General features: G+C 39.3%; 1 protein-coding gene across 13 annotated transcripts; it reads left to right on the top strand.

Moving 5' to 3' along the window:
- The first annotated feature begins 49,621 nt into the window (after window positions 1–49,621).
- EYA1 (EYA transcriptional coactivator and phosphatase 1) lies at window positions 49,622–134,703 on the top strand. Of its 13 annotated transcripts, none has more exons than XM_086609390.1 (19): window positions 49,622–49,665; window positions 51,006–51,133; window positions 55,800–55,814; window positions 65,249–65,329; window positions 67,255–67,324; window positions 67,706–67,848; window positions 72,054–72,215; window positions 78,727–78,809; window positions 79,231–79,390; window positions 90,781–90,789; window positions 91,695–91,837; window positions 92,995–93,078; window positions 99,233–99,322; window positions 123,356–123,414; window positions 123,637–123,797; window positions 124,007–124,121; window positions 124,415–124,536; window positions 126,539–126,639; window positions 134,623–134,703. In XM_086609390.1, exons 2-19 carry the CDS (start codon window positions 51,010–51,012, stop codon window positions 134,701–134,703), a joined length of 1,803 nt encoding a protein of 600 aa, XP_086465516.1. In that variant the 5' UTR covers window positions 49,622–49,665; window positions 51,006–51,009. The 13 variants fall into 13 exon arrangements, with proteins under 13 accessions (XP_086465516.1, XP_086465513.1, XP_086465515.1 ...); XM_086609387.1 differs by lacking the exon at window positions 55,800–55,814 and adding an exon at window positions 53,022–53,093; XM_086609389.1 differs by lacking the exons at window positions 55,800–55,814; window positions 90,781–90,789 and adding an exon at window positions 53,022–53,084 and having other exon boundaries at window positions 67,703–67,848; window positions 72,078–72,215; window positions 79,231–79,417; window positions 91,698–91,837.
- The last annotated feature ends 9,476 nt before the right edge of the window (window positions 134,704–144,179 follow it).

Here is a 144,179-nt window from a genome sequence, read left to right as displayed (position 1 = left end):
AGGACTCCTTCTCCTTTAAGAAAGAAGCATCAGTAACAGCACGGAATGAACTGACCTGCACTCCCCCAGTCCCTGCCCCCTGTGCTGCTGGGGGGAGGAGGTAGAGCCGGGAGGAAAAGGAAAGTGTGGGGGGGGAAGGTGTCAGTTTTAAGATCTGGTTTTGTTTCTTTCTGTCCTCTCAAGTAATCGGTTTTTCTGTTTCCCTTTGTCCTTCTAAGTAATCATTAATAAACTGTTTTGCTTTGAGAAAGCCCTGTCTGTTTTGCCCAGGACCATGGTTGGTGGGTGCTCCCTCTGTTCTTGTCTCAACCCTCAGTCCCTTTGGTTGGTTTTTTTTTTTTTCTCTCCTCTCTACTTTACTGGAGAAGGAGAGACTGTGTGAGTTTTAGTTGCTGGATCAGCCTAAAACCACAACAACTTTAAATGTGATGCTGAAACCAAATGCACGTACCTGTTTTCCACAGAGCCAAATTAGAATGGAGAGTGCTGGGTCTTCCAAAGAAACAGGACCTCACATTAGTTTTAATTTGCTGCTTGAGCCAGGAGACATTCTAAGTCTTAGAAAGTAATTGATTTGTTTCTCTCAATTTTTCATGAAAATCATTTTGTTTATTTGCCTGCAAACTGGCTACAAAAACATCGCACAAGAGACTTGATGACAAGAAAACAAAAAAAGGGTGGAGTTTGTGTTTTACTGCTGTTGAATTATTAAATCAGAAAGAAAAAAATATTTACAAGCATTGTTTATGTTCTGACTAGAACATTATACATTGTGAAAAATCTCTATATTCAGTTTTTACACACTCCTTAATTTGCTGGTTTACTGCATGTGTAAGGCTTGATTCTGACAGCACTTCTGAATGAGTAGCTTTCTAAGCAGCTCTTCGTTCAGTAGCCTGAAGTCCTTGCATGGCTAGGTGAGGAAGAAAAAGGCAGTCTACAAGTAGTATTTGTAATAAGCAGTCAAACCTTTTCAGTGTTAGGATAAATGAAGATTTATTGGAATCTGAAAGATTTTATTAGGAAATAAAGTAGTCGAGATGCTGTTTGAGGTGACAAAGCAAATGGGAGCCACTCCAGAGAGCAGCCTGCACTGATCTGCCAGAGAGGTACGGGTGGGAGGGAGCAGATGGGTGGCACTCCTGTTTGGAGGGGTGGGGGAGTCCCTGAGAAGTCAGCAGCAGAACAGTGAGATACAGGTCATCTGAACAGTCGTAGGAGCAGCGATGTGGCTTTGCTGTATGTTTGATCTCATCTGTATCTGTGCGGTACCCGTTGCTCACTGGAGGCTTTCGGACGAGAAGGATGCTCCCTATGGCAGCCTTATCCCTGCCCTGCTAATGGGTTTGGAACATGCTGAGAACGATTTTTCTAGGCTGTTTTTATCCGTAAGCTTCAAAGGAAATAGCTTTAAATAAGTGGGCATTTGCCTAGGAATTGGCAGTATTTAAAGCTGGCTGAATGCCCATTTAAATAAAAAAGAAATCAACCAGTAAAACATGAGTGCAGATTGTGGATGTAAACCATGGCTGGTTAGGTTGAAAGAGGAAATTGATTTAAGTGTGCTTTTCCCCCCTCCCCCTTGCAGAAGAATGCGAAGTAATTATGATATTTTGAATGGCTATTGTTTCTGTGTAATGCTTATGGCATAAAATCAGATTTATGAGTTCTATCAGGCTCTCAGAGCCCTTGACTTCTGAGAGCCTGATAGAATTTTATCAGTTCCTGGAGGAAGTTCTCGCTTTTGAACGACCAGTAATTTTATGTCAGTTTATCTAATTGATAATGCTTATGCCCGTACAGTGTACAAAACAGAAAACCACTTTTGTGGCAACTTCTAAAAGCTGAAGCTAGGCTACAAAATTTGATAACCACAAAAACTATTTAATGCAGCTAAACCCCAGGGCCCAAATATTTTCCCATTATGTAATGTACAAAACAAATTCAATACCCGCAGCATTAAAACAATGCTTTTCCCTACTTCCTGGGATGCTTACAGTTCTCTGCCTTTTGTTTTGAAGATTTTTACAAGTATTCCATTTGTTGGCCATGTCTGCAGAGAAGGGCAATAATCACTAAATGAGTAAATTTACTGATGAGTTGACAAAAAGCAGTAACATTGCTGTCGGTGGACTTTTGTAAGCATATATCGTAAGATAAGATGTGATGAGGGCTACAATATTGAGTTCATGATTGAGACACGAAGAGGCTGAATGTTGAAGAGATTGAGTTATATAGATATAGATGTTAAAATGTTTGCAGTTCCTCTGCCTTTTCCACCTTAGCCAGTTTATGTTACTGGATGCTAAAGGCAACGTAGTTAATTCTGAAATTGCTAAGGACTCTTCAAGAACAATTACCAAAAACTTGTTTAAATTCTGTAGTCCCTTCTGACTTGCAGTCAAGTTTCTGGCAAGTAAACTGCTGCCCTGCTGACCTTAAGCCTGGGGATATGCTTAATACAAAATGCTATTTGTACTAAATTATGAAATCTTAGTTTTATAATGTAGCTTGCATTATCTAGGGACTAAACTGGGACTATCACAGATACTTCCCTTGAGGTCTCAGGGTCTTCAATTTGTTGAAGCTAGATGTTAAGTATCAAAATAGCTTTTTCTTATTATTATAAGAAATAATAATTAGAAAAGGACTGAAGTTTCATCTTTTCTTGATCCTTTAGTGCTAGGAGTTAGACTTCCTCAGTGTTGTCACAGTAGTTGAAACTCCAACAAGCAACTCAAAGACCTTAATAAATGAGCATGTCTTAGAAGACTACTTAAGATACAAAAGGGTCTTACTGAGCTTTTTTTTATTGAAGTATTTTTATGCCAAAACCATTTTTGCATCCCTTACAGCTGTGAGTTTCTTATTAATGAGATTTATACAAATATTCCAAAAGGAGAAGATGAAGCACATAGTAGAATAGTAAGGCAGTTGTTTTCAGCTGTGATGAATGAAGTAGTTCAGTAGTATCTGTGATGATGCAGTTAATTTTAAACTTTTCCAGTAATATGTCTATTTCTGTAGAACACATCTGAAGAAAACATACATATTATGTAAATACATATATAATCATGTTATATACGTATATATTAGGTATACTTATATATATTAAGTGAATACATATACACTTACCTATATTAATATGTATATTTATATATTAAGTATATTATATATGGGTTAAGTGAACTGGGAAGATGTGTAGAAAGCTTCTCAGTAGTACTGCAAGTATAACTGTTGTGAATGGATCTCAAGTTTACATAGATGAAAAAGTGATCTGTTAAAGTAAATTTTATTCTAGATGCTAATCGAGTTTTTGGAATGTTTATAATGAATCCCTTGCTTTCATTCCTTCTGTATTTCTCTTTTAGTCTTTACAGAAACAAAGTATTATAATCATTAAAAATTTCGCAGTCTTGATTTAGTAGATCGCATCTCCCAGAAGGGGACTTGTAAAAGGGAATTTTATGCTTAACTTTTCTAGGTATCTGATTAGTAGAAAATTATTGAGAAAACTCTGCTAGTGCCAAGACTCATTTTTAAGGTGACTGACATTTCTGAATCCCAGCCAAGGTGATGATTAGGCAGGTCGTTTGTCATACTGTTTGATTTTCCGTTGTTGGTTGATTTTTGATTGTGAGCTTTCAAGTTTACAGGGAAGATCTTGAGTATGAACCAGGTGTAAGTGGAACATTTCAGTGTTACTATAATTAATCTTACCAACAAACAGTGCTTTTGCAGACCTTGTGTTTCTATGCTTATGAAATGTTACTAGTTTGTCATAATACAAACAACATATAAATAGTTCACTGTAGGGTCTAGGGGCCGAATCATGGACTATGTATTCCTAGGTGAATGGTGAAATACATAATTATTTTTAGTGATTGGACCTAATGCAAAGATCACAAGAGAAACTATGACCATGCTGAATTCAGCAAGAGGATTACCAGTGATTTCAAAGGGACTAACCTCCCAATTTTTTTGCAAGTGTCATTTTTTCTTACTCAAGATAATTCCATGGCCCAGACTCCTCCCTTTTTGTAATTGCCAGAGTCCCACTGTAGAGTATGCCAGTTTCTACCAGTTGATAATTAGTCTATGGTATATTAGTCTGTTAGTTTATTGTGCATTTCAAAGACTATTATTTTGAATTCTATCAGATTAAAAGTAGACCTTTGGTGAAATTTATGAAGCTCAGTTTTCAGTAGCTGTCTCCTGTGTGCATTTTCTACTATCCAAAATCTGACTGAAGTTATGAGGCAGCCTTTCCTTTTATGGGGAAGAGCTCATCAGGATCTCTCACCTAGTTAGGCTTCTCTGTCCCCTAGCACTGTGGAAGCTGCCCTCTGTCTACCAGGTTCAAATATTGACCAGCAAAGAGTGAGAGACACACGGTCTATGTGACAGTAAAATACTTAGTGTTTTTCCTTTTGATGTGAAATTAAATTTTTGCTTGCTGTGTAATTAAAAAAAAAGCAAAATGAAAAAAAAAGGGTTTTAAACATATCTTCACCTTTCTTTCATGTAAGTGTTAAATATAAGTAACAGGTATGTCATTGTGCAAGGTAAATCCCTAAGCTTCATCCTGTGTTGAAAATATGCTTTCTAAGAAATGAAATGAGATACCAAATAGCATTCCACAAGATCTTTTTAAATGTCAGATCACATGCTAAAATAAGATTTCTCATCTTTTACATAGTTCGATTATAAAATTCATAACCTGGGTAACGCATCTCAGGGAAGCAATCGGTACTTATTTGAGATCCTGAAAGAAGTGAGATGGGGAGTGTGGAGAAGCTTAACAGGCCAGTGTAACCTCTACTGTTTGACTTGTGTATCCTACATGTTTTAATAGGAACTCATGTAGTTCTTATGGGTACCACGCCATCCCCCAGAAGTGAATTACCTATGTAATAGCAAGCTTTAATGGTAGATGAAATTTTCTAATGTTTACTGGCTGAAAAGTGACTGAAATCAGGATTATTCATAACTGGGAAAAAAAATCACCAAAATTCAAACAACAGTTCCTGACCAACACAAAAATGGTACAAAACCATAAAACTTTTGATATGTCTTTTAATATCTATTTCTATTTTTGTTATACAAAACAGTGCTAATAGACCAACAGGCTTAAAAGTCATCTGCAACTATCTATAACTCTAAGATAATCAAAACTGATCACACTTTATCCAGATAGCCGTGGGCCATATTCTCACTTGCCAGGTGCCATATTTCATCATGTACAGCCCTGAAAAGAGTATACAAGATGATTTATTTTATTCGATAAGATTTGATATTCCTTTATAAACACTCTATATGCATGTAAATGACAGTGAAAGGTCCAGAGAACTTAGACGAATGTGCCTGAGAGATAGTTTTAACCATCCTATTTCAAATGAACCAGAGGGGACAGGCTGACTGTCTGGAGGACCAGAAAAAGTTCTTATGTCTAGTCAAGACATAGAAATTTAGAGGGATCAGTGACCTAATTAAAGAACATGAATTCTTCTAGTGTTGACGCCTAAAGTTCAAATGTTCTTTTTATACAGGAAACTCGCCTGCCTGCCTGCTACACAAATATTAAAACAACTCTGTGTGAGACAAGTTTTTTCAGCATCTGGTCTGCAGCGCCATGAGACAGTAGCTAAATCTTTGCTATGCAAGACGTCCTTGTCAATCTTGAGCCTAAACATAGTAGCCAGTGTAATAAGATGTTTATTAGGGGAAACAAATAACTCATGTCTTGAGATAAGCTCCTAGCATAGACCACATTCCTCTTGCAAGTTGCTGTAAAATGACTACTGTGTTCTCTTCCTAACGATATTCCTTTCAGGAAGGGACTCTGCATGCCTGCTAAAGTAATTTGTAGCCTTGTCTTCCATATAAATGAATGTCAAGGTTGAATAAGATAACTAATGAGTTGGACGACTTCATACTTGAACACCAGAAGAGAGGTAGCTCCAAGTTTCCTTCCTTTAATCCTTGGTGGGTCGCTCTTATTCTCATAACTTTTTCTCCTGACAAACTTCTTACTGTGTGTTTCTGGAAAGAAATACCTTATCTAGGGCTTATCCAAATCACATCTACTTCATTACCACATTCACTGTGGGACAAAAGCCCTTAATGCAAGACAGGGATAAAATATGAAAACAATGGTTTCCAACTGTTATAACTCTCTACATTTTTATAACTAAATATTTTAGTGTCAGAAATGTAACTAATAAATTGAAGGCTTTCAAAATCACAACCAGGAGGTATGCTGTACCCTATAGCACATGTTTTAAAAAGGAAATGACTGAATAAATTAAAACATGGGAAGACAATCTGAGTTACATAATAGCTATATGTATTAAATCATTCAGGAGAAGTTGCAGCTGAACTAACACTCTGTAAAAATGAACTCTCTGTGGTAGACTCTTCACTCACTGAACTTATTTAAAATGTAACAGAGAGGAGTGAATGGTTGGACAAAATGGAAAATTGCTGCCATGGAAGAGATATGTTCAGATTTATTTCTTCCAGAGAAGATGATGATTCAGTTACATTCAAGGGAGAAGCAATTAACTGCATCTTCCAGTTTAAATCTGATGCTTATTTGAAATTATGTTTAACCCCAAACCAATTCTGTCTCTCTTATCTAAATGCCCATCTATAAAAGGAAAAGAGCATGATCTATTCATAGAGAAGACATTGTGAATGTAATTAGAAATTGTTTACAGTCTGCATAAACACCGGGTCTAAATGCTTTCCCCATAAATGCTCACATAAGCACCCTTTTTTTTCTCAAAATGTTCAATCATGTTTTCACTTCAAGTGCGTGACATAACTACAGCCTGGCTAAAATTAAAGTCTTAATAGCCTAATATACAGTCCCTTACAGGGGGCCCCTTACAGACCAACCAGCCTTATGAATCAGATCTTACTGTTTTATCTAAATTAGGAGCCAATGAGCTGGAACACATAATTTAATTTTATGATGCACTGAAAGTATTTCAGTAAGTAGCCATACCAGACTGCTATGACACACAATCTCAGAAGGGTATTTTACAGGTTGTCCATACAAGAGATTTTAAAGAAAAGAAATTATCTGTTACCAGTAAACGTAGAAGCATTTCTGATCTGTCAGAAGGGTACATTTATTGTTTTTTAAAAAACTGAGTTCAAAAAATACTTTGCCATGTATCAGACCAAAATACTGCAGTCAGTCCTTGGAGAACCACCTCTTTTCCTTTCTTCTGTTCCTTTTTCAAATAGGTTACTTGCCAGAACTACCTTCTAGTCATCTTCGTTTTATAGGTGCTATGAAAATATTAGCTTTTACTTTGTCAGAGAAAGAAACATACACATATAGCAAGTCCCCTATATTCATATGCTCAAAGCATTAATATTTTGTTGTTGCACCTAGAACTTACCAGTTCAAGGGATTGTCTGCTTATGCATCCTAGAAAAAGAGTGAATTCCCTCACCAAGATGCACACAATTGGTAATTGTATAAGGTATAAAACTTTTGCTGCAAAAATTATTATAACTGTATTTACTTATTTAGGAGAAATGCACAGAAAACAGTAATATTAATTGCAAGGACTCCATTGTATTTTCTGGCATGCTTTCTAATCAGTGATTTAAATAAAGTCAGGGATATTGTGCTGAGGTTTCAGGGGAAGAACTTTGCTATGTGGGAATGCTTTAGTGGTTACTCCATCTTTTCTCGGCTGTATGCCACAGAAGCTGAGACAATTTCAGTGAGGGAAGACTGCACAAATTCAGTGTGTCCTGTACCACCTGATTTCTTTGAGGAAGCAACCGAGTTGAATCCCTTGTAGTTAGGCTGACGAAGACTTGGAAGCAGGTGAACTGTGAATACTTAAGTTCATTGCATTCAGCAAGGCTGCAAATTTTAAACCGGAGATGGACAAACCTCTTCACTGTAGGAGCCCCATCCTAAAATCCTCATGGATAAAAAGCCGCATGGGGTGCTTTGCATTCTTAGGAGAATCAAGGAGTGTGATTTCCCAGTAAGAAGTGGCAGGAGGTTCCCCCTGCTCCATAGGGCTGACCTGTCTTGCTTCTGAGTCCCAAAGCGGCTGAGGGATGTCGTCTTCAGCAAGCTGAACCTTGCTGGCAATACGGATTACCTGGCAGCCTGACTAAAACCTTACTGCTGGCCTTTCTGTTTAGCTTCACTGTAGGGAAATCCCTTTGAACATCCACTTTGGTCTAGCACCACATTTTGGCCAGCCTAATCGGATTGCTTTAAGAATCTGAATCATCTTAAGCATTAACCTCAGGAGTAAATGGTCTCATTATAACCAGCGCAGCTACCAACAGGCGAAACTTATGGTTCATGATTTAGGACGCTCCATTAATAGATGAATAGAGTGGATTCTAGTGGTTCCATATGTCCCCTCATTTTTCATTTATTGAAAAGTATAGCACCAGCCACAGTTCAGACCAAGCTGCTTTACAACACATTATTATAATCTATTTGAGATAGGAATATAGAGTATGTAGTGAGATTAGACGCAAGCCTTGTTCATTTGAAAAGATACAGTCTATAGAACGGTGAAGTGAAAATATATTTATTTCATTTGAAGCTCCTGTATGCTCCATTCAAGGATCACAGCTTATTTCTTTTGCTAAATTTCTGGGAGTTTATTCTATTAAAACTAGTGCTTGAAGCTAGAAGCTACTGATTTTAGAGTTATAGAAGAGTGTTTTTCAGAGACACTTATCAGGAGTAGGACTACTTCATTTTGTAGCAACCAAAGAGAATAAAGCCCATTCTTGGCTGGATACAGTAGTCTAAGTGATAATACTAAAAATTATACAAGACAATTCCTACTCTTGTTATCAATAGTTGCTTTAACATTTATCTATAAAGGTCATTTCTTACATATATGTGTATTTGAGGCCCATTTGAGACTAATTTTCATTGGTCTATGAATAAGAATAAAATCAGCCTTTTTAAACTTTTAATGGACTTTCTAGTTCCTAATGACGTTTTTACTACATTACATATCACCATAATATTTTAAATATGCTGACTGTAAATTGAACAATATTAATAAAAATATAAGTGAGAGAGAACTTATTTCAACAGGTTGTTTCATCTGTCACCGTCTCTGCAGCAGGATCAAACACCCTAATTACCATTATACCAGCGGACACTTATCTGACATGCTCTTTGAAGCCCGTGATGCTGGAGTTTGCTCCATTCCCAGTTCACAGAGGGTAATTCACTGCCCTCTTTGTGAGACACTTTGAGGAATCGCTAGTGATTTATCATACCTCTTCTCAATTTTCTCCTTTCTAAATCCACCAACTCTAGATTCAACAAGTTCAGTTCTTTAAGTCATTCCTTATAACTCATGTTTGCTCAACTTGATTGTCCCTGTGGCTCCTTGCAAGGTTCACCTGCTGGTTCACATTTTTATTGGAGTGTATTATGTAAAACAAGCTGAGGCTGTGTTGGAGTAGAAACGTGGGGGGGGAATGGGGTGGTGGAATTACTTTGCATGTCTTGCATCTGACATTGCAGTTTATCTGTCATAATAGGATGAACACTTTTGTCCACACAGATTGCTTAGACTCCATTTGTGATCTGCTCCAAACTCATTTCTCCAGAGCTGCTATTTATCCAGTAGTTGCTTTCTTGTGTCTGTGCAGCTGCCTGTTTAGATGTTGCAGTTGTTTTATGTATTGAGTATACTTTTAGTTTATTATAATGAAAAGAAACTAAAAATATAGGCTCAATTTTCTGACCTGACAGTGAAGGGAATTCTAGAAACTTTCAGTGATCATCTTTATTTCCAGCTCTTGCTTTTATTTCACCAATTTTTGTATTTCATCCACTGTTCTTGAAATAAATGTTCAGTACACATTCAGTATACTGAATTCAAATAAATGTTCAGTACACATCTTCAGTAAACTGGAGCACAACTAGAGTGAAATCACTCAGGCTGCATTAATGTCAGGAGCCTGTAACTGTAATATTAGCAGTCCTTTTTTCTTGAATTTTTAGTGGAAATCTTGGAAAGACATTTATTTTTACTGGTAACTTCTGTAAATTAATTAGGTTTTTTTTGGTCAGATGCTCAGACATAAATTGTTGGGTTTGATTATGTCCCGTAGCACTGCTTTCCTAGACCATGTTCTTGCAGATGTACATTTGCATGTAACTAATGTGGTTGAAGTTGAGGGGACTGCTTGCAGGCTATGGATTTAAACATGTATTTACATCTTTTGAATACTGAATCTTTACTTTGAGGTCTTCAGGGAAGCAACTCGGCCTGCTTTCCTCCCTGGAGAGTATCTCCTGCATTATAATAAAAATAAAGAATATGAAGAATAGATATATTTTCTTATGCCAGCATACTACTATACACAAAGAAAACTAGCTTCTTCCAAAGTTTCAAGTGCCTGCAGATTTCTTTAGCAAATACTTTTGTTGTCTGATGACCTTTCCTTCATTAGTATGAATTTCCCTTCAAGGCAGGCATTTTTCAATCAACAGTAATTTGCATATAATTTATCAAGAGAAAAGAAAACCAAAATAATTTTATTTAAAGATTTCCCTTTGTTTTAAGTGTCATTAGCAGTTCTGACTAATCAGATTTTTACAATCTCATCAGGCGCTTTTAGAAAATCTCTGTGAACTCATCTAGAGGATGCATTTATTCCTAAGTGTCCTGTATTGCATTACAGCACAGTAACGAGTCACCGACTGCTACAGATGTTTATGTGAAATGCAATTAACACTCTGCCAATTTAGTTTTTATAGGCACACAATCAATTTTTATTCATTTTAAAGCTAGAATGCTTTCTTTTATTGTGTGCTGCCTCTCTGCTGATTATATAGCTAAACAAATTATTCTTCTGTTTGTAGTAAATGGGAGTGTTTAGACAGACAGTACTGTGGCATATTAAGATAGGAATTAAATATTTGAATGACGTAGAATTTGTAAGAACTAAAAGCTAATTTTAAAATATATTTAAGTTTGACCTATGAAAAAAAAAATCACAAAGAAAAGTGAATGATGGCCTTTAGAGACGTTTGTTTAATCACAAGCTTGGTCTTGTGGTGTGCTTAGTGTCCACAGCTACCGTGGCTTTCATTATTAGGGGAACGGAAAGCTCAACCTGTTCAGGGTCTCCTTTAACAATGCCATTTTCTTGGACATTTGACTTAGTTGATGTAATTGTAGTGAGCAATACTAAATTATTGCATGCTAATCTTTGCTACATAAAGAGACCCTAAGTAAGTGGTACATTCAACAAACATAGGGATATTGTTGTAGGTAAGGGCTGCCAAAGACTTCAGAAGAATGGAAATTTCTGGATGTCCCTCTTCGGTAACATTTTTATTTTTTTTATGTTAAGGATGATGTCGATTCAAGTAAAAAGAAGGCAAAAGGAAGATTGGAGATGGCATGAATGTGAACTATTAGGAAAAATTTTCCTTAGAACGAACCACCTTTTGTACTTAGGAAAATTATTGATAAAATTGGCTTATGTTCATGCAGAAGCCATTTTTTTCTAGAAAGCGGTTCCACTTTAAATAAATATCTATCTTCCTGATGTTAGCCATCACATGGAGAATCTTTAGATAGGGCTTCTGTTCATTAGTCTTGCTCCCCTTTAGAAGCATGCCCATATAATTTCCTATCCCTTCCTTATCCGTTTGTTTGTTTGCTTTCCATCCTTATCTGTTGGGCTGTGTTTATCTGCTTTAGTAGCAGCTTATCAAAGTGTTGCTCCCTGCGTGCTCTTAGCATATATAACTGTGTCATCAGGGTGGCCAGGAAAACACTTGAACCTGACTGTCTATAGGCTGTCTGCTGGCATCTTCTGTTTGGGAACACTGTGGTTGACCCCCAAGCTCTTCCTTTCATGGTCTGAGTGTTCATTCCTGGAGCGTTCCCACCCCTGTTCCCTCCATCTTCCAACCCCAGGTCCCACACTGCCCCTTATGTCCCTACATCCCCAGCTCCTGTCTCACCAGTCCTAGCTTTCTTCTTCCTTCCTCTGCTCACCTTTCTGTCAGTTCTTCTTGCTTTTCTCAGCCCCAGAGCTCATTTTCTCATTCACCTGCATTTGCATCAACTTCTTTCTCTGTGCTTCCTGGACACAATGCAGAAAATGAAGGGAAAGAAAAGATCGTTAAAAAAGGGATTAAAACCCATTTCTGCCCTAATTTTATGTGACAGCCCACTCAGAGTTCCCCAAAGCATGCCAAGTGTGGACAGATTCATCCATAGGACTGACCTGGAAAAATGTAATATGTTGTCAAGTCTCTACCATGAGCTGCAGTTTTCCAAGGTTAATTATTTTTTATCAGATTTGTAGGAAAGTTAACAATCACTGCCCTGAAATATATTCATGTTCCTGGTGTATAGGCCATCGTAAAAAAAAAATTGTAAAAAAAAAAATCATTATTTTGAATGTGGGTGGAGTTGTTTTCTTTTTTATCATTCTCAGAAATGACCCAACAATTTTGGTTGAAATGTTGCCGGAAATGACATTTCACATCAATCATCTTGGTACTGGGGAAGCTGTAAACACTTGAAGTGGTATATCTAAATGGATAGGTTCAACAGGAATGCTGTTATATCTACCTAGTAGTTAATTTTATTTACTTTCCATAAAATTGAAAAAGTATTAAAAACTTGTGTGGAACATAACATGCAGTAACACACATTTCTTCTGCAGTGGATAACTTTTGTTTCATTCTAACTCTGTTTTTTTTGATCTTGATTTGGGATTTACTGTGGAACTTGTTTCCCGAGTAGTTAAAGCATGTGTACATTTATGTTTTCTAGTCCTCTGCCAGTCAGGCTGGAAGGTAAGTTGAAAAGCCATTTCTTCAGCAACTGCCTTGCTACCCTTTCGCTGCCAGGCTACAAGGCTTGTAAGTGTTTTTATAGTCCAGGTCACTCAGAGAATGCTTAGATTACACCTACTAACTGTCAGAACCACCTCTGTATAACCTATACAACTGTTAAAATACTTTTAGTTTCAGAGAAAGCAGTAAGAATGTGCATCCTGTGTGTGCTTAAAGCCCACATTTACATCCTCTGAGTGTTTTTTGCGCATTTTAGAGAGGTTTCAGTCTAACTCCAGATGCATGAGTGCTTAAAGGCAGTCTTGTCTTTATACTTGCCTTTCAAGTGTCATGAATGCTTGTAGTTTTGTTATCCATACCAATGTTAATTTACTTAGGATGCAGTTACAGCACGCTGCTGAATTTTCTTGACCTCAAGCATTGACACACAAAGGTAACTTACAGTGTTTCCTTAAATTTAAACTATAAATAATGCATCCACTTTTGTGTAATGAAATAATTAATAATTTCCCCAAAATTTAGTTATAAACTACTAAAAAAGTTAATATTTAAATTTTTTTTGAACTTCAGACATTTATAAAATTCTAATAACTTAATATAGCACCACAACACAAATCTAGAGAAAATATTTACAGATTGTAATGAACTCCTCCATTTTAAATTGGGCATAGAAGGATGATCATGTATTCAGAGAAAATATATAAGGTTTTGTTTTCTTTTTCAGATGGTTTTTACCTAATCAGGCTTCCTGTGGCAAGTAACAAAGTATTAGCACTGAAGGTGCTGATGCTAATAACTCACAACCTAACGCGGAGGTTTCGGAGGCCTCCCTGCAGACAGTATGAAGGCTTCTTGTTTCACTTCTTAAAATTTATTACTATTCAAGTTCAGTGAAGCCTAGATGAATAATTGCAGAAAATAAACACCCCTAGGAAGTATGAACAAGCTGAAGTATAGAAGCTGCTCTTACGCTGTGAAATCAGATGAGATCCACATTTGGTTCTCTTTCATGTTTCTCTTGCTATTTTTCAAAGGAAATGGTACAATGACAATGACTGGTTTTAGTAACACGCTGTAACTGCCACAGTGTTAGGAGACAAACCATTGTGAAGCAGGGAAAAAAAATCCTGAAAATGACCAGCAAGGACACTTTAATGAACACTTGAATGCACCTCAAATGAAAACCAGATGTTCTTTGTTAACTTCAGCAGTAAGCCTTCTGTTCTGATTGAGGAAACCGTACCTTCATGAAGGACGGAGCACAAGGAGAGCTCTTTCCAACAACAACGCATGTTTTTTCTGTGTTTAATAGATAATACTGCAAAGGTATGTTTCTGTACCTTTCGGAGCCTTTATGGCATATTTAACGTCACTGATATAAATAACAACCCGTGGCGCCGTCATTTTATGATTTGAACAGTACAGTTCTTTATTTAAGAAAGCTCCATAACACAATTTGCTTAGCAAATGGAAAATAGTTCTGCAAAATAACTACTGAGAAACTACAAAAAAGAACTATTTCCTTACCGTTTCACGGCACCAGAAGGAATACTGCAAATAAAGTGATGCTGTAAATAAAGTTTGATTTTCAGTATGGTTTTGATTTAATAGATCGTAAATACTGGTTTTTAGCTGTCCGTTCTCCAAGTTCTAGTGGGACTACCTAAGTCTGGCAAGTCAACTGCTGACAGGAAACTAAAAATTCCTGGGAAAATTAGTAACGGTATTTATGTATATATGTGTATCTATATCAATACATACCTAGACATTCAGAAATATATGGCATTGCATATAAACTCTAGACCTTAAAAATGTATTGGCTTGTAGAACACCTACAGCAGCTAAGTCAGATATTAAATGCTCCAGTTACCCCTGTAGACTTGCAGTCCTGCTGCAAGTTACAACTTCATGGAGCATAACTGCTGGAGCATAACAATGGTAAATTATCTCTTCAGACTTTAGGGAAAGGGTTTAATTGGAGATGTTCAGAGCTGACTCTGGAAAGCTACAACATTTTGCTTTAGCACTGATTTCTCCATGTCATCATGTTGTTCAGCAGCACATGGTGTGTGGCCAGCTGAGTCTTTTTTAGGCAGCGAGAATTGTGGCTCTGCCCCAGAAAGGGTACAGATAATTTTCCTGTACTGTGTCCCCCCTTTCCTGGTGGGAGAAGTGGAAGTGGAGTCAGAGACAGGTCATGGTGGAGCTAACTGCTCTGTGCTTCATCGCTTGTTGGACTGTGTTAGTGGAAGTACAGGTGGGCTCCTGGTTGTTTCAGCTGGAGATGAGGATTGGGAAGGAATAGCCAGCTGCTTGTAGCTGCCCCTCTCCACTATGTCTGAACATAGTTTTAGGATTATTTATATTGTATTATTTCATGAATTACTAATGTAATACAAATTGTTACACTCTGCCACATCAAGGCCTACTGAATGGAAATTTAATGTATCGTGCCAACATCTACTGGGAGACAATTTAATTTATGACTTATTGACAAAAATTTGTGACCATTTTCTTCTAATCTTTTAATATATGCTGCATAAGGGTTTATCAAGGCACTTGTTCTATAATAAGTGATGTAGGAGATCTGAAAGACTAGCATGCAGTGGCTCATGCTAAGCAATATACTACTGCTACAAATTCTTCTTTCTTTATGCATGAATTCTTCTGTAATTAATATTCCATTATTTAGCCATTTATCTGTTAATGTAGTTAATAATTTAGGATTAGGATTATAGGAAAATTCAGTTTGGAAGGCAACCCAGGAGGTACCCTAGTCCAACCTCCTGCTCAAAGCAGGATCGCCTATAAGGTCAGATCAGGCTGGTCAGAGCTTTATCTAGTCTAGTCTTGAAAAACCTCCAAGTTTTCTACCTCAGGATGAAAAAGGTTTTCCTGTTATCCACTCTGAAACTCCTGTGTTTCAGCTTATGCCATTTGTCCTTCATTCCCTCACTGTGAATCACTGTAAAGAGCTTGCCTCTTGTCTACTTGATGACCTCTTTGCAGGTACTGGAAGGCTGCTGTTAGGTTCCCCTTAAGCCTGCTAAACTTGATAGAGTTTGCCTAATTTAATCCACTGGCCAAGCCACATATTATTTTGAGGAAGAAAGGCCAGGTTTTAAACTTTAAACAACTCCCAACAGCTCACCTTTGGCACGTGCTTAGGTTCTTCAGACTTTTTACCCTCTTTGTTTGTTAGTACCGTGCCTCTCTATGCTGTACAACTGTTGGTCCAACATCAATGTGCAGTTGTGAGTGTTGTGCCCAGAGGTTCAGCATGGGGAGAACTAAAATATTAAGAAGGATGTTTAGGTTGTGGATACTCTGTGTTCTCTGTTGGCTGCAGAAGGGTTTTGGTTTCAAGTGCCCCTTTACGTGATAGGAGTAATCTACTATTTCCATTAGTCACTCAAGGTTCCTCCAAAGGTCAGTGGATCACTCCTCTCTTGTGTTGTTTCCACTTAATCTATTCAGGAACACATACTGTCTTTGCATCCTTCTTGCTTTCTACCCTTTTGCAGTGATTTTAAACTCTAAAATGAAAGTCAGATCCCCAAACCTACTGGGAACACTAGTTCATCTTCAGAGAACTTCTGTTTAGCTCATCTTCACCAGATTATACCGTTAATCCTACTACTTAGTGTTTTGTAAAACTCTTAGGACATCCACTCCTTCTCTTCGATTGTGATCTGGTTTGCTCTGAGTTTCTTTAGCACATTCACTTTTCAGCACGAGATGTCTGAAAACGTTCATACTATGAAAAGTGGTTAGTCTGGTTTTATGAACAGGTTTGTCTTTACAAATGGATGAATCTCAGCTTCCTGAGAATGTGTTTCAACGTTGCCATTAGCTGTCTTCAGTACTTTGCATTCAAAATTGGTGCGTTCCTATGGCTGGATTGAGACTGGACTGGAGGGAGCAGGTGGAGACATACGTCCTCAAAAGGAATTCAAGTTTGTGTTTTAAGTTTGTTTCAAAGTAAAATGCCAAAATTGATGAAAATGAAGCATTGTCTATATCAAGCCTCTTTTTTACTTTTTCCATTTGAAAGAAGAGATCCTGTGTATGCCTAGAGATAAAAGTGAAAATGTGTTAATTACGGGCCAGTAGTTTAAGAATACAGAACTTGTACAGCTGTATTAACAAGTTTGCATACAGCAGTTGCTGCACAACAGAAATTACTGCATGTAAGATGTTGGAAAGACCAGATTCGTAGATATTTTCGGAGCCTTGCTCATCTGTCACAGCTTTATGCTTGGCTCCAGTGATTCTGTCCTTATAGGGGAGCTGCAGACTTGTAGCTGGGTTGTGTGAAGCTAAAGCTTGCGTGAAGCCTTAGTGAAGTATATCCAACAGATCATTCCGAGCACAAACATGAGGAATGCCTTGAGATTCTCTGATAGTTTTATACTTGGTATTTGGAGATTTTTTCCCACAATATGCAGTATTTCTACTGTAAAGACTCAATTTACTTTGGCTAGATGTAGAGGTGGAAAACTTTTCTTTTTGATTTCTGCATTTATTGAAATGAGTGGCAGTTTAGCATTTTGTTCTTATCCTCGGAAGACTTGCAGGAAATTTAGTGCCACTTGAGACTGTGGAGAGATAGACTAGATGGATGGACACAAAAGCATGAGAAGGGAGGGGAGCAGTTCACCAGGTCCTTCTGAGTATCAGAAATTGTGATCGTTTAGATTGGGTGTCTACATGTGGATAGATGGACAGTTTGCTCTTTGAGTAGATTTGCTGACTTTTGTTTGATAGCATCCTTGGATTGCCTTGGGAAGGCTTTAGTTAGCGAGATGTACCCAGTCCAAGTTCTACAGATTTTGACCAGTTCTATCAGAGCATCCCTCCTGTGCTGCAAGCACGAAAAATATTAGTGTTTTGGTTTCTTTCTATTTTAAGTAGCCTTTTTCTCCAGTGTAACTGAAGTTTTGTTGTTCATTATGCCAACTAGTATGCCTCATGGAGAACTGAGGTCATGGAAATCAGCTGGGGAAGGGCTTCACAGCGGCAGGAAGGAGTCCAGAAACGGCAGTAAAACTGTGGTTTTTCATTTGGTTGTTGAGGCCTATTAAATTTATGTTTAAGTGAGCAAACTTACGAGATATGAATTGGTATACTGAGAAAAAAATTTGGGGTCATTCCTGTACTTCAAGCTTTAGCAATTAAAAGTGCAAATTCATATGTTAGTACTTGTTGTTTTATATAAAAACCAGACTGGGATGCTGATTCATGTGATTTGTGGAAATAGTAAAATATATACTTATTTGGGAAGTCATTCTCAGGTTTAATTTATATATTTTGAAAAGGTCTTGCAAAGTTTATCCCAATGTCATCATAAAATAGATTCACTCCTGCTTTAAGTGATAGTAGTACAACAGTTATGTTTACAGAAGTCAATTTCAAAAGAAATATTAGATAAACCAAATAAACCCCAAATGTGCAATAACTTAGGTACAAATGCAGTTTTAAAAATCAGATTTGGGATACATTTAACAGGGCAAATAATACATGTATTTCTTCTGTTTCCTCCTAGCTCCTGTGCATTGAGATTCAGTAATGCGTGTATGCAAAAAGCAGAGCTTTATGAAAGCATTAACTGATGTACTCATTAGTGCCAGATACCAACTCTTTATGAAAAGATGTTGATGTGTAGAATCACTAGTTAGAAAAAAATCCTGGATTTGCAAGCTGAAGTTACAATATTTCCATACTGTACTGTGGTGATTTTACTGTTTCAGAATACATGGAGCCACTATTCAGCCACACACCCTTGTTCAATTTTGCATATACTGGAGTATTGCATGAAAATTCTGACTGCCAAAGTTTGGAGTTCAAGGTGACTGATGGGAACTTTCGTAAAGAAAAGAAACCATGAAGAAGGGAATTATACTGTGTAGATATACTTTCAATTTCCCACCAAAATATCTCCATATTATTTTCTTATTTGAGTCTTTTTTCCCTTTTATGACTTACTGGAATTTTATCTTAAAGTCTGGGAAAGTATTCTAACAGGGACTAGAAATCACAGATTATAATTTAAATCTATGGTATGATCACTATTGCAGCATTGGATATAGCTGTCTGCTGAGGTTTTGGTATAAGGATACTAGTTCCTAGGAAGGGGGAAATGGAGTTTTTAACTTAATAGGAAAAATAAATAGAAGGCCCCACTCTTAAACAAACAAAATCCCTCTGCCCCTAACCCCTTCAAGTTTGGGCACTGTTCAAAGTAATTCAGAATTAAATTTATACTCCAAGAAGCCATTGTGGAAATGCAACCTGAAAAAGGAAGAAATAAGTGTCTTCTATATCTGTCCTATATTTTATATAAAGCAGAAAAGTCTTCACTTTATAATGCCTTGTGTATTTTAGCTTGGTTTACTGGAGGTCCCCTTAGAGAAGCAGAGAAGTGGATGGAGAACTTCATTAGTTCTTGAGGACAGAACAGATTATTGAATAATCAGCAGAGCTTTTACCTCCCAGCTGTTTGAATTAAATAAGCTGTAATAAAATGTACACAAATCCTCCCAGAGATTTAAGTAGATGACTGTGCCTGAGGAAGTTGAATTATAGACAAGAACATCTTAATTTCAGTCCACTGTCTCTGAAACTCATTTCTTAGGCACTGAAAATATTTAACTCACATAGAAATCAGGCCACTGAATTCTGGGCACCCAAATCAGAAAATATAGCCTCTTGTATTTTCCCAAGACATGTGCATTTTTATTTGCTTGTTTCTAGAGAAATAGATGGAAGAGGTTGTCTTATAAATAACAAAAAGTATTCCATGATAAATTTTCTTAGGATCCTTTAGCTAATTCCCACTAGAATAAAAACCAGCCAAGTATTTGTTTAGTCAAAGCCAAAACGTTAATCAGTCAGGCTATTAAACTGTAAGAAACTAAATATAATAGTCGGGAAGGGAAGAGGCACAACATCTCTATAATGACTCATGAATGATTCATTTATGTTAGTGTAAATTTAAACACCTACTTTTTATACAAAGTTGAGGAACTGTTTGTGTTTACAATGCTGAAGGAGGTGCTAAACCAAATAATGGAACAGCAGCAAGAAAGCCAAATGGCATTGTGTTTGTTCAGCTTAAGAAAGAGTTGGTTAAAAAAGTGAGTAACAATACTGGAAAGCACTGAGACATATTTTTGTATGAGGTAACCAGTGAGTGTGGAGGTGTAAATCCCTTGGAGAACATATGCGAGACACAATGAGGCTTCTGCGTTCTTCATCTCGGATCACCGAGAAGGTGAACAAAAAACAGACAGATATAGTATTTTTGGATTTTTAAAAAAGATTCGCAGAATAAATAATTCAAGAAACATGTTACTACTAAACTTCTGTATGGGTTGAAAAGTCGCCGGGAGAATAAAGAACAAATAGAAATAGGAGATTGATATTCATCATGCAAAACCTTCAACATCTATGCTACTAAATACGCTTATTAATCAACTAATAATAGGATGAGTGGAGAGATGGCAAATTTAAGACAGATAACTTAGGCGAAGAAGATTAAGAAAGGCTGAAGAACTCCTGTGAGACCTGATACTGGCAAATATGATGCAAACTATTTGGAAGAACTGTGTGAGCTACTGCAGCCAGAGGCCCTAGAGAGATTTGAGCCTTCTTTTGTGTAGCTCATCGCCACTTCTGCTCAGAGCACAGCACCAATCAAAAACTAAAATGGTTTCATTGATGCTAGAAAATGTTTTCTTTGTAGATGCAATAAGCCTGTGTTAACTGTAGGAGAAAAATTACTTTTAAAGTTCAGAAAGATTTAAAAAGATATTAACATGGATAACACAGATAACGAGCAATCATAAAAAGATTTTTTTTTTTTTAATATTACATAACCCTAATGCTTCAGAAGGCAAAACCATGGGCAATTGCATCCCTCTGTCGTTGTTTTTCTTGAGGAGCGATTGGCATCTCTCTGATAAAAGTGTCTGGTACCATCAGATGGATGAGAGCCTCCGGAAGAGACAAACCATAAGACTGTGGTGTTCAGAGTTCACCAATAAAGATAAAAGTTTCTAAATGAGAAAATGCTTGTGCGTGTACAGATCATTAGAAAGCAGAAGTTCAGAGGCAAACCCACTCTGTTTAGCTTTTGGGTCTTGCACATTTACTGTGTGCAAGATGATGCTTTTTTCTTATCTGAAAAGATATAACCTTCACCTTTCATATTAATTCATAACTGATCACCTGCAAATGAGCTAACTACTTAGACTTGTATGGTTTTAGTATCCTAGCCCAGCTAAGTGCTTCTGGAGACTTAAAGCTCAAAACTCAGCCCACTCAAAAAGCTTGTTAATGGGTCCCACATGACACAGCTATCAATTTTTTAGTATCAGATATACATGCTGTATCCATTATAACTTTCACTTAGGGGTAGGCTTGCCCTAACTGTACAGGGACTTGTAAGGCTTTGCTCTCATTTTTGGTCTGAAAGAAGGAAAAAAATTGACAGTGTTAGATGAAAGCAAAACTGTGTGTTGCAAAAGACAATGCTCTCTGTGTGTCTGGCAGAGAGAGGCCTGATGCATTGCAAAGAGTTGCAAGATTCTGTCTCTGTTTTTAACATTTCCCAGGTTGTTTAAATGTGCATTGTAAGCAACGATAAAATGACAAGTTATCATTGATCTGTCCTTTCCTCCATCTCAGAGGGATTCATTAAATAATGCATGCACCCATGTGAATTACCCTTCTTCACTACACTATCCCCAGACCATTAGCCAAATATAGCAACAGCAGCATCTTTCAACCCCTAGAAACCCTTTGGCTTTCATTTAATTAAATTATCCCATTATGAAAACTCTTATAATGAGATTAAATTTAATTATTTATTAGACACTTATTTGCACTAGGGAACCTATCAATTATGCATGGTTGTGCTAAACATTTTTCAATCCATCACCTTTTCTTTTCATGGAAGGTGCAATTTATTAAGTGCATCTGAAGTACTGTAACAGAAGAGCTCTAGCAGAAATGTACATGCCATCCTAGTTCAATTAATTGCAAATGCGATAGGAAAACAGAAATATGAAAATTTATTCTCTCTGCTTTTGAAATACAGCACACTGACAGAATTACACATTTTGCAATTATTTGGTGCATCTCATTTTTACATTCTGCCTAGTAAAGTTCATGGACAGTCATTTTAATTCATGTTTTTTGGATGTATTTTGTGTGTTAATGGTTCTTAATGGCACAAAAAATCATATGTCATGCCTAATTAGAATAGTTCAAAGAAATATTTGTGGAAAACTGTGGCTTGAAGCTATATACATAGAAGAATTTCTTACTAATTTATAGAAGATACCAATATTCTCTTAATATAAATTAATTTATCATAAAGATTAACTTTTAGGCAAATTTTTAATGCGTATAACCCTAAAACATCATCAGTCACGTATCTTCTTGATAAGAATTTGAATATGAAGACAAAAACATATAAGCTACCAGTAGTTGTTTCAAGCAGAATGACATTTTATGATGAATGTTAAGCAGATATAAACGTCAATACAGCTCTGAGCTTTTCTTTTATAAGACCTTGTCAATATGTAATTAATTATTCAACTGGAGTTCAGCGTGGCTCAGGGAAGCATTTCAAAGAGCTTTCTTTTATAAATTGCAAAGTCATCATAAGATTGCTTTTACTTTTTTCCTTTCCTTTTTTGCACATTTAGAAGTAGCCTGTGTATAAAAGCTCGTAGACACCTGCGAGTTGGCATACACAATGCAGTGATAAAGTGAGGAGCAGTAGACTTTTTAGTAGCAGTAGGCTTTAGCAGATGCTTTTAATACATTACAAAATTCTGCCTTGCTTTAAAAGCGCTTGTGTTTCATGTTCAGATGTGAATGAGGGTCAAACAGAAAGATTTATGTCCTTTTTTTTCCTCATTTATGCATGTAAGAGGATGTTTGCTTCATTAACTTTGAAATTCACTGGTCAGATAGGCTGCATCTTTTAGAGGATGAATCCAATAATAAAAACAGAGGAGTACTGCTTGTATTTGGCGAAACAGTCATGTCTTGTATTTACGACTTTATCAATGTCACTGGTTGTTATTATTTGGTACTTTCTTCCTGAAAGTCAGGACTTTTAATTAAATCTCAGTGTGCCCTAGTGGGCTTCATGGGATGGTTTTATTCCTGTGAGGGAGATTACGTTCCTTAGGACAGCTCTCCAGATGATATTCAGAATTGAAGTTTACTTTTTAGTATGCTGCTTTTGCCAGCCAAGGATCTAGTTCTCATTTTCCAGAACAGCCACCTGAAATGGTTTAACCCTGGTAGGCAGCTCAGCCCCACGCAGCCGCTCGCCCACTCCCCCACAGTGGGACGGGGGAGAGAATCAGAAGGGTAAAAGTGAGAAAACTCATCGGTTGAGACAAAGTTTAAGAGGTAAAGCGAAAGCTGCATGTGCAAGCAAAGCAAAACGAGGAATTCATTCACTGCTTCCCATCAGCAGACAGATGTTCAGCCATCTCCAAGAAAGCAGGGCTCCATCACGAGTGATGATTACTCTGGAAGACAAATGCCATCACTGTGAGTGTGCCCCCCTTCCTTCTTCTTCCTCCAGCTTTATATGCTGAGCATGTCATCATATGGTGTGGAATATCCCTTTAGTCAGTCAGGGTCAGCTGTCCCAGCTGTGTTCCCTCCCAGTTTCTTGTGCACCCCCAGTCTACTCGCTGGTGGGGTGGGGTGAGAAGCAGAAAAGTCCTTGACTGTGTGTGCAGTGCTCAGCAGTAACGAAAACATCCCTGTGTTATCAACGCTGTTTCCAGCACAAATCCAAAACAGAGCCCCACAGCAGCTACTATGAAGAAAATTAACTCTAAGCCAAAACCAGCACGTCACCCGCCTCCCACTTGGGTAGGTATGCTCGTATGTAAGCCCCATATGTAAGATCAGTACGTAGTCACACACAAGCGTGTTTCTTCTGTTGAAGTACCAAGATCAAACATCAAGCGAGTGGTAGTATCATAACCAGTAATTTTGGCCTCTGACACTTCCTCTGCAGAATCAAATATTTGAGTGAAGCTAAAAAAAAGGTATCTAAACCAAAACCTTTGCAATGTTACACTGCAACGAGATTACCTTCTGCAAACTCTTGAATGGTGAAAGGATGAGTTACGTTTGACATCTTCTCACTGTAAAAGCAGCATTTTAATATTTTTTCAGCAAGTTACAGCAAAAAACTTCATTTTAACTTTGGCAAATAAGTGGCAATTGCAGTATTTTGCATTCTGAAACCTCGATGCTGCACTTAGCTGTAGAACAGCCCATCATAATCTGTGTTGGAGGCTGGTAAATTGGCAATGGTTATTCTCATTTTTCCTATTGTATAATCGGTTGGCAGCTTTGAACTCAGCTTTGAAATCTTATTTAAGAATCATGTGGGCTACACACTAAAATACGTTAGCAAATAATTTTAAATGCATACTTGAGACATGAAAATGAGATGAAAATGAACATGAAAAAGCATTCTTGAGACATGACATCTGTCAGCCACCTGCTTAAATTATAGCTATCCAGTCAGGCCAGATGCGTTGGTAGGTGTACTCAATTTTTACACCTATATTACGTGAAGGTTTCAGTGTTTGCAAATTGGCTGTGGTTGCAAGTCTCTATATACTCCTCTCTTCCTTTTACATGTGATAATATTTTTTTTTCAAGTGGTACAAGAAGGGTGAGCCTTCTAAGCCCTTCAGATGGTGAAACATTAAAGTATCTGTACATCCAGCTTATATTGTGGAGCAGGTTTTTTGGATACAGCTTTTCAATACTTCAGGTATAAGTTTTGATGGTTTTATCTGGGCAAAGACGTGATGTGTGAGTAAAAATACAATGGCAGTGATGATTTCATCATTGGTATAAAAAACTTGTAGGTAGGCTTTTAATTTACAGCTTGCTAACAGCTTGTTAGCATTCATTAACATCCTTTTGCTTTCATATTCAATAACGGGATACTGCATCGATATCAATACGTTAAAAAGCTCATTTCAGCTGTGTACCTTTTTGAGCTTCATTTTTAACACTGGTGGTGAAAACACATGATGTGGCCCAATCTAACTTATTATAGTCTTTGGTTTCATGTCTTTATTAATAAAGAACAGCATGAACTTAGTATGGTTCTGAATTAATATAATTTTAAAATGTTTTAAAAGAAAGATATCAAGTTCAATAATAATATTACTTAGAGCCATGGAGTTTCCACCTTTGTTGCTTGTTTATTGCTTTCCTGTTCCATAACTGTTTAACTAGAAACAGGTTTCTGTGGAGGAGTTAAGATGGGAGTAAAAATAATGTTGTATTGGGCAAGTTATGTTAAAAGGGAAAAACTTGTTAAAAATGGAGGGAAACCTGGGTTTTCAGAAAATTGCAGGATACAGTAAATTTTTTAGGATACTTCAAATGCAAAGACCTTTCAACTTTTTTTATTCTTACAGCTTTTAAAATATTTTAGACAAGCGAGACTTTGTTTAGTTTGGGTGAAAAGACTTTGGATATGAGATTTGCTTGTTTCAGGAAAAGTTTCCTTTTCAACAGAACATTGATATTTTTCCCAATACAGATAACCGTATCTGGAAATCGTCAAGGCATCAGGTCATTAAGCCAGGGAGAAAGACTCTTGCTTCCCCTATCCCTGATACAAAGCTTTTTTCCTATCATTTTAGTCTCTGCGGTTGCCAATACTCTTCCCGTTTCCCTTGAAACAAGCTGACAGCCTAAGGCTTTCCAGCAGGCTGTGTAACAAAGCCCTTTCAAGACCTACTTGATGTAAGATCAGGTTCATCATGAGCTCATACATGATGTCTGGTCTTGTGGCTTTTCCTTCTTTTCTAGTGGTCTCATTCTTCATTACATTCCTACTCTGCCTTTGATTTTATTTTCTGATATTCATCAAAGTAGACTGAATGAATGGGTGAAAAAGGAAGATCCTCTTCACTGGTATCACTCTTACTCATGACCTGCTGCTACATGGTGAAGAAGACAATGTCAGTCTGGCCCATATATGAGACGGAACAGTCCAGCTGTGTACAGCATCAAGTCTGAGATGAAAAAAAGAAGTTCAAGTGATCTGTAATATGGAAGAAGTGACTTCTTGATCGCAGCCATAGCTGGGCCCTGGTAGCAGGCGGTGCACAACAAAACTGGGGAAGGATTTTGCATCTGTAGTATTGTTTTCCTTCCTTCAACAGCTCTATAGGATGAACCTGATTTCTTGAAGTACAGCTTTGCTTGTACAGGTAGGGACTGAATGGATTTCCTGTGACAACTGACAGATCTTAGCCTCTGGGGAGCTGTCTTTCTACGTAAAATGAAGTTGCTCTGTCAGCAAAATGAAAAAGTTCATTAAAATAACTGAACAAAACTGTAAATGGAGATCAGGCAGTTTCTTGTTATAACCTGGTTTCCCGAAGAAAAGAAAAGAAAATGCAACCACATTCTTTGTACGTGTCTGTCTAGCTGTATGTCTCCTAATAATAACTTTTCAGTTTGTTGGGAAATCTCAATCCAGGCTGACAGAGAGCTAGCAGCCTCAAAAATACCACACTCCTTCAAATTTTATGAAAACAGACAGATGGGTTGTGGCAAATGTGTGTAGGCATCCTTGGCTGATGAAAAGCTAAAGACAAATGCATCTTTCAGTAGATATCTGTGAATCTGTAGGATAGGGCTGCCCTGTCCTGACAATGGAAAGGCTGGATGCGTGCGGGTCTTCAGTACAGGCTATCTGCCTTTTGGCTGTGAGAGTGCTGTTGATGGGCACAGCTCGTAGTGTGTCCCTCTCCCCAGACTGGGGTTTTGGTAAGAGGGGCACAACTGATCTGTGTAAACCCTAAGCTGTACACCTTCAGTGCTCCCAAGCCTGGAGATGGCATTTTTAAGCAACTTCCATCCCAGAAGCCAGACCTTCTCCTCTTAGGAACTACACCAATCTCATCAGCAAACCTCCCCTTCTTCCCTATGTCTTGATTCCCTCCATTTAAGCCACCCCCATGATTTTCTTGTCAAGTCTCTCAACACAGAGCCTTCAAACCCATTGCAGCTGCCTCACCACTGGGTTTCAGTTGGTTTTAAGGTGCTGCTTTGAGCTGGCTGCACTCCCGCCGGCTGTCCATGTTCGCTGCCCCTGCCTCTATGGCCGCTGAACCTCTCGACGTTATCTGTGCAAGGGAAAAAAATCCTCCCTTCTCCCACTCTTGGTTTCCAGGCGATGTACACAGGCTCGTTAGAAGCAGCAACTGTGAAAAGTGAAGCCTACAAGCTATAAAACAGAGGGAATCTCTGGCAAGACACTGCAAGTAACTCTAAGCCTGTAATTCTCTCTACTCAATAGCCTTGCTCTGAAATACCCTGGCAGATCTTCCTGCCACATTGTGGGGAAAGGTCAAAAATAGTCAAATGACAAAAATTTTTCATTTATAACCTCTTGTCATTAGCTTCTGCGGGAGGAATGTCCAAGCACGGTTTCTGGGACTGTTTGATGGGTTATTGGGTTGATTATGTCTTTTTCTGCTTTTAGCAGCACTTTTGAACCTACTTTTTTTGGTAATTATCCTTTTAATTATGTCGGAGGTTCCCAGGATATTAATTTTCTATGTGCCTAAATAGGCATTTCAGCAAAGGAATTAATGGAAACATCTTTAAAGATGAGGATTAGGAGTAGCATGAGGAGTTTAGTAACTCTGGTTAGGCTAGGGACTTTTTCCTTTGGATATAAAATGCCACTGGAGCATTCTGCAGTATCTATATGAAAGGACTGCGCGTCCCTTGTGTATTTATAGATTGCAGAGTGGGAGATGCAGACAGTGCGTACTTGGAATTAGGCAGTTATTTTAGGTGGTGGAAAGCAGGGGGAAATTTTCAGATTAGAGTGTGAGAATCTAACCATGTGACTCATTAAAATTAATAGGAACTGTATAGTGTAGTCTCTATGCACCGCTTTGAAAATTTCCCTGGGTGTTTCTCTATGAATATTTATGCAATCAGAAATAAAATGCAGACAATGAAGCAAAAGCCGTTGTAAATACAAAGTGATCAAATAATTTACATGTTTTTAATTATTGACATAAACTCCACTTTTATCCAGTGATAAAAAATGCATATGAATGAAGAGGTAGTTAAACACAAAGTAAAGCAGTTTCAGCAATTATTATTTTCTAATTTAAATTCTAAAGAAGTCACTAAACCTGCTTGTGTTTTTAACAAAGATATTTTAAATCTATACTCCAGTGTATGTTGATTTTTAAGAAAACATGATTGCATCAGTCAAGAGAAGAGGTTTGTGTCAATTGAATCGCCAGTTATCAGACAACCTTCTGGTGGTGTACCAAGGGTCTTAATTTGATCTCAACATTGGGTTAAACTAGTTCTTTGTATTCTGAATCACAGAATCACAGAATGTTACGGGTTGGAAGGGACCTCAAAGGATCATCTAGTCCAATCCCCCTGCCAGAGAAGGACCACCTAGATTAGATCACACAAGAACGCGTCCAGGCGGGTTTTGAACATCTCCAGAGAAGGAGACTCCACAACTTCTCTGGGTAGCCTGTTCCAGTGTTCTGTTACCCTTACTGTGAAGAAGTTCTTCCTCATGTTTAAACAGAACCTGCTATGTTCCAGCTTATATCCATTTCCCCTTGTCCTATCATTGGATGCCACTGAGAAGAGCCTGGCTCCATCCTCACGACAGTCACCCTTTACATATTTATAAACATTAATGAGGTGCCCCCCTCAGTCTCCTCTTCTCCAAGCTAAAGAGACCCAGCTCCCTCAGCCTTTCCTCTTAAGGGAGATGCTCCACTCCCTTAATCATCTTTGTGGCCCTGCGCTGGACTCTCTCAAGCAGTTCCTTGTCCTTCTTGAACTGAGGGGCCCAGAACTGGACACAATATTCCAGATGCGGCCTCACCAGGGCAGAGTAGAGGGGGAGAAGAACCTCTCTTGACCTACTAACCACACCCCTTCTAATACACCACAGAATGCCATTGGCCTTCTTGGCCACAAGGGCACATTGCTGGCTCATGGTCATCCTGCTGTCCACCAGGACCCCCAGGTCCCTTTCCCCTGTGCCCCTGAAGACTGTACCTTCACAGAAGGATGATATGAGAAAGGTGCAGGAGGTAAAAGGAAAGGGGTGTGCATTTGCTTAAGAACTCACCTGTCTACAGTGTCCTCTGACCAGTTAGTACTGACTTACTAAAAGACACATGGTGCTTATGTTTAATGAAGGCATGAATGGTGTTAATTTTATTATCCACCGATCTTTTATTCAACAGCATAAATCCAAAGCAAGGTAACTAGCAAGGTTCATGGTACCTGATCATCAGTTCAGTTCAGAGAAAGAATGAAAGATGAAGCAGTTATGTCTGGGAAAAAGAAAATATTTTATGGTGTTTGCACCCCATCCAAAACTCAAGACCCCCAGAACTAATTTCAGCTGTTAATATTATTGTATCACCTTTACTTTCCCAAGATGGATGCAGCAGGTCAAAGAATGGCAATGCCTGCAAAATGAGAATAATTCTGAATCAATATAACCTTTAAATAAACTGTCAGGAAAAGTAGATATTCTGCAGCTTTCTCTCAGCTCCCTATCTGCCAAGTGCTTTCTACAATTTGAAGTCTTGTCAAACTGAGCAGCAATCTTCCGCCAAAGAATTCCATCACCAATTAGTCTGTCATAGGCTTTGTCAGTTTATGTTAACTTCTCTGCCCTATGGACTGAACACTGGATACCAAACAAAGATCAAGGAAGAAGAAATGTTATGCTTTCTCTCTGTATAACGCTGCCTTAACTCAAACATCCTCCTCCCGTGAAGTTGTGAAGCAGTGAAATTCCTCCCCAGGACCCCAAACTGAAAAAGGAAACAGTCACATCTCCAGTAGGGCTGAGCTGCTTACATCCTTCCTAGCGAGACTCAGGGCAGGAAAGGTTAAAAGAGTGAGGAGAAATAGGTAACAAGTTGTTGTGGTTTTATAATAAAAGGACTGAGGGTCGAGACAAGAACAGAGAGGGAGCACCCACCAACCATGGTCCCGGGCAAAACAGACTCAGTTTTCTTAAAACAAAACAATTTATTAACAGTTGCTTAAAAAGGACAAAGGGAAACAAAACCGGTTACTTGAGAGAATAAAGAGAAAACAAGGCCAGATCTTAAAAACACCTCCCCACCCCCCTTTCCTTTTGTTCCCGGCTCTACCTCCCCGCCAACGGCGCAGGGGGACAGGGACTGGGGGAGTGCAGGTCAGTTCATCCATGATGTTACTGCCGCTCCTTTCTTAAAGGAGGAGGAGTCCTTTCGCCTTTTTCCCTTGCTCCAGTGGATCCCCTACTCACGAGGAAAATCCACAAACCTTCTCCAGCGTGAGTCCGACCCGCATGACACAATCCTTCCCCGTCAGATTGCTCCAGTTCAGGCTTTACCACAGTCTCAGATTCTTAGGGAGTTGTGGCCACTCGCTTCGGCATGGGTCGTCCCACAGACTCTAGATGCCTCACGACCTCGTTGTGCATCCCAAGCTCCATTTTTAACAGTTACTCATCGTGCATCCCATGCTCCATGACCTCTCTAAGGCTCAGGCATCTCTTCCCCGACGTGGGTTTCTCCATGGGCTGTGAGTGGGTCTCTGCTCCGCCAAGCCCATCTTGGCTGCAGGGGGGCCACCTGCCATCTCGCCACTGGTTGCAAGGGAGACTCAGCTCCAGCACACCTCCTCCTGCTCCATCTTCACTGACCTGGTGTCGGTGTGGCCGTTTCTCTCAAGTCTTAGTCCTCTCTAGGTGAACTCGGCCCAGCGGACACCCCGGGAGCGGGATGCTCCCCAAGTTCCCCAGGCGGCTCTGTCGCCGCCATCTTGAGAACGTTGCACCGGCCCTGTGCGAGCAGCTGCCCGGCCCGAGGCCAGGGAGCGGGGACAGTGCCCTCCTCCCTACTCCTCGCTCCTGGGAAAAAGCACCTTTTCTGTTCCTTTGTCCCAACTTAAATAGGGCAGTTCGAAGAGGCGCCGATGATTGGCTCAACCCCGAGGGGGATGGGAATCCGATCTGGTGGCACAGGGAGCAAATCCCCTCTTCTACCACCAGAACCCCCTCCCCCACATCGAACTATCACATAAGTTGATCAGTGTTAGAGAGAGTGCTCCCTTTTGTATCACAAGCAAAGTATAAGCGACCTATGGAAAATCTAAGGATAGAATAGAATAGAATAGAATAGAATAGAATAGAATAGAATAGAATAGAATAGAATAGAATAGAATAGAATAGACAGTGGCTTGTGAACAGCTGGATAGAACCTGCTACAAAAAATGCCAGGCAGCTTGTATTGCCACAGGACTGCCCCTGCTGCCAATATAGTTCAGAATATCTGTGATTCCTGCTTTAGTGATTCAGATCAAGAGAGCTGATAGAGTGAACACGAAAGAGATCTAATAAATACATCCACTCCTTTCTCTCATCTTCAAAGTCAAGAGAAGGGAAACAAGCTTCCAAGACACAATAAGACAGTCACCCCTGCGTGGGAGAATGAACTCCTCGGAAAGTATTTATAACGTGGTTAGGGACGAGACACCAGCATGTTGGACAATGCATCGATTTCTCTGATAAACACGTTCTGAAAAGTAATTTCCGGAGCTAACGAGGAATTATGTAAATAGAGAAATAATCAGATGAAATGGTCAAGACTGAAGAAATGAAACACTCTTTCAGGATGTCGTTATGAAAAGATGATTGGGATGCATTTAGCAGATTTTAGCTAATGAAGTAAGAGTTGTGACTGCAGGCAGGTGAGGAAAATGAACACATTTTAAATGGTAAATCAGTATTTATGTTTTCTAGACTTGCAGGAAGTCAGGGTTTCATTTGTTTCAGCACAAGTGGTTAAAAAAAAATATAGGAAATTTTGAAAATGCTTTCTAGGAATAGCTCTTTTTTTTGTGTTTGTTGGCTTATTTGCCCTAAAAAATAGTTTTATTTTCACCATCATCATATTCAGTGACTCTGATAAGCGCTAGAACAAACCTGATAAACGTTCTGGGTAACATTTGTCTTGATAAAGTCTTGTAGAACCATTTGTGAAAATGGCAAGTGTGGAAAATTATGATTTCGTGAGAGATTCAGTTTCTTCAGGAAATGCTTGGTTTGTGGCAATAGATAAGCCTTGTTTACTGAAAGGTAGATGAAAAGCAGGTTTTGCCAGTTGTAGGGAAGATGCAGACATTCTCATTGGGCCTGAATCTGTGCCTCTCCTCACCCCTATCCCAGAAGCCCACCTGCACTGTGGAGATACTGTGCTGGTTTTTTGCAGGTTTCTCCTGCCTCGTGCTTGTATGAGAGCTGCAGTTGCACCCCTCTGTGAGATGGGTTTCACATTTGAACCCGAGTTCTTCATGTAGGTGCCTGTGTGCTGCTGCTGCTTCTCACAACACTGAGTCATTCAAGTGCCATCTAGGAAGACAGCAATATGACTTAGGCAGCAAGAGCTGTGGTGTGAAGGCTTCTGTTTGATGCTACAGGTTGGTCCTGAGTCGCAGGAGGGACCTCTCACCACCATGCTCTGTCACTCTCCATCAAGAACTCTTCTCCACCCCTCCTGGCCAAGCCGCTTTGCTGTGCTGCAAGAAATGGAGTGTCTGGCCCTAACAAATTGCATTTGGGTGAGGATGTAGGATGCTGTGAGGTTTTCCGAATCCTGGGAGGCCTTAGGCAGCAGGAAACGGTAGCCTAAGCGCAGTGCTCGGCTCTGCAAGGGGAGAAATGGCACTCTGTGTGCTCAGTAGCACAATTTAAGCACCAGTTCCAATCTGACATTATTAGTTACTTTATTTTTCTTAGATGATGTACGATACAGTTATTTGGGTTCCATTGTGAGTTAGGTTGAAAGCTAAAGCCAATTCATGGAGTTGGGAACAGTTTGGGAATGTTTGTTGTTTTTTTTCTGATAAACAAGAAAAAATATTCTTTTCACCTTCTTGATCCAATTCATAATTATCCAGTATAATTACTCATAATATTAACACCTTGTCATAAATTTTTTTTTCATTGTAACTATTAGCCATTAGTAATTCATTGTAACTATTAGTCATTAATAAGATGCTAACCTTTACTTGGTGTTCCAGCTGTGGCTGGAATATCAGAGTTCAGGTATTATAAATCAGTTTTAAAGGTACAACATCAGTTTGAACGTTTCAAAGCCTACCTGTTTCTGTCAAGCTTTCATAAAAGGATGTTTCAAAATTAATTATTTTTAAAATTTTGTTTTGTGGATCCATTTGCACATTTCAGAAAGGAAGCAGTAAGGAGTAAATTCTTTGGGATATTCAAATCATGGAGCTAATCCAAGATCCATTCAAGTGAACAAAATTTATTGGGTTTACTTCTTCTTTCAGTAGAATCCACCCTGCAGAGATGTTAATTTGGACATTGTTACATTTGATGTTAGGCAGGGAAGGATTCTGTGGATTAGTAGTTCTCCTAGGATAGGAGGAAAGAAACACATTTTCATATGCTAAAGGAGATATTAAATGAATTAGTCACTCCCTTGAGCAAATGACACCTATGTGCTTATGACATATTGATATGTGGAAATCATATAAAGTCTGGATGTCACCATTTTTATTATTTATTAGGTTATCATGTTTCCACTGATGTCTGCACATGTACTTTCATGTTTGTTGACTGTTAAATGACATCACTGCTTTCTAACTGCTAGTAGTTCTCATTACTATTAGTTCTCAGATATTCAAGAATTTATTGGTTTTATACATGGATCCTTCTAGCAAGAGAAAAGCCATGTATGTGCTTAAACAGAGCTAAAGTTGGAAATTTGGCATGCATTTTTAAGCTATGCAGTGCAAGTTTTATTAAAACAAAGAAACTTATGTCTTGCAAAGTTACAAGCAAGCTTAGGTGAGTGTAAAGATTTAGCAAATCAGTGTCTCAAACCAATCTCTTAAATCACTGTGATTTATTCTTTTTTTATTCATAGTCATGAATTTCTAAACCAAATGTAAACAGCAGTCTTCAAACCTCTTATTCAGGGTCTCTAAAGTCCACTTCTCTTACTAAATTAATAGGAAACATTTTTTACTGCGTATTAACTTTCAGCTATTTTTTTTATTGCCATTCACTTCAAGTCATTTTATGGTACCCATTCAAATTCTGAGAAGCTGGTGTCTTGACAGACTTCAGTGCATCCAAACATGAAGAGACAACTAGACGTGGATCCCACAGCCTGGCCTGTGAGGTTAGGCTCCAACACCAGCACATGGCCCTTTTGAGGCCAGAAGGACCATCGACGGGTACCACAGTCCACCCTTTGGATCGGACTGCAGGACGCTGGCCTAGGCTGAAGCAGACCCCAATACTGGCTGGCAGGAACCTCATAATGTAGGACCTGCTGAAACGTATTTCATCCTGCACGTTCATCCGATGATAAAAACAATTTTAGGCAACTCCATATTAGATTACCGTAAAAAATATTTGATCTACCAGTTGTTACTGTATGATGCATACTGCATAACTATTTACTATTATTTACTTACTGACTGGAAAAACAAGAGCCAAATCCTGGGATTCATCAACTAATAGAGAGAGATTTGTATAAAGCTCTTGCTGTGCTTGGTATACCACATATGTCTGAGGCCAATTCCATAAAAAGAAACTCAACATGAAGCTGATCCTATTTTAATTCAGGCTTTAAGATGCTTACACAATATTTTACAGTATTTTGGAGGTGAAAATATTAATAGAACTAAAAATAATGAGGATTTTGTGAGAGGGGAGACAGGAGGGAAGAGAAATGCTTTGTGGGGATATCATTGCTGGTTTGTGGCAGTTCTTTTAAGCCTCACAGAGGAAAGAGAGCCTCACGGTGCCCAAGCTGTACCCAGCTGAGGAGCAGGCACTCTCCATCTCTTGGATTTCCCCCTTTCCAGATGTAGGCACCACACCGTTCCTGAGACTCTTTCTGAATTCAAGACCCTTTCTAGATGTGGATTAAGGTTCAGGAGGGGGAGCCTTCGTTCCAGACACTTATTTTTGCAGTGAGGGATGGGGAAGCAATCCGTCGGTGACTGCAGGGTCCAGGGATGCTTGGTGGAGCGGAGGCAAGGGCCAACATGACAGCGGCACCGCTGGTGTCCTCAGCCAGGACCATGGAGCCCTGGTTTGTGTCACAGGCACCGTAAGGCATCACTTGAAGCATTGAGTCTCCAGCAGTATAATTTTGACTTTATTTCAATAAGCAGTCATCTGCAGTGGAGTACATTGGTGCAGTATGTTCCAAGCTAGTGCATTTTTAGGCTGCTAAATCTACTAAATTTTCCTAGGTGTCTCTAATGTAGGATTTGCTGCTTTCCAAAAGAGCTATTAAAATTCTGCCTAGATGCACAAAGGTGCCCTGCGTGTGAATATAAGAAAAGTGGCACCAAATGCACCAAAGATAAAGAATGTTATCCTTTTCTCTGGTATCACTGTGTGAAAAGCGTTTTGGCCCTGCTCGGTGTGCAGTACCCGTGCTATGCCTTTCAGCATATTGATTGGCATCCATTACAAAGTGGGTTTTCATTTGTCTGTGTCTAGTTTGGTGACATTGTTTAATGGAGGTTGTTGTGTATAGAGATTCCTATATTATAAAAGGCAAGGCATGCTGTGTTCAGCTCTGGGGTGAACAAATAAGAAGGATGTGGACCTGTTGGAGCAGGTCCAGAAGAGGGCCACGAAGATGATCCAAGGGCTGGAGCACCTCTGCTATGAAGACAGAGAGAGAGTGGGGGCTGTTCAGCTGGGAGAAGAGAAGGCTCCAGGGAGATCTTACAGTAGTCTTCCAGTACCTAAAGGGAGCCTACAAGAAAGCTGGAGAGGGACTTTTTACAGGGGTGTGTGGCGATAGGACAAGGGGTAATGGCTTTAAACTGAAAGAGGAGAGATTTAGATCAGATATAAGGAAGAATTTTTTTTTCAATGAGAGTGGTGAAACACTGGAACAGGTTACCCAGAGAAGTTGTGGATGCTCCATCCCTGGAAGTGTTCAAGGCCAGATTGGATGAGGCTTTGGGCAACATGGTTTAGAGGAAGGTTCCCCTGCCCATGTCAGGGAGGTTGGAACTAGATGGTCTTTAAATTCTATGATTCTATGATTAAAGGCACATTTTAAGAACTTTATCAGGTGAATCATTTGGGTGGATATGAATGCTTCAGTCTTTTGCGTATGAAGATGTGGCACAAAACGGGCAAGGTTTATGATTGGGTTTTTCAGATATCAAAATCAAACGTTTACTTGTTCTTAATTCTTGTGAAACCCTCTTGAAATCCTTATTTTAGCCTATTTCCTTCTAAATTAATGACAGGTTTGCAGAGACAAAAGTACTGACTGCTCTCTGTGATTTTTTTTTTTTTCCTTTTGAGCCTAGGTTTGAAAGGGATCTGTCATCTTGTGTTCATGGGCTGAAAATATAGGTGTAATTATGAATAATTGATTTAGGAATTAAATATTTCTTTGGAAAGGTAGATTGTTAAGCAGGAAATATGTGTAGAAAATTCTTATAATGCACTTAATTAAAAGAAAATCCGTATTAGTAGCCTGGAAGTATCCAAGCAGTAAAAAGAGTTTAAGCTTTGTTTACATTTTGGCTGCAAGAGGTGCCTCTCTTTAAGTATTTAGATAAACAAACCAAAGCTGCTGTTTTCATTAGCATGTAACGCAGAGCTCAGTTTCCTTACCTTGGAGAACATTAAACTGAAATTCAGTGGCAGAAAGCAATTCGATCTCTTGCAAATATGAGTCTTGATAAACCTTACAGTTTGGGGGGAAAAAAAAACAACAAACAACCTTCAAATTTCGTACCTATTGACATTGCTTAATAAAAACATCTCGAGTGCTAGTGCTTCTGGGTGTGTTTCCAATAGCAATGTGATTGCAAGGCTCTGTGGATAAAGTTACCAATCCTTTGAATTCTGACCTTCAGTCTAAAACAGCTTTAGAGGTTACTCTTTTTCCGATTTGTGAGATTGCAGAGAAAAAGTTAATGCTGCTGGAAGGAAGCGGGGGAGGGAGCCAGGCTTGGAGATGAGAACTGGGACTTTGAAGCCATCTGAGAAGTTTTCCTCTGGCCTTGATTTGTAACAACAAATAGTGGCAGGCTGACTCCAAGTAATTATACAAAGTTTCAAAATAGAACATGCGGCAATTGGAATTTCTGTGAATACAATTACTATTGAGACCCAGTTGATTTTAAGAGAAATTATGCTGTTGGGTTCAACAAAACTCAAATTCTTGGGGCAGTCATAGCCATCAAAACCTGAGAGCTAGATTAAGCCCATCATTTGTGTCTGTGGGGAGGGGAAACCTCAAAATTGAGTCCCCCCCAGGCACATCAACTGGAAGTGTCTGTCTCTCGCCACTGAAGATAAGGGTTGGGATGATCATCTTAAGTTAAATGCTTCATTTTAGATGGTTACTGTTAGGTGAGAGGAATCCAACCCTGGCTGAACAAATGAGGGTCATGGTATAGCTACTGTAAATTTCAAAGCAATTTGTTGTGGTAAATTTCTTGAAAACAGTTTACAGGAAAAGCAACTGGTGTGTGTGTGAAATACATTGCCCTTATAATTATTATTTTAACTTAGACTTCCGCCTTTGCCTTTTCATTACAAGGCCCAAAATGTGAAATATTTATGAACTTCACTTTTAGAACATTCTTCACCCTTCCTGATCATTGTAAGAAAAATACGTGTGACTGAATGTTTCAAGGTTAAGGACATACATATTTACTGTATTCAACTAACGCAAGGTTTGTGATTTGAATGTGTGTTTATAAATCACTTATATTAGTCATAAATGCAGCCTTGTCTTAATAATTCGCCAGAGTGAGCTCGGATTGCTGTTCTTTCCATTTTCTTCATAATTCTAAATGCTTTAATTAACAATAATTCTCTCTGTATATTTTTTTTTTCTATTTACTTGTCCAGTCTTATACATTGACAGCCAAAAACTTATGCAGTTATTGACACAAATTAACTAAAATACAGTAATGATCCACTGCTCCATCTACTGTTGAACAGTGACATGAATAATGCTGCAGGAAAATAATACAGAATGCATCTAAGAAATAATAGCAAAATGGAATTTGCAACAAATAAACCTATTATTTCTGTGATTAGTGAACAAATATTTTTCTTGCAGAATTAAGAATTCTGAGTACAACTTTAATTCAGAACTGAAAACCAAAGAGGAACTTTCCATCTCCTTTTTCACCTTATAGGAGGTGCTGACAAAACTGGTTTTGTTCATGTTAATGGAAAATAGTTGGAGAAAAGACAGGCTAGCATTACTGAGCTGACTCATGTTCTACACTGCACTGTATTTATATCACTGGCAAAAATGTAAGTTATTGCTGTGAAAAAAATTTGCAATGGTTTGTAAATTCTAACCTTTTTCTAGTAGCACGAAATGAAAGATGAGGCAGGCTTAAGTAGTTGTGGGAGGACGAACTACAGAAAAATGGTGTGTGTGTGAAATGATGTGTATTATGGCCTTTACAGAACGACGAGACTTGATTATTTTGTCAGCTCACTGGTAATCTCTCATTTGTACTGCATTCTTCATGCAACTTAGTCTTCTGTGGAACCACTGAGTATAGGTTTTATCGCCCATTAGAGTGCTAGCAAGCTGCTCCTCATCATCACTGGTGCATTTGATTTGACTTGTTCATTTTTATAAGCAAATTATTACTCACACATCACAGTGAAGGTTGATTATTTTCAATTTTTTAGGCAGTTATGTTTTCATGCTCAGCTGGAGTAAAAGCTTGAATATAAGTTTTAAAAATTAGCTCTTTCTCAAAGATGCTCACGGGTTGCAATTTACTCCTTTCATTTCACCCCCTATCTTGTAAACAGCTAGTTCTCCAAATAACTTTTTTCAAAGACAGTTACGTTGCCTTCAGTGGGACTACTTTGATAAACAGTTACTAACATGTTTATGTGTCTTTAAAACCTGAGGTTCTTGTGAAAAAAAAAAATAAAAATTGACATTCTCACTGATTCTTAGGTACCATAGACAGTATTAAAAATCTCTCTGTAAAACTATTGAACTTTATTGGAAAATGGAAAGTAATTTTTAGCAGTTTAATTTAATAGATAAGACATTGCTTAAATGAAGGCTGCTGTAGTTAGAAAAGCTACATTTCTCTTAAATGAGTAGATCTCAGAGCTCTGCCCTCAGAGTGCCACAGACCTGGTGTCTCAGTCTTTAAAGAAAAGTGATGTCACCACTCTTGGGTAGAGCATCTACTTCAGATGATCTGGAGACCAAAACTTATCAGTATTTTTGTGTGGCAATTATAATTACCTTCGCGAGATTTCTAGAAGAGAAAAGTGATGTAGGAAGTTTTCAGTTGGGTGTTAACAAAGTAGCAAAAGAGAGATGACAGTATTAGATGTATTTAAAACTTACCTTCATGTAGGAAACCTTCCCTTCAGCCTGCCAAACTACTTAAATAAGTAGTTTGCAGTATTTTGCAGTTGAATACTTAGCATATTCATAGTTTACGCTGTTTGTATCTATAAATAGATATATATGCTATATATTTTTATTCCTCTGCTACATAATGCTTTTAAGATGCAACAAATCTATTGAAGAAACATGCATGCCTTGGTTTTGGAAAGTGAAAAATTGAGAAACACTAAGGTATTTGCTATTAAACCAGACTTTGACTATTTCTTCTGTGGCAAATCTCTGCATTTGTTTATATCATAGTTGTCAAGAACTATTTCAGAATCATATAAAGTCATGCATTCATTCAAAAAGCTAAAGCAATATTTACTTAAGATTAATAAAGACAACTGTTTCCTATTTTAAATTATACAGAGTGATCCTGTATTCATACTGAAGTTGCTGATTAAAAACAAGTACGATTGCATGAAAACGAGCAAAGTTGTCATTGGGGCCAACAGTTGCTGCGCATTATAACTAAGGATGCGGGTTAGCAGCAAGCACCTTTTCTTATAACACATTACACACAGATCTTAATTCATTATTAATATTATCCAGTGTATCTTGAAAGAATATGGTGAAATTGTCCTTCTCAGTCACACTGGGAGTTTTTGGACAGAACGGTTAAAATGGTTGATTTCTGTCACTTTTTTTTTTTGTTTATGTTTACCAAGCTCTTTCTACTTTTGCTCACGTGAGTAGCATGAGACAATAAAGGCTCCTGTCAAATGGTGCAAACTTCTGCTCCAGCCAGGGACGTCTCTAGGCAACAGCTGCTATGTGTAAGATAAAACTTGTATGGAGACACAGGAGGGAGATTGCCTGCTTCGGAGGGTTCTGACGTTGCATTGCAGTTGTTATGGGAAGAGCCAGGCAGCAGCTTTCGGGAGCAATGGGATGCATCGTTTGCTTTACTGAAGCGTGGTCTTCCTTGTCCTATTTCTCATGTTAGTTATTTCAGTAGCATTTCCTACTTAGAGACAAACATGCAAACATCACACTGTTCCATATCCGTCTTCTAGCTAATTTTTCTTAATCATCAGCACATCTGTAATTGTGGCACCTAAGCGCCCAGTAAATACCGCGTTCAGGATGGACCTGCTTTACTTGTGCTAAAACAAGTGTGTGACACTGCAGATGAAGTTAAAACCATATTGTGTGAGTAATAGTTGTAAAAATATACCCAGTAGCTTGTTGTGCATTTGATATTATGTAATAGGCCTGGTCCTCTGCTTCTTACGACCCTTGAGATGCCAGCTGCATCAGCAGGAATGCAGAATCGGTGCAAATTCAGGCATGATGTAAACATATACAAAGCCCACTGAAATCTCTGTTCCAAACCCAGTGTTAGTGCAATTGTGGTTTAAAAATTATGTTGGGTGCCAGTGATCAACAACCCAGCCTGCACTGATTTGGTATGACTCAGCTGGAAGAAGAAAACCAAAAAGCCCAGTAAACAAATCTCTTTCAACTAGGTTTCAAATCGGTGCGGTGCTCAGCTGGCTTAATTAGATTAGCTATTGAAATAAAAAAACTGCACTTACTTAAACCATACGAGGATCTAGTCCATGGTATCAGCTGTAGGATAAGTTCATAGGTTAGACCATACCATGGGGTAATGATATACACTAATCTGAAGTCCAATCTTCAGACATCAGATAAAGAACTTTAAGGCACTGTTTAATGGCTGTATAAACACAGAGGACCTTACTTTATCTTATATCCCCCATCTAGATCATTTATATGGCTTCAGTTCCCATACTGCTTACATGCCATACGACAGAAGAGATTAAAGATTCGAAGCCGATTCATTTCTTGCAATGCATCGTCAACACCCTTTTTCTGATCATCTTAGCCTCTGTGTAATTTATCCCATGTTTATCATCACATCATCAAGCTCTCTATGTGTGTGTGGGGAATCTGTCTTAGTTTAATTAAATACAGAGACTGGGCACACTCCTGAAGTTATTCCTTAGACAACACTCCCATTAGGGACTACACACTCTGACCAACAGTAACCCTGTTTCAGTAAGCTTTACATTTAAAACAGTAGAATTTATTCATATATTTGTGCTTTTTTTTTTTTTTTCAAATACAGAATGAAATAGATTTATGCAAAATTTCACATGCATCACTGGAAGTCGCAGTCGTCTTTTTTTAAAATTGTTTTTTCACTTCCATAGCATCATGCAAGTATCAGTATTTTTGAGAAAGGGTTTTGAGTTACATATTGTAGTGTCAGCTGGTACCTCACAACAACAGCATGATATTTTTTGAGTCTTTTTTCCAGAAAACAAAACAAAACAAAACAAAACACAAGAACTGCTGCTTCCTGAAAGTATGTGCCTGATCTTTTACATGTAATAGATGGAGCTCCTAGAGACAGTGAAGTAAGATATGTGTCTTTATATAGGATCAGGTAGCGATTTTTAAAAATGATCTTATTAACACGGGTAAAGACTTCAGTAATAGGCATTTTCTGGAGGATCATGGCTGTTCCAAAAAGCACATCACTCAGAGTGACTGCATAGCCTTGTATTTCAGGATTTCGGTGAATTTTACCTGACAAAACTGCACGTCCCCGTAATAAGTAATTTGTATTTCCTTCACAGTTTAATATAGAACATCATAAATAGTTTTCTTGGCGTGAGATCTGGTTTGTGACTATAAAGAAGTAAAGGGATTGTGTTTGTGCTGGCTATGCAGACGGGCCCAATCGAAAGCTGCTTATTTTGACCTGAGTTCCCATATATGGTGTGTGACTGTCCCGAGATCCCTTTTCTCCACTAGACAAAATGAAATCCTAGGTGCCTTTTCAGCTCGAGGTTGACTTGTAGCTTTGCAAACCGATCTGCTTTCCTGAAGTATTCCCAATGTACTTGCTACAAAATAATGTCTCGCTTACTGGGATGTAGTAGCCAGAAGACATTTCTGCCCTAGAAGTATTGCTTTCATTCACAGATTAGTTAATTGAAGGTAAGGATATATTAGCAGTGAATAACCGCAGATTTTTGTAAAGAAAAAAGGTTCTGTTTGAATCTATTTATATAGTATAAAGTTGGGGATTTTTTTATTTAGTACTGTAGACCTGTCATAGTATTAAGACTTCTTTTTATTTTTGGTACTGCAAATCATTGCACTGTTTTCCTCATCATATTTGGGTTACGTGTACTGAAAAAGTGTAGAAAAATAAGTGTTACATGGATTGAAAGATACTGTCTGCAAAGTGGAAACGATCTGGAGAACCATGGTCAAATTTAGTTATTGTGAATGTTATAATGTGGGGTTTTTTTAACATAATGTATATATTTTTAAAAGAGTTTTTTTGAATTGTGAGCAACTGAAAGTGCTGTAATAGAAATGTATCATAAACCCATTTCAGTTTAATGGCTTACTAATTAAATTATTTAATTACTTATTGATTGGTAAAAGCTAAGCTTTAAAGAGTTAGTGTTACTTAATGCAGAAATTTAACTCTGTGCAACCGTCTCTCTCTTCATTGGGAATATTCGTAAGGTCTATGGAAAGGGCCTTTACACAGTTTTAAATTTGAAAACTTTAATAGGTGAGTAGTAGTAATTTAAAATACAAATTTGACTATATTTACAACTGTTTTTAAAGTACAGATATTTCACGTATCTGCACGATTTAAACCATTTTAAAAGTTCCAGATACTTTATTTAATAAATACCTTCAAATTGGAGAAGTCTGGCTTAAATAGTTTTAGCAGACCCTTTCTTTACAAGGTTGCAAGAATCTCAGATATTTGAGAACAAATCTGTTACATATCCAATCAAAACGGCATGTCCGGACGTGCATGCTGGTTGTATGCTTAAGAGCTTCTGTGAGGATCCTAATTTAGCTCCTCTCATTGCTATAATGTTGGTTTAATTCCAGTTAATCTATTAGCACGGCTTTTGTTTAAACCCAGTTTACGCGAGGGGACGCATCTACACATAATTAAACTTTTTTAAATGAGGAGGGACCCGAGGGATTCATTAATTCTTCTGGGGTGAGGCTGAAGAAGGTGCAAAAAAAAAAGGGGCTCGGGCGTGCGGGCTGGGCGCGGAGGGGGCGGCCGGGCGGCCGCCGGCCAGGGGCGCGCAGTCCCCGCGCCGGTTCCGCGCCGGTTCCGCGCAGCCGGACGCCGGCGGAGTGTGGCAGCCCCGGCTGCGTTTCGCCCGAAGCGGGAAGGTTGACTTCAGACCGCGCAAGGCTCATCGCAGTTGTTGCTTTTAAACCAATAAGGTTGGGACAAGAGAATAGCTGCGGTTTGCATTACAAAAACAAAAACAAAACGCAAAGGAGGAAAAAAAAAAAAAAAAGGAGGGGGGGGAAGACGCAAAAGGGGAGTGAGGAGGAGAGAGGGCGCGGGAGCGGCGGCGTGCCCCCAGGCACTGCCTGGGCAGACCCACGAGGCTGAGCAAACAGGCGGCGGGGCTGGAGGCAGCCTCCGCCGCGGCTTTGTCTGCCCGGCCCCGGCCCCGGCCCCGGCCCCGGCCCCGGCCCCGGCCCCGGCCCCGGCCCCGGCCCCGGCCCCGACCCGCGCCCCTCCGCCCCGGGGCGCGCCTGCCCCGCCGCGCCATGGGAGGCGCCGCTGCCGCCGCCGCTGCCGCTCTCTGAGCCCGCGCCCGCGGAGGCTGCGCGCCCGCGGAGACGGCGCGCCCCGGCACCGTGAGTACCAGGCGAGCGGCGCGGGGCGCTGACAGCGGCCGGTGGCGGCGGCGGCGAGGCGGGCAGCGCCGGGCAGCGGGAGAAGCGAAAAAGGGAGGAAAAGACCAGAAAAAAAAAAAAAGAGTGCGATGGGAAATAGCCCCGATCGCGAAGCAGCGCGGAGTTCGGCGGCGGCGGCGGGGAGTAGCCGTGCGCGGGGTGGCGGGGGGAATTTCTGCCGTCCCGGAGAGGAGCGACGCTCGGTTATAAATCACTAGGTGCGGCGAGTTAATTTTGGCCGTGTTTCAGGCTGGGGTTTGCAGGCTTCCCGCAAAGTCGATGTGAGGCGGTTCTGTGTATCGCGATCAGCCGGGTTTGGGGATTCTCCTGTTCGATTTCCTCGAGTGCTAATGGTTCGGCAGATAAGAGTAACGTGGCGGTGAGATGTTAAATGGGGGGGAAAAATTAGGCACGTAGTATAGGAAGAGCGTAGATCTTTCTGAAAGAGACACGAGAGTGTGAGAATAATAATACTAATTTAAAAAAAAAATGGAAGGAAGAATGCCTGACAGAGATTTTGACAGCGCTTTTTGAAGCAGGAAATCCTTTTGCTTAATATGTTTAAATTTTCCGAACACCAAGGAAAACACACGGATCCCCACAGGAGAACTTTTCAAGATGACAGAATAAACATCTACACGACTGAAATAGTTGACTTTATTGACATTTTAGGTGGCTTATTTAGAACGATGATCTTAGAACGAGGAAGTTAAAGACCTTTAGAAGTCTCATTAAATTTACATCTTGCTTCTGAGCAACGGAGATCCGCAAAACCTTCCCAAGTTTGTGTTTCTGACAAACACCGGGAAGAGGAAGGGCTGCCTTTTGCAGTGAAGGTTTTATTCCGGAAAAGTAAAGGTGTTAGTGCATTTCAAAGTGTTTCTTAGAAGGTGGTTGGGTTTTGGTGGGATTTTTTTGGTAAGGAAACGTTTAAAGATGAGGCAAGCAGAAGAGAGAAAAACTTTCAGAAAAAAAAAAAAGAGGATGATATATTTCATGTAGTTTGTTTAAATTTAAAAAGTATCACACGCAGAAACTTGGGATAAGAAGTGGAAATGCCGTGTAGCGTGTCATTGGAAGTTTTAATGTTCAATACCACGTATAAAGAATCTTTTCTTTTCCATCCCATGCTGAGACTGTTTGCAAAGCATCTGCCAGAACACAGACTGCCGGTTTGGTGTGTTAAATGAATCAATCGTGTGTATATGTATCTGTAAATATATATATGTATGTGTGTATACACATTATACACTTTTATGTGTGTAAACATGCATACACATTGCGTTTTATAAGTAGCTGACGAAACTGTGACATGCAGTATTTAGCCGAGCACCCCTCTCCTGTCGGAGTTTTCCCAAGGCCTGGTAGGGTCTGGAAGTGAGCAGCCATCCCCTTGCAGCAGTTCCGCGCAGTGACAGACGTTTTGAGTCACGCTTTGCCTTTGGAGAGTGGAGAAAAAAGAATGAGTAATCATTTTGTTTGAATTGCAATAAGTATGAAATATTTCTTGGGAGCCAAAAAAATCTTGGAAAAGGAGAAAGAGATTCTTAAATGGCTGGTCATAATAGGAGCATTGTCACATTGTAGTACGTCTGTCTTAAAGGGAAGAAAGTGTTGGGGTTTCCAAACGGTTCATTCATAAGTGTATGAACTGAGCAGGCAGGGTAGCACTCTTAGAAGAATTTAAACTAGTAATTAAAAATGAAATAACTGTAATTACCCACTTCTGGTGTAATAAATGCAATTTGTCTTTGATGTGAGCATCTAGTGAAAAATCCCTACCTCTTCACTTAGAGCCCAGTGAAGTGATTATTGGAAGAGTGAAAGTCTTACTGAGTTTCTTGTGTTGCCAGCAAGGTGCCTTTTTGTAGCCAATTTGCATTTTTGTTTCGTAACATTTTGGCTGATGAAGCCATTATGTCTGTAGATGCTGATTGCATAGTGCTTTTAAGGAGGTAAAGAGTGCTGCTGGAGGGAAAGTCCTCTTCTCTCCTTCCCTTCACCGCTTGCTAAAAATGACCTTTTCTTTTTTTTTTTTTTCTCTGATTTGAAAACTGCCATTGTCTTTGAAATTTTCTTCTTTAAAGTAGAACTGTGTTTTAAGAAAAAGCACGTGTGCTGGCTATAGTTTTCTAGGTTAACTTCTTATTTTCACTTAGAAAATTTCTTTTCAGCTGGAAAAATGTTTTAAATTATAGCCATTTAGAAAAAAAATATTTCTAGCAAGCAAAAATACTGTGGAAAAACCTGTAATTTAGACAAGTACCTACATTTTATTTGCTCTATGCTGCTGAAATTTAGAATCCCTTCCCATTTACAGTTTACTTTTCACAGAACATTATTAACTTTTTGGCTTCATACATGATCTTCTGTCAGATGCTTTTGATTTGTAATTTAGCAAAGTATAATAAACAGTGCAAAAGTCATGAATTTTCCTCCGCATCCTGAGCTCTGTGGTAGGGAAAATGTGATAAAATGTGTACCTTAAGTCTTGTTTGATGATCTCTCAAAGCAAGTTTGCCTTCTGGAAATAATTTCTGGGGTTGAAGAGCATGGTATTAACAGATTTAATGTGGCTATTCAATGGATTGGTGGAGTACTATGTGAGGTTTAACAAAATGAGAGAGACAAATTGAACATCAACAAAACCTACATCTGTGAAGAATTAGAAATTTAATTAGAAAAAAGGCAAACTTAAAAGACCTCATTAACTAATCAGAATTTGATGTTACTGATTTAAGATTCTTAAATGGATGAATTTTAAGTAGCTTTGCTATCATTGTCCTTTTTTTCTCGCCGTGTACTGGTAATGCCCAGATCTGCTCTCTGTATTACAGAGAAAGATGTGAACATTACTTGCAATGATCAAATTGTACACAGTAATATTTTTGAGGTATTAAGGAGAATATGTCTGTTGTTCAGCATATAAGGCATTTTTAGTTTCAGTGGCACGCAGAGGATGAAGGGTGAGTGACAGCTCCTTTTTTCTCTTTTTGATTTTTTTTTTTTTTTAAATGTGCCCCTTTGGCTGGCCGGGTAAGGCCATTGCAGGGTTTTTTTTTTTCCACTTTTTGTTTGATATGTGAGTTGTGTTGCAGAACTTCAATTATCCAGAAATCTGTTGGCAAAATGGGAGAATGTATGAGAGCAAGCACACGCCACCCAGAAATGTTTTTATTCCATGAACTGGTCGTCATAAGTGTGGTTCCTTACTACGTTGTAATTTTGTACTACACATGAAAAACTGAAAGCATGTGAAGTGTAGCATTTTGTAAACTGTAACTAATTTCACTCACATCTGTGTCTAATTGTTGTCTGCATTCGCATTCTTGAGAGTAGATTTATTTTTCCTGGACCACTCTGTGGATTCAGCTGACCAGCCTAAGTGAGGATTAGTTGTTTTAAAGTTATTTTGATTAAAGAGTCATTTTTAAATATGGTAACGTGCAACACATGGTTTAAATAATCCTTGAGACACAAAGGAATATATCTAAAGTATGTCTAATGAAAATGAAGATTGTGGATATGAACTTTCACAAATCATAGAGTGTTAGAGGACATATAAGATGTATATTTAATTCACTTTGAATGAGCTGTATTTTTTTTTTCCTCTCCCATGAATCCATAAATGAAATCTCTGTCACTATGTACATACATTTGCATGTGTGTATATTTATATTTGTAAGTGTACAGAAGGTATTTTTTTATTTAATTTGGGTAGATAAAATAGTGAAGTTTAAATGCATTTTAGAGTTTAATGAAGTATGAATGATACTGTAGAACACTTGGGAAAATGTCAGTTAATTACAGCATCTATTTGAAAAAGGAAGTTTTTTCTGTTATAAAAGATATGTTTTAAAGGATCCTGTGCAAGAGGGAGTGAAGATAGCTCTGTAAGCAAACTTAGTTCTCACCTATAATTTTTTCCAGGTGTTTAGAAGTAACAGCAGAAACATATCCTAAGGCACTCTGCTGCAGTTTCTGGGGTAAAGAACTGGAAAAAAAATCTTTACACCAAAATGCACAGTTTTGAATGTATTAGCTCGATTAGTTTGATTTGGCATGCGATGCTGTATTGAAAAGCACATCATGCAGTACTTTAAGTACCCAGTTATAAAAGGATGGATGTTTTTCAGTGTGCATTATTGCATGCTTCTTGACATCATTTGTACTGTTCTACATTGCCTGGCTGCCCCTAGCAGTTGTTTACTCTTGCTAGTAGTAATTCTGTCTGTGATTAAAAATAACAAAAAAAAACCCCACCCTACAGACACATAAGTAGGATTTGCTTGGATGATTTTTATAGCGTTTAAAATGCCTCATCTCTCTTGTCTTTGCTCAGTGATCGTTTAAGAGATGTCAGTTCAGGTTGAATGGAAACGCACATGAAGGGTTCTCGATGCAGACATTAAGAGGATATATACCTTACCTGGAGAAGTTTTTGTGTGCTTTTAAGCTAAGTGTCTTGCCGCGTATCTTCACCTGAATTTTATCACCTGCTGACAATCGTTACTGGCTACAGAGAAGAGTCTGTTAGCAAAGCAAAGGTGTTTTTCTAGTAGGATATGAAAATCTATTACTCACCTGAGTTATAAAAGGAGCCGTTTTATTAAACTGGAAAATTATTGCTGGGCTTCCCAGTGGAACCAGATTCCTTTTCTTGATGACTGACCTCAGCGGTAAATGCTGCAGCTTCCTCCGATTTGTTTAGCCAGAAGTGCTCTTTTAAGTCATTTTATCAGAAATCTCATTAGCGACTGGAATTTTTTACGACTAAGACCTTGTGCAATAACATGTGGGGGGTTTATTTTAATTCACCCCAGTTGGAGATGGGCTCGTTTTGGAGATGATTGTGTCATACTGTTGGTCATATATTGAAGATCTTTACCATAGGTAGACCTGCCTCTTGTGTGTGTCCCCCACCTCCAAAAAATAGCATCAGCCTCTCTGGCTTACTTCACCCTTCACCTTTGGGGTGAGGTGACTTGCGGGTTTCCCGTTGCCCGGGCGTGGAGGAAGGATGGTGAAGAGCGGAGGAAGAGGAAAGCCAATGTGATGAGGGCAAGAAGCTGTCAAGAGTTAAGGGGATGGGAGGGAGAGATAATTTGGCTGGCGATAACAAGAGGCGAGAGGGGTGGAGGATGCTGAGGGGCTCGGGGCTGGAGCGGCTCCTGCTGCCCTTGGCGGGGCGGTGGGGTGGGGGTTACCTTGGCCAGGGTGCGCGGCCGTGCCGTGCCGTGGGAGGAGTGAGCCCCTCTGCAGCTGTCACGGGCCCCTGATGAATCACTATCCCGTCACTTGGCCGCCGTCCCCCCGGCGCGGGGAGGAGGGAGAGAGACCTGCCGAGGAAACAACAGTTGAGCCTTCAATTTAAAGACAATATGCCTTTCACGGGCACCGCGCCCTCCTCCTCTCGTTTTGGGTTTAAAGGACAGAATTGTCATCCGTGGTGATATCCTTTCTTTAAATTAAGGCCTCGTAGTAAAGCGGAGTAATAGAGGCTTCTGTTTGTTTCCCTGGTTTACAGGTGCAGGAGTCCCAAACCAGTTCAGATGTTGCTGTTTCCTCAAGCTGCAGGTAAGGATTTGATTGAAAATTGCTATTTTTCTGCAAGCCTTTTATTCATGTTTTTTAACTTCAGGTGATAAGTAAATATTTGTTCCTGTTTTCTGCATTAAGCAGATGAGTAAGTGCTGGAGTGTCGCTTTTACGTGCGTGCAACCAAGCCTGTAAACCAGGAGTACGTACACTTTTTCACTAAATTGTTTGGCTTTATATTCGATACCGGCTTTTCAAACTCATTGCAATATCATCCTTTTTTATGTGTAGATTGGTTTAGGTATGAAATATAAAATAAAATGACATGCTTAAGGATACTTATGCCATTACAGTGGGAGGAATTTTTTATATAATTTTAAATAGTCTTTGGAAGAGCCTAAGCGTTTATTTTGAACAGAAAAATGACTGATTCAAATGCCTTGGAAGTTCAGTAACCTATGAAATTTCTACTGACAGCAATTACTTAGACTGAGTACATTAAATAACATTATCAAAAGTTTTAGGTATAAAGAAACAGAAGGATGGGGCCCTTCAATCATCAGCTTCCTCAGCATTAACCAAAGGATATACCATGGTGGTGATGGCTGCTGTCCTTTTTGTATAAGGCTATTGAAAACGCAAATCGGACATATTGAGCTGCTTGTGTGCTGTATAAATGTTTAATTTTTGCTTTGAATCGGAATTGCTCTCCTTATTTTGACCAAGCGACAGCTGCTGAGATACAGCAGAGTGCTAAGGCATACTAACGCCTATATGGATTCACTGTATGTTGGTCATATCCCTTTTCAATTGAGCACGCTTTATGTAATCCACAAAGCAAACAAGTGAGCAGACATACTAATGTTTTAATGCTGCATTTGTTTCAACGGAAACAGAGGAACAATTAAGTAGTTTGCCAGAGTAAACACATACATCAGGAATATCTCATTCCCTGTCAGTAGATGATAGGTTTCCACAATTGCTTCAAGTGTTTTATTTGGTTTGGAGGCCCATTCTCTTGCCACTGAGTGGTAGATCTTGAAAAACCCAAATTGTTAATTTTTTATTTAGAGAGTATATGTCTTCGTATATTGGTGATTTCGTCTTTGTACGTATCTTAAAAATACAACTTGACATGAATGTTTAAAGTACAGTGCTTTGTATCTAAATTTTCTTCTGTTAGAAGCTGCAAAAATAATTACGGTAGCTGGTCAGTCGTGTGTGAGGCTACACTAGAAAAGATCAAGTTGGGAGAAGCTATTCATTTTTTACTAAGTGTTTTTGGGATGTTGATTAATAGCGGGCTGCATCTCATGCAGGTAATTCCTCTGTAATCCGTGTTGAATATGTCGCTGAAACTAGTTGCATCTTGTTTTCAGGTCTATGGAAATGCAGGATCTAGCCAGCCCACATAGCCGACTAAGTGGTAGTAGTGAATCTCCCAGTGGTCCAAAACTTGATAACTCCCATATAAATAATAATTCCATGACACCCAATGGCACAGAAGGTGAGCCACCATTTTTTTAGTGTTTCATAGTTTGTTTTTTTTCTCCTTGTTGCATTGGTGTTCTTACAGTCAGTAAATCATGTAGAGAAAATGTTTTACTATTTTAAGTGTTACATGTTTATGTAATAGGGTGTATAGAGCCGATGTTCAGTGTTTATCAGTGGTCGCTATTATCAAGTTTCAGCAATAGCTTTCATTCCAGGTTTATGCTCCCTTCATGGAGTTTGAACAGACTGAGCAGGTAGTACATGCAGAGCTTAGAAAAAAAAAAAAACAAAAAACAAACCCAGAAAGGGTAGTTTAGTGATGAGAAAAACAGGACATGTTTACATTTTTCGTACTACAAAATGCAATCTTTCAGTCTTTTTCACTATTTCGGTGTTTCATTATGTTCTCACTTTTTGCAGGCTCCTAAGGCTATGAAAGTTTTGTCAAGTAGGCTAATAAAACTGAGTGTTGAAATTTCCTCGGGCTAGCTTGCTGCTCTGATAGAGTGGCCAAAATTCAAACAGGTGTAGTAATTCAATGGGGTAAACTGATACCTATTTTTCAAGAAGCAGTCAGGCAGTTGATAAGTTATGTTTGTTCTCAGTAGAATACTAACAGCAGAACAACCTAACAGCTTCACTGGTAATATAATACATATTTAATACATATAATAATACATATAATGAAACACAGAAGGGTTTATATAATAAGCAGCAAAAAATAATCTTTCCTGTAACATTTCTATGGTGATAGTAGAACAGATTGTACATGGCATGTGGTTAGCTGTGTGAACAGAGATTTTAATGCATTACTACAAGAGAGTCACACAGCTTCAAATATTACTTTTCAGTATAAATGCATAGTTAAACAACTGTTGTAGCAGAGACATGCCTTTTTTTCTTTAAGAACTGGGTCATATTAGTGCTGTCAGACTGTTTGGGATTATGGACATGCATTGCATTCTTCCAGGAAAGGCACATGTCAATCAAACAGATGTCGTCCCCCCTCAATTTCCCAAACATCTCTGTTATTCATTCTAATTGGAGTCCTCTGGAGTGGGGAGGGTTTATGGGTTATCAGATTAACAGGCGTTTGTTCCAGAGTTGTGTATAATTTACTTTTTGCTGTTGCTGTAAAAGTATTGCTGCAATCAAATTTTAAGCTATTTAAAAAAAGGAAAAAAGTAAAGAAAAGAAAAAATAAAGAATAAATAAAGAATAAATAAAGTGCTTGTTTATTCTTCTTCTTAAAGAGTAAATAAAGTGCTTAATGTGTTAATGTAGTTTAAGAAAAAAAATATTTCATGTCCGCAGATGAGTCTTCTTCCTTTCAAATACCTAGGTATATTATTAGATTTTTATATCATATTATCAAGCATATACCAGTTTTGGTACAGGATAAAATTGCTTGACCCGTTGAAATTAAAATTCCTCTAGCTCACAAAAGCCTTTCCTGTAAACTTCACCAGCTTTTGTACCTTCTGTGTAACTTGAAGGTTCTTTAGTAGCACATAAATAGGGAGTGTTCCTTGAAACGCTGAAAGACACTCACCATCTGGCTCAACTTTGTGTTCTAAGTAGTTCTTGTGTGCAGGCATACACTCTGAAAAATGGGGTGCTTAATATTACTTTCTCAGGAAATGAGAAATTGTGTCTATTCATGCATTGACCTCAGGTAGCAAATAATTTTGGAAATACTATCCCAACTTCTAGGTAGGTATCAGAGTTTATTGAAGAAAGTAAATTAAACCACGGTAACTTATTTATCTGACACTAGAATTTTTAAAGTTCAGGCTTATTAATTTGGGGTGAATTCTACCCAGAAAGCTCTAACTTGCCATACATGCTTATTTTCTGAGATGAAGGCAAATGGTTTTCTTTTGTTTGCGATCTTCCCCCAGGTGACATGACCCTCCTCAGCACTGCCGACTGGTTGCTGAGCCCTAGCACACAGACCCCTGCAGGTTTGGGTGGCTGTGGTGGGCGCAGCAGGCGTGGGCACTCGGCATGCATTTTCACGTGGTGTCCAGAAAGGGTCCCGAGAAATAGCTTGTGCTTGGCTGTGTTGGTCTAAACTTTTCTAAATCGAAAATCCCTGTCTCTGATTGCTCTTAAGTGACAAATAAGGAAAAGTTTGTGAAAGAAGCATAATTGGATAATTTATTTCTGAATTAGATGTGTGCCAAGAGAGAAAATTTGTGAGCGAAGCAGACATCTAAGAATCTGAAAGTGGAATTTTTGCTTTTAATCTGTTTTATCTTGAGAAAATGTTTGGTTTGGGCTCCTTGAGCTACTAAACAGGCTTAAGAAAAAATGGAGTAAATGAAGCGAGGTGTTTTTTTTTTTTTTTAAATGAAGGATGAAGTGAAATTATTTTTTCTGAGATTCTTGAAGCAGAATGCTGCTGAGACACAAGTGGCAGATTGTAAGGTTACAGTTGTAAGGGCTTGCCAAACACCTTTCTTAAAATGCTGCAGTGTCGTTTGCTTGCTTGTTGCACATGGAGCGGAGATGTGGGTTGCTGAACCTTCACATGTTAAATATAGCGTGTGAAACCAGCTTCTCGTCTACTGCACACTCATTCTCACTGACATGAAAGAGCCCTCCCTTTCTGGCATAAGGGACCTTCATGTGAATGAGAAGCAGGGCCTCTAGGTATTTGCGTGTTATAAATATCTTGTAAAGATATGTTAAATTTGATTTGACTATGGGTGTGATTTCGGCAGGTTTCCATACCCCGAAGTGCAGGAAATGTTCACTTGATGGGGGGGGGGAAGGGTGTGTGGAAAAAAAGAATAAAGAAAAACCTGTCCCAAAGTGAAATGGCCTCGTTTCAAACAAATGTTCCTTAATTCCTCTAAGGCATATTTTCAGACTTGTCTCTTATTGATGTTGTTCTACAAGAGGATGTGGTTGGAAGATAGCTCACTGTCATTAGCTAATATTTTTAGCTTCACACTTAGTGGTAAATTTTCAAAGCACTGAATGGGGATTTGGTTGTGTGATTGAGTCTGAGTTTAATCTCTGCATGCAGCTTTGACATCATAATTCTTTGCGTGCTTAATTTCAGTTTGGTAGAGCAAAATTACTGTAGGGCGGAACTGAGCAGGTAGTGCTGGCCGAGGACTGAAGCTGAAGAAATGCAGGGGGTTTTGGATAACTGCTATTTATTATCTTCTATCTAAATATTTTTAAACAAGTCAGATATACTACTTCTCATCTCAGCTAGCAATTCCTCTATGGGATTCTTTTAGAACATGGCAATTTCTGTAGAATAAACACTATTCTTTGAAGTTAGTTGTAGATCATGAGAGAGTCTTCATAGCTCTGTATGTATGTGTGGTGAGGGGAAAAGTAGCATTTCCTTAAGATCTTGATTTAAAATTATCATAGCTAATAAGCAGTATTTACTTTGCTGGTGTTTAGTTTTTTTCTTCCTCTTCTCCGCGCCAGGCAGCATGGTCTTCAAACCAGTGATGGGGAAATAACAAGGAAATTATAGACTCTGACCAGTTAGAAATTTCCCAGGATCAAATGCAGAGGATTAACACTAAAATATCTGGCTAAAGACACTGAGAAAAATCACTTCTGGCATGCCAAGATGGTGCTGATGATATAATACTGCAGTATTTGAGTTTTCTGTGATCTCTTAAGTATTTTTCTACAAAATATCTTCTGTCGTGGGGAATAACAAACACTGGACACTGTTAAAAATTGGGACCTGTATGACTTGCCTAAGAAAATCTGTTAAAAAAAAAAAAAAAAGAATTGAAATAGAGATCAAAACGTTCATAGTTGTGCCTTATCTCTAATCTTCCTTTGTCAGCAAATTGCTGCAGTGGGTTGATACTGAAGGAGTTAAAGAAACAAAAACAACAGAAGCTAATAAAATTGTCATTTGTTAAGTTTTGGCAGCCAGCCAGTGGCTATTCCAACACCAGAGCCCACTTTGGTAGATATACTTCAGAGGGGAGAGGCTGCGAGTAATCAATAAATTTGAAAGAAGCAGCAAAGCTGTTTTCCATAGTGGACAACTGGATCCAGTTTCTACCTACAGTGATCTTTACTTCTATCTAAAGAATGTAAATCAGTTCTGATGGATTATGTAGAGTGAGAAACAGAAGCCTGTGGCCTATCATGGTGATGTTTTGTAGATGAAGATTGGGAGATGGAGCCATGGTTTTCCAAGCAACTACACTTCACGTTAGGAGCGTGGAGCTTCTTCTGCCTTCATTTCTGAGTGTTCAGAAGGACGAAGAGAAGCCATTTGCATACCAAGTGGGAAGGCAAAATGGGTAACAAATTGAAGATCAGATTTTCAAAGATACATAGGAAGGGAGGCTTCAAAGGGAGTTGGACATCAAAATTCCTTTGGAAAATAAAAATGTTCTTTTTTTTAAGTACCTGCTGCAACATGAGAATGAGATCCCACACAAAGACATTCAAAGCTCCCTACTACGTGACTATCTGATGGGTGGCCATTAGAAAGGTTGTTTTAAGTCTGATGAACGTAAATCCATCTTCAGCATTTCAAAAGGCAGTGCTGCATAGTGTGTTTGCAATATTACAGAATGGAGATAAAATTGTTATCAGTATTTTCTGAAGTAATGGGGGAGTAAGATGTTGAAGTCCATAAAGAGTATGAGCTGGTCATTGTTATGGCACATGAATTCTGTAAGTAAATGTTTTGTTGAGTATTTGTTGTAATTCTAACAATACTTTGTAGCACTCAAAATAGTCTTTCAGTGTTGCAATCAAGCCTGTACATTGGCCATGAATAATTTTTAATTTTGTATAAGTTATTAATAATTTTTAATAGTTATGCATAATTTTGTGTACTTTGAGGGGCAAAGTTGTGGTAGGTGATGACAATCAAACGAAATGATCCTCCTTTGGGAGATTTTTAGTTCCTAGTATCTTTTAATTGCTTATTTCTGAAGTTTCTGCCAATTAGTTATACTGAAGTTTCTAGACTTGTGTCTGTGATGAAGAGCTTGATGGTATGAAACTTGTAATTACTGCGGGGATACCTCCATATTTAGACACTGTGAAATAATAGCCTGTTAAAGGTGAATCTAATCTTTGCGTTTCAGTAGGGTAATAGTGTCAAGAGCTATGGATGCTAACTTCTTTACTCAGCTCCAGAAGAGTGCAGGAGGACAGTTGTGTGGCCAGAGGCAAAGACTGCAGTGGTTCCAGGCCTCAGACTGGCAGCCTGGGGATCTGTAGGGGCTAGCAATCTGGTCTTCAACCTGCCGTCACTCCTGGAGGATAAAAACCAGATACACATCACTCCGACTGTTTACGTGAAGGCAAGGGCTGACTTGGACCATCTCTTCTTCCCTGCTCTTCACCTTTTCCTTCTTGCTGTGTTACATTGGATTTTTTCCAGACTCTTTGTCTTATCTGTACTTTTATTCTTCTGCTTCCTTAAGAGTCCTTCCATCTGTTCTGAGCACATGCAGCATAATGCTCTATTATTCCTCTTTCATAGGTTTTTGGCCAGTGAAATAACTTGCCTACTCCTCTGTTGGCTCAGTCCAGCGACTCCTGTTGCAAGGTCTTGAGGAGATTGGCTAATAAATATTTGTGTATTTATTGTCTTTTCTGTATGTATGTGCATCTGTTTGTGAAAGCTTCACCATTTTGTTTTCCGCAATAACATTTTCCTGAAAGAAATGACCTCATTTAAGTGAAAAGTCAATAGTAATTCTGATTCCCACAGACATTTGAGGGAAAGTAAATACTCCAAATTACAAAGGACTTTTTTAAAAAAGAAAAGAAAAAGAATGGAACATCTTGGAAGCAGCATTATTGTAATATCATTTATGTTTGCAAGCTTCTCATAAACATTTTTGCAGCACATGCTGTTCCAGACTGTCGATGGAGCGTCGTTGTATGAGAGCACCCTGTGAGCATGCCTGAGAGTCCCAGAGCCCTGCTGGCACAGTGGCTTTGCACAGGCTGCAGGACGTCCAGAACCTGTGAAGATATAGACTACTTCACTGAAAACTGTAACTGCAACACATCACACAAAGTGTGACATCTCTCCAGTGGGACCAGCCTGTTATCTGCGTGTATGCAATTGCGTGATTGCACAGCGTAAAATAAAAGTATCGTACTCCTGGCCAGTAATAGAGACGAAAAGGAAATCCAGGCCCTGCTGTCAGTGTGCGCCAGGAGAAACTCTGAGGAACAGGAGCAGGACATCTAAATCTAGTCTTAAGATCCCACCTTAATAGACAATAGGGTGATATTTGAAGAGCCTTGGCAGCTTCAGAGACTTGTGACCCTTCAGGTGATTTGACACTTTCGTTTGCATCTTGTAGTCTTCTGAGGGGGTCTGCTTATCATAGGTAGATAAAAAAGTGTGAAACTTGATTACACTTCAGGGTTAGTTGGGTCATCTGACCCCTGGTCAGTGAGTGAAGTACCTGTGCTACCTGGTCAGTGAGTGAAGTACCTGTGCTACCTGGTTTCACTAAAGGCAAATTGCACCTGACAAATTTAGTGACCTTCTATGACAGGGTTACAGTGTTGGTGGACAAGGGAAGAGCAACAGATGTCATCTACCTGGACTTGTCCAAAGCTTTTGACACTGTCCCACACGACATCCTTGTCTCCAAGTTGGAGAGACGTAGATTTGACAGATGGACCACTTAGTGAATAAGGAGTTGGATGGATGGTCGTACTCAAAGAGTTGCAGTCAATGGCTCAATGTCCAAATGTAGACCAGCAACGAGTGGCGTTCCTCAGGGCTCAGTATTGGGTCCAGCGTTGTTTGACATCTTTGTTGGTGACATGGACAGTGGGATTGAGTGCACCCTCAGCAAGTTTGCTGACGACACCAACCTGTGTGGTATGGTGGACACACTGGAGGGAAGGGATGCCATCCAGAGAGACTTTGACAGGCTGGGGAGGTGGGCCTGTGAGAACCTCATGAAGCTCAACAAGGCCAAGTGCAAGGTGCTGCACGTGGTTCAGGACAATCTCAAGCACAAATACAATCTGGGCAGAAAATGGATTGAGAGCAGCCCTAAGGAGAAAGACTCGGGGGTGTTGGTTGATGAGAAGCTCAACATGAGCCGACAATGTGCGCTGGCAGCCCAGAAAGTCAACCATATCCTGGGCTGCATCCAAAGAAGCGTGGCCAGCAGGTCGGGGGCAGGTGATTCTGCCCCTCTACTCTGCTCTCGTGAGACTCCACCTGGAACACTGTGTTCAGCTCTGGGGACCCCCAACACAAGAAAGACATGGAGCTGCTGGAGCAGGTCCAGAGGAGGGCTGCAAAGATGATCCAAGGGCTGGAGTACCTCTCCTATGAAGACAGGCTCAGAGAGTTGGAGTTGTTCAGCCTGGAGAAGAGAAGGCTCCAGGGTAATCTTATTGCAGCCTTCCAGTTCCTGAAGGGGGCCTACAAGAAAGCTGGAGAGGGACTTTTTACAAGGGCGTGTAGTGATAGGACAAGGGGTAATGACTTTAAACTGAAAGAGAGGAGATTTAGATTAGATATAAGAAAGAAATTTTTCACCCTGAGGGTGATGAGGCACTGGAACAGGTTGCCCAGAGAAGTTGTGGATGCCCCATCTCTGGAAGTATTCAAGGCCAGGTTGGATGAGGCTTTGGGCAACCTGGTGTAGTGAAAGGTATCCCTGCCCATGGCAGGGGGGTTGGAACTAGATGATCTTTAAGGTCCCTTCCAACCCTAACCATTCTATGATTCTTTGGTTTGATGAAACAAGCTGGGGAGTTTTCTGCTACTCCTGGGTGGAAGGGAATGCAAGCTGGTTCTATCTCCTTTTGTCCAGGTGAATTTGACTTTGAGTCTGACAGTCCTGGAGTTCAGACCCTGGCCAAAAGCAGAGGATATTATTTCCCGCTTATGAAATGTCCCATCCGCTTTGTCATTCTGTCTCTCTCTTCATGTGTCAGTCTTGTGTCTTGTACACCTAAATGGCAGAGCAGGCTTGACTTCTCCATGATGCTCTCTGTTCACTTGAAGCCCTCTGTGTTCCCAGAAGGTAGCTGAAGACAACCTTCTTTGCCATTAATGGCTGGGGCTGTGAGGCTGTGTGGTCGTTCTGTCTGACTTTGGTTAAAGAATACGAATATTTTACACGGACGTGGTGCAAACTGTTACACATGCGCAGGGGAGTTGCCATGGTCAGATTCCTAATTGAGGATTTAAGAAGGCAAAAAGAAAAAGGAAATAGGCCGTAACAGCTCTAAAAGGATTGTTTCTGGATATACGCTGCCTCCATTTGGACAGGAGAGAGATAGTCATTCGGTGTAAACTGACAAGTGAGTGTGAAAGTTAGGTAAGAACATTAGTTTGACTCAGATATTCTCATCTCCTATCTGCAGTGAATGCGACTATTTTAACCCATTACTATACTTGTCAGATGAATATCCAGATTACATCTTGATTAGCAGCTGCAAAGACTGTCAAAACTTGTCTCCACTCAGATCGTTTTGGTTTTGAATTTTCTTTGTGATTTTGCGCTGTAGGGGTGATGCCATTTCTTTGTAAATTTAAAGTTTTTACTGCTAGATGAGCAGATTACAATGACATTAAGGCTCTTTCAGTTGTGGTGCATAAGATAAGAGGAAGATGAGGGTCATGGGGGAACCGCGCATGCAGTGAAGGTTAGGTGTTAGCCGCAGCCAGGATACTGCCGAAGTTTTGAAGTCTTTTCACATCAGAGGAGAGGAGAGCTGGAAACAGTCTGAACTTGAACTAGAATGTGCTGCTTTGAGCAGGGACTTTCTTTGAAAACCGAACATAAATTTAGGCTGGAAATTACCTTGTAGTAATTATCTTCTGGTAATTTCCAGACAAATGAGATGCAGGAAGAGTCCTCTGCTTTGAGAAGCAGGAGCAAGTAAGTTTATCAGCCTTTATGGTTAGAAGCTGATGATTTGATAGTCTGTGATAAAATGAGCGAATAATGTCCTGGGTAGGAATTAGTATAACTGAGTAACCTGTTTATAAGTAACCTGTAACCTTCAGTAGCGTGTTTATAATTGCAAGATTCTTCTGTACAGAGGAGAGTTTGAATAAAATGACAGAAAATATCATCAGCTTAGAGATTCAAGGTAGAATTTTTGTCCTTTTGTTAGTGACAATTATCTTTGAGCTTTCAGGTGAGCTTTGGGCTTCTAGTGGGTAGAGAAAGAGGATAGTATCAAACAAAATAGTGTATGAATAGCAATGGATACATAAAATACTTAATCAAGATATCTACCTGGTGTTTAGCTGCTAACATTATTTGAAGATGTCACCTGTGACAAACCAAAATAGAGGTAGAGATTGTATTTATATATATGTCTATAAACAAACTAACAGCCTCACTTATTTTGTTGAGACTCTTTGTGCCCTTTGAACAGAGAGCTGTCAGCCAGGAATGATGTCATTTTGCCTACATATTCATATAATACAAAAAATATAATGGTATAGTATTAATTCAGTCTTAAAACTACAAAGTTAAAACCTATTTAATGAGTCAGCTGTGTTTACAATATTTCTATTCTGGTTTAATGTATATGGCCTAATTGTTAACAAAGACTAGTTCAGTAGAGCAAGCCTTATATGTATTTTAGATAATCAAAGTAGTTTTAAAAAGATATTTAAAAACCTTACTTTTTGCATGCTTGAAGGTGCAATCTTTATGATGTATTCATATGACTTTTGTGTTAGGAATGGCCAAATGTTAAGTCTCTAAATCCATATTTAAAACAGCCAGTATCTCATTCCTGATAGCAGTCTTTACTGCTGTGTATGCCAGTGACTGTGTGACAAGCTTTGAACTCAGAAACTTGTTACTTGGCCCATGAACAGCATGAGCTTGTGGATTCTTATCTGAAGTTCTGTTTCTGATGGAGTTCAGAAACTGCCACGTAAGTCATTATTAATCACCTTTTGTAATATGGCTGACAAAACAGGGCACATTGCAGTTGCAATCTCTGAGAACCTTCAGAAAAACTATCTTGACAATTGATACGTTAGATCAGCAGTTATGCTATCTCAGAATTTTTGTGCTTTTTTTCTCAGAGTTAGCATGTGGGTTATTATCCACTACTCCTATTTTTTCTGTCATTCTGTTGTGTTGTTTTCTAATATAGTTACTTTTTAAATCTTCTTTTTAGAATCTCATAAATGACTAGAATAGAAAAATAAGGAGGAAAAATGTCTCTCTGTTGACATAGCTGCTTAAGCTCCATGGTATATAAACCAAATCCATGTCGGCAATTCTAAATAACTGTTGAATTTTTGCAGCGATTAGGAACACATTAGATTTCACCTTTAAATTCTTCTTGATAATCTGTTTTATTACATGGCTGACACTAAAACTTAGTAGCATATTACAAATCAGAGTGTGTCTCTATAATGTGAGTCTGATAATTCTGCACCTCTGTAAAGGTCTGTTTCGACAGTGGAGCAGCAGAAATGGGAAATGTCCTGTTTTGCTCTCTGTGGTCCTTGCCACGGCTGAGCACGCTGTTGGCAGTTACTGGGAAGCTTGCAACGCATTCTGCGTAGATGTGGCAATATTCCCCCTGATTGCCCAGTGCCATCCTGTGAAAGCTTAGGACATGTTGCAGAAATGTTAATTGTCATGGAGAGTGTGGAGAGCTGAAATCCAGAGCGTGCTTAAGGAGCACATGGCAGGGCCAGATCCGTGCCTGTTCAAAGCTTTGCTTCCTTGGACAGCTCCATATGTCTCTCATATGATGGACGTGGATTACTGACGTGCTACTGTGATAGAGTAACAGACTTGTAACCTGAGGAAATCCCTTCACAGCTCTCTTTCTCTGTGATTCTGGGTGGGGGGCAATATGCTCCGTGGCAGATCAGGTTTTGCCTTGGGCAAATGAGACACCTTCCTTTGCAGTGAGAATCCGCGTGGTGAATATTTCCAACTGGTAAAACCATGGCTGTTCAGTTTATTTCCTTGCATAGCAAGCTTTCATCCTCTTGAAATGTGTTTAGGCTCAGATAGAAGGAAACACAGAGTCATTTTCTGGCATTTTGATTAAAATGCTTAGGGAATGGAGGGCTTTTGAGCTCCTATCCATCTTTATTAAATTCCCAACTAGTAGCAGCGCAAAGGTCCATTAAGGTCATGGTTGTTCCCAAAGATGGCATGATAGGGCTTATTTATTATCACACTACTAATGAGTTTCCAGATCAGGAATAATGTGAAGAGCATTTCTTATCCTGTTTTTTGTACATTCAAGAAATACAGCAGATGAGAGAGGAGATATAAGGAACAGTTGTTATGAGAAATTTGTGAGCACCTCAGTCAGCAACTAGAATTCATTTCCATGAAGCAGGCACTGCAGTGTATTTCACAGATCTTTTCCTGCATCTTCAAAAGCAGAATGTCTAGTAAACAGCGTTCAGTTCTAAACATGGTGGCACTGAATTTGGGGAACATGGTTTAGGGACCCTGACAGTGCAGGATGAATGGTTGTACTCGATGATCCTGAGGGTCTCTTCCAACCAAATGATTCTATGATTGTATGAATTATTGCTCATGGATTGTAGAGACAGAAATTTCTTTTTGATGAGAGTTTTCTCAAAATCATATCTTTGACAAGGATCTGAGATCCAGATAGGTGGCAAAGGCACGTGAAGTAGACTTTTAAGCCAATGGCAAGAGTGGCTTTTACATCCACTTAGAAAGAAATTATCCCAAAAATCTTTATCTGGAACAAATGATGCTACAGGTCTCTATATTGTGTGAGCTGGCTCAGCATAGTTCTTGGGCTACTAGTTTGCAGTGATCCAAACAATGATATCTTATTTTATAAGGAATATAAAACAATTGTTTCTCTAGTGGGGAAGAGGTGAAGAGTTTGGAGAAAGCATGTACTGAAATCTTCCCCCCTGTACCCCAAGTTAGATCGATCTGTCTCACCTTCCTTTCTTTTCCTCCCTCACAGCTGTCGGTTATAGAGAAAAGCATCTTTCATTGTTATTTCCAAAAGTGTAATTGCATTAGGGAAATTAAGCTCAGAAGTCTTGTGAAGTTTTGGGAAAGCTGGAGTAATCTATGAGGGAAGTATTAGTCTGACTGTAATATGTGGCTGTGATAAACTTCTAAGAAGTAGCAGAAGATAATGTAGATGCTACAATTCTTGGTTTCTAGATTAACAAAGTGTGTAGAACTTACTGTAAAAATCTGTCAGTTTCTGGAAAGTTACTTGGGATAGACACTGCAACAAATATTTTGTTGCATCTGTTTGTTAGACTTTTTGTATTTAGTTATGAAGTGGATGTTGGATATGTTATATGCTGTGGTTTTAAGAAACACATTTGTATTACAGTTGTAGTTGAGATTGTGAGCGTACCCTTGAAGTGAACCTCTTGGCCATCCTTTCTTACCACAGATTAATTCACTTTGTGGGATCCCTTGAACTTCACTTCTTTCAATAAAGGTGCTCTGCAGCAGTGTAGCTAATGTTCTCCAGCTACTGATAGGTGCTTGCTCCTTGGGACAAGACTAAACCTAACATGAATAACCCCCCAAAAATGCCTAAACTGTGGCTACTGGACCCCCTGCAATAGCCATTTCTCTCCATGAAATTTTCTTCCTGGGCTGCACTGCTTGCAAAGGCAGATGTAGCAGTTTTGTGTGGAGCTAGTATTGATCTCCCGAGCTAGCTTGTGTAGACAAAACATCTTGCCTGAGAATCAAAAGAAAATAGTGGGCAATTAGTAAAATCTTGAGAGATTGCATATAAATCCTGTGGATGAGGTCAGGTGAAGGAAATCGTTAGGCATGAAGAAATAAGAATTTAGATTGGCAAGGAAAGGTCCTTTGTCAAAAGGGGAAAGTGCCTCTCCCTCGCCCTTTCCAAACCTGGTACCAAAGTGTTTCTGCTAGTGGTGGTTGCAATTCCTGAGCATATATGTATAGACAAACATACATGCATACACACACACCTACGTAGAGATGACACTAAGGGTTTTCGTGTCAAATGGTGTGCAGTTCTACCTTGGCTTTCTCGAATTGGCTTTCTGCAGTGTTACTGAACTGAACTGCCTCGCTGAAAGGTCAGGTATGCACCAGTGCGGGTGCATGGGATGCGATGACTCTGTGTGTCAACAGGAGTGAAAGTGGTGGGATGTTGATAGTAAGATCAGCTCCATTGCTTTCTGAAACGTCATCCTCAGTTGCCGTTGGTGTGCTGTAAGTCCAAAAGCGAGGTATGTAAAAATGGATTTGAGAGATGGCCATGCTGATCCAGTGACTCTCTGGGAGGAGGTGCTGTACTTGTTTGCATCCATGCCAGGTCAGCCCCATCCTTGCTCCATGGATCGGAAGGCTGTTGTTACTGAGATTGCGCTGGAGTAACAGAAAGGGAAATTTGTGTATTTACTTGAGGCTTTATTAAAAGTCATTAATTGATAATTAATTATGAAGCAGCATGAGCCAGGAGGGAATCTCTCTTACTTTCATTCTTTTTCACTCTCTGATAGCCATGTTGTGTTGCAGGTGCAGAGGGAATAAAACGTAAAAGCATTCTTTGAAGTATCTGGTGAGGACTGCCCCCACTTTGTTTATTCAGGGTTGCTGAGAATAAAGTTGGTTTTCATTTTGAGGGGAGAAATCTACCATGAGGAAAGTGTTTTAATTCATTAGAAATTGTTGTTTTTCATCTGAAATGTTACTTGGATGGAAAAAAAAATTGAACATCCCTCAGAGAAATCCATTTAAAAATTATTTCCTTTTTTGTCTTCAAATTGCTGTCTTTCACGCTTGTAAATGTCTGTGTGACCTGATCTAAATGTGGACCCTTATTGTTGGGTCTGCAGGATTAAGAGGAATCAGGACAGGTGCAGAGAGTTGCATGGGGACTTCTGGTTTGTTACAGTAGCTCTTATTCCCTGGGGACAAAAATAACCCTCTTGATCGTTTTGTATGTATGCGTAAATCATAGCTGCCAGTACTTTGCATTGTTTGTATACACATGCGTAAAATGCAAAATATCGATAGCCATGATTTAAAACATTTTTGGGAGATTTTTGTTTTATTGAATTTGTGGCTGTAGTGAGTGTGTGTGCATGCGTGTGCAAGAATACTAGGTGCATATAGAATATATTTTATTTATATTTCTATAGTTAAAACAGAACCAATGAGCAGCAGTGAGATTGCTACTACTACTACCACAGACGGGTCTTTAGACAATTTCTCAGGATCAGGTAAGGAATAAACAAAGGTTTTAAGCCCAGCATTTTTTCATTTACTATTTTCTTATCCCACGTGGTCTAAACCTGTGCACAGCTGTTAAAAAGACTTGTGCGCTTTGCAGCTTATGCCTATTTCTGTTCATCTTACTCAGACAATGTAAGTCAATAGGAGTTTTCCCCGAGTAAAGAGCATTACAGCATCAGGCTTATTGATGTCCATCGGTGTCTTCAGTGGGAGTCTCACTAGGAAGCATTCTGCCCCAGAGTAATTACTCATTTGTTTTCTGTGAGTAAACGTACCTGCCTCTGCGATTAGTGTTGTAATTGAGGGATAGGTCTTCTTCATTAATTGTAATTTATTATTCTTGAGTTATGCATTATTTTGTCAGGTTTCTTTTTTCTTCCTGGAAGCCAAACACATCTTAGCTGCGAACATACAAGGAGACAAACACTGTGAGAAAGTTCTAAGATGTTTGCACAGTTTTGCACACCTACAGATTAACTGTGGTATTTCGAGCACATCGTTTTTATGGTGCAAATCAAATAAAATCAGGATCTAATACTATGTCATGTGATTATATTTCCAGAGTAGCAAAATTTGACATCTCGCGACCAGCCAGGCTCCAAGTAGCCGACCCTTTTCTAGTCTTGTCACAGCCTCCATTTTCTATGCATGCTGTTAAGTATGAAAGTATCAAACTCGAAAGGCAAAAAAAAAGAAAGGTTTCTAGAGAACTTTAAATCTCTGACAGAAGAAGAGGTGATGTGTTTAATAGTAGCTACGTCCATCTGTGGTGATCTGACTAAGGGTTGGACCGTAACGTTTGATGTATCTGCAGCCTCACGGGCCATAGAAAACTGTCAGGTGTGGAAGGCACGGAAAGAGATTCCCTGCTTCCCTCCATGCTTCCTGAGCGCTCCAGGAGTGTAAAGATGATGGATTTTGTCTGTAGTTGGCCAGGAAAGGGGTAGCTGGCGAAGGGTAATTATCCGTGCCTTGTTTATTTCCAAGTACTTAGCGGTAGAGCCTGTTGTTTCTCTGGCTGTCTGATTTTACAGTAGTCTCATAACCTGCAGCTGACCCCTTCCTGGCAAAGGCTTCAAAACCCACCTCGGGACCTAGAGAAGGAATGGCACCCAAACGGTAACCAGAGAGGGAAGGACTCCCCAAAATAACGCCCAGAGCGGAGCACACCGGCACATCCTCCACGCTCTCGGCAGCACCCAAAAATACCGAAATAATTGGGATGGGTTGGCGTGAAGCTCCGTGCCAGCAGTGGGGGAGAAGCTCATTACTTAGCTGTGTAGGCTCAAGTGTTTCACTTAAGAGCATTTGCACATTGGTCATGACGTTTTTATGCAAGACTGAGTGTTTTGAAGGTCTAGAAGCATTTTAGAAAGCAGATGAGATGGGGGGAAAGAGAAGGAAGCATAATATATACATAATAATAGTGCATTGTCTGCGTTATGGAATTATTTTTTTTTAAAAAGAGGCACGTGCTCTGAAACTGGACATATGTTTTCAATCGAGGCACGCATAAAGCTCCTTCATAAAATGTAGGTCTTAAAAATTCTAAAAGTTAATAAAATGTTGCACTTGAGATATCAATAATCCTTTGAAAATATGAAGGGAAATGTTTCCATTAGGAAATAGATTGTTTGCATAGAAAATGTTGTCTGTGTGTGAGCAAAGAATAAACTATTGCTCAGGAGCTGTACAAAGGGGCAATTTAGTATTTGAAATTTGTAATCAAGATTTTAATGTTAAGCATTCTTGTATAGTTCCTGATAAAATATTATTTTCTAGCTAAGGTATCAGTGATATTTGAATTTAATTAAAATCTTGTTAATACTCTGAAATTCTATTAGGAAAAATAATATTTATCTTTGGTGTGTGTATTTACACTTCTGTGTGCTTTCTTTTCTCCTTGGTGCAGCAATTGGAAGCAGTGGTTTCAGCCCAAGACAAACACACCAGTTCTCCCCACCACAGATTTACCCTTCCAAGTATGATATCTTTTAAAAATAATAATAGTAGTAGTAATAATAATAACTGAAATAGGCAGATTTTAACCTCATTTAAAATAATAATTGGGTCCATCTGTTAAGTCATAATGTAAACCGCAGCAGCTTCTAGGGAAAAAAAATGATTTTTTTAAAATGCCAAGAATGTATTTGAAAAATATTTGGAAAGTTCTTATTTTACTTATTCTTTTATTATTGATTTCTTATTGTTATTTTGTCTTCGTCTTACAGTTTCTGTTGTCTAGCACAGCCTATGATTATGTGTTAATGAAATAGTAGGATTATAATAAGGCTAAAAATAAGTACACGCATGTCAGTCTAATGCAGCCTGTCCTATTTTCTGTCATTTGTAATCAATAGCAGACCATACCCACATATTCTTCCTACCCCCTCTTCACAAACGATGGCTGCGTACGGGCAGACACAGTTTACAACGGGAATGCAACAAGCTACAGCTTACGCCGCCTACCCCCAGCCCGGCCAACCCTATGGAATCCCTTCATATGGTAAGAAATCAAGTCCTTGCTATTTCGTTCAAGAGGTAAATATCTTTTAGAACCAGATTACGTGACCCTTGTGTCAGTGCTTAGTGGCACAGCTGTGCTCTTGACCATTTCTTGTGAAAGAAAGACTGATCGTTTCCCCATTGGAGTGAGTGATGCATAATTTGTGTGCTAAAGACCTAAGAAGCTGTTCAAGGGGATGACTCTGTTTTGGGATCAAGGAGAGAGATGCGTTAATTTTTTACTGGTGATATAAAAAAACAGCACTGAAATGGAGAAAGAGATCTAGGGACCTCCATTACACAGGCACAGCTCCTGGTGGCTTGCCGAGGAGCTCTGCTCTCCAGCAATGCAGTAGGAAAAGTCGGTACATGAAGGTCTGAATTTCAGCTGATTTCCAGATCGCTGGAACCCAAGTGAATCAGTGAAGCTGCGCTGATTTTCGGCAGGTGAAGAACTAATTCAAAAAGACCTCTACCAAAAAATAAAAATCTCACTTTTCAATGTTTTGAAACTCCCTGGAGGTGAAAATTGAGGTAAATTGCCAATAAAACTCTCTCTGCCTGATGAAGGAGATAGTACTAAGTAGCAAGTATTTCCAAAAAAATTTAATTTAAAAACAAGCTGCTGCGGGTGAGACCATTTTGCTGCCAGACTGTCTGCTGGCAGACCGCATAGCAGTTCAGCAGTGAAGATGCATTATTAGAAAATAGGTCTTATATTCCTCTGGGGGAATATATTGAAAATATACAATCCACATTCTTTTAGCAGTATATTTTGTAAAGACACATTCGGGTAATGTAAGTTTTATACCAAAAGGACAGAACTCACAGTACAAGCCATGCCCCTTAAAATCATTAAGACTTTTAAGTGCAAAACTGCATGTCTTTCGTTCTGAAATCTGCAAGTTGAAATCCACTGGGTCTCAAGCGTATCCTACTCTGGGCAACGGGTACAAGAAACAGATTATAATTTCCCTTTACATTTTACTTTACTTCATTAATATATCATTAATAATTATGATTCAAGGAAGCATTCGTCCTGTGGCTACATCCTTAATTACTTACAGCCAAAATTTTGTTATAAATGTGGCTGTAAGTGACTAATGTGGCTGTGAATTGGATGTTTCAGTTGCAGTTGGAATCCATGTATTTTAACTTACACAAACCATACACATTAAGGACATTTAAACTACATTTTCAAGACTAAGGAGATGGGGATTCTTCCCCACCCCCCACCACCACAAGCTCGTGTTGCTGATTAGAGCTCATCGGCTATTTCCAGCTGGATCAGGTGGTGTGATAACAGACAATCCTTTTCCCCACTGTGCTTTTCCTGACTTGTTTCTCCTGCGGACACCTCGTGTTCAGGCTTGGCTGGCTGTGGTGGCTTGGGCAACCCAGACAGTGACTTTTTTGGTTTTTTGCTTGATTCCCCTGGATGAAATCCTGACCTCACTGAAGTCAACTATAAAACTCCCACTGACTTCAGCAAGGCCTTGATTTCACTACTGGAGTTTAGTTGTCTCGCTGTTGTCAGAGCTATAATTGAGAGTTGCTTTACATGGCAACGGCTCTCCAGGGGTTAACATGCCTGCCTGCTCTTTTGTTTTGGATTGGTTTTTTATCCAGACCATCCCCAGTGCTTAGGGCTTCGGATAATTTTGCCTAAGGTTTTACATTGCAGAGCTGCTTTTGACCACTGAACCCCCTGGCTCCTGACCCAAGTGGATTTTGACACGTTTTGTTCTTTTCAGACAATGCCTTGTGACTGAGGCTAAGGTGTTCCTTGTAGATGTACTTTATAGCAGTAATATTTAAAAGCAAATAGCCACCTAACACCATATATACTTTTACATGTTTAAGGCACATCATATAGCCCATGTTCCCAAAATAAATTACATGGGGAACTCTGGGATGCTCATGTGCAACAGGTAGGAACAGAAGCCTTGTTTAGAGCTGAAATATTCCTCTTGGATCTGCAGCTTAGACCCCCATATACCAGCTGACTTGCCTTTCTCTTTTCCAGGCTGAGACCTTCCAGCAGGTACAAAGAGAGGAGACTTAGGATGTATGTGAAAGGAAAAACTCTGAGTTGGAGTCGGGGGCTTCTTTTTGTTTCTTTACTCTGAGGCTTACTGGAAGAAAAAGTGTTCATGAATTCATGTATCAACGTCCTTCACACTTTCTCTCTAGGACAGTGTTTGGGAAGATGCTGTCTTGAATGCACCTCTAGCCTCTTCCTCTTTATTTTTCCACTCCCCCAGCTCCACCATGGTGCAGCCGAGCAGGCAGGAAGGGGGGTGGAGGGGAATGCCACTGACAGCTGCCTCCCAGGGGCTCCTGGCTTTGGTTCATCTGCAAAGCCCCTGAGGAGGCTGGAGAATTTCCTGAAGCTCCCTCCTCCTGCCTGTTCCAATACCAGCAACTAGCAAAGGCTTCACTTACCAACCACTTTTCTTTCCAGATATTGGCAGTCCCCTTATGTTTTCTCACTGTCCCTTCCCACTTCCTTGCATACGTTAGATTGGGGAGAAGGAGAAGGGAGCATCAAGATTTGGTGAGTGAAGGCCTTCTGGATGAGAGTAGGTGGGAAGAGTGGGTCCCGGGAGATGAAAGGCTCTTCATAGCATGGAGGTTTGCAAAAGGGCACGTCAGTGCCGAGTTGTCTTCACTTGAGTGGCATCCTCCTGCCGCTGCCTTTGATCATCTCCTCCCGCTTCGTCTGAGATGGAGAGTTGAATCAGGCTGTTAAAGCTGAACTGGAAATGTAATGCCTGAGTTAGTTAAACTTTCTCTAAGCAATATTTAATCAGCATTTCAGAAGTCCTTAAACAGGCAACAAATAGGGATCGTTGATACCAAAACATCCATAGCAGGAGTTTCCCCTTGGAAACGAGGTGTCAGATTCATCATTGGGATTGTTTAATTGTAACATGAAACAGAAGCAGCAAGTAAGCATCAGGGAAAAACAAGCAAACGGGGTCAGTCTGGCAGTTAGCAGGTCTGGCAGAAGGAATTAAGGGTAATTAATAACAGCCGTTGAAAAATAATGATTTGAATGGCAGAAGAAAATATGCTGCCGTTTGTATATAGGGAGATATTGAAGTTTTGTAAATACAGCTAATTCTCAGCCCTCTCCTACCTTCAAACGTTGTTGAATGTTGTTAAAAAAAAAAAAAATCCAACCAGGAAATGGACTTAGATTAACAGTCATTTTCAAAGGAATGTTACTAATTCACACTTAGTTAATTCAGTTCAAATAACGATGGTTTCTGAACAATGAGGTATCACTGAATGCCACAGTGAAACCTAAGAGTATTGTATTACTTTTCCATTGCTTTGGCTATAATTATTTTTAAATGGTAGTTCATGTTGGGACAACCTTATAATTAAAACTAAGAGACAGAGGCTGAATTGTGTGCATTTCCTCAGTGTTTCACTTGCTCATATTTACTTGCTTGTTGCCTTACAAATTGGGGGAGGACTCACTGAAGTTGGGAGGCAAGTCATTGATTTAATTGGACTTTGGATTCTTTTATTACTAAATTTGCAAAGGAGAGGGTAATGCGATGTGTAATGGATTTCCCTGTCAGTGCAGATTAATGACTCTCTGCTATGTTTTTCCCAGTTTGGGAGATTGCTTCTGGAATAGTTCCTGTCTATTAGGTGTTTATTTGTTGAAAGACTGAATGCCTCCTATAGTGTTTAATTACCTCTGAAAATCATCGTTACACTTAATGCTGCTAGTTCTCTTTATCCACTTCTAATTCCTTAGAAAGCCTTTGCACTTGGAGCCATGTAATTTTCATGTAGGAATATCATACAATGCAAATCTCAGTTATGTCATTAATGGGTGGATGGCAGGAGAGCTTGGCTATGCTATGCTTCATTAAAATCATATAAAGTTGCTAATCTACCTCTGTGAAATGTCGTGAGTATATGGAAAAGTTAGCCTCTGGCAGGAAGGGAAAAAAGGAATAATGCAACTTCCTGTTCATGTATAAATTTCTTTTGCAGTTATTGGAAACACAGTTTTGAATTTAACCTCTCCCTAGTGAACTTCAGTTTTATGTGTGCTTTTACCCCGTTCGTTTTGTGCATGCGCTCGGTATTCGTTCTTTCATGCATGCAATAGTAGGTGAATGCTAAAAGTTCTGTTAATTAAGTGGTTTTGTTTTCCATCCCTGTTTGAATATGAACAAATAGATCTGCTGTCACTAACTGATTTAGGTGCATTGTGGGCAGGCATCAAGACAGAAGGTGGATTGGCACAGTCACAATCACCTGGACAGACAGGATTTCTAAGCTACGGTGCCAGCTTTAGCACACCTCAACCTGGACAGGCTCCCTATAGCTACCAGATGCAAGGTCTGTATGAACAGATATTTCCATTAATTAGATACAGTTAATTCTATGTTTTTCCCCCTTGATTTCTTACATTCCTACGATAAAAATGACTGTTTGCTCGAGCACTTACCTCTGATGTTATTGCAGTTGGAGCTGAAATGATGATTGCTTTTGCTGAGAGCAGCGACAGGCCAGCTCTCAGCAGTTTGGAGGATCTCTCGCTTAGTGACTTCATGAATTTTTAAATAGTGAAGTGTTGTAGTGTTACTACAGTAAAAACGTATCTCCGAATAGCAATAGTTTACCAAATAGTGAATGTGACAAAGCGAGTCCTGGAAAACGTGTCAGGATTATGAATTTAGGAAGTGCCAAATATAATTTGACACCTGAATGTGTTTGGGGAGGGAGAAGAAGATAAAAATACCTACTGCAGCTGTGGAGGTAGCTAAGTAATGATTGAAGTCTGTTTCTTTGAACTCTATTTAAAAGCTGTAAGTCTTTGTGTGTGCAGGCTATTATTATCAATTATATTTTGTAGCCTTACTTGCCTGTTTAGTTTATCTTTCCACCTTGTCATCCCAATTCCTTTTTCCCCTTCTGTATCGGGAAGTCACTGGATGTTCCTGGTTCTCAATTTTCACTACTTTAAAGGATATTTGAAAAAATCTTTGTTTACTACAAATAGCTAATTTTGAATGTCTGCTGCAGGACTTTTCACTCCTGAATTTGACAGTCGAAATCAGGAGTGTTGCAGATTTTAGAGCTGTTAAAATAAGTGATTGCTCACAGGATCGGACCCCATTTTGAAGAAGTTAGCACCTCTCTTTATTATTATCAAGCTCCATTTAAACTGTGCACCATCATGTAAACGCTCCATGAGATGCCTTGAGACAGAAGTGCTTTCAGAAACCAAATGAATGAGGTTTTGCTTTTGTTCCACAGCTTTAAGGGTATATTGATCCAGTCCTTCACTCAGACACAAGAGAGACCTTTTTTGTTGTTTGTTGTTTTTTTTTAAATCCCCTTTTGAACTGTGTGTTGAGTAGCTCCGTAGGGCAGGAGTGACCATCTGACATCTGAAGCGTTACTTACTTGTAGTGTGCTCTGACAAGTAAGAGGAAGATAGTGTAACGGTAGTATGCAAACTTTCATCTACATGCTGAATAGTGGTGATCTACTCATTGGAGTAAATATAACCATAACCAGGTTATTTGTTTTGCTTTCTTCAGATAGCCACTCTAAAAAAAAACCAAACACACATACGCCCCCTGAAAAAAAACCCTACCTCTCTGTAGCAGAGAGCTCAAAATGCTTGCCAGCAGCAGCTATGAGGAACTCCTGGATCAACAGTCCAGCTTTTAAGGAACTGATCATTCATGGTCGCTAGGAAATAGTGAAAAATCATGTCTGTGTTGCCTATAATTTCTGTTGCAGTAGTGCCTTCGTGCCACAATTATATATTGGGATCCTATTGTGCTAACTCATACAGCCAAATGAAAATATAGTCCACATAGAAGTTGGAGGCTAAAATACATCACGCAGGCTAGGAGGATCTAATATATCAATAAAGCTGATGCTGTTTAGGCATAATAAACCGTCATCACCCCACAATGGTTATCTAACAACTCTAGAGGTGGGGTTTTTTGTAAGATACAGAGCAGAGGAATGCCAATAAAAAGGGATTTTAGGGAGGACAATGAAGTAGTTTTGCAGATGTCTATGGGAAACTCATTCGATGGAGGGAGGAAAGGGGGAGCGGCATGGGATAATGTGAGAGAGTGCTTGTTGGAAAATTTTAAGAGTGAGCAGTGAATGCTGGCATTAGTAGAGCAAAGCTAGGACTTGTTCAATGGACTACATAGAGGTCTGTCATAAAGGATATTACTTTGTTTTCTGCAATATGCAAAATGTGTATAAGATCAGAACTGTCAAGGTCATGAAAGGGTGGCAGTTGTCAAGAGATAGAACAGTAAGATCTTGGAAAGCACTTCAGCTGTACACATTGAAAGGCAAGGATCTAAAAATATTCAGCAGAAGAAATATGTTGAAGATGACCCAGTTGTGAAGCTCTAACGAGAGAAGGCTCAAAGGCATTGATTTCACAATAGTATTATCTGCAGGGCTGAGGGACGAGGGAGTCTGATCTGGGTTCTGCTCAGGCTTGGGCTGAGAGCTGCCCACCCGTGGAAGGCAGCAGATTGCTGACAGCTTGGCTTGGGCTTCAGAGGCACAGGGCAGAGTCTGAGGATTCTCATTGTGTGCACAGCGTTTCCATTGTGCTCATGAACAGCCTGGCGTGTGGATGAGGAAGGACTGGTCTCCTACAGAAACCTTAGAAACCATAAGAATGGAAATAAGGAGAACATTTCAAATGAAAATATTGTTGGAGTTATTAGAGGCTAAGTAGAAAAAAATCACAATGCTGAACAGATCTTTCCTGCAGTTCAATGTTGAGAATATATATCTATACTATACTTGAGAATATGTATCTTTTTAATGTTTTTATTAGGCTAACTTTTGAATTTGAAACGTTAAATTGACTTAATTCTTCATTTTGATTGAACACATGTTAAAAGTAAACAGGAACATTTGTTTCCCTTCCCATGTTTAATTTTGGAAGGTGAACCTATTCATAATTTCAACTATTATATAAGGACAAAATTGATTTTCTTGACAGAAGACGGGGGTACTCTGCTGCTGCTGCTGTTCAGTTGTTTGTGCAGAAACCTCCAGAGAGGCAAATGAGTTTATTCTTCCTTTCCCCTCTAGCAGTATATGGGCAGGCTGCAACCTCAACCTTGTCATAGCAGGCAATAGCTGCTCTTCATCTCCTGTGTGTGGCTGCTGAGCTGAGAAATGGAGATAATGGATCCCACAACCTACTTCACAACCAAGCGTTACGTGACAGCGTGCTTGGGGTCCTGCTGGCGTTCTAGCCTGCAGTAAAGGGGATTTCTGAGCGGCCTTGCAGTTGCCATGCTCGTGCTCCCTGATTGGGGTTCCCTCGTGCTCAAAAGCTTTGGAGTTATTCTGGTTCCTCTCCCTGGGGTGAATGTCTCCCTGCAATGTAAGGCGCTGCTTCGCGGTGCGTGTGCAGCCAATTAAACCCAGTGCTTTTCCTGACCCTGCTAAAATTACAGCGTGATTAGTCACCGAACAATAGCGGAGGGAGAGACTGCCAACTTTTGAAAATGAGGGGGAAAATCGCTGCCTGTGACTCCTTGCTAAGGTTATTCTGGTAATTGGATTTTTGTTCGTTGCAAATTTGTCATCCCTAGAATGGGAGGTGTGGAGGGGAAAGGGTGGGAAGAGGACCTAGGCAGTTCTGCTGCCCTGTCTCCCCACCTCCCCCCCGCCCCGCCCTTACTTTAATGAGTATGTTCCTTAAGCTGTTTTTCATATAAGTTGCTTCATAGACGTTGAAAGACCACTTGCATGACTAATGGCTGTGGGAATGGGCTGTCGTTCCTATATTGGCAGAGTTACAAGGATTGCTCAGTGAGGATAAATGGAGTGGGGAAGGGCTGGGGGAAACGCCAAGGAAAGAGATCCATTTGCAACTGTCTTCTTGAGTATCCTTTGATAGTGAATAAAAGCATTGCTTTTACCCTGCACCCCGAGTATCCTACTGCTGGAAAGCTACTAGACCTGTGATGAGCACCGGCAGTGTTTTAGTTACCAAGACTGTGGTGTTTGAGAATATACTAACTGGTTGGTTTGGGAATTCATCCATAAAAAAGTAAACGTTAAGGTATTCAGTTATTATTATACAGTATAAAAATATTGTGCTGGATGGCTAAGCAGTTACTAGGACAACAAAGAGGAGTTTGCCAAGGATTTTTAAACACTGTAAGCAAACGGAAGAAACCTTGAGTTTAAATAGCCCATCTGGCCGTCTTAGGCTTTCCCAGGAGAGCTGCACTAAACTTCTGCCACAGACACCGTACCCTGATGATAGACATAGCCCATGGCAAGGAGAGCTGAGCTAGGAAAGCAAATGGACTCCTGTGACAAATGCCCAAGGGAGGACCACATCCTGCGCCTCGCAGCGGTGCGGGGTCCAGCCCCACGCCTGGAGCCCGCGCCCTGGTCCCAGCAGGGTCCGGCCGTCTTCTGACGCTGGCTGGGATTCCCAGCTTTAATGTAGGTCCACACTCTTTGCAAAATAGACCTTTGACCTACAGTTTACAGCTTTTATCACATTTTAAAGCTACGTAGCTGGCCGACTCGGGACCGTAAATCTCACACGTTTCGTAGGGATTCTGATTTTTGTGTTTGCTGAGTGAAGGCAGGAACAGCAGCTCTATGCTGTGCCACGGCTGATTATTTAAAAAACAAATGGCAGAATTGGAGTATTTTAAAAACAACTTTAGGCCAGTAGTCCTGGGTGGCCCACAGAGCCATTTCTGAGAAACCTGCTTCGTGTTTGTTACGGTCTAGGAGACCCCTACCCCTCCTCCGTAGGAGCCGGCGCTGACCATGAGATGAAAGAGCGAGATCCGTGTGTTCGTATGTGTGTGTCTTTGTCTGAGAAGGAGAGATGCTGGCTGGCATGTAATTACTTTTCTCGTTTGCTCTTGCAAATTATTTGCCAAACTTTCTGTGGAAAGATAATGTATAAATCAAAAAACGCTTTTTTTTTTTGTCTTTTTTTGCTTCTTATGACTGTGAGAGGCCTTTTTGTATCTTTTCAGAGTGGTTCAAACCATGCACCCATAAAACTTGTGTTTGAATTCATTACTGCATCTCTCAAAAATAACTACAGAAATAAAACGAGACACGGTGACTTACATTCTTCCAGCCAAAGCACTCTTAGAAATAAAATAGCATTTCAAAGTTTTGCAATTTAAAATATTGTTCAGCTGTATTTTGGCTCTGGGGTTTGTTATAATAAAAAATAACATCTGTTTTCCAATTTTAAATTAAATTTAAAACAACATGTTTTTCTCATTAGTACTGTTTATCTGTACTATCTGCTAAACTTGGATGTCAACTCTTCTGCTGAAGTAATCTGATTTTAGTTCACAGGATTAGTAGCATCTATCAACATCCACAGAGCTTTTGCACCAACAGCAAATACAAGAGAAGTGTTTACAGTCATTATCACACATTAAGTTTAAGCTTCATCTTTTACTCCCACTGCTGTTGGACATACTTCACATCTACTTTGAGGCTTAACTTGCATATGTTTTTAGTAACTTTTGCAATCAAAGCGTTTAAATATTTTTCCTTCTGACTTCTTATAGCTGGGATACCTATTGGGTTTTTTTTGTTTGTTTGTTTAAAAAAGTAAATAGCTCACAAATCCCCTTTAGGGGTTGTGCTAAGTGTGCAGCCCTGCCTGCATTCCTCGCTGTTAGGAGTTGCGAGAAATGTCGCTTTTCCCAAGGAGTAACCGCTGCGTAGGGTTTGGTTGTTAATAGAGTTGTGTTGGGTACATCGGAGAATCAGCGCGTCTCTGTGCCTGGCTCCCTGTTGATTCCCATCCCTCCTTGCCTCCTCCGCTCACCTGCAAGCTTTTGCTCCCAAGGTCTTGGTATATCATTGTGCTAAGGCAGGTTTCGGTGGCGGGGGAGGCTGTAAACAACCCGCACGCTTTCATCCGAGCTCCTGGCCAGCCGCTACTCTCCCGCTGGATGGGTTCAATAGGTTGCCTCGTTACAGACTTTCTGGTGGCTTATGTAGCTTCACCCTGTGCATCCATATGTCTCAGCTGGTGGCTGTGTCACTCCCAGGTTATAACCAGCGAGGGCAAAACAGCTGAAAGGGGGTTACTGCCCTTTTAGTGGAACGGCTTCTCAGGTTAGGTATTAAACAAGAGCCCCATCTGTCTATTTCTGGTGGCTTATGACAGGGGGAGGAGGGAGGTGAAGGCAGTAATTCAGTCTTCGGGCGATATTCAGTCTTGGGTCTCCCTTCTCAGAGAGATACTTTTTTTCCCTGTGTCATGCCTGGTAGACTCTCTCAAAAATGAAAAAGATTTGCAGCCCAAGGCTGTCCATGATCGATTAGTGAATCCTAATGGCTTTGCAGTTGGGCTGAGCTGTTTGGAGAGGGGACTTCTGACTTTTGCTGTTCCTGTGAGGGGCTGAGGGAGGGGAGAGGACCCAGTTCGCAAAGGCAGTAGGAGAAATGGAGCCAGTGGGCTTTGGTGAGGGGATACAGCATCTCTCAGAACAAGGCTTGTGGTTATTGTTCAACAAAAACTGAAAGAAAAGAAACCCTCATTACTTCCACAGCACCGGGTATATTCGGAGGAGTGGGATAGCCTAATATTCAGACTTGAGGTGGCTCCAAATTCCTGTCTAAATTTCAAGTATTTCTTTTTATTGCAATAATGAAAGACAGGGTGTAGGAACGATGAATTATCACTTTCCATATATTAACATGTTATAGAGCTGATGACAACCAAATCGGTCAACATATGGGAAATATTACAAATATGCCATATCCTTATAATATAATTGCATGATGGAAGTTATTTTCCGATACCGTGTTTTAGTAATTCACATAATTTTTCATTTCATTTCAGGCAGCAGTTTTACAACATCATCAGGAATATATGCAGGAAATAATTCACTCACAAATTCTACTGGATTTAATAGTTCACAGCAGGTAAATTTGTAAATACGAGCTGAGGAAACTTTGGCAAACTCAGAATTCTCTTCCACTGAAAAAAAATAGCCCTTAAATAGCTTTTTGAAAGAAATTAGCACCCTTTCAAGTTAAACTAATGTTTATAAATGTTTTTCTTCAATTTGTCGTCTTTCAATAGTAGAATTAATTGTCTGGGGTTGATGTTCTTATTGACACATCTTCAGCAGTGTGTCTAATAAACTATTTATATGAGAGGGCACATTAAATTATGTGCAATTTAGATTTCGTTTTACTGTCTCACAGTTTTAGATCCTACAGCATCCAGTCCAGGAAGCATACGTGCTGAAAGTCTGACATGTGTTTGTAGTTATATTTTGGAATTTATACTAAAAAGTAGCAAAACTTCGACGGACTATTCAGTTGCTTTTTTGTCTTGCAGGAATATCCCTCTTACCCCGGTTTTGGCCAGGGCCAATATGCACAGTATTATAATAGCTCACCGTATCCTTCACATTACATGACAAACAGCAACACCAGCCCAACGACACCCTCCACAAATGCAACATACCAGCTTCAAGAACCACCATCTGGCATCACCAGTCAAGCGGTTACAGATCCTGCAGCAGGTAATTACATGGATTTTATGATCCCTATGAGGCACGTTTTTGTAAGTTGAAAGGGGGTTGAATTGGATTTTTTTTTTCGGTGTAGTCGTTGATTTTTTTTTTATTATTCCTTAATCCTGAGCCTGTGGCACATCTTGCACAGATTCTAACAGAAAATAGACTAAAGAAAAACTGGGATCAGTAAAAGTTTTAAAGCTTGTGCGAAATACAAGTTGTTCATAGTGATTTGTAAAATGCTTGTGTTAAAAATTGCAGGATATGGGAAAGTCTTTACACTAAAGCAGAACCTGATGCCTTTAAGCTCTGTCTTCGTTAAGATAAACTCCTTTGATTTTCCCTAAGTAAGTTTGAAATCAAGAGGCCTTCAGACCATAGCCCAACTGTCCACTTGAAAGACAGCTTTTGTGTTTTTCACTTTCAGAGGACATAATAATGCTTGTAATGGGGAGCTGAAATTGCACAAGTGTTTCCATTTTAAGAAAAGATTTTCAGTGGCTTGTCCTTTTTCCCAGTTGTTTTACCTTTCCTGCTGGAATTTGGCAGTCCTTTACTAGTTGAGATATTTTTTAAACATTTATGCCAAACTGCTCCAGCTGTTTTTGGAAATGAGGGGTGAAAAATACTTTTCCCATTATTAAAAAAAAATAAATTACATTTTTTAACGGTTCAAGCATGTCAGTAGTTAGTAGATGGCAGAAGTTTGAAATCTGTCAGAGAGAAAGTCCAAGGTTGCAGATGTGTTTCTTGGTAATGCAGTGAGAAGCAGCTATGATTTGGCAATGTTATCAGGAGGTTTTGTTTTGGAGTTTTGTTGGGGGAGATTGTTTTCAGTTTTCTTGAAGTACTTGATGGGACTGATCTTGCATGTGCAATGTGAGCTTTAATATAATATGCTAGGACTCTGTTGCTTTTCTGCATAAGTGTATACCTGAAGAAAATGTATGCAGGGTTGTCTCTTTTGATACATTTGCTGAAAGTAAGTAGGGAAGAAAATACGGCTGGTGTGTGTGTTTATATATACAAGATTGCATGTGTGTGCAATGCATTTGGGAAAGGAATCTTTCTAAATATATGATGCATATTGGAGACTGCGGCTTTTGGACTATATGGATGCGTATTGGAGTCTGTATAATTACTCTGCTTTTCACTTTGTTTTTTTTGCTGCTGTTTTGTTTTCTTGTGGGTTTGTTTGTTTTTCTGTTTAAGTTGGAAGCAGTTCCTCTTACCCCCAAACCCAAGTGTAATCAAGTTTTAGCTTTTATCAGGATACTAAAATTGAATCATTGTGTCATCTGGGTCTTGATCTTTTGCAAAATCTTTGCATATGTTTTTTTAAAGTAGTTGATGCTTCCTAAAAGCAACAGTAAACACATACACGGAGTGAGGAGGTATATTTTTCCCAAACTCAATAGTGGCTTAAAGGCTGTCTTCCTATTTAAATAGTTTTCTGTGCTCTATGAGCCTGGACAGAACTTTTTTATCAGTTCCTTTTTAAGAAGTCTTTCTTTTCTCCCTCAAATCTTCCACAACTTTGTTAAGAAAGTTTTTTCTAAAAATTTGGAAAACATTGGTGGACTTTCTCATGGATGGGTCCTGCACCTAAGCCCTCTTCTAGCTTACGCTTTCCTGTATTGAAAGCTGTGCCTCCATGGGTGCCCTACCACTGCTTGCTTAGACAGAGCCGTTCCTTGGAAACGTGGATACCTTCTCTGGCATTGCTGGGACTGCTGTCTCTTTCCCTGAAATACTATGTTACTGATTTAACAATTCTGGAAAAGTTCCTTCAAATGGTTTGCAAATAACAAGTCTTTATGTAGCTATGGGGCTATCCTGAGCTGGCAGGGACACATTTAGGAAAGTACATGCTGCGGGCCACTCTCTATTAGGAGGAGGTAATGGAAGGCGTCTTTGTTCCTCTCCACCAGCGCGGTCGCAGTCAGCAGAAGATATGGGGCTAGACACAGATTTCTTCATTTATCTTTATGCATTTGTCTTTGTGTGTTTAAGTTAGGATCAAGCCCGTTTAGGCTCCTTCTGTATTGAGTGAGTGGAGAGAGATGAGTATCTCTATTTAGAGTTCAGCTTAACTAGAATCTTAATCCTGAGGTACCAAAGGCTCTCCACTGGTATGGGAGCAGTTTAAAGTGGCTGACCTACCAGTGTTGGGTTCCTAGGTTAAAATTAGCTCAGAACCTTTTGCTACTTCACAAACCTTCAACCCTGGTAGAAGGAAAGCAAGGACCAGTCAGTGAATCCAGTGCTATGCCTGCCATTTCTCCTTGGACAGTGTAAATTTTTTCAGTTTCTTCTTAGTGAGGCTTATTGCAAAGTCTCAGTTGAGCTCATATACAGTATGCTCAGAAGACAAAGCAAAGTTGGGGTCAAAGAAGAGAGGGATCAACATCGGGGACGGGAATTCTAGTGGAGCGAGGACAAGTGAAAGGCATATTAGAAAGAAGGAAATTCACAGTTGCCTCAAAAACATAGAGCAAAGGAGCAAACTAACCAAATTTTAATTACAATTGGTCAAATTTCTGTAGGATGTTTTGCCACATCTAGTCAAGTTAGGCTGCTGATTTTCTGAAATGCTGCACATGAGGCATGGTGAGGAGCCATCACGTTAGGCTACTGTACCCCTTTAGTAGGATGGGCTCCAGCTGCTGAATTGCAGCTGTTCTTACTGGATGCTGATATCCCTAGACATCTTCTATATTTAAAAACCTCATGTAATCTGTGTGGTTCTGAACTATGCCAGGACAAGCACAGAGCAGCCTTCAGACTTTACAGAGGCACCAGAAAAATTTGACAGACATAGGTGGTTCTTATGAATTTGGGCCAGTAAGTGAAACAGAAGAGTCTGTTAAGAAGCGTGTGAAAAGAGAGAAAGCAATTACTTGCTCTTATGGCATTTTTAGTAGAGTTTTGCAGACTCAGAAAGCTCAGATAATATCACTTAAAATATGTTGCATTTCTTGTCCAAATATAAAATAATCCTTTTATGATTTCCCACAGTTCCTAGTCAAATATGCAAGTTTTTGCCATGCAATCCAGGATGTCCTGGGATTCTTGCAGAAGAACCTGAGATTTTCCATGCTCAGCGTTTCTTCTTTCTCTTTCCTTTGTGGATCAGAAATATTTCTTTTGCCTCAGTCATGACAGAAGCTTTTGATTGCACAAAGGTTGATAGTCCCTGTCTCCATAAACCAGACATACAAATTAATGTTATTTTCTTGTGAACAGAAGGCTGTATTTTTGCTAGTGACATAATCAGAAAATAATTAAACAAACCACTTAATCTCAGTATGACATTTCAAATTTTTAATTGTGCTTTGCTTCAGATTGTTGGAAATTTTGTTTCAGTTCAAAAGTAAGAATTTTCAAAGCTTTTTTTCTACTTGTAGAATTCTAACTTTCACTTTACAGAAGAAAATATTTTTCATCAGAATAATAATAGGATTTTCAGTTCCTTCTAAGATGAGCTTTCAGTCCATATTTAAGTAGATTATCCCAGGTATGAACAGTGATTTTTGCTAATTTTCTGCTGATTTTTGTGTGAGCTGTAGCAGAGGTAATAATAATTAACACCATGAAAAATAATAAAAGTAAACCAGTGAGCAAAAATTTACTCTCCCTTCCAATATTCAAATTCAATGAAGTAGATTCAGAGCAAACAAAAAGAGGTATTTCTTTATGTTGCATATAGGTAAGCTGTGCAGCTCCTTGCTGCAAGATGTTGTGGATGCAAAAAGTTTATGCCAGTTCAAGCATGGCTTAGACAAACTCGAAAGATTGGATTTACTCAGAGACCGATGTCAATCCAAGAAATTCTTGACATAAAAAATTACTGGAAACTGTGGATGAATTAGCACTGTGTGTGTGTCTGTCCATTTTACACTCTCTCACCTGCTGTTGCCCAGTGTTTAAATTTGTCCTGGAAAAATGATTGTCGTGGTTTTTTTAGACTGAGGGTCGAGACAAGAACCGAAAGGGAGCACCCACCAACCATGGTCCCGGGCAAAACATCACTCAGGCTTTCTTCATAAAACAAAACAATTTATTAACAGTTACTAAACAGGAGACACAAGGGAACGAAACCGGTTACTTGAGAGGAGAAAAGAGAAAACAAGGCCAGATCTTAAAACAACACCTCCCCACCCCGTTTCCTTTCGTTCCTGGCACAACCTCCCCCCCGGCGGCGCAGGGGGACAGGGAATGGGGAGTGCAGGTCAGTTCATCCGTGTTGTTAACTGCCGCTCCTTTCTTAAAGGAGGAGGAGCCTTTACACCATTTTTCCCTTGCTTCGGTGGATCCCCTACTCACGAAGAAAAAAAAAGTCCCCAAACTTTTCCAACGTGAGTCCTGCCCGCAGGATTGCAATCCTTCCCCATGGATTGTACCAGTTTGGGCTTTACCAGTCTCGGCCTCTTAGGGAGCTGCTGCCACTCGCGTCGGCGTGGGTCGTCCCACGGATTCCAGATGCCTCCACGACCTCGTCGTGCATTCCATGCCCCATTGTTAACAGTACCTGGTCGCGCATCCCCTGCTCCACGACCTCTCCCGGGCTCAGGCATCTCCTTTCCGACGTGGGTTTCTCCATGGGCCACGAGTGGGTCTCTGCTCCGCCGAGTACACCCTGGCTGCAGGGGGGCCGCCTGCCATCTTCACACCGATTGCAAGGGAAACCTCAGCTCCAGTACACCTCCTCCTGCTCCATCTTGGCTGACCCGGTCGTTGTGGTTGTTTTCTCTTAGATCTTAATCCTCTCCGGGGGAGCTCGGCCCGGCGGGCACCCCGGGAGCGGGGCGCTTACCGAGTCCCCCATGCGGCTCCCCGGCGCCATCTTGAGCACATGGCGCCGGCCCGGGCCCGGGCAGCCGCCCGGCCGGGAGCCGGGAGCGAGGGCCGCGCCCTCCTGCTCTCTCCTCGCTCCTGAGCAAAAAGCCCTTTCCCGCCCCTTTGTCCCAACTTAAATAGGGCAATTCGCAGAGGCGCCAGTTTGGCTCAACCTCCCCCGGGGGCGGATGGGACTCAGATCTGGTGGCACAGGGAGCAAATCCCCTCCCCTGCCACCAGAACACCCCCCCCATCAAACTATCACAATGATGTTTTGCCCCATGCCATTATGAAGTTCTAAAATAATTAGAGGAACATTCGTAACGTGTTTCTAAGAGTTAATGTAGAAAATTATTACTTTTTCTAAAGCTTTAATAATTTTCTCTTGTAATATTTCAATTCCATCATCACAGCTGGTAACAAAAAATTCTTGGTTTGTGCAATTTTTTATTTAGAAATTCCATCAAGAAAGCTGAATTTATCCTTCTATTTCATAAGATGCTGTATTTGTAATTTATTAAACAGTGTTTCTCGCAAGAGAGACTTGCATTGTTCTTGAGATTTGATTTCTTTCAGTTTTCTTGGTTTCTGCAATAAGTGTGTTTAAAATATTACTGGAAGATTTTTTTGCCTATTACTCACATACTTCATAATGCAGATTAAAAACCCCAGAAGGACTGTGCTAGCCAACAAAAGTTGTTCTCAGCCATGGGTCACCATTTTGCTCTTAAAGACTAAACTTCTTTTTCCTTGAACACTATATCACATTTAGTGTTACAAAAGGGAAAGCTACTTTTAGAGTTTCTCCTTATCGTATTTCATAACAATAAATTAGAGGCAGGAAAGTGAAACAGAGCAAACAGACGATATAGGCAACTTTTCACTAATACCCATATGGAAATAAATACTGCTGTAAAAATATAAATGAAGAGTAAATCTAGAATATATACTTGTGTAGGAAAGAAACTCCGTGAAAATTCTGTAAAAACAGAAATGAGATTGGATGCAGTAAGGAATGGCAAAGTACAGCACTGGTTTTGCTTTTCTGATAATGGTGTTTTTTTCTGTTTTTACATTAACAATGTGCAACTTCTGTCTCTTTCGCATTGCATCCATCAATGTGTAGCCTGACTCACTATCACAAGATATGCTGAGGCTAGAAACTTGGTACACCTTTCAATAGACTTTTTTTAATACATAAATAGAATATTCATCATTGCTTTTAGTAGGATTAAAGGTAACAATAATTTCAAATTGTTTGAAAACATAAATAATGAGTAAGGAAGAAATGCCTACAGTGGAGAGGAGGGATTGCTTCATCTTTTTTCTTCAATATTGAAAGTTAGAGAAGAAAATTTGGACCACTGCAGGCCTTGTTACTATAGTTGTCATACATAGTTAATGTATATTGTTATATATAAGATACACTGTTAATATGATATTTTGTCATTATTTTGAATATACGATCCTAAGTCAAAAACTCACTGAAACCTTGAAATAAATAGGCGTTTTTGCCAATATTTTTAACAGACTGTTGAGGGTTTCTGTCGTGTTTATGCTCATAGACCTCAATAGACAAACATTAGATTTGTTTTTCAGGTGAAGATTTTGACAACTTGTCAAAACAGCCCTTAAGACGTCCTTGTATGCTCTTGTCAGCAGGCATTATTGTATTTCTTGCAATACTTATTTAGTACTTCTGCTTATTTACTACTAATTTAGTAGTCATATTTTTTGTAGAGAAGTGAAAAAAAAAAAAAGAATCCTGAAATACCTATGCGATTTTACTGCGTTGTTTAATCCTGGTCTAGTTTTATGTAAGCAGTAAAGGAAGGTGTTTGTTTAGTGCTCATGAAATTTTGTGTTTAGCTTTTTTTATGCGAAAGTAAACTTTATTTATGCAAAAGTAAGAAAATCATAGCGTGAGACTGACATATTCAAACTACCTATGTCTTATTAGCCTGAGGATTTAAGGTCTTTATTCAAAATTAAGTCTAAGATTTGAGGGCAAACCATTAATCTGGGCACAATCTAAATGGAAAATATTTGTACATACCTACTTGCAGAGACATTTGACTATACCAGCTATCCTAGACCCATCTCGTCCATGTGATTTACATTATGACATGGATATGATTACTCTGATGATGTGTGTTCACTCTTTTTTGCGTACCCTTTCAGTGTAGTAGGGAAAAAATCTGATTAAATTTGCAATGCCTTTGTCAACAGCAAGAGCTCTACCCACACACTTGCCAGTGGGATTTACCTAGAGATAGACTTGATTTTGGGATATCTGGGATAGCTATTTTCCCCCAGATTTGTCATTTGATACTATTGCTGTATAGTACATTGAAATCAATAGTAAGAAAATACAGCAATTACTTAGAGAGGGATTTCCATTACAAACAGAAAGGAATTACAGAATATGGTGTTGCAAATGGTATCTCTGTGGTTGTGTTGTCTATTCATAAGTAATCAAAGTATTCTTATTATGAGATGATGGAAAATTGTCCTGTGTGACAAAGCCATCAAAACTGCCCACAATGATGTATAACAGGGAAGTATATACTTATGAAATATTATGTCAAGTTGCAATAATACAGTGCCGTGAAGCATAGGGGAAAGTCTGCTATGGTATGGTTCATGTATTTTAGGTAAACTAGAATGTAAACATATTTTATTCCTCACAGTTATGTGAAGTTGTTATTTGGCTTGGCGTCACCACACAGTACAGGGGTTACTACCAAGAGTCAGGGGAAGGGGGTACCACACACACCTAGAAAGGGAGGCATACGTTTATAGAATCTGGGTTTAAAATGTATTTCTAACTCATTGGAGAAGTCCAAATTGGGTCTATTACACTTGATTGAGTTCTGGAAGAGGGAAATCTGAGTGTGTGAAGCAGAAACAAGCTGTAACATTTAGGATCTGCCTGGGGCAGAGTGCAGAGAGGTGCCGTAGCAGAGATTTAAAATTATGTATCTGTTAACACTGTTAACAGATGCAGAATTGCTACATTATTAATGTAATTTTATGAAGGCATATGCAACATGCAGAAATGCTGTAGTGGTCCATACCGATGGATCAACTGGTCCTGTGCCCTGCCTGATGTAGTGCCCGTCAGCAGACATCCCGAGAGCAGTGAGGGTGCAGGCTAAGCTTGTATAAAACTTGCCCTAAGCACTTTTCCAACTTCCAGATATTTTCATCTCGGGGGCTTTCCAAAGCTGCTGTTGTTTGTATGTTTAGGATGTGCCTACATTAGCATTTTATTTTGGAGCAGGAGTCTGTTTTGATGTGGAGCTTTGGCTCAGCAGAGAGGTCCTACAGTGCCTGGCTGGAATCCTTCCAGGCAAAACTATCCTGGAAGGTGTCCTCCAGGACATCTCCTAATTCCTCCAGCCCCTATTGAGGATGCTTGGAAGACAGATCAGGCTGGATCTACACTGAAATGACCTCCCAGAAACAGGCAGTGAAGCCTGGGGCCATTGCCACCACTTGTTTTGTCCCACAGACCCAACCTACTAATGCGGCACGGCTGTAGCACCCCTGAATGCCTTTCTTCCAGGGATGTCTTCAGGGTCTTCTTGTACCCTCGTAATCTTTTGGGAGCCTGGTATATTTGGTAAAATGTGCCACAAATCTCCTAGCTTTTAGCTGAACTCCTCCTTCTTGTGTTTAACCTGCTGCCACCAGCTTCCTTTAGTGATCTTGCTTTAGTATTGGGACAGGCAGTGGAGAGCTGATCCTCACCCCCTTTTCCGCTCATGATTTTGTGGAGGACTGGGTTTTCTCCTGCACTTCCCTGTGTGTGTGATGCCCAAGGACAGGATAAAATTAAATTCAGTGCTTTAGAAACAGTCATTTCCCTTGGCTAATATTGCAATAAGTCTAATACTATGAAGTCAGCTTAACCTCTTCCTATCAATGAATGCAGAATAACGGGTATAACAATAATGTGTTCTGTGGCTATATAGCTTGACGTCAGCAAGGCTTTTGCTGCCCTGGCAGTTAAATCTTTTCACTTCATAATCTTATAAGCAAACTAGGCTAAAGCAGCCTAGCAGAAACTACAGAAGAATGGTATAAAGCTGTTTAGGAAACCATGTCCAGAGAGAAGTCAGTGAGAGCTCGCTGTTAAAATAGAAGGATGGCTACAGCAGCATTCCTCAGTGTCTGCCTTGGGTCTAGCACCAGATCGCGTTTTCATTAATCATGTAGATGACGGAACAGAATGTGTTTGGCTATTAAATATGTAGATGACACCATGCTGAGGGGGGCTGCGAGTTCTTTGGAGACAGAATGAGAACTCAAAAAATGGAGATGTGATCTGAATAGGAGCAGGTGTGAGGTATACATTTAGGCAGGAATGATGAACTGCACAAATGTGGGATGGGGAATGTTGGCAGCTCCTTCCAGGCTCTACCTTTCCCTGCGGACCACTCTCAGTACTCCAAATATTTATTAGTGGCACACCGAGTACCCTCACCCACTGTTGTTTTTCTTGCTCCAGAATTTGTCAGGGCTTGGGCTTGTCGAGGCTAAGGGCTCAGCTGGATACTGGATTCTTTAACTGGGTTTCCTTATGAGGACCTGAGAGCGACCATTGGACAGTGAGCTGGTAACCCAGACGTGCACACGGAGGCTGCCCTGTCCAACAGCCTTAATCCAAAGAGTACATGCTATGGTTTCCCTTTACATACATGGAATAAGTTTCTTGCACACGATGTCACGTTTCCCCCCGTTGGTCACTGCCATCTGTCACACTGTTCATAACAGACTGGTCTGTGAGTAGGCTCAGAAGCTCCAGGTATTAACAATGTTGTGTCTTCAGGTCGTGCAATATCTGGCCCGATCTTTGAGAAATGACTAATTAGGTGTCCCTTCCTCCTCAGAGGGTGATCTGGGGATCCTGCAGCTAACATTTATTGAAAATATTGCAGAAAATGCAAATTATCCCCTGCCAAGCGGTGTTCAGGGGAGGGTAGCCTGCAGGATGTGGGAAATAAATCTTTGCTTGACTTTGCTTTGGATTACTATGTCCAGTTTGGAGGATAGAGGATTGTCAGGGAAGGGTTAATCTAACAACAAAGGGGATCTCAGAACAGACTTCAATACATGCAAATACAACAAAGGGAATAATTTTTTTCCCCTGCTTTCACAGATTGAATTTATATTGCTGTAAGGAATGCTGAAGTTGTATGTTCTGTTTCTAATGGCGTGGCTATTAAAGCAGCAGAATAGATTTCCTGGAGAGATGCATAAGAGCAAGATGGGCAAATCTCTCTTGGGAATGATGCAGGTACGGTGGTCCCATGAAGGGTGGGCTAAGGTGTGCCCAGCCAACCTTGGGGTCCCAAAGTGGGGTTGGGAGTCTTTCTGTCAGGTGAGAGGCTGGCCCGTCTAGACAGATGACTTGCACCTGTGAAGGGGAGATGGAAATGAGCCTCCACCCAAACTTGCAGCCCTGTGTTTGAAATCTTGAATGCAGTATACTTAAATTAAGGTGTTTGCAAAAATGGAAAGCTGGATGGCTCTTACAAAGACTTTCTTCCCTGCCCTCACCACACTCTGCTCTGTGTACTCTCTCTTTTAGGTTTACTTGTTTTTATTTGTCAGGAATTTTTGTTTATACATTTTCCATGCTATTGTTCCCTGTTTTATTTAGTAGTAGTGTTATTATTACTACCCCAAGTTTAATATTTAAAATTTTTAGGCCTATCATGTCTGTGAGAAGAATTTAAAAAAACTGAGATCTAAAGCCAAACTCCTAAAAATATTGTCAGAGACCAAGGGCAACCCTAATTTAAATTGGTCACTAGAAAATGCAATTTTTCATTATATCTGAATTTTAAAACACATATTTGAAACACCATTGGCCACATACCTGTTGAAGAAGTTCTGGTCTGTTTATTTTACTGGGTTATAATTTATTTCAAGGCATTTGTGCATTGTTTTCTTTCTTTTCTTTTTCTTTTTGATTACAGATTTTAATAATAAAAATTATGTATAGCAGATAAACTCATTTAAGTTTAAAAGGTTGGTATAATTTGTAGTAGTTGAGTTATGATTTCTTATTTAAGTACAGTAAGTGAACAAGCAATCAACATTCAAACTTTAAATAGTTAAAATAAATATTCTGAAGTGTACATTGTGATAGGAAGAAAACATATTATTGGAATGTACATGATCTTTAACATTTAAACCTCTGTCTTTAGTTATGTAGACTGATGTGGCTGGATGATTTTTGTCGTTTAGCACATACACAGAATCACTCTTTTGGGTATAGGTCGAGTGTCTTTTGAAGATTCTTTGTTTTACCTTGAGTTACATCTTAACTTGTTATTCTGCTTTGTTTAATGTAGCCTGAGATACTTAGGTAAAAGTATAATGTGAAATATATAATGTATACTAATTTCCATTAAGTGTAGATTTGAAGGCTGAACATGAGAATTTCAAGACCTTTCCTTTCATTCAGCACGAGCAACCATTATTATTTTGAGTAATTGTGAATATGTGGTGTTACACAGATGTCCCGAGTCTCCTCCTTAATCTAACCTTTGACCTTAACAGGATGGTTTTTTAGGAGAAAAAATAACTTGTATGAGAAGTATACTTGTCTGTTCAAACTGGAATGCCATGGTCTAGGCTGATGAAAAAGAAAATTAATATTGAAACAAATATCCACATCTGCTGAACTCTAAACAGTAGTTAACGTTAACTGAGAATTGATAAATATATTGTATGCTGAAATTTCAGATGTCTTCACAAAAAAAAGGGGTTTTTTTAGGCAAAAAAATTAACAATAACTGTCAAAATAAAAGTCTTTCCTCTGTGAACTTAAGATTGTGAAAGGAATTCTTGAAGAAAGATTTTCAAATGTGTTGTTGCATTTCTGAGGAATATGATACTTATAGTTAAATGAGTTTGGAAGGATAATTTATACTGTGTGTCTGCTTTGTTAATGTTCAAGCACTTCACTGTTACTGAGTCTATGGATGTTAAGAATAGCAAAACATCTTCCAGCTATCATGTTTTCAGGAAAACTTTGTTGTTCTTACATACATAAATCATCCTTCTTTTTTACCTGTTCAACAACAGGAAATGTTTTTGTAAATAAATTTTGCTCAAGCATAATAATCTTGTCTATGAAGTGATGCCGTCTTCTCTATGATTTGAAGGAATTAAGATTTTTTTTTTTACTCACTCCTTTGTTATTTGTTTACTAAAATAATGCATCTCTCTGTTTTTGCATGTAACTTAAACTTGATTGAATAATTAATTTGTGTATCAGTATTGCCACTTATCGTAATATATTTAATTATTTTAGTTAGGACCCTGTAGTGATCATCCTGGTTTTAGTGTCACGTGTAAAAAGCAATAAAGTAAGTTGAACATTTTGAATCTTAAACTGAAAGGTAAAAATGTCATTTCTTTACTACAGCAGAATACAGTACAATCCACAGTCCATCAACACCCATTAAAGACTCAGATTCAGATAGATTGCGTCGTAGTTCAGATGGGAAATCACGTGGGCGTGGCAGAAGAAACAATAATCCTTCACCGCCACCTGACTCTGATCTAGAGGTACATTATATTTGATGGCTTTAACCTGTTACAGACTCTATTTTTATCATTATTTTGCACTGAGAATTATTTATGCATCAAAAATAAAGTGGCATTGGAGCTCCCTTTCTTTTTTTCCTAACAGTATTTTCATAGAAGATAGAATTTTTCTTCTAAAGAACCTTCTTCATGAAGAGCACCTTCTTTCTCTGAAAAATACTGGAGATTTTCTTTCTCCTTTTGATATATAAAAAAAAAAAAAAAGTGCAAGCTTTTCCCAAGTCAAAGAAAAGTTTGCATTTGGACAGGAGACACTTCTAGCACAATAGTGGTTTTTGTTCTCTCATGCTCTGTTCACATTCCTCCCGGTGGCCCATGCTTTATGTTGAGAACACATCTCCAATGACACACCACAGGTATGAGTGTCCACATGCAGTACTTTTCCTTTCCAAAAGCTTAGCCTATTTGTCATCATGGGAAACACAATCTCACCAGGATTTAAAATACTTGTATTTGAACACTTTATTTTTCATTAAAATATCATTTTGTGTGTGGTCAGAGGACAATTTCAAACCACATATTTTCCATTGGCTGTAAGCGAAAGAATTATTTACTGATGCCATAAGTTCTTACACATGCCGCATCTAAGTTCATAATTTTCATTCTTCAGGTGCCTAAAATCCATTAAAAATGAACATAGATTAAGGGGATTTAAGTGCTTATCAGAAATTTACTTTCCTTTGTTTTTAGAGGCAATTTTCAAGAGTAGTTATATGAACTTTGTTTTGTAAGACTTGCAGAAAAACAGAGTTCAAACTCCAAAGATTCAATTTTCAGAGACTTCTCTTAATTTATTTCAGTTTCTATCTCACATCTGGCTTTAAAATAACACATTATACAATCTCATTTTCTCTGTGTATTTGACAATAGCTACAATTCTATTCTAATAGAATAATTTGTTATAATAGCAATTGTAGCAAAAAGCTAACAGATTGTATTACCCTATTCTGGAAAAAACTTGTTAGTTCTGAAAATAAATGGCAAGGAAACTATGGTTTTAATATATAACCATTTCAATACAATTTTCTCATTTGTGCGCTTACTGATTCAAATTTTAACTTTCCATTTCAAGTATCAGCTTCACAGAGGAACACATTGATTTGATTCTCTTTTTACAGAGAGTATTCATTTGGGATTTGGATGAGACAATCATCATTTTCCATTCCTTGCTTACAGGGTCCTATGCTAACAGATATGGAAGGGTAAGTGTCAAGAAACTGATGGAAATTTTCGGTAATATTTGCCGGTTTATGGTTGATACACAAGGAAGACTAGAACATTAGTTGATTTTCTAAAGGCAAACCAGTACTGGTTTTTCAAGGCATGAAAAATCAAGGGGTAAAGCTGTTTCACTTGTCCATTCTTTGCACTTATTCAGCTCTTATATTCAGTAAATAGTTAAATAGCATTGGGAGTAATATATTACACACACACAGAATCACAGAATGTTAGGGATTGGAAGGGACCTCAAAGGATCATCTAGTCCAATCCCCCTGCCGGCGCAGGACCACCAGTGGTGGCAGTTTATACCAGTGGCATTGACCACTTGAGGTTTGGTTTGTAGGTATGGAGTGTCTGAAACCTGTTGATATCATCAGAATCTGCAATGGTTTACCTCCTCTCAGAAAGTGAAGAACTTCCAGGAGTGATTGCTAAAATAACATTTTACTTCTGAGCGATCAGCAGTGGACTGTGCTTTGTATTGCAATGGCAAGAGGAAGAATACTTTTAGACATGAACAAATTAGTCTAAAATTTTTTACCTTAACTTTTTTTTAGTCTACATCTTGACTCATGTTATTGAAAGACTGCTTATGAGTCAAATCTTTCTATTATGCACAGTCTATAAATCATAACTGAACTGAAGAATATATCTTCAGACTGTGGGTTTCCTGGGCAATTCTCAGAAGAGAAACGCGGTCTTAGGTGAATAAGAACAGTTTATGAATGGAATGCCCTTGTGAGATCAAACTGTTTTTCCAAGATTGTATGTGAAAGCTAATGTCTCAGCTTGTGCTTAAATCTGTTACGCCATTTTATGTTCACTTCATGTGAGATGTAACTACAATGTGATATTTTTGCTAACCTTAAAAAAAACTGTACATGTAAAGAACAACAAGATAGTTTTGTCTGGCTTCATGTAATCACTGTCTTCTTGTAAAGCTTATATTTATCACTAAGAGGTTTTACCCTACACCCAGTTGAATGAAGGGCAAAGCTACTACTGATTCAGTCCATGCCTGGGTCATGTTCTGAATTCCTCCAAATAGCTTTTTGCATTATAAAAATCTAAAGCAGTTGCTTTGCAGCCTTTCTTGCTTGTTCAGGTGCAGTGTATTTTCAGAAGTGTTTGCTGTAATAGCAGCTTACCTTTTTGAGGAATATAATTACTTTTTTTCATTATGTGTCAGAAAAGCAAGTTAAATTCAGCAGCCTCAGTTTCCTAGGTGTTATTAGTTTATATTTAGGTAGTAAAAAGACCCTAGATCTTTAAATGTTTCAACAATTATTGTGTGGATACATATAGATGAGAGCTTTACAGAGTATTAAACATTTACCAAAAGTTATTTTCTGTTTCTCAGACCAAAACCATCTTTTGCAGGCACCCCAAAGTCACCAAATCTATGACAGTTCAGTTCAGAATGAGGAGAACAAATCCCAGTGCTGACAAAAAACCTGAGTGCCAACAGAATCTCGCCATTTGCAGCAGAGTAGGGAAGAGAGTAGTGCTGGGAAAACCTAATTAGTCATTACCGTAGAAGCAAGCATATTTTTTCCATTTGTTACTAGTCCCCTATAGTGATTTCATTAATTGGAGCCTGAACATAAACACCTTTCTTGCTGGCTGCTTGAGGCTCGTATTCAGCTGTGAAGAGATATAAATACGTGTGCTGCAAGGAGGTGGGTGACTCCTGATTGCAGCTCCATCACTGTTGGCATTGTTTACGTGAGATGTAGCTTTCGCCTGGCTGGCTCTGGTTGCATGGCACGTGGCAGAATCCTTCTGCATTGCTAAATGCCAAAAGACCATTGATGTTAAGAGGACATGCTGTGGATAAATACTAGATCTTTTTGGTGAGGGGTAGCAACATGCTTGTCTTTGGCTCTCAGATGCGGTCATGGAAGTGTGCCATTTGTGCTTTGTTTTCTTAAAGTTTCATTCATATCACAGTTTCTCTTGGCTTATTGACAGCTTCAGACAACAGTTAACAATTTCCATAGACATTAGAGGAAGATAGTGTCAAGTGTTCTAAGAAAACATGCTAAAACATGTATCTGTCATATGAGAATTGTAGGGTTATTTGCAGCAGTGGGAGGTGCACATTTTTTTAAAGAGTGTTTCTTAATGATTTCTGGCCTTTAAAATCAGAAGTCCAGATCATAAGTCAATCTGAAAAATAAAAAATTGTTGAGGGGAATTTTTGTTCTTTTCACCTGTATTCTGCTTTTTGGGCAATCTAACATCACGTTCCCATATGTTTCTGCACTGTGGTGAGGGCTAGAAATGCTCTTTTAAAAAATTAAATCTAAGCGGCTCACATAATCATTAAAATACAAAAGCTGGATCTTCAAACAAACTAAAATATCCTAATTAAATAGTAGGGGATTTGGCAACTTGGCATTCAGCTCTTTTCATAATGCCTGAGTGAGTTTCATGGTGAATGACTATGAATGATGAGCAGCTCTGCTGCTGAAGGGATTGGTTTTCTTTTCCTTATTCTCTAACTTGTTCCTCATAACTTCTTGCCTGTGCCACCCTTTTCTGTATATTCTTACTTTCTCATCTGTTTTTATCACCTGCTCTCCTTTTGCTGCCATTGTGCTCTGCTTTCTCCCTGCTTTTGTCCTTCAGCTTTGTTGGAACAGAATAATACCCTTGTTTTTCAGTTTGTGCAGTTGTGGTATAAACTGCTACGTTTTTGTTTAAGGGTGATTTGAATTTCATGGAAATATATGAAACTAGTATAGGAATATGATTTGTACTTCCACAAAAGAGAAAGAAACAAAACAAACCAAAATATTTCCATTTGCTTTTGGAATTATTTTTTTTTTTACTATATACAGAAAAAGATCTATTAATCAAATATCAAGTTACCAGTTACTGAATTGACATTAGGGCTTCTAACCTCTCAAAACTTATGTTTTGAGCCAGATGCCAATTGATTAAGTTTTGGAATTTGGAAAAAGTCAGAGCCTTTCTTTAGTATCTTGGAGCAGGTGGAAATACGTCTCAGTATTGGCACTAGAATACTGTGGTCTTTACGTACATTTCCATTCTCCGTGAAAGCATTTATATTCAGAGGCTTTAAAGGAATTTTCCTTTAAATTATAAACTATTTTAATGTGGTTTAATATCTTTTAGAGATTGAGAAAAACAAAGCCTGGTTTCACTTAACCCTTCATTTGTGACCTGTAGGCTTAAGTGGAAAATAAGCCTCGTACCGAAAGTGAACTTTCCTGTTTTTCAGCTTCTTGTTTCTCCACAAAACAAAGAAATCAAGTGGGTAGAATTTAGAAATGACATACAGACAATGTTTTGGCTCCAATACCAGTATTCAAAACAAGAGGCCTGCTGAAGCAGTTTGACATTGGTATTTCTTTTCTTTAGCTAAACTGTACCTCCTTCAGAGATTTGTACCTGATTTTTGACCGTACCTGAAAAGACGCTCCACCTGAACCTGCAAATCCCAATCAACAAGAAGCTTTCCTCTTCATTGTGTGATGCTTCACAATAATTAGTTAGCAATTAGTGGCTTAAAATTGCAAAAGAAGGTCGGTATGGGATTATTTTTAAAAAAAAACCTTATTCTAGCCTTGTCTTTTTTAAAAGTTTTCAGCCCCCACTGTAATGTCTGACATCAGACTTTAATCTACTGCAGTGCCTTAAACCAAGGCTCTAGTGCTTTTTACCGGAGCAGTTGCAAGATTGTGACTACACAGATATTTAAAACCCTCATGCAGATCAGGCTTTTGCTTCTGTTAAATATGTGGGTATCTGGAGCTGCAGCTTAACGCCGTTTTTATGCTAAGTGGAACTTTATATAGAAAACGATTGTGTTTAATCAAGGACTTAAGGTTTCTTTGAAGAGCAACCTGTTTTGTTTCTTCTCTTAGCTTTTATGGTATTTAATCTGACATTTTCAGTAGGTGCCAATGATTTTCCTATTTGTTCTTCTCCTAATTAAATTAACCTATTAAATGGCATTATTTTGATATTACTTTAGAGAAATCTCTGTTCTGTTTTATCTGCCATTTAAAAATATCTTGAAGTGAAATGGTTCACAGAAAGATTTACGAAAAGCCATTTTTTCAGACTCAGAAGTGTGATAAAAAGTTTAATAAAAATGTTTAATTTAAATCATGTGTACATTGAAACTTAAAATATATATTCTCAGCCATTTGTTTAAAATTTACCATGTGGGTTCATAACCCACTGCTATATTCTCCTTTTCAAAGTGATGTTCCTATTTATGGATGGAAGCTCAGAATAGGATTAGTTCTACACTGTTACATTAGCACTTGATAATCAAGATGTAGCTAGAGATCTTCATTTGCATCTCAGATGCTTAGTCCATCTAACTACTTTTAATAACTGGAGCAGGGAATTCAGTGGGGCGACTTCTGTTAGTGCTTAGGCACAACAGAAACCCTTGTCTGGTTAAAAAAAAAAAAAAGTTAATGAGCTATGAAGGATGGTGGAGTGGTAACTGGGCACGAAGATAAGCAGGAATGTCAGAGGGAAAAGTAGTCTCAGGCCCAGCTAGAGAGAAAATATCACCTGCTTTCCACCTCACATGCCTACAAAAGTAGAATAAAGGAAGACGTAGGTCTACCAATAGAACAATATTAAAACTGAGAGACAGAATACTTTTGTTCATATTTTGAAGTCTTTCCATTTGAATTAAGAAGCCAAATATTCTTTTTTTGGCAGTGCCAGTTTAAATAGAAGGCTTATTTTTAAGGGCAAAGTTCATCAAAATAGCATGATGCAATTTTTCTTTCCCATTTATAAGGGCTATTTTTTTGATACTAGAAAACTCATTTAATCTTAATGTATGTGAGTTCAAGAATAGATGTTTTGTCTGTTCTGTGTAGCTTTATTTTTAAATGCTTCTTTCCAAAATTCTTTTTCTCTTTAGTTTTACTAAGGTTTTGGCATTTCCAGAAGGCAAACAAGCTGCGAAATCACTATTCTTTTCCAGCTCTTTGCTACTGACACATTTTGCCTTTTAACCAGTAGTTATAGAAAAATGTTTGAAAGTTCAGAGATCATGTTGAAACACCTATTAGTTTGATTGAGAGGTGGAAAAAGAAACTAGGAACTGCATCTCTTGGTTTTTAACTTTGAGTTGTCATCAGGTTTAGAATATTAACCTATTTTAAGTAAAATATGGATTGTCGCTTCTACAGTTCTATTTAAAATATAATCCCTAACAAACTAACATTGTTAATAGAGGGTGTCATGAGATAATATAACATGTTCTTTCAAACTCATGCTTCTGGGCGCTTGGATATACTTGACATTAGAAACTCTATATCAAATGTATATATTAAGCTTTCTTTTTGATTTTTCAGATTGAAAATACATAAAACACACACACAAAAAATCAAAACAAGACAAACATCTGTAATGCATTTGGTAACCACAATGCTGAACATGTTTTTTGAGTTTATTAGCTCAGTAAGGAGTAAGTTGTTCTGGTAATTTCTGTAGAGAAGTTAAAGTGTGTTATGTATTAATAACAAACAATAGATTTGTTCACTCTGCATGGGTGGGCCAAACTGAAGGCGTAATTAAAGCATGGTTTTGTGGAGAATCAAGGAGTGGTTTTAAATATAATTGCCATTTGCAAATAAAACATTAATGGTGATTTGCTTTAAAGTCACTAGGTATTCCCAGGACCGAATCCTTTCACTTGTGACCAGTGAGAGTTTATTTTGAGTAACAATAGCATTATCGTGCCCCTAGTTGATCATAAAACTTGTAAGCAGTTGTAAAATGTGGAGAAATTTTAGATGAAATGGATTTGCCCTTTCTGCACAGTGGGCAGAGAGCCCATGCCAGGGATCCATGAGGGTGACCGCAGAGGTCCTGCTGCAGAATCACGGTATCAGTTGAGTTCAAGTCATATTTTTGGGTGTTACTGGTGAATTTTATAGTACAGGATTAGAGAGTTGCTGAAGTTAAACTGAACAAGTGGAAGGATTAGAGAGTTGCTGAAGTTAAACTGAACAAGTGGATGTTGTGTTTAATACCTCAAATAATCTCTCTTGAAAAGCAATTCCTCCAGTTTGTATTCTGGTATGTATGTTATATGTGGTATTGATGGGGTACTCACTCAATTTCATTTTTAAGGATCCACCCACCTCTGTGTCTCTTGGACTCCGAATGGAAGAGATGATTTTCAATTTGGCGGACACGCATCTATTCTTTAACGATTTAGAAGTAAGTGTTCATTCTTTGAAAGCACGTAGAGGTGATTTAATATTTGTCTCTTTTTACGTGTTATTAGATAGTTTGACCTTTTTTTTTTGATTTCACAGTTTTAATGTGGAAACATTTAGAAAATATCTGTATAATTTTGTCGCTAGGATATATAATAACATCTACACTAAAAGTCTGCACTGGCATTTAAAGGCTACAATAGTTCAAATGGTAGGGTTTTGTCCTCACAGGCTTTAGTATTTATGACCACAGTAGATAAATTTCAGAAGTCAATACACCAAAAACATTTATAAACATTAGAATTCAGTAGTCTGCTCAGGCCATTAAATATTAAACTTCAACTTCTATAAACGGTTAATGCGTGGGTACAGATTTCTCACTTACATCCCGCTGTGGGAAGGTATTACCTTAAAGCCCAGGGAAATCATTAATGTTGTATATGCTGTCCTTCTCAGTGGCCTATTTCTGGGGGTCCTCTGCCTTCCCTGGTGGCAGGTACGATTTGGTACATGTTGGGGTTTCTCTGCCTCTCCCCTGTGGTGCGTGGCGAGGAGCCGGTGTTGGCATGCCAAGGGCTTTTTTAGGCTCTGGTTTGGCGACACTTGTGAGATTGTTCTAAAACTATCCAAACTGCTGAAAGAGACTGTCACCATCATGCCTGGCTGTTTCATCTTAAAAGGGAAAAAAGCGATTTCTGATCGTATTTTAATAACATGAAAACATGAAAACAGTCAGATTTCTTTCCCATCATAATGAAGACAGCTGTTTATTTAAAATCCAACTGTTAAGCAAGCTTGTGGTGGGGCTGCCAACACACATTAATCATCAAGTTGTTGTTTTGCTAGATTTTAGAATAGTGTGTTATTCCAGACAGGCAAAAGAATCTAAAAGATTCAAATGCAACTTTTGCTGATCAAAGTTAATTGGCAGCAATTGGCCTTTAAATATTTCCTGATGTTTCCCTTTTCAAAATCAAGCAAAATACACCTTATTTAATAGATGAGCCAAAATCATTTGAAAAATGCCAGTGTGTGATAGACCTCAAATGTGGTTTGTGCAACATCTGTCCTATATTTTGATTTCTTTTCATCTAAAAAGAAACCACTCACAGATGATTTGGCATCTTAGAATGTAATGAAATTATTTAAATGTGCTTTATTTTTTCTTCCATTCCTTAGTGGAGTATTTATTTTTTTATACTTACAAAAAAATAGATGATTTCTTTAAATTTTAAAGTAGTGTTTTCTTTCATTAGAGTAGCTGTATGTAAAGATATGATTGTTTTGGATATCAGAAACACCATTAGTGAGATGCCTGTGTAGAACTGATTTTTCAGATTTGTAGAAAAGTGTAACAATGCTAGTTATTTTCCAAATCTGTTTCTGATTTCTGATTATATTTCATTTTATCTAGAGCAGAAAGAGAAAGTACTACTGCATCTTACTAGCATACTTAATAAAGTTCAGTGTGTTTTCATTTGCTGTGCATAGCCAGATACTTAGTAGACTTGTAGCTACTTTTTCATACGTGATTGTCAGCGTTGCTGACTTTAATGGTAGTTAATCAACTGCATCTCAGGGATAGTAGATTATCTTCTGCTAATTAGCATGTTACGGCCTCAACAGTACAGCACAGCAGTTTATTCACTGAAGAACTCTGAAGCTGTGTATAAAAAAAATACTGATCCAGGTGGTTGACAGAAGCAGAGGAGCTCACTGGCTGAGCTTGGTTCTTTACATTTCCCCCATAACAAGCCAGTTTATCTTGCATCTCCAAACTCAAGCGTTAATAGTCTATGTCTATACCCTAGTCTGTCTTCTTCATACACAGAGGCACCTAGGAGTGAGTACTTGTGTTCGTGTCCTTGTACATGAGCTCTAAGTCCTTATTTCTGAGGAACATGAGTTCCAATCTGAAAGATCATGCCCTGTCCAAGGGAGTGAAGAGCATGTCCAGCATGCAGAGGAGCGGGTTTGTGCTTGTGGATTGCCATAGAGAAGTCTTCAGAAAAGTACACAGGGAGGGGACATAAGAGAGCCTGCACTTTGTAGGAAGCAGCACGTAAGGACTAGACTTGGCCACAGGCTGAGACTTTCAGTTCACGAGAAATGTCAGTTTTTTTGAAACACGTCGCAGGCACGTGGTGTTTTTGAAGGGATGTGTCCTCCTGGAGCCACAGTTTGTCGTTCCTGTGAGCATCACCATTATTAGAAGGGCCTGCCTGGTTCCCAAGGCTGCGACCTCAGGGAAGATTCTTCACATCCATCTCAGAAACTAAAAGTCCTTGCTTGGTGGTTTGGAAGTTGAGGCTGCCCTACAGCTTGACAGGCTTCCATGAAAACTGCGGGCAATTTGGCTTGGCACTGCCTCAGGCTTAAAGCATCTGTTCTTGCTGATGGAGGACTGAGTCTGGAAGATCTAGTGGTGACCCTGCTTAGGCCTAAGATTTCCAACTGATGTGCACAAGCTTCTGGGCTGTTGGGAATTGAGAAGTTTGTAGGCAACATTGCCAGAGAGCTGCAGAGCTTGGGCATCCTTGCCCAGAAACAGTATGAAGACAGGCAAAGCTGGATTTGGAACATATCTAACCCACAGTGTAGACATGTCTTTGGGTCTAAGCATAATTCAAAGTGGGAACCTGAAAGCTGATGCTCTCCGGCTCACCCAGGCTCAGAGGGAACCCTTCCTGGCATATAGAGAGGCTGAGTTTACGGGCAAGCAATCATCTGTCATAACTTTGGCCTATAATGTGCATTTTTCTAGATACCACAAGTTAATGTTTTTTAATAAAAATCATCTTTTCATCCAACACGTTCCAGAAAGCTCTAACCAGAACAGCTCTCTTGTCATCCAAGTTAGTGGGAAAGTATTTTGTCTTCTTACAAACTGCTGAAGACCAATTTAACATTTTGAATGCAAAGGGCAGAGTTGCAGCAGTGATCTCTGAAGCACTAGTTGATTTGTGTATGACCTAACTGACTTTTCAAAGCTCAAGCTAGAGATTTATTTAATGTTATTAGGTTAAATTCTAAATTTCAGCAGTCATTTTTTAGTCTGTATAAGGTGAATCAATGCCAACGTGTGTCAGTTGCAAACTGGTTTACCCATTCTAATTTAGTAGGGGATAGAGCCAGGTAAACAAATCATCTAATTTTATATACATTGCTCTTTATGTAATAATAATAATAATAATGGTATTTGTAATTGGCATGTTTCAAACTCAGTGAAGAAATTCAGCCTGATCTCACCATCTAGCTCTGAAGTCAGTATTCTGTTTAAGAATGAGTGAGCTGCACTTATATTTACAATTAGTTACTGCACCCTCAGTTTGTACTAATTCTTAGTTTATTGCTTGGAGAAAAAGTAAGAGATGGCTTATTTCCTTCACTTTGCACATATTTATTTGGAGTAATTAGTTCTGAAATGATATAATAGCAAATGATATCATATCTTGAAGGAACATTTCTTAAACAGCATGTTAAAAGGGGTATGACAAGTTTTTTTAACCTATTGAAAGGAAAATATTGATGTTTACTAAGTCATAATTTGATCTGATTTAAGTACCTTCATAAGCAATGATTTTTTGCATTACTAGTAATTTCATAATGAAATTATGGATGTATATGAAGTCAAAAAGTAGAAAATAGTGCAGTATTCTCAAACTTTAGATTCCAAAATCTTTATTTGAGCTTCAAAATAGGAAGTTTAGGTTTTCAGTATTGATAGTTTTTGTTTAAATATCTCGTGCTCTGCTCTATAGTAAAATTTTAATTGTGTGCAGAAGGGAATAAATACAATGATGTCGTGCTCTCAAGAGAACCAGGGTTAGCTCATGAGAAAAGAATGTGTGATTTTACATACTGATTATGCTGTGACAGGGATAATAAGGTATAATGTTTTAATGGTATGTATGGAGAAATTACACATATTAGGTATTTTAGGATGTATGCTCCAGTGTTTTAGGGAAATGAGTGACGATGGTAGGACTGAAATTTGACATCTACCTATCCACATCTTTAAAGATTCTGTATATTTACATATATATATATATATACTGACCCTCTTAAAAGATTAGTTTATTCTTTTCTTTGGCTTATCATGTGCACTCGATCTGTTAAAGGAATAATTGCTAGTAGTGAATGATTGTGAACATCTGATTTTAAAAAGTTAGTTCAGTGCTTTGCGAATTCTATTCTAAAATGATCTCAGATCTCAGACTAGAGATATTTACAGAAGGTGCAAATGTTACTTACAAAGCCTTTTTTATTTTAATCTTACCTAACAGTTTTTTATGGATAAGATACTTTATTTTTTCTCCATGTTGAATTCTGTTGAAGTAACTAAAATAAAATTAATTTGTACTTTTATTTCATTATTATTATTTTTTACTTTTAGGCTTTTTATTTCTGCTTGTTCATTTCAGGTTTTTGGTGTGGGCTTTTGTGGGAATGTTCAAAATAAGGTTCTATATTTTGTGAAACTATAAAAAAAAATAGTTTTAACACTTTCAAGAAATGCAATTATGCATAAGGGCACAGTAATGATAATTAGCATTCCTTTTTCTTCCATCACTGAAGGATATATAATGCGTACTCATGCCTTCACAATTCACTTCTGTTTGGGAAGGCATGAGTTTTTTTCTGTCGGTAACCACAGCCGGCTGGAGCGGCAGCCTGGGCTGGGAGGGCCCTGATGCTCGCTTCCCATCCCCGGCTACGGGGCAGCACCTTTCCTCCGCTGCCCTGCCCACCTGCTGCTGGTGGGATCGGCTGCTCCGCCTGTGCCAAGAGTGACCGTCCAGTCCGCCTTGCTCTAACTCTCCCACCTCTTCATCCCGTTAAACAGCGATAGATTAATATGGAAACATCTTACAAATCCTACATTTTACACGTATGGGAACATACCTGGCTCTCGTGAAGCATCGAGATACTGGCTTACATAGAAGCATCTTTTCACACATTAAAGTAAAGAATAAACAGCATTTACATCTTGTGTTTGCCCTGTAAATCTCTTCCTTCCATCCATATGGCAGTAAATCCTTCCAGCGCTCCTACGAGTCTGTAACTGCTAGCTTGTATTTGCTCAGATCTAGAAGCTGATAGGGAGAAATTAAGTGCCAGGTATTTTTATGAAAACTGCCCTTTGTGGATTATTTCCTGCGTAATTTACTATGTGGATGTGCCTGCTCTCCTTGTTTGTAGCTACCAGCCATTGGACTGTCAGCATTTGTCAACACTCTCTCATGGTCAATACCTCTCCTTCACGAGCTCAAGGCTGTGTGGAGGGCAGCTTTTACTAATTGAAACTCGAGTGGGATGTCTGACACCCAGCAGGATGCAGATCCCTTCTGTTCCCTAAAGAAACGTGAAGGACCTCTAAGGCCCACATTGCGATACAGACTCTCGTGGCACTAAAGCAGGTGGTGATAGCTTCTGTACTAACACTGGGCACTAAAGGGGCTGTCCCAAGAAGAGGTGCTCCAGGGAGATCATAGTGAGAGCTCAAGCCTAAGAAAGGAAATAATGAAACGGCAGCGCAGCAATCATGAAGCCTGATCACAGAGCCAAACTTCTCCAATGTTAGTCCCTCTTTGGCCTTTACTTTCAATTCTTACAGGTGAAACTAGGCTGCCTCCCTGCTGCTGGAAGCAAATGCACCATATAAATCACTCCTGGGCCTCAAGGAGACCTTTTCTTCATGACAGGGACATATATTCTTCTTTTCATCAGCCTGAGAATTTTCTCCTTTGTAGGTCTTGGTAACACTGCAGGAGACTAAGTGACTTTCCTCCCAGGTCCTCCAGTGACTGTACACACTGCTATGTCCCCAGTGTACCGTGCGGTGCCCTGTAGGAATGCCTTTGAAGCGATACAGCCATATGTTCTGTTTCTTTAATCTGAAGGAGAAAGGGAAACTATTCCCCCTCAGACCTTGATACTTTAATATGCCGCAGACTCAGGCTGGTAACTTTTAGCACAGTAGCACTCTGAAGCATGATGTGGGATCGTGGGCATTATGATAATACACATTATTGAATAATAACATTCAGCAGACTTATTGTGTGCAGGTTACTGCACATCTCAAAGAACCATGACCACTGTGGGGTACAATGTTTCTCTTTCTGAAAGCATTTTAGCACATCTGGTCCTAGAGTCAAGTAATCTAACAAGTGAACTAGCTTGGATGCAAGCCAGCCCTTGAGTGCAGGCTTTGAGCAAGCTCCAGAGCAAGCTGGGAGAGCAGGCCGGCCACTATTAGCAGTGTAGAAGTCCATCATTTATTCTCCCACACCTTGAGGAAATATTGTAGAGCCAGCTTTGGGCAGATGTGAAAGATATGATGTAGCCTAGATTGAGACTTAAGTAAGTTGTACAGAGGTCCACAGTCAGTGATGGGAGTTGGGGGAGCTGCAGAGACCAAGGACGTGGAGAAGGATTGTGAAAACAGGATCACCGGAGAGAAAATCTTGCTCAACTTCTCTGCATAGAAAAAATCAGATCAAGATCGTTTTGTGTCTGAAGCCGTGCTCCAAGCTCTGAACATTTACAGGGTAAGCCATTGCTGGCATTATATGCTAATCAGTGGTGCATGTATTTTACATACATATTTGTGTAGAATTAAGTGATGTGAGGTCCGTTTTTGTGGTTACCACTACTTCGTAATTCCTGATCACTATGCATTAGTCTCGCCATCTACGGACAGGGATGATGATAAGGATGGTATCTAAAGATAGAAGGATGAAAATTCTGTCATAAAGTACTCAAGAAGGAAAAGAGACAGCCCATTCTGGTGATTGTAGTGTTTGTTATTGTATACAGTTGCAGTTGACTTTCCAGCAATGCTTCAGCTTAGTGTCTTTAATGTCTCACTTCTCAGGAACATCCTGCCAAGAATGCTCTCTCTGCTGACACAATTAAAAAATCCAAACTATTTTGTGTATATTCAAATTGTGTGTATTCAAACAACTTTGAAAAACAAAGGACAAAAAAACCATTGCAAATAGTTTCAAATTCAAGTAAAGTCTGTTTTTTAAAACCATAGGTTAAAAAAACACCCCAGCATTTAGAGCAGAAGGGCATCAGTCATCACTAATCGTTGCAGTATTTCAGGTGTCTGTACTTGTGGGCTAGTAATCAGTAAGAACTTCATGTAGTCTGCTGTTGGGTAATGGGGCTTCTGTTTGAGATGCCTAGATTTTGCTGTAGAATAAATGAGCTAAAGAGTAGGCAGGTATGCTTTGTGAAGAAATATATTGTCATGCAGGTGACCCAGCATAGTAAAGAGTGTTTCTTAGAATCATAGAATGGTTTGAGTTGGAAGGGACCTTTAAAGACTATTTAGTCCAACCCCCCTGCCTTGAGCAGGGACATCTTTCTCTAGATCAGGTTCCTCAAAGTCCCATCTGACCTGACTTTGAACGCTTCCAGGGATGGGGCATCCACAGCTTCTCTGGGCAACCTGTTCCAATGCCTCACCACCCTCATCATAAAGAATTTCTTCCTTGTATCTAATCTAAATCTACCATTTCAGTTTAAAGCCGTTACCCCTTGTCCTATCACTACAGGATATCTTCATCTTTCTTATAAGTCCCCTGTAAGTACTGAAAGGCTGCAATAACGTCTCCCTGGAAGCTTCTTTTCTTGAGGCTGAACAACCCCAACTCTCTCAGCCTTTCTTTATAGGAGAGGTGCTCCTTCCCTCTGATCATTTTCATAGCTCTCCTCTGGACCCACTCCAACAGGTCCATGTCTTTCTTCTGCTGGGGACCCCAGAGCTGGATACAGTACTCCAGGTGGGGTCTCATGGGAGCAGAGTAGAGGGGGGAGAATCACCTCCTTCAACCTGTTGACCATGCTTTTTATTCAGCTCAGGATATGATTGGCTTTCTGGCCTGTGAGCACACACTGCTGGTTCATGTCCAATTTTTTATCTACCAGTATCCTCAAGTCCTTCTCTGCAGGGCTGCTGTCAGTCAGTTCACCCAGCCAATACCGTTGATTGTCCCAACCCAGGCGCAGGACCTTACACTTTGCTTTATTGAACTTCATGAGGTTCACTTTGGCCCTCAATCCTGTCAGGTCCCTCTGGATGGCACCCCGTTTGTCAGTGGCATATGTGTTAGTGAAAAAGGGTTTGCGATAGACAGCAAGCTTTTAGTGATATTAAACCCATCTCCGAGATGATATTCTAAAGTAATTTCTCTCAGATAATAAAATATGTTTTGTCTACATATTCTCCCAAATGGCACTTTCAAAAGTGTTCCTTCCAGTGACAGAATTAAAGTTCTTGTCCCCTTCCCAGGAAATATCATACCAAATGCTGGCATGCTTTTCATGGTAACAGTTGTACCTGCCCATTACGGCTGGGTTCTGCGGAGCCTGAAATATCACATTTAAGGACTGGCCAGTACAGGAGGTAGTGTATTGAAGGGCAGCAGTAAGGTACCTGGAAGTCATTGTAATATCTGCATCAAAGCAGTATATAGAGAGGTTCTGTTACTGGAATCACAGATCTATCTTGGGTATGGCAGATTTAATTGGAACAGGAACCTTAGTGTTGTGCTGCAGTGGCAGGCTCTAAAGGGTAACATAAAAATAGATATAGAACGAGTGACGTGAGACAGCGCTTTGAAAATTCCCTTATAACCAGTAAAGTTGTTCTAAAAACCTGTCTAAGACTTGCTGAAGAGATGCAAAACTGTAAGAAATTTAACAGACCAGGAATTTTGCAGTCTTTTCTCACGCTTTTGCTGTCAATCCGTTAGCAGATTTCAAAACACCGGCCTACATTATATTGCTGACACATATAAACATCAGCACTTAATGAATTTTTACTTTTGGGGGGTTATGAAGTCCCTGATATGCACCACAGAGCTCTTCTGCCAATGCAGATCGTGGCTCTTCTGCCAATGCAGATCGTGCCCTAAGCACAGATGTGATACACTGCTCAATGGTTCAGCATGTTAGATCCAAAACCAGGTAACGATGTGATTTATCCTGAAGGCCTCTTAGTGCAGAAGAGCATTTCAGAGTGCCAGAGTGTCATTTCAGATTTGAATAGGGTCTTTTTATTACTTAAATTGTCCCAGAAGTCTGAAATGATAGAACGGTGATGCCAAATGAGAGAATAGTTGATACTAATGGTAAAAGCAGTTAATGTTGCTATTAATTAATATATTGCTTTCCATTTATTCTTGCCCAGAGAGGCTTCTCTTTGGCTTTTAAATCAGTGAACAAAATGTTTTTTGCATTTTCTTTAAATATTATTAATACCATTGAACAAAAGCCTATCTACTACTACTGATGTCAGTACTGTACTTGTAACTCATTCATAACACATTCATACATCTCCTAAGTAATCTATTATTAGTTTATAATCTAAATATCTACGAAGTTTCATAAATTCTAATAACATTCCTGAGCAGTAGATTTTGTGTTTTGGTCTCTGATTAAGCTGACAGATGTGTAAAATCTCATACAGCCAGTCAAGTCCCTGGTGCAGCTGCAAGTGCTGAAGAGTGCAAGTTATTCCAGCTAAGATCAACACGAATTTACACTCAAATATCTTTCCCAGCCCACCCTTTCTGTTCACGTAATGCAGTTATTTTGTGCTGATTCCACCATTTTGAGGCAAACCATTTTTTATCCTCATTGAACTTTTCCAATGCAAACCCCGGAAGATAAGCTGAAGAAAACATAATAATCACCTTTAAAAAAAATCTCTTCTTCTTGATTCGGTACAATCTTAAACCGCAAACCTCAGATTTGCATTATCCAGGTTGGTGATTTAAGCAGATTAGTCTCTGAAAATGACATACCTTTTATTTTAGGAAAGCTAGGTGAAGCTAAGTGTCATCCTTACGTGCCATTTTGCAGGATGAGAGCGCATTAGCCAATCCTCACATAAGCACAAAGATTTGAAACCACAGCATAAGTGTCTTAGTAGTATGCATGGTAGGTAGTTTCTGTCAGCCTCTTCAGCCTAGGTTTAATTTTATCACTAATTTACAATATTATCAATGCAGTTGTCTGGTATCTTGAGAGCCATCAAGCAGTTTGTGCTGCTGCGATGATGTGTGACTGCTATGATCATAGTATAAATTTTAAGAAAGTGTGCACGCGCATATGTTTTAAACAAATCTGTTTCTGCTGGAGTTTTTGTAGGAATCATATTAAAATGTTGCTACAGGGAGAAAAATTAAGAAGTGTCTTTCATTCATTTTGTTTTAAAAGCACAAAAGGAGTGCTTAAAGTTGGTTCCCAAAATGTTTGAGTTACACAGTCTCAGGAGATTTCTACTGTTTCAGTGTGGTTACAATAAGGCTTCTATCTGAATTTCTTCCAGCTCAATGGTCTAATGAAACTTTAAAGAAAGGGGGAGGGGATTATTCACTTTACTTGTTGCAGTATCTCTTTTATTTTTCCATGTTTTAAAGTAAAATTTGACTGCTTTTGTTGCGTTTTAAAAATCTATCTTTAGATATGGTCAAGAAGCTGGATGATTCTGTAGTGAACTAAAGCAATCTTAATGCGTGCTGTTAAAGCATGAGGATTTAATGAGGATTTTAAAAAATGTAAATGAGAAACCTGACAAAAGAAACAATGAGGTATTGAAGGAATGGAGTATTTGTTTTATTTTTTTTCCAAGGTCCTTGTCCAGTCAGAACAGGGCAGTCCAGACACTTTCTAAACATTACCTGCAGTACGGTGCAGTTGGGAGATGATAGTTCTTCCATGGTCACTGACAGCAGAGTACACACTGCTGACATGATACTGAGCTTGTGGCTGAAATGTCATTGCCACAAGAAAGAGCCACTGTATCTAAGCAAATGATCCTTTCTGAACTGCAGAAAGTCACTTCGATCGGTTGAAGGATCTCCTCTTGTTCTTCTGCATGTTTGTTTAACTCGCACTGTGAATGTAAAGTATGGATCCACAGGGGAATAACGCCTTCCCAAACACGGGAAGGCGTGGGGCAGAGCCAATTGTAGCAGCAGTTATATCTCGGGTAAGAGGTTTTCTAAGAATTTTCTCTGACCAAGAAGTTTAAAAATACAAGCCAAATGTTTCAATTCATTTATTGGAACAAAATGTGTATATTTTTCTAAAAGGTGTGTTTACAAGTCCAAAACTCCCATTAGGGCCTTGGTCAAATGAATAAAGCATAAATCAAGCTGTAATAACCTACAAATAAGGGTTGCTGAACAGAACAAAAAAGACAGTGAAAACATACACTGACTTTTTTTGTTCCATCACTTTAATAAATTCAGACAGAAATTTGAATACGAGAAACCTCTGACTCCCAAACTGTCAAGAGGATTGACTAACAAAACTAATGTCTTTCCTGAATCTAATCTCCACTAGTCTGGTGTTTAACAAAGCAAATATAATGACTAACAGAAGTATTGTCCACAAAAAAATCATAAAGCAAACAAGTTTTCTTCTAATTGTTCCATTATATTGTAAATTCACACATCTTTCCTTACCATAGGAAGGCAGGGAAAGTAGAGAGGAAAAAAGTTTTGTATGACTGTGAATTTTTAGTCTATAATCAAAACCACACTCAAGCATCTATGCTAATGTACTATTTCATGTATTGGGCGAGAGTCTGTAATTTTAAATACAACATTTTATATTAAGAAAAAATCACAAATACTGCTTGATTGATTCCAATTCAATCTTTTTTTTTTAATTTTATTTTTAGTTAAAAGAAGTACCGTGGAAAAAAAAAATTAAAACTTGCCGACAACAAAAATGCTTTTACTAAAGCATTAAGTCAGCAGTGTGGTAATACAGCTTTTATGTGTAAACTTCATTTGGTCATGCAAAGGGTTAAGCTGTGTGATTTCAGGATAAAAGGTTTCCTGAGTTGACTATTATTCCTATGGTCTGCCAACAACTTTGCAATAAATGGAATGATTTTTATGGGAATGTGGTTATTCACAGCAAGACTACAGTTGGTGTCAGTATGAAAAATTCTTCTTTAGTAGATTCTCTCAGCAGGGATAACAGATCTGAAAGAAAGGCAAAAAGTAGTTACAGAGAACTCTGGCTGGTGTTGGTGACAAATTATGTTTACAAAATGATGGGGTAACCCATTGAAGAAGAAGAAATCAGAACAACAGTAAATCAGAGTCTTACTCCTCTAAGTACTGCTGTTCCAAAACAAGTTACTTGTGATTGCATGTATCGTTTAATAGCTCCCGTTTCTGTTGTCCATAAAACAAGTGAGGCTTTTGATTGCAGGGGTGTGAAATAATGCTTCAGAAATCAGTAGAATTACTGCAAAGTTTTACCATTGTCCTTGAGATATCATAAAATATTTGTAGGTGTGAATTAAAATAATTCAGGAGAAACGAGAAAGATTTTCTCCTTTTAGTAGATTTTAATATTGTTTTATAATTATTAGTTTTGATGTTTATAATTTTCAGTGTTTCTTAGTATCACTTGTCTGTTTTTTACTTCTTTATGATTTTGGAAATAATACTATTGGAAGGAAATTGTGATGGAGAATGTGCATTATGGAAGATGCATTAATATATTAATAGTTGGTATGAACAGTTACTGCATTTAGGTTTGGCTTGTGATAAGCTTTCAAAATGCTTAAAAGATTAAACCATTGATTAGGTCTGCAGCACCGCCGTTAGAGCTGGTATTATCTTCCATTTGAGATGAGGAGTAAAGTTCAACATAATCTGATGATTGTCCCCAAACCGCGTAGCAATTTTATGGGTTTTAATTGTTCAATCATTCATAAAGAAAGTTACTGGAGGATGGAGGAGTTTGTTACTATTTTGGTTGGGATTTTTTTTTTTTAAGCAATAGGTAGCAGCTGTTTAAGAGCTAAACACGGCAGCTTTGAGTGCTTCCTGCTCTTTGTTTCCCTCACGCACAATTACCCCAGTTCTATTGAAAACATTTCATTTGCCATCTTGTCTCAGAGCATTGCAAGACCTCAGTGTAGCATTATGGCATGAGTTTCCTTTGTTGTGCTGGGATCGCCAATGATGTACCATTGAGGAAGAAAATCAACCTAGCTGTGTCAATGTCAGGAAAAAAAAAATATTTATCCAGCACAGAGCAACAGTGTTGTTGATAGGTGGAAGTTAACCTTTCTTGAGGTAAAGGAGTGAGTTTACTGACCCAAAAGTAAATATTGACTAAGATGATGCCAAAGAAAATAATTTTTTAAAAATATCGCATTTCACCTTGTCTCACACCAGAAAAACAGCATGTATATTCTTTAATATTCTAAGAAATATCTTTTCACTAGAAATATTTAAAAAACAATTTATGAAATAAATACTCTCAAAAGAGTGTCATAGTTAAAGATGCAGCTGAAAGCAGAATCAGCTCTTGGTGATTGTTGAAAGTAATCATTCAGGTTGGTCATATGAATATTTATTGCTGGTAATACAAAAGTTGAGAATATAACAGTCCACCTTTTCATAAAGCATTGGGTTTTGCCAGATAACCTTCGTTTCGCAATGAACAATGGACAGAAGTTCATGTTCAGACTGTTAGGTCTGGTTCTACAGCTATGAGAAATCGCTGTTTTCCTTGAGACACTCTCTGATTTTGGCAGGGTTAGTCTGATTTGACTGTGATTGGAGGATGGATCCTGAAAGTCTTAGCAAATCTTTGGCCCTCTACTTCCTAATTGATTAGCTGGATGTTGAATAAGAAACAAATGTAGTCACTTATTTCAAAAACAGGTAGAAAGGACTGTAGAACATACTGATAATAGATTTCTGGGCCAGCAAACTCAAAAAAAAAAAAAGCAAGTCCAAGAAAGCCTGTTGAATAGGCCTTATTCTTGGTGAGATACCAGGGGTGGTTGCAGGGAGAGGAAGACTTTGGACACAGTTGGCTGAATTATCTCCCTCGCACACCCAAATACCATAAGGATGGCAGCTGAACTAATCCCTGGTCACACAGAGTAGAGTCATCCAGGGCCCTACAGAGGAATATTCAGAAATGCCTTTTCTCATTTGACTGAAGTAGGAGTGGACCTCCTCCTGATGTTTGTAATATTTGTAATATCCCGACCAGACTGTGCCAAGATGTGCTTTAGGAGGAGCCTGTGATTCAGCTTCTGGTAGTTCACCTTCAGCAACAGAGAGTTCTGGGAAAGCTGAATGTGATGATTCCAAAAGCTTCACCAGAGCCTTTTTTTTACAGCACTACATTTATTTGTAGCTGTAAACCTAATTTTTAAGGTACTTTAAGTCCTATGACGAGTAGGAGAGTTCACTTTCTAATGAATCTATCAAAAATTGTGGACTCCCTTCCAGTAGGAATCGCAGCAGTTATCTTAGCACATTCAGACTGAGACACAAAGCCCATCTATTTGCATTTAGTTTTCCACAGCAGCAATCCAGGAACAGCTCTGTTTCACTGCAGGGAGGAAAGAAAGGAAAGGAAATGCACATCATGGTAAGGAATTTTCCCTGATACGTGTATGAGGGAATGACTGGGAATAGTTTCTCACCTACGTGATGCTACAACCATGGGTGACTTGCAGAAAGCTCATGAAGTTCCACTTCATGAACGCGGGACTAAATTGCACCGCACATGTAGCTGTAAGTAAGTGAACAGAAATGCAAAACAAAGTCTTTATTCATAGGCAGAACTGTGGCTTTGCTGGTGTGTGCAAAACCCAGCTAAAAGCTTCAACCCATCCGACGTGCATGATGCCTGGCTGTTATGGAATGTGCTGCTGTGGTTCATGAGTGTTAGAGCTATGAAGAATAACAAATACCTCCTTTAGCTTACTTCAGAAGATCATTCCTATAGGCTTATGCAACTTATTAACCACTTAACTTCTTTCATGTGGCCAGTGATGAGTAGCTTCATACTAGGTGCCACTGAAAATAGACCTCATATGTTTTCCTTTCTCAAGAAAATCAGATGGAGTGGTCTTTGGGCAGATGAAATACACAGGAGTCTACCAAGCTCATAGCATCACTTTATCACTTTATTTACCTTCCTGTTGCTTCTCCTTTTCTCTGAATGTAAGGCTGTAAGGTGGCCCAAAAACTCTCACCTATCCAGCTGACACTCCTAGAGCTCTGGTGAAGCAGATGGTTGTCCTCTGCTCCACCTGGGCCAGGCAGCGGTGCCTCAGCTCTCTTCCTACTTCTGCCACTGAGCAGCGGCATGGGGGTCAACATCTGCCCCACGACATTGAGGGGGAAAGGAAAGGAGGGAGAAGAATGCAGAGCGTTGTGCAAAGGTGTTCAGGCTGCCCATAGGAGCAAAAGTTTTAGCTGTCTGTATTGGCAGGGTTAGCAGAGAGAATTTTAATCCCTGTCTTTGTCCCGTTAGCAGATAATTACAAGGATGGGAGACTTACTAGCCCAAAGCGTTGTAGCTTTCATTCAAACACATGCATTTAGGAGATGATCAACAGCACCACGGCACAGCGAGTTTGAATGAATTAGTTGCACAGGACTAAAACAGAGACCGTACAGTGAAAATTTCCGTGTGAATCACAAGAGCACTCTCATTTCCTGAGATATGAGACATTGTTTTCAGGCTTTTGTGGAAAAATCATTCTTTTCATAAATTTAATTTTGAAATTGTTTAAAATTTAAATATATTTGAACAACCTTTAGTATATAGTTTCAATAAAATGTATATGTTCCTAAAAGTATACTTTCAAGTTAATACGTTTGGGAATAATTCATGATATGCTGACCAAGTTCATGGCTTTTGTTACTTCTTTAAACGCATTCATATTTTATTTTCACTGGCTTTCATTAGTCATAGAAGTTTTTTTTTCTTTTTACAAAAGTATATATCCGCAGATAACATGAATCATGGCGTAAAGAAGGTATTTACAATGTGAAGTGCTGAACTTTTAAAATAAAGTGAATTTGGCATTTTGAACTTAACACTGTCCTTTCCAGGAGTGACACAGACTCTTTAAACAGATAAACTTGAGTCATATTTAGACATTTCTATCTATGGGTAAAATTCTTTCTCTGACACCCTCCTCTTCCCTTCTCTTTTCCTGCTAAATATACAGAAACAGAATAACAAATTATTTTGTCAGAGTTGTAGCACGAATTGGTTGTTAGAGAGGCATTCCAAAACACTTGCTGAGTAAGATCATACATTACATTACAGAAATAGGATAGTTTTATGTTTTATCTTGTCTGAACAACTGGAATGCAATGAGCATATTTAGAACGATAGGGAGTATCTCTGAACTGGAACCCAAACAACAAACCCACAACCTAAAGCAAGTGAGAAAGCTCCGGAGTTTGGAGGACTGCACTTACTATGATTGTCCTGAGCTCTGCTGACCCTGTGCTAGAGATATGATTTTACATTTTGGCCTTCCTTTTCAATAGAAAGGTTTCAATATAGCAAGTAATATACATCGAGACACCATCAGTTCTTGAAATAGCTGGTTCATGACTGATACTTATAGGGTAAAGAGAACTAGCAATATAGAGCTAGCTTTTGCTGTGGGAATTTAACTGTCATGTTACAGTTGCTGTATAGATAGTTCTCTGGGTCATGTTTTATTTTAAATTGAATTCTTCCAGTTACAAGGTGCAGCTGAAATGAAAATGTAAACCTTGATTTTAGTGTAGCTACTTCAGTAAACAAAAGTTGCAGAATGAGATCTGTATTTATTTTGGAACAAACACTGTTTACTTTAGGAGTATCGTATTTAATCCAAGCGCACTTGTTCGTGTGAGCAAGCAAAATAGGATTTTAATCACTTTTTCTATTAGGAAAGAATGATATCCATTGTGTATTCTAAAAGGGTTATGTGTTCGGTGCAGGAGAGCACTCCTAAGTCATTTGCTATGAAAATGAATTTGTTAAATATGTTTAGTTCTTAGTCCTTAGAGTTTACACTAGCTAATAGTTTATACAGCTAATAGCCTTAAATTCTTTTTTGTTGTTGTTGTTTTGATGTGCTATTTTAACAGTAAAAAGTGAGGTTTGAGTTTTTGGTGTGACTTTTTTTTTTTTTTTACACTGTAAATTTCCCTTTGTAGTCTTAAGTTTAAAATGGGAGTGTTTGGAAAGCCTTCACAGCCTGATTTAATTCCTTGGCTGTTCATCCACAAATTTTCAGACAGAATGAAGTAGATTTCAAGAACTCTCTTTGTTCTTCATATCCTGTGCCTGACCCACAGGTAATCTGCACCTTTTTTCTTCAGCACCGAATAATTGTGGTGGGAAAGAAGAGAAAATGTTAGGGTCACAAAGTGCAGGCTAGACAGAGATGACAGGTCCTGCCAATTGAGTGCCAGTATTGAGAACCTGCGAACCGTAGTCCCTGCTTTTTCACATGGATTTGCGCTGTATGTTAACAGGCACTCCGCGATGACGGGTTAGGAAGTTCAGCACTTCAGCCTTTATTGAATGGGCTTGAAAGGAAGTGCAGAGGTTTTTGTATATTTAGCAAGTACAGTAAAGGAGCATTTGGCACAGGCTGTACATGGTATGTATGGGACATAGGTATGTTGTTCTGTGCAAAGTCAATTTTCTAACCTGTATGCGTACTAGAGACTTTGCTGTCCTTCTAGTCAAGTGAAAAACAGAGATTTACTTGTCAAGTTTAATGACTACTATTAAATAATGTTGGGATCCTTTCATGTTATTTTTCTAAAATTAGAATAGACGCTAGTTGGAGTAATCTGCTTTTTGTTTTGCAGGAAGATAATCACAGCTATAAGTAAAAAGGGGTAGAAGCCAGTACACGTATAAAGAAAAATGGGCGTTCACAAACTAGTTTAGGAATATGTTGCTGCTTGGAAAAACATTCCCTGACAATCTGTAAGCGTATGTTTCCTGAAGAAGCACGTTGTGATGGCTTATAAAATTAATGAGTATTTGTGGAGCAGATAATAATCTGGAAGGGTATACACCTTCAAGGGTTTAGATCTTATTTCTAGAAAAGACATAAACAGGGATACTGCTGTTGTAAAAAGCTAAATAAAAAACACAGCAGTGTACACTAGAGGATCTTTTTTTTTTTTAATTAGGACTTTTTCAGATACATCGCATTTATAAAGGATTGCAGCTTTAACTTGTTTTGCCAGATCTGTTCTCACATGTACATGACCAAATTTCTCTACTGTTCAGTAGGGAAAATGAAGCAGTGGATATAATTGCGTAATGACAGATATGAGAGGAACAGAGAATCCCAGCAATCATTTCCTGCGAGTTGGCCAGCTTCCAGGCTGTCTCAATGGGCACGCTGATGTAAAGGCAAAATGAAAATAGCTTGTTCTGAAGGGTGGTGGTTGTTGTGGGTTTTTTTCCCCTCGCTCATTTGACTTTGCAGACTAAGGTATTGAAACAATTAGTTGACAACGTGGTGTTAGTTTTCTCACGGTAAATTAAGAGGGTTAACCAAATGTGGAAATGTATTTCAGCTATAATCAGCAGATTTGGGATTGTAATACTTTGGCATTCTCTGAGGTTATGTTCACGATATTATTCACATTATTCCTTTTCATAATGTGCAAACTTGTCCAGTTATCTTACACTCAGTGTTTATTCAAAGACAGCAGAATTATTAGATTTATTTTTGTTAGTTTTGTAGCACAGAAACGTCGATGATCAGCATGCTAGCCATTACATCACTCCACTTGGCATGTAGTATTGGCACAGATAAGAGGAACCCTTGTAACAGCCTTAATCTCCTTTTTTTATTATTATTAATTTTCCTACAGTAAATTGAGTAGTGAGGCATATTTTACATAATTATGGCAGAAGTGCACAACTTGACAGGTGGTAGCAAAGGAGCAAAGTAATATAAACATTTGCAGAACATTTCTGCCATAACTTAATGCTTTGCATATGAATCTTTTTAAATATCCTAAGTTAGTTTAAAGGAATGATTCCAGAAGACTACATAGATCCAGGCATTTTAAGAGCTGTGAATGATGACTGTGGAGCATCTCTGGGAGTTTTTGGCTCCTCATAGAAAAACAGAAAAGAGGAGGAGGAAAAGTTAGCAGGAAGGAGTTAGCAAATGCTTTGGGAATGGAGGAGGGAGAAGACACAAGCTTTCCATGTACAAGTCTTACTCTAGGCTCATCTAGTCATTCATTTTCGATTGTTGTTTTTTCTTTGGCTTACTGCATTTCACTGGAGACATATTCTCACTTAGCAAATGATTGCAACAGTTTTGCGGAGCTCCTGCATGCACGTAATTGCTGCTGCTTCAAGCCCCAAAGCAGAGCTGATGGAAGGGAAGGCAGAAACAAGTCTGAGTTACTCAGTGCAATGTCTGTTGGTTTAATTGAGCTGCTGCAGATTTGTTTCAAGCTAAGCTACCAGCTGTGGCACGGAAGGATTTGAGGGACACAAACACACAGATCCATGCAAACCAGCTATGTGAGAGAACAGCAAAGGACAGCATGGACAGTAGCTTTGTAAACCACTGTAGGCAGATTTGCTGAGTTATGCATGCCGACACTCTCATTTTCCCTTAGGCTAATTTCAAAGTCCACAGACAACCCCCAGAACCAACACTCACATCGTATCTTTGAGCATGCTTTGAGCATGTTACTGGTGTTTTATATCACCTATCTAGCGTCCTCCCTCATCCAAACTTGCACTTTAAAGGTATATGGGAAATGTATCCTCTCTCTTCCTTGACAATAGCTTTTACTGGAGTCTCCCTCCTACAGGCTTTTAAATCCTCCCGCATCTCACAGCTTGCTGTCTTTTGTGCTGCCATTCCCAAACTGAAAGAACTTGCTCTCTCCCTTTGCGGAAGATGAATTTTCTCTCTGCCTCAAATTCTTTCTTAAAATGTAATATTCCGTGAAGCCTTTTGAAGGAACCTCCCCAGCTTGCCGGCGGCACTTACTTGACGTCGCTCTGGGGGTGCTGCCTTGGGCAGCTGCCAGGCTGCTGCCAGCAGGGCCAGTCCCGCTCCCACCACCCAGCCCCGCTCTCCTGCTGTTTCCCACAGTGGCTGTCAAGCTAGTCTGGTGATTGCACAGAAGACCAGCCAAGAAAAAACAACTGATCCAGGTTTCCGACCAACTTGCCCTGTGGTTGCTGGCCAGTGCTGCAAGGGATCCGCAGCAGAGATCAGAATCAGAGCAGCGGCACTTCCCTGGATAAACGACCCTTTGTGAATACCTGTCCTATCCCCTGTCTGCCCCTCATACACGGAACATGCCTGTATCACCATGAATAAGGTCTTTTAAAGTTTCTGTATGTTTTACTAGCCCAAATCTCATTTTCAAGTGTGGATTAAGCACTTTGGCAAGGGTTTTGTTAAAATCAGTGCAGTTTAGAAGACCCGTGTGAGAATAGGGTTTAGATGCCTAAGACATTTTGCCCTTCTGAAAGTATTATCCCTGAAATCCCAAGTGCCTTTTGCTTTCCAGGACTTGATCCCAAAGTACAGAGCTGCATCTCAGCCTGTCTGACTGAAATCCAAACCTTCAGTGCAAACATGTCATCACTTGTAGTCCCTTATGAAGGTTTCAAACTGGATACAATAAAGTTGCAAGGTCAACACCTTTAGGAGCAAAACACAGCTTGCTGCATAATCTTTATACATAAGCCACAGGATATTTTGCTCCTTACTTGCCAATTCAGACTATTTTAAAAGAGAATCCAACAATTTTAATGTTCTGCTTTGGAGCTGACTGCTGAACTGATTCTGTTATAATAAAATACATCTGCATAAATAACATGTATTTATAGTGTTTCTACAGGGACTTTCAATGTTAATGTCAGATATCACTTTGCCAGAGAAATTAGGGGGAGAATAATAGTACTATATTTCCTATGAAAATTTTATAAAAGGGTCAACTATATCTGTAAAAGTTTGAAATGGTAAGCCTGCGAAGAAACCAGGATTTTTTTTTTTTTCTGATTGGCCATTTAGCTCTAAGTTGGCTCCCATCACAGAAGCTTTTTTGGGAAATACTTGAGGATTTTGTGAGTCTTTGTTTTTTTATTAAAATCTATCTTTGCAAAAATGTTCTGGTCAGAAGTGCATACTTTATTGATTGGTCAGTGTCAAACTTCTTTTTAGAATATCCCTGATTATGGTGCATAGGGAGTAAACTGCTGTTTTAAAATGTTGAATGTGTGGGTGCTTGCTTACAGCTAATCAGGGGACTGAATGATTAGCGGTGTCTCAGGCAGTCCCTACTCACCGACAAAATGCTCCACACAAAGCAAGCAGGTGAAAACATACAAGGTGTTCTGAAGGAAGGTTGGACCAAATCAATTAATGGTGGGCAGGTAGTTGGCTTCTTTGAAGAGGTATTCCTAAATAACTTTACTGCTAAAAGAGCAATTGCTAAATGAGTGTTTTTCCTTCCCATGTTCAGGGGTTGAAAAATGCACCCATCACTCATTAGCCCCAAGTCCGAGTCAGCTAGACAGCGTGAAAAAATACCTGACACTCAAAGCTCGCATTTAGCCTCAAAGCTGTGTCCTGCCACTCAACAGGAACAAAACAGTCGTGCACTGTTTGTGACCTTCCTTTGCTTGTAACGTAGTGTCAATCACATTGGTCTTTAATCCTTTCCGAATTATAACATCTCTCTCCTGCTTTAATTTTTCTCTGTTTCCTTCCTGACTTTACTTTTTTCTTCTTTTATACCTGGCAAAAGAGGACACTATCTCTCTCTATTATATACAGTATTTCACCTGAAATTTGTGATGTTCATGACCTTTTCTTCACTTTCCTTACTTTCTTGACACTGTTTCTATACCTTTACCCCACCAATTCTTAGTCTCTGATTTCTTTTCTGGGTTTTTCTCTCCAAAATCCCTTCTTTCTTTCAATACCATGTTTCTATTTCTAATGGATCATTTCAGTTCTTGTTGTCTACCTACAAAGCAGATGATTAGACAAAAGGCGAGAATGTTTGTGATGTCCCAGGGCTTGTGATGGTCCCAAAACCTTGCAGCATAAATTAAAATTCCAAGTCCTCAGGTCCTCTCTAGCTGTGGGATCTAAGATGTAGTGATGTCATCTTTCCTGCCTCTATCTTCTGCCTGAGAAGGCTGAACTTGGAAGTCTGTTGAGTTATTCCTTCTTTCAAGTGCTCCTGTGAGAAGCTGATCTCCTACTCCTTCCTTTAATTTTGTGGTTACTAAAAAAAAGTGGGTTTTTTTTCTAGATTTCTATTTTGAATTTCTTCTCCAGCAACTTTTTCCAGTTGTCATTCATAGTTTCCAAGCTGAGGGAGGAGGCTATTGCTTTTATAATTTTCACTGCTACATTGACGACTCAAGCTTATTTTTCTACCCATGGAGACTTTGAGAACTGAGCCGTGGAAGAGTAACTACAATGGGAAACTCATGGATTCAGGAGGATGTCCTTTCCTTAGCTTACACTCAATTTATATGTGAATTGCTAACTTCATAAGCATTTGGATGGACAGTTCCTTTCAGTTTAAAAAAAAAAAAAACACCCCACAACTGGATTTCTGTGAATTTGATAACTCACTGAAGAAGTTTCTGGCTTTTTTTTTAGCCAAGTTGGTTTTCAAAGCCTGACAACATATGTTCACACCTGTAGTTTCAGCAGTGTCTGTACATCTAATACATTTTGTCTGCCTGAGGCGGAAATTCGCTGTATTTTGGTTAAATACGAGCAAATTTAGTATTGTCTTTACTGTGCTGGTTGTCTCTTTTACCTCTCTCTCTCTAGCACAAGCTACCTATGTGTAAAATGCAAAAGAGTACGTATTACTGTAAGAATATGTTGTACAAGTGCAAAAGACCACACCTTGTTCTTCAAAGTGTCTGAAAAGTTGCTGAGGTATTTTTCGTCAACCTGTGTTTTTAAAAATCTGGAATACACAGCCATCATGTGAGGCCAAATAGACTTCTTCAGCTTTTTTCTTATCTGAGGTTGTTGACCTCAGAAGAGGAGGAGAAGGTTATAGGGTCAAAGTCTTTTCCTCCTTGGAGCTTGCTGCTTGCTGGGAGAGGGTTGGCTGGAAAATAGATGTTTTAGAAAAAGGGTTGAGGGTCATGATTTTAATTCTGTTAGGGAACAGCTGGTTTGAGTTTCTTTCCACTTCTGTCTTCCCTCCCTTCCTCACAAATCCATGGAGAGAGAAAAATTTGTTCAGAGGAAAGCAGTAACACAAAAATAAAGGATTGCAGTGTTTTCGTGTTTAATATAGATCATGTTTGTTACAGGACTTCACATTAAGAGAGAGAAGAGGAAATTATTAAAATAATTGAAATCTATTATTGTTTCAAGCACTGAGTTGAGATTTATCTAGAGTGTGAGAGGTTTATTTGTTTTCCTGCCACAAGTTAAATTGTTCATAGCAATGTTCTAATGTTTTTTTGGTGGGTAAACAATATGCATTATGATTTTTAATTTAGTGATGGACAAAGCTACTTATGAATATGCCGTGTTAGTTTGCGTACAGGTCGCTGAAAAAAGTGGTTTGATTTGACTATTTCTGTTCAGATTTTCTTCATCTTTGCATGCTGCTTTCATGCACTGAGACCAAAGAGAGAGAAGGAAACTCACAACTCTCGAATGGCAAACTAGGAACAGATTTTTCATCTGCGCTCCTCTGAAATGCTGGCCTCAGGCTGTGTTGGTGTGTGGCTCAACAGCAATCAGAGGTCATAATTTCATTGGCGGTTAGCATCAGGTTTAATTTTTCTAATATGTTACATTTACCAAAATGTCTGGTTTCAGTTACACTTATGCACTGACTGAATCAGCTTTGAGCAGCATGATGTTTTAAGGTACCTGAAAGGCTACAAGAACGTTTATGGAACACATATGCTAATTGTTTTTAACCACTTTGCTTTCTAAACACAAAAATGTGTTTTTCGAAAGCCATTTAACAGTAGTAGCTAATGATGGTGTGCATTTATTCTAAGAAATGAGCAGGAGGAATAGGTAAAATAGTTGTTTTAACAAGACTGCCATCTACTGATTTCCACAATTAAAAAGATCCCCGATGAGTAGATTGCTCCTAGTTTTTTATAGCTTTATTTTCGAGATTCGCAAGATCAAGAAAATTACGAAGTCTTTCTGTCACCTTAGGAATGCGACCAGGTTCACATTGACGATGTGTCTTCAGACGACAACGGTCAAGATTTAAGGTACCAGAGAACTGATAGAAATTCAAGATAAAGATAAGATAAAACATTGCTTTGCAAATTCCTTCCTGGGAAAGCGATGAACTGCTGTAACACGTACAGTAGCCCGCTGTCCTTTTAGCTGTCGTGGCCTTCGCAACCCAGCAAAGTGAGTAGCTGGTGGTTGAAGGTCGCCTGTTGCCTTTTGCCTTTTGTTGATCTGGGGTTTTTCTTATCTCTGACTAGCACCTATAACTTCGGAACAGACGGCTTTCCCGCAGCTGCCACCAGTGCAAATTTGTGCCTCGCGACGGGGGTGCGCGGAGGAGTGGACTGGATGAGAAAATTGGCTTTCCGCTACAGACGCGTAAAAGAAATATACAATACCTACAAAAATAATGTCGGAGGCAAGTGACTCTTAAGTATATAACAAATATAGATAAGAAGTAGTAAAACAGAATAACTTTGGGTTTCTGTTCCTTTTCTAACATGGTAGTGTTTAGTGAGCTGTTTAGTTTGCGGTGTGTGGAAAATGGTCTCTGAGCTAATGAAAGCAAAGGAAAATGACAGAATGTTACTTAATTTTGGTGCAGACATGCCCTTATCTAATCCACAGGTCTTCTTGGTCCAGCAAAAAGAGAGGCTTGGTTACAACTAAGAGCAGAAATTGAAGCTTTGACGGATTCTTGGTTAACACTTGCACTGAAAGCACTCACCCTTATTCATTCAAGGTAAGTGCGAAGAGTACGGGGTAGTTAGGAAACCTTAGGATGTCTACTGATGATCTAGAAGAGGCTGCCTGGTCTGGTGGGCAAAATGCTGAACCTGGAGAACCTTATTCTCATTTATTGTTCTGATCTGACCATCCCACTCTGTATCTTGCTCTCCTGTAAGGTGGAAGAAAATCCCTTTCTTTGTAAGTGGCGATAATAATGGTGAGGGATTCTGATGAGAGGGATAATGTTTTCCTTGTTCTGTTTTGTTTTGTTAAAAAAAAAGGATGTTTCCGTTTTCTCTTCCATAGGACAAACTGTGTGAACATTCTCGTAACAACTACTCAGCTAATTCCAGCTCTGGCAAAAGTCTTGTTGTATGGACTAGGGGTTGTGTTTCCCATAGAGAATATTTACAGTGCAACTAAAATAGGTGAGCTGTTTTTATAATGTTGTGATACATTTGAAGCTGTAATTCTAAATAAAGAGATATTGTAGTCTATATTTCTTTCTTACATGCATTCACTGTAGCAAATACAGAGATGAGTAATTCCGGAGCTCGTGAGACGCTTTTCATACTAAAGCATCCTTAAAAGTGCTTTTCAAATGTTTGTCATGATCCAGCACAGAAAGCTTCATATAGCTCTATTAACACTGCTGCCGCCTCTGTTAGGAGGAAAACAATTACTTTTTTGTCATATTTCTCAAAACTGTGAGGCTATGTAGCAGTTGAGAAGGCTTTTTAGTAGGCTCTGAGTACAGAACACTGAAGTCTCACCAGATTAGCAGAAGAATTTCTGTAACGGTAAGCCCTGGCTCCATTTGTTTTCGTGGGCTCTGGAGCAAATTTTGGTAAACAATTTACCAGAATCAAGAATGTTTTGCTGCAGAATGTAATTATTTAAGTTCATTCATACTGACTGTAATAAGCTTCAGCCGGGCAAATGTTTATTTCTGTTTTCTGGTTAAATATAAAAGATGTTATTCTGAGTATGTAGAAGTACATAGGACCAGATGGCAACAGTGCTTGTAGTTTTTAACATGATTATGACATATCTGTTCTGTCTCAGATTCCCTCAAAACTGTGGGCTACATGAAAACATTTTTCATGTGTTCTTAAGTATCTATAATACAGGAGGCTCAAATGGCCAAGAAAAAATGGTGGGTTACTTTTGTTCGGTTTGGGGTTTTTTTTATAAAAAAACAAAACAAAACTGGTTGAGAGTTTTATGTAGAAATTTGAAAGCATTACCATAAAAGATTTAAAACTGTTTTCTGGATAGAAATGTTATAGTACCATCTGTCAAAACTTTAAAGTAAATTAAAACTTTGATTTATAACACTTTAAATATACATTTTAATGAAAACGTATTTTAATAAATATTCACTTGTAACTTCATGTACATAGGTCAGAAGGGTATTTTTGGAAAACTGCGTTCAGTCACTGACTGTCACAGGAGATCATGGGATTTTTGTTACATGACAAGATTCCTAATTTTCAAGTACCGTTTCAACGTAGTTAGTGTTGGAGTTTTCTTATGCCTGGCGCTGCTGTTAAAGGATGTCATTGAGTAGTTTGACTTCTCTGCTGGCTAGAAACCTTTTTTTAATTTCCAACCTATTTGTTCTTATGCTGGTATTGTTCTGTAGCTGAAATAACTATTTTGAGAAGCATTATTTTTCCTGTCAGTTACTGTAGACACACAGGTAAGCATGTACCATGACCAGAATTAAGTGATCTTTCAGAATGGGGACATTTGAGAAATCTCAGCTATAAGCATTCTTTCTGGCTTCCCAGTACCTGAAGCTTCCCAGAATCAGCACCTATGTGTAGGACTGGAGCACTGGGATCATGTCCGTGGGTTTGTGCAGTGAAGTAATGAGCCACGTTAATGAATCCCAGTGCAGAATCAAAGACCTTGCCCATGTATTGGGTTACAGACATTTAAATCTAAATCTTTTAGGTGACCTTCTAAGTCAGGATGCTACTGTTTCAGGAACTGTGATTAATCTTGTCACAGGTTGTTGAGAAAAAGCTAAAATTTCAACTCAGAGTCAATCAATTTGCTCAGTTCAGGATACTGGCCATAAACAACCAGTAGAAGATTCTCTTGGTAGAGCAATTCCCCCCGAAACCTGTCTCAGATTGGGGAAGGAGACGAGAAAGGCGATATTGCAGACCTCTAGTCAGCTATGTCTACCACGGCGTGTGTACTAAAGGACCTCGTGGAGCAGATTTGAAGGTTGCCCATCAGCTGCTGTGGTGGCAGTAGAGCTGCAATCGGCCTTGATACACCATCCTGCAGGAGAGGCTCTTCTCTCCCAGTAGCTCTGGCTATGTATTCAAAGTGTTGGGGAGATCCGGGCAAAAAAGTTATTTGTTTGATGTCATCCCATCACCACCTATCCTGAATAGTCTGATCTTTTTCTTTCAGGAAAAGAAAGTTGTTTTGAGCGAATAATTCAAAGATTTGGAAGAAAAGTAGTGTATGTTGTTATAGGGGATGGTGTCGAAGAAGAACAAGGCGCAAAAAAGGTAATGACCCTTTTTCAGTGTGGGTTGATTTCAGGAGCCTGAAAGCAAAATTGTCTTTTCTTTGACATGAGACAGCATGCATCAACATTTGAGTTTTGTATCTTTGCTTTATGAAATATGTTTTGACCGTATCTAGTACAAAGCTGCATAAAACTATAGATAATGATGTGCCCTGCTGTTCTCCAAAAGATACATTAAACTAGCTATGTATGTTTGATGTATTTCAAAAAGGAGCCAGAAAATGGACCCTGGCTTTTGTGCCAAGAATTAATAGTTCTGTTTTCATTGGCATCCCAAAATACCACATAGCATGTTATGAATATAAGCAAAAAATGGCAATTCTTGCTGATCAAAGGCAGTGTACTATTTGACTATATGAAATACGTATGTGTCACGCCGTGAGAAGGTATGTAGGACTGGAGTAGATATCCATAAATTTCAGTTTTCTCATGCGTCTATAATTTGGATTCTACGTTCAGGTAACTACTTGTGGCTTGTTCCACATTCATAACTCAGCAGAGGATGCTATTTGGCTATGTCTTCATTATTTTTTGCTTTCCTCTGGGAAGAAGGGAATTTTTTATTTTTTTTTTTTTCCCCAGTGTGGAGTAAGCTCCATAAAAAGCAATACTCCCACTGACAAATAACAGGCAGTATTCCTAGCCTTGCTATTCTACCCAAGTACAGCAGGTACAGAGTCTTTGCTTGGAGGAATGAGGCATAATATTGGCTATTTGATCAATAGGAGAAAGAGTAGGAAAATGGGCATTTCTGTTCTTGCTTCCTTCTACAGGTAATGTGCTTTTACACAGATGCTTTTTCACCACAAAACTCTCTGTGGTACTTCTATATGTTTCCACTGTAACTTTCTGAATTGGAGAAGTGAAACTAATTAGTCCACATGGTGTTTTAACAACTATTGACTGGCTTTGCTTCATGAAATCTGGGGTTTGTGCCCCCGAAGCGTTGTGGGTAGGTTCCTAGCTTGTCTCAGCACTGTGCAGAGTCTCAGTTTCATATATCCCCTTGGCGGACTGACGGGAACAGTTTGCTCCTTTCTCCTTCAGAAATGCCTTTCATCTTTGCAGAGAAATGTTTTCCCGCTGTAAATGATTACGTTTTAAAAGCTGCATTTAAGATCAGGGGAAAAAAAAATTTTGTCTTTGTTCCTTTTCTGTTGCTTGGTGAAATAGTGTTGTATATGATAATGGCAGGAGTAGTCCTTTCGGTAACATTATCTAATTCAGTGCTTTTTTTCAACAGGAAACATGATTCAGAAAAGCGTAAGAAAAAGCCTTTCCAGTTGCTAAGAGCAGTATAGAAAGTTCCTTTGTGCCATTACTTCTGTGTATTCTTTCTTGGTGGAAGGAATTTTCAGATTTAAAGCATGTTAGATGCTCTGGATTAAATTATCTGCTGCAGCAATGCCAGAGAAGTCAATAAGTAGACCAGCAGCTCTGCCTTTCTGCAGAAACTATTAATTTGATTAAGGAAAATGCTTCCGTGATTCTTGCCCTGCTTCTTACTCTACCGAAAAGAGCTCAGTTTCGCATAGTGAAAGCAGGGTCTGCCTCTTAAGTTTTGGCCCTCACATCCTGCAAGAGCAGGAACCTCAACTCAGATGGTGCCTTTTTGGTTGTCTGCTCCTCAGGTTGTTTTTAGAGTTATCAGGAGGAGTGAGCATGGGAGTGCACCCTAGCATATACTGTGCTTCCATTTAAAGATGTATGCTCTGTCTAAGGAATAAATGGTATCGCTGCATTAGAAAACAGATAAAGCCTAGACCTTCTACCTTCTGGGAAGACCTACCCCCACAAAAAAACCCAGTCCATCAATCCATAGTGGCATACCTGTCCCATGATGTACCCCATTGCCTTGCTTATCCCCCGAACCTTGTTAGCTGGCTCCTTCCAAACTTCCTCCTCATCAACATGCTGGGTTTTGTGATATTCTCAGGGCAAGGACAGCTTTTGTGTTATCCCTTTGCACAGCACTTTGCTGAAGGTGTTTGACCTGTGGTGAAGACCTTAGTAGATGTATGTTTCTTTACACTGCTTAAAGCGTAAACAGTACACCCTTCTTTAAATAGTACTTTGTTGATTACATGTAAGCTATCATGAGTATTTTTAAGTGAGCATAAAATTTCAAACCTATTTAATTTGAGAGATGTTTTGTTCTGTGTTTTTATAGTGAAAAGAGCTGAATTTCCAGCTTAGGAGATAAAAAAGTTAAAGTTTGTTATTAAAAATAATTTACTAATAATCTATCAATTGCTTCATAATAAAACAAGATTTTCATTTATGTCCTTCATTCATGGAAAATTCTCTAAGTCAATACAACAATAAGAAATACAAAGGACACATTTAAAATCCTTTTATTATTGTCATTATTGTAAAAATTCAATAATAGAAACTTTTTAATACTGTTTAAAAGATCATTGCTCTTTTGAGAAGGATTTTTAGGATGGATTGGTTTTTTATAAAATCCCTCTTTTGATTAATAAAAATAAAGACAATACACTGAGGGAACTGCACACTCTTACGTTTCACGTAGCACAGGACAAGTCATGGTATCAACGCCTTCGTTTAGCTGTCACTTCCAGGGAAATATTTTATAAGACAATTAAAATTCTCGGGACATTTGCATTGCAGACCGAGGAATAATCATACCCTTCGGGATCAGTTCAGCGCACAGCCGGGGTGGCTACAACAGCAGGGTTCACGCGGAGGTTGCTACCTTTGGATCAGCTTCCCTGGGAAAAGAGGGAGAAGAGGGGAGAGGGAAAGTGGTGTGAGAGCCGAGGGCTGCTCGGGGTGGCTGCTGCATCCGAGTGCCACCACGGTGACATAGCTATTCTCAGAAAAACTTTCTGGAGTTTTCTGCCAGGGACTCCATTATCTTGGCGTTTTGTTTTGGTTTGCTTTGTTTTGTGTTTTGGTTTGGTTTGTTTGAGCTCATCTTCTTTGCCTTTGGAGACACAGTTGGGAAATACTTGTCAGGCAGGAAAAAAACAACTCCTGAGTTTTTCTACTTAGGAGAATCCTCCAAAGGATTCCTAATTTGTGAGAGGAGACAAAGGAGGAGCCTCTCTGCACTGAGGAGCTGGATTTTACATCAGGTGGTTCAGGAGATCTTTGGCAAATCGGCCTCTCCCTTTGTCTCCAAAATGGTCATGCTGCCTCGGAGGGAAATTGGGAGGAAAAATCATAAATCTTTGTGGAGCAATAAATAGAATATAAATGGGTATCCAATATGCCACTGCTTTCAAGCTCACAGTCACACTGTGCTGGTCAGGTTTGGAGTAGAAAGTAAAGATGGACACTTAGCAAATCTGGCAGGAATGCAACAAAAATACTGTGTAAGATGATAGAAACTGATGAGTTTTCTATTCAAATCTGTCACAAATCTCAGGAGTAAGGTTTTTGTATAAATATGTATTCATTTAAGGGAAGGAGGATAGTCTATGCTGTTCGGTGTTGCTGTCAAGAAATGGCTTGGTTTTGCACGTGTATTAATAGATACAATTTGTTTTGTTAAATAAAATAGTTGAAGTTTGTTCTTTTAGTAAATGCATACTGAAAAATAATATTGTTTCTATTTTAGAACTAAAATACCTTAATGTTTTTAGGTTATTTAACAATATTAGAATTATTAGGTTTACTAAATTAAGTTTCACTTTTCTTGCTTTTTACATCAAAAGCAAATTCAAACTTTTGCCACCATATTTCCTTTCAACATGCCGTCAAAATCAAATCATTAAAAAGTTCATAAATATATTTATTACCAAGTATCGAGTTATTAAACATCTACAAAACAATTCATGTTTTTTAAAAGACAAAAGCTTCGTGTTTACTTGGAAACTATTGAAATAGAACACAAAATCATCATTTTACTATCAGTCTAGATGCATATTCCTCCAATATGCAATAAGAAAAGCTTTCTTATAGTTTCATTAGATACTAACACATCCAGTGACACTGCCTGTTTATTAACGGTTAGCATTTGTCATCCGTTCTCCCACAGCAGTAAATGAGATATTAGCATTTTTCAGTGCGCTCAGAATAGAAGACACGTGTCGTACATGACACATGTGGTAAGTGTTGGCAGGGGTGGGTTTCTAAAGGCAATATGTAGTAAATATGTATACAAAGAAACCCTTGCCCGGTCGTTTGGTAAGAAAAAATGTACTTCTGTCTTATGGGTGTGTTGCCACTTTTGACAGGGCTGAATACTTGTGGATAAATGAGACATGCTAATACAGGAATAAAGTTTAAGGTTTTGTATGATAATTTTGTTACTTTAAATGTTTCAGTTTTGTACAATCATTTGTTATCTTAGATAAGGTGAAAATTACTGCATGTGCCCGGTGAACACACATGTGTGTTTATGGGCACGTGTGTGGGGGGCTATATATATACACAAACACATACGTACAGATATATATAGATCCGTATCAGGTTTGTTTCCCCTCCTCTTAGCTATGACGGCTGTGCCATGGGGTCAGACTGATAGGAATCTGAATCGGCCGTGTTCGGCCGTGCACAGAGCACCGGTGCAGATTCCAGCCCCGTGCAGCCGCCGCGTTCCTGACGTGCTTTATTTCTTGGGAGTATGCTGCTGGTCTTTTGACCTATATGCAAGAAAACTGAAAATAACTATAATCCTGAGATTTACACGACCTCTTTGTGCCTGGGGCTCTCCAGGCACTCACTCCTGTAACTACATGGAGTAAATGGAGGTACACTCCTTTCACAGACAGACATAAAGGAAGCGAAGGACACTTAAGTGAATTTGAACTAGAAAGATATAGCCAAAACAAGGACCACTTAAAGTTTTGGTTTAAAATCTGACCATAAACAGCTGAGAGTAATCCAAAACTCCATATTGCACTTGGGCATCTAGCGAGAATCGCTGTGGTTTGATTTAGCAGAAGCTAAACCTTCTGTTAAATCACTCAGAGCCTTTAACTGCCCCAGCTGCCTGGTGTGTGTACGCTCTGTGGTGCTGAGGTTGTTACTAGGGAAGCAGTATAATGCTGGAGCTGCATGACGTGGGAGCTGGAAGCCAAGAATTTATTACTACAGTTCTCCCTATTCATTAGTTTGCTGTGTGACCTTGGAGGGCGTCCATGTCATTGCCTCTTGGCTGCTGCAGAGATACTGCGCAAAGGCAGGTGTCCACCGAATCCTTCGCCGCCTCTCAGGTCCGCTGTTTACACCTCCTAGACGTGGGGGTTGAGGCGGAGCTGGTGCTGAGCTGACTAAGAGAAACAGGGAGCTGTGGCTGGCTGGCACGGAGAGCAGGCAGGTCCTACCTGGCAGGAGGCTTGTGAGAGAAGAGGGAAACTGCAGCTGTGCAAGAAAGGGAGTCAGGCGTGGTCAGCTGGCAAACGCTGCGCGGACCTGCTGCGAGCACAGACTGCGCCTCTTTGTCCTTGCTGTAGTACCCCTATCAGATGTTAGAAATTCTGCCAGGAAGATCTTGCAGCCTAAATGAGAGATGGGTGCACGGAAGCTTTTGGAGAGTATGGAGAACAGGAATGGAGAACAGTCTGGAGAACAGGAATTTTTGTTTTGTTTTGCTCTTGCTGTTTCATTTCCTGAACATGGTGGAAGAAATGAATTTTTAGGGAAGATTTGAGTTGGAAAGCAGTAGTGTCTGACCTGACAGAGTGCAGAGGATAGACTATCTGTATAATGTAACAGGGAAGACACTGGGACTTGGAGTTGTGACTGAGTAAGCTAATTGCATCTGGTTTCCGTTGCTGGTGAAGTGTAGAAACAGTATAACGGAAGTCAAGACTGAAGATGTAGAAATAGTAGATGTCATAGCCAGTGTTTAACACTTCCTTCTGAAGGAAAGGATTAATCTGTAAAAGTGTTTTGGAAATGTCTTGGTTTTTTCCAAGAACATTTCAATTGTCTCTGTGGGTTTTTTTTCGTTTGTATCATTCTCTCCATAAGCAGCTGTCAAGCTGAGATTTAATCAACTGTTTCTCAAGGCTTTGTAACAGTCTAGAATAAAGTGAAGCAGAACAGAAACTCTTCTAATGGTGCTTCCTTGTGGGTCATTTTGTTTTCTTCCTGAAGAAATTCCTTTGTCCTAAAAGCTAGGCATACTCTGAGTGTGGGCATCTGTTGATGCATCGATATTACATTTTAATTCAAATCAAGAGCATCATATTGAAGCCAATCTTCCAGTCATTCCCCCTCACTATGCTTTGATTAAAATCCTGCACTGGTTTTAGGGGGAAAAAAAAAAAAAGCCCAAAAACAAAACCCCAGATTTCTTTTGAATAGAACTATAGAACAATATATTGTTCAGGTGCTCACCAAATGCTTTCCAACTACTAATAGGCACTTCTTCCACAATGACACCAAGGTGCTCCCTTGCTGATCATGTACTACTCTTTATTCTTGCTTATTAATGTTAATTAATTCAGTATTATCTTCTCCGACTCTCGCAAGATCAACGGCTGACTGTTCCTTAACAGTTGCCATTTGACTTCTGAGACACTTGCTACTACTTACATGATTACGTTTCTTTTAAAAATCTCTGCTTTATTTTATAAATTCAACCCAACTCATCACTATATCATTATCCAGACTGAAGCAGCATTTGTCTAAAAACAGTAATTATTTATATACTGGCAGACAGATGTTTACCTGAGCTTCTAAAGACAAATTTATGATAGGCTCTATGCTGAGGTGTTTGCCTTCTGAGAGAGGTATGAGGTAAAATTATAGGGCTTTCAGTAAACACGCAGCTGGGAACCAAGAGTTTCACATTGTTTTCAAAATTGTTCTCTGATTTAAAATTTGAGAAGACCTGAACGAAAAAAGGAGGTCAGTGTAGAAGTGATAATCAGAAGAGATGGTGTTTTGCCACTGATTTCAGTAGAATTAGGAATTTACTGAGGAGGTGCTGAAGGAGGACGAAGCAAGCCTCTCTGAGAAGTTGTAGATAAAATGCTTGGGGAACTCAAAAGCTATTGTGATACTAAATTGCTTGTGGTTTCCCTCCTAAAGATGCCAGGACACTAGCTGACCCAATGAAAAGGTGAATGTGATCATGTTAGCCTTCAGAACATTGTTGGATTGAAACTATTTTCCCATGGGATTTGTACAATATTTTCCTGACGAAAGCTGATGATTATCTTTTATTTTTATTTATGCAAAAGTTCTTGCTGACAGTATAATCCCTGGTTTAAAGTGTAAATATAGTTCTTAATCAGATTTTTACACGTCATGGATGAGGTAATGTGAGCTTTTTCCTGGTATTTGTGTTTTGGGTTGATTCATGTTCTTTGCAAACATATTTGTGCTCCAGATAGATTTTATTACAACTAATAGGAAAAAAATATGTGTTTATTTTAAAATTGTCCCATATTGAAAAGATGTTTTAAGATCAGTGCTAACAATGAGCGATGTTATACAAGCCACTGGGATAAAATTCCTTTCAAAGTGATGTGAGCAACACATGAGCTATTCTGGATCACCATGGCTATGTTCTCAACTCATCTGCCAGGGGTAGTTCCACAAGGAACAAACACGTTTTGATAGTAAATAATGCTTTCACTTCCTATATTTTTGGGGTTTTAATCAAGGTCTGTTCCTTTCCTCAAACTACCCACATGCTTCATGTATATGTTATTTTTCTCAGTTTTTTTTTTCTAGAAATAATATTTTCTTCTGCAACTTGCTGAAATCCGTTTTTCTTATAAAGAGATGAGAATCCCTTCCCTTCCTTATGATCTCCTGACATGTTTGCTATTGTTCCTGTTGGTAAATAGATCTGCTATTATTTAGAATTTCTGCTAAGGGGATGGGTCAGAGAAACCAGAGATAAACGTGAATGTCTGGAGGTTTTAATAGCTCTTTTTCTCTCCTCACAGCATTCCCTTATTCTTGCGAAAGACAATGGGTGGGTCTAAATACCAGAATGCTTGAGGTTATTTTTACATGTTGTCTGTGCTGTTCGCAGCATGCTATGCCATTTTGGAGGATCTCGAGCCACTCTGACCTTATGGCCCTTCACCATGCCTTGGAACTGGAGTACTTGTAGCAGCTCAGCAGCACTTTGAAACCCCAGAGCCTCCTTCTGCCCATGGATGGGATGCCTGTGTCTTGTGTCAGCATTGGACTACAGAACTTTGTGATTTCAACATGTTGACGTACAGCTGCAATTGGTCTTAACCCTTGCCCTTTCAGTAAACGGAGGAGCATGTCTTTTTCTTCAGAACAGCTGTTGACTCTGGTACTGTGAGTCCAACGAAAATAAGCCATGCAAATGTTTGAACAGCTCATCTTTACCGTATTTGCTACCAAAAAGAAATAGAGAAGGAATTAAAAAAAAAAAAAAAAAAGGAAATAAAAGGTTCATACCTGTGAAGAAAAAAAAGGACCTGCAAATGCTTTGTAGTTTTTAGACTCTTCAATGTGACACACACCGTTTCTCCAACACAGCAAACTTGATTGCACAATGAAGACTGAGATTTTTCAAAATACCAGTGGAGTAATTTTCTTGTAAAGAAGGTTTACTTTTTGGTTTCTCATACCCAGGGTACTCTGTACATCTTTACTTATTTATGAACAGACTATAGTTTGACATCATATAACTGAGGATATGTATAATAGGATTAAAGGCTATTATAAGCCTTTGCCTTATGGTACAGCAACTACTTTTGATTTTAGCACATTACAGAGTAGTTTAAAATATGTCTAATTTAAACTAATAGGTACATCACTGAGACAATCATGTACAGGAAGAATTTTTTGTGTAAATTTGTAATAATGAATGATTCTTTTACATATTGTTAAGGTAAATGCTATTGAAAGATAGTAATGCCTTGTTGGTGAAGAATGAGGCCACCTGTGCACAAACTGTTGTGCAGTGCCTTATCAATGTGTTGGGTATAAATATGTAGATAATGGATTTTTTTTAGATAAATTTGTCAAGACCAAAAGCATGGATGTCAAGTGTCAATAAGAATTGGGTTTTGTTCTTCTCAGCTGTTTCTCTACCTTTTTCTTCTCTCACCTACTCTGATTATGAACGGATTTATTTCTTTCCCCCTACAAAGGAAATATAGATAAAACACAACTGAAGAGGAGTGCTTTGCTGTCTTCTGTTTCCTCTTTTAAAGTTAACATATTAACCTTTTTTTAAAGTATTGAAAAATTAATTAGCAGATCCATTCCATAAAGAAATAGAGAGAGAGAATACAAATATATTTTAAGACATGACTTAAACTGGAATCTTGGTACCAAATTGTTTTTGTCTCATCCATAAATGAAGGAAACGATCATCATTGTTATTTTTAGAAATTAGAAATGGGAATATTTTGGAGAAATTGGGCAAGAATAATCATATACATTTAATTTTTTTAGTCCTCTTCCACCAGGAGTCAGATTTTCCTAAGATATAACATCCATTGCCGGCAATGGAAGTACTCAATTAGTTGTCACCAAGGAGTTAAAATTTGCTTTTTTCTATGCCCATTTACAGGACAAACCTAGACTGTGTCTGTCTGTGGCTTGTGACTTTTCTAATCTTGAAGGCTATGCGCTACTTGGTCAGATAAACTGTTAGTCTGACGTTTCAGCTTGAATTGTACCAATTCCCTTTACCCGATTTAAATCTCTTCATTGAAAAGAAGCCTCGGCTTTGTTGGTTCATTCTCCAGCTTTTCTTCTTGTTTTCTTTTGCTAGAAACACCAGCCTTGAAACAGCTACCTGCAAAGCTACAAAGCACCCATGTAGCTACACAACAACACCCTTCTCTATTGGAGGAATCATATTGCTGCTAGAATTCAATGTTTGTGGATTGCTTTATTACCAACGGAGAGGTTTTTATCCTACCAAGACTTGCACATGTGCTTTACTTTACCCAGTACGAGTACTGGAATTCATGCAGTACTCACATACGTACATAAAGCACGTTGTGGGTAGTTTTTAGAATTGAGACTATGATTAGCCTTTTTTTTTCCTCAAACAAAGTAGACAGTGATGGGGAGTTGGTTATCTTTTTTTTTTTTTTTTTCTCTTTTCAATTTTTAGTCACTTATGGACTGAAAAAAACAAACAGTTTATCTGGGCCTTATTGTACAAAAGTGTGTTGTGTCCACAATTGTGTACAGAATTTTTCTTCATTAATTTTGTTTTAAATTAATAAAATTGATTTGTGAACGTATTAAACAATTGTCTTGTATGCAAGTCTATGATATTTCTGCCGTCTAGGTTGGCAACGAGGAGACATTTCTCAACTCTTTGCTGTCACGAGGCAGAAATTTTTCACCTGCTTGTGCCTAACTGAGACATTAAATAGGATAAAAAATATTTGCATCTAGTTTAAAAAAGGCTCAGTTAGATGGGCAGCAGTAGTTTTGCTTATCAGCAGGAGCTGGAGAAGGTCAGTGCAGAATGCGTTGTGTCCTGGAAATGTGCGCCCAAGTGCCTGATAGAAGTAAATGCCAGAACATTAGATGCCGCGGTGCCTCTGAATGTTTTCAAAAAAAATCCATGTGCTGAATGGATGATTCCCATTGTTCAGGCATCTCACTCAGGCCTACAGCAAGTCTCCCATCCTCTGAGGATCTACAGGCCTGAACATCTCTGGGAATTCAGGGCTGGTACTTGTCTTTTACAAGCATGGAACAGGGCTGCCCTTTAAATCAGGGGAAGAGTGGCAGTGCCCTCCATCTTATGGCAGACGCTTTATTGTAGACCCATGAAGTATTGATCCAGGGTGTGGGTTCAATTCTCTCTTCTAAGGAGCAGGAGGGACATGCCCAAACCCACACCCTGCCTTCCACTAGCTTATCCTAATTAACAACTTTTAGACTAATCTGACCAAGAAACATCCTCCACTCCTCCTGGTCCTGCTGTGCCACTGTGCACAAAGGGATTAGTTGAGCTAGAGACTGCAGAAAAGAAGTCACTGAACCGAAGAGTGAGTATGGCTGCATTGAAGGGAAAAACAGGATCAGCTGGGAGGAGACAGATGTGTCCATCAGCCATATATGGTTGGTTTGCAGTGGCTGGTGAAGAGCCCGCTTTGCTCCTCCGCCCATGACTGAGAGCCTTGAGTGGAGGCCAGTGCACACTTGTGCTCACGTTCTGGTCTAGTGAGACCTGGGTTTTGTTGCTGCATTGTGGTATGGCTTCAAAAGAAGAGATGGACAGTGTCACAAGCTAAGAAAGGCATGACTTAGTCAGGTATGGGCTTGTGTCTTCTCAGAGAGAAAAGGGGTTAAGGCAGCACAACTTCTTTTTGAACTAATGGTCCAATTATAACAGCAGTGACCAAAAAGAGTGCATTGCACCCATCCCAGCATGGCGTAGCATTCACTGGTGTCTGCTGTATTTTCTGAGCAACTTGATCCTACTGACATCTGAGGTGCTGGAAGTTCCTGGCAAGTCAGGTCCTTAGGAGATTTAGGAGAAGAAATGTCTGCTTTCCCACTCTCTGATGGCCCTGAGAGTGAGCCAGGAACCAAGACTGGGCATATGTAAAGAGGTGAAACAATGCAAACAGCTCCTAATTTTACAAACTGCAGTGTCTGATAATTTTAGGTAAGGAACAGGATGATAGTTTCATTGCAGAATCAATGAAATTGAGCCTTTTGTTCATATTTCCATCCCTTTCTTTTAAAGCTGACAACCTAACAAATGGAAGCAAAACCAAGAACAACCAAGGAGCTGCTTCTATGTATTTGGCACTGCCATGGAAGTTGGATGCTCGGAGTTATATCATATCTATATGTTTTCAGTGCAGCACTAAGGGCGCTAGTCCACTGCGATAGGCACCTAAATCATCTCTGAAATCAGTGACTTTCTTTTCTGAGCCTTTCAATGCTCAGAAAATAATTATTTTTTAAGGAACTTCATATGAAGACCCTACTTAAATCTCATAAGAAAGCAAGGATTCCTGTAGATGGAAGGGCATCGTTATGATGTAGGTAGCTCATAACATGTCAGTACTGCTCGAAGTTTCCATTTCTTAGATGCTCACTGATAGCAATGTTCAGCTGTAATAGTTTTAGTTCTGAGAATAAAACACATCAAAATCATTAAAGCTATGTAACTTTGAGGTAGTGCCAAGAAAGTAAAATTAATAATTAGTATTATTTATGTCTTTCATGACTAGAAAGCATGCTCAGTGAGTGGTATCTTTGCCTCAAAAATGCTTGCAATACAAGCCAGTAACATATTGTTAGAAATTCTCTTCTGCCTTTTCATTCAAATGTCTGCTTCTTTCAGCATTGTGAATTCTGCCCTGCGACATGAGTAGAGGATGGGTGTCAAGAGACATGTTGCTTTGTATCGTATGCTAAGGCAGAGGCACAGTCCTGCACCCATCTCCCTCTGTTCTTTGTCAATGGTAAGGCTGCACAGCTGCCACTGTTACCGTTCTCCTTTCAGCCAGGGACTGGCTCTTAACAAAACCGTCCAGCTCTCTTGTACCAGCAAAGGGCTAGAAGAAAAAGGCAAAAAGCAGGAGAAAACAGTCAGCTCCCAGGCTGAAAAAAAAAAAAGGGAGAGGTGTGAGGGTTGCAAGGCTCCAAAGAGGGTCTGAAGGTAACCAGGGAGGGTCACTGAGCGAAGCTCCCAGCGCTCCCAGGTGGCCTCCCAGCAGCTGCCCAGTGCTCTGCCCAGGGATGTGATGGGACAAGGGGCTGGTGAGAGGCCTCACAGTCTCTCAGCTATGCTGTTCCCCCTCATCTGCTTCGTGATGCAGATGACCAGCTTGGCCATGGCAAGGAGGACAAGGACGTGCTGTATCCCAAGACAGGCCTCGGAGGAGGATGGTGTAAATCAAGAGGAGTTTGGTTGCATTCCGTCTTCTGGATCCTCCTGAACCTCTTGCCTTGTCTCTGTTATCTCTGCGCAGCTGCAGCATAGCCTCTCACCATGTGCCAGGAGTCCCTTCACAGCCTATTAACTGTGTGAACCTATATATATACACACCCCCCTCCACATACCCCCAGCCCCTACTCCCACACACACGTATGTGTTGCCCAGCTTGGTTATGACAGTGGAATTAAAATGGTATGTCATTGGGCTTGTTGACTGACTGACTTTAAAGCAAATGGTTTGTGGTAGAAGACACCCCTACCACTCATTCTCCAGCAGAGCTATGAGATAAAGAAAACTCTTACTTTTTCCTACCCAAATCATCCTTCTTTATAACTGTTTGTCAGCATTTCATTTTAAGTGAATGCAAATAAACTTTCACATTCTGATACACTGAGGAAAAATATGTTTTTCATCCTGTATTAATATTCTACATTGCTATTTCTGTTTTTTAAGTGGCTATTAGTTCCTGCTAATGGTGCTAGAATAACAGTGAAAGGAAAACAAAAGATTTGGGTTTATCCAAAGGAAAATACAGCTCTGCCAGCTCTCATGGAAGCCACACGATGTTGCCAACTAACACCTTGTGGAAGTCAGCCCAAGGCACAAGTAAGTCTGTTATTAGCCATCTGCCCTTTCCATTGCTTCACCGCCGCTGGCAGTTGTTTTACTGGGAAGAGGTATTTGTGGCTTGGGTTTTGTTTCTCACCCGCTCTTGGAAATCTTTTGCGTGGACTGCTGACTGCTGCTCCCCGAAGGACTGGCCTTTGACACTGTGGTATTTCCAGTCTAATGTATAGATGCAGCATTATTTTCCAAAGTGGGAACTGAAGCATTTGCAAAGGAAGCCCCAGTCTGCTTCATTTTCTTTGTTGCCAACTCATGTCAGATTTGACATGGAAGTGAGACGATATCTAGAGACTGCATTAAACTGAGTAGCTGGGACTGCAGAGACAGGAGACATAATGCAAAGGAGGTGGAGAGTGGTTAGAAAGAGAAAGAAAATAGAAATTGATTTTAAAAACATGAGATAATAAATCTGAGGAAAAATAATCCAAAGCTAGGAGTGGGGAAGAATGATGAGTTGTCCAGCATGGAGTGAATTAACTTGAAGTTTAGGAAAGCGAATTTAATTTCTTGGCTCTGCCACAGAACAACCCAGGCGTGTTGTTAGGGCTTTAGTCCAAAAAAGGCTCAAAATCAGCAAAGCCAAGTGTCCCTGTGGCTGGCCACCAGCGGGGCATCCAGACCTTCAGCTGGGTATGCGTGCTCTTCATGGAGAGAGCTGGGAGCCTCGGTGAGGAGCTGCTGAAGCCAGCTGCCAGCACCTAAGCTGTGCACCAAAGCGTGTGCTCACCAGGAGTTTGGACACCACATCTCGTCCCTTGACTGACGACTGGGAGCCCTTTCCTGTGCGGGAGCAGAGGCACACAGCGGGACGTGCCCCACGTCCTGTGCAGCTCCTGCTGCTCACCCTCTCTGCAGAGCCTTAGTAACTAGTGACCACTCGCACAGGATACTGGTGACTTTAGTCCAAGTCCACTTTCAACCCCTTCCAGATCTATATGTTATACTCCTGGAAGCTGCCTGCTGTGAGTATTTTCGGAGAGTCAGACGATTTTTGTGGGAGTGGAAGAAGACAGGGGAGAGGGAGCTAGGGAACATGCAGGCTCTCAGAGAAGCCCACAAGGATGGTGTTTGCAGAGCAAGAAAGCTTTGCCTCTGTATAGCTGCTTAATGCAAAAAACAGAAGGGAGGTGGCACTTAGCTTGGGGCTCCTGCCTCTGAGACATATGCTCACATCCCCGAATGACAGTTATGCCCTTTGCTATCCTCAGCAAAACTCATTGGGTGAACTGAACCAGATTCAGCAGGAGGGAGTGACGATACCTGTTTTCTCTCCTGTCCGGAGTAAGCACATACAGTTCTTGGTATAAAGATGAGCAACTGAACAGAAACAAAATCATGATATTCCCTTTTACTTCAATGAACGCTATAATTCCAGAAGGGATTATTAACCTTGCATTAAATTCATGTTCCAGCTCCTAAATCTATCTATGCAGTCATTATTTATATGTGACTCACTAAGCATTCAGTAGAGCATCTCTGTCATAGATATCAGAGGTCCACTTACATGCCATTTCTTGCTTGTCATTAATTTGGGGTCACAGGAGGTTAGTCCAGTAATATCTCCACTACACAGCAGGTAAATCCTCTAGGACTGCTCCTGCTATCTTCTTATAAAATGAGAGTTTGAAATTCAATTAAAAAGGCCCGTATTTATCCCCAGTAAAAGCCTTCCTGGACCTCTTTCATTTTAAGACAGAAGTATTTGAACAGGAATTAAAAAGCCCCCTAAACTGTATACTCAGTTCTCTAGAAGACAAAGCAAGCTCAGCAAAATAAAATGAAAACAGAAGTAATCAAGGTTGCAGTATCCCTTTTAAATGGCAATTGCGTAGAAAAAAATAAATCCTTCTGAATGTTAGCAGTCCATTTTTGTGTTCTTACAATCCAGCTGAAATCCATCCTTCTGTAATCTTTTGGTCCAACATTGCTCAAACACTTGCTCTTATGCCACTTGATTTCTCTCCCCATTGCTCTGGTTGCTGTGTGAACCAGCAGATCTGAGGATTTTGCTGAGGATCTTTGGGCATTTCCCTGCAGAAGGCCCAAACCAGGAGATGAGTGTGCAGAGTAGGTAACAGAGCCAATGTTAATACCTTCTTGGGAAGGAAGATGCTCTTGTTGCCGTTGGCTCTTCTTGCCTAACACAGGAAACAGGCTAATATATTTGTGTTTTAAGTGAAAGCTGAGGAGGGCAGTTTCTGAACTATTTTTTGTAGTTTTCTTTCTTACGGATAAGCAGAATTGGAATTCATTTACGGTGGCTATAAATTTACTTTCGTTTAAGTCAAAGACTAAATTTCCATCGAAACTTGAACATGAACTGTCTATTACAAATCCCAGACATTGGGTCACCCATTGGTTTCCGTAAGAGTTATGGGCATCTGTGCAGATCTGTAACTGTAGCAGACCCTGAAAGATTATTGGCATTTTTGCTTAATATTTGCTCCACTAGGGAGAGAAATGAGACAAACCTGATGATTGTTATGGCAACCCCAAGCCAGAGCTTTTTCTTAAGACTTTTATTTGGTTCTTGAACCTTGTTTTGCTTAGGAATGTGGTTTTATGTTATTTTCTCCTTCCTGCTGAGCAGTCCAAATCCTGAAATGGGCTGCTGGGTGAGGAGAGAACATACTGACCTCATGCTTCTTTCTTTTTTTTTTCTTTTTTTGATCATCTTTTCACCACATTTATCTGTGAAGAATTCATCTTCTATGATCCTGTTCTTGCCATTTGAACTTCTTCCTACTGGGTGCAATGTCCTCCTCCATATTCAGTGATATCTCAATGTTTTAGACATTGACATCTGAGACAGAAGCTATTTAATGCTTCCATAATTGTATAGAATACATTTCCTTCTGTTCTGAGTTGGAGAATACTGTACCTGAAATGTGCAGGAAAAGTTGCAGTTCAGATACTAATATTTTCCACAGGCTTCTAATTACTCTTTCATCTGTACCAAATATAGAGTGATGTTCAAACCTTGTGCAGGTCTCTGGCAGGACTTTGAATGGTTATGTTGTCTCTGGTCAGGTTTCTAAAAACCATTCTAGTAATTTTGAAAACATGCTGGCAAAAGGAGCCTTTTCCACAAGACACTATTTTAATTCTTAGACAGTGGCTTTCTGCTGAATATTTGTGGTATCGTTCTAAAGTGTGGAAGTACATGGGATTTCTAAACCCTCAGTTTCCTGGTGGGAATAGTTCTGGACAGATGGTTTTACTATCCAGATGACAAACTATTTGCCAATAATTTTGTAGAAATAAAAATCTTATTTGAAATGATGACCTAATTGTTATGTAGAAGAAGAATAGACTATTGTAAATGCTTCATTGTGTAACAAAATCTGAAGAGGAGCTCTGAATGCTGCTTTCAAATCAGTCTGTTAATTAGACTTTATTAGATTTGTAGGTGAGATTCAGAGGCATAAAGCATAGGGAGATTTTGGCTCTCATAGATGGAAAAAAATAATTTAATCCACTCCTTTCTAACTGGAAATGGAAAGTACACACCCTTCAATCATACTTTGAATCAAAAATGAGGGACAGTTGCAGTCTGAGGTTAAATCAAATTATTTCTACAATTCAGTAGAGATTGAGGTTTGGATTTTGGCCCTTTGATTTACTAATGCACCTAAATAAACAAATGACATCATTGCTTTTCACCTATGAGAAGGTAACTAAGTGAGAAATGCTAACCAAGATGCACTATGTTCGTGCCTGAACTGATACGTGAACAGGCTAAAATATGTGTAGCAAGTACGCCCTAGGTCTCTACCCTGTGTGCTTCCATTCCCAGTCACTCGGGTTTCACTTCCAGCATCAGTTGCGTCGTTAGTATCAGTGTGGGTATGAGGAACTCCCAAATGGACCCAGGGCCACCACATGTCGTTCCCACCCATCTTCAGATAGACTCTGTTGTTAACTTACATTTATGCAGAAATCATCAGTATTTCAGCCACCAATCACCTTCATCTTCTGTTATATCAGTCGTGTGGCACAGCAAGTCAGGAAGCAGAGGCAGCAGCTTATGTGTCCATACTCGTTTTTCTCATTAA

This window comes from Tauraco erythrolophus, chromosome 3 (genome assembly GCF_009769465.1).
Source record: "Tauraco erythrolophus isolate bTauEry1 chromosome 3, bTauEry1.pri, whole genome shotgun sequence".
NCBI classification, from domain to species: Eukaryota; Metazoa; Chordata; class Aves; order Musophagiformes; family Musophagidae; genus Tauraco; species Tauraco erythrolophus.
Note: the sequence above shows the minus strand (reverse complement) of the source record. Positions and strands in the feature narration are given on the sequence as shown.

Coding starts and splice junctions, on each gene's coding strand:
- EYA1 (XM_086609386.1), top strand. CDS start 51,010: ATGGAAATGCAGGATCTAGCCAGCCCACATAGCCGACTAAGTGGTAGT. Junction 78,810..79,230: donor GATTTAATAGTTCACAGCAG/GTAAATTTGTAA, acceptor TTTGTCTTGCAG/GAATATCCCTCTTACCCCGG. Junction 91,838..92,994: donor CACCTGACTCTGATCTAGAG/GTACATTATATT, acceptor CTCTTTTTACAG/AGAGTATTCATTTGGGATTT.